The following is a 142894-nucleotide window of genomic DNA, read 5'->3' on the forward strand; positions in this document are numbered from 1 at the left end:
AATACCTTGACTTTGTTGTCCTTAAGCCATTTTGCCACAACTTTGGAAGTATGCTTGGGGTCGTTGTCCATTTGGAAGACCCATTGCGACCAAGCTTTAACTTCCTGACTGATGTCTTGAGATGTTGCTTCAATATATCCACATAATTTTCCTTCCTCATGATGCCATCTATTTTGTGAAGGGCACCAGTTCCTCCTGCAGCAAAGCACCCCCACAGCATGATGCTGCCACCCTCGTGCTTCACGGTTGGGATGATGTTCTTCGGCTTGCAAGCAGCCCCCTTTTTTCTTCCAAACATAACGATGGTAATTATGGCCAAACAGTTCTATTTTTGTTTCATCAGACCACAGGACATTTCTCCAAAAAGTACGATCTTTGTCCCCATGTTCAGTTGCAAACCGTAGTCTGGCTTTTTTATGGCGGTTTTGGAGCAGTGGCTTCTTCCTTGCTGAGCGGCCTTTCAGGTTATGTCGATATAGGACTCGTTTTACTGTGGATATAGATAATTTTGTACCTGTTTCATCCAGCATCTTCACAAGGTCCTTTGCTGTTGTTCTGGGATTGATTTGCACTTTTGGCACCAAAGTATGTTCATCTCTAGGAGACAGAACGCGTCTCCTTCCTCAGCAGTATGACGGCTGCGTGGTCCCATGGTGTTTATACTTGCGTACTATTGTTTGTACAGATGAACGTGGTACCTTCAGGCGTTTGGAAATTGCTCCCAAGGATGAACTAGACTTGTGGAGGTCTACAAAAAAGATTCTGAGGTCTTGGCTGATTTCTTTTGATTTTCCCATGATGTCAAGAAAAGAGGCACCGAGTTTGAAGGTAGGCCTTGAAATACATCCACAGGTACACCTCCAATTGACTCAAATGATGTCAATTAGCCTATCAGAAGCTTCTAAAGCCATGACATCATTTTCTGGAATTTTCCAAGCTGTTTAAAGGCACAGTCAACTTAGTGTATGTAAACTTCTGACCCACTGGAATTGTGATACAGTGAATTATAAGTGAAATAATCTGTCTGTAAACAATTGTTGGAAAAATGTATTGTGTCATGCACAAAGTAGATGTTCTAACCGACTTGCCAAAACGATAGTTTGATAACAAGAATTTTGTGGAGTGGTTGAAAAACATATCTCCAACCTAAGTGTATGTAAACTTCCAATAGGTGCCCTTCTTTGCGAGGCATTGGAAAACCTCCCTGGTCTTTGTGGTTGAATCTGTGTTTGAAATTCACTGCTTGACTGAGGGGCCTTACATATAATTGTATGTGTGGGGTGTAGAGATGAGGTTGACATTCAAAAATTATGTTAAACACTATTATTGCACACAGAGTGAGTCCTTGCAACTTATTATGTGACCTGTTTAGCACATTTTTACTCCTGAACTTATTTAGGCTTGCCATTACAACGGGGTTGAATCCTTATTGACTAGAGACATTTCAGCTTTTCATTTTAATTAACTTGTAAAAACATAATTCCACTTTGACATTATGGGGTATTGTGTGTTAGCCAGTGACAAAAACTCTAAATTTAATCCATTTTAAATTCAGGCTGTAACACAACAAAATGTGGAAAAAGTCAAGGGGTGTGAATACTTTCTGAATGCACTGTATATATAAACATGGGACCAATGTATATATAAATAATATACTGAACAAAAAAATTAACACAACATGTAAAGTGTTGGTCCCATGTTTCGTGAGCTGAAATAAAAAAAGATACCAGAAATTTTTCATATGCACAAAAAGCTTATTTCTCTCAAATGTTGTGCACAAATTGGTTTAAATCCCTATTTGTGAGCATTCCTCCTTTGCCAAGATAATCCATCCACCTGACAGGTGTGGCATATCAAGAAGCTGATTAAACAGCTTGATCATTACACAGGTGCACCTTGTGCTGGGGACAATAAAAGGTCACTCTAAAATGTGCAGTTTTGTCACACAACACAATGCCACAGATGTCTCAAGTTTTGGAGGGAGCATGCAATTGGCATGCTGACTGCAGGATTGTCCTTCAGAGCTGTTGCCAAATAATTTGTTAATTTCCTTACCATAAGCCACCTCCAACGTCATTTTAGAGAATTTAGCAGTATCTCCATCCGGCCTCACAACCGCACACCATGTGTATGGCGTCGTGTGGGCGAGCAGTTTGCTGATGTCAACGTTGTGAACAGAGTACCCCATGGTGGCGGTGGGGCTATGGTATGGGCAGGCATAAGCTATAGACAACGAAAACAATTGCATTTTATTGATGGCAATTTGAACGCACAGAAGTACCATGACGAGATCCTGAGTCCCATTGTCGTGCAATTCATCCGCCGCCATCACCTCATGTTTCATTGAGGTTATTATTTCAGCATGATAATTTCAGCATGATAATTTCTGGAAGCTGAAAATGTCCCAGCTCTTCCATGGCCTGCATACTCACCAGATATGTCACCCATTGAGCATGTTTCGGATGCTCTGGATCGACGTGTATGACAGCGTGTTCCAGTTCCCGCCAATATCCAGCAACTTTGCACAGTCATTGAAGTGGAGTGGGACAACATTCCACAGGGCACAATCAACAGCCTGATTAACCCTATGCGAAGGAGATGTGTTGCGCTGCATGAGGCAAATGGTGGTCACGCCAGATACTGACTGGTTTTCTGATCCACGCCCCTACTTTTATTTTTAAGGTATCTGTGACCAACAGATGCATATCTGTATTCCCAGTCATGTGAAATATATAGATTAGGGCCTAATTTATTTATTTCAATTTACTGATTTCCTTATCTGAACAGTAACTCAGTAAAATCTTAGAAAATGTTGCATGTTGCATTTATATTTTTGTTCAGTATATATGTTCGTTCTCGGGCTGTAGATGTTGCCACCATATTCAATTCAAACTATCAGTCAAAAACATCCTTATAATTTAATTACTGTATCTTCATAGTTCAAACTATCATATAATAATGATAATGAAAGAAAATAAGCATCCCTTACGGAAAAACCACATGAATTTCACGTGATGACATTTGAATTGAAATTTCACGTGAAATCATGTGATTTTCCGCATGTGAAATTATGTGTTTTTTCTGTAAGGGATCTTATTAGTGTAATCTCATTGGCTAGTACAACAGCTATGATGTCTTACTTTGGGAGTTGATTTAAAAGGATTCAGCTTGTTCATTGCTCCAACCAGTTTGTTCTGACAGATAAAGACATAAAAAGACACATAAAAAAGACAGAAATTAAGAGTTGCTTATTATTTGCTGGGGGTGTGATACGAAGCAATCCAAATGCAACCTAGTTGCATGCAAAACAAATTGGATGCCAGTTGCATTGTGTAACACCAGCCTCACCTTTTGAGGTTTGTCTGAGAGACGGTCACTGCTAGCTGACAGATCACTGTGTATAGATAGGTTATCCTGAAACACAAAGAAAGGGACACGTGTTATAGAGTTACCAGTTAAAAGGTAAGTAACATTCTGAGTTGAAATTCCATATTGATGAATAACGAGTACAGCAAGAAATTCTACCAAAATGCTTACCTCTTTGGTTTTAGAGTGTTTTTCAGAAGAGGTTAGATTCTCCTTTGATCCTGACGTGTTTTCAGACATCTCCTTTTCCTGCAATTAAAGATGCCATCAATTTCATTAAAAAAAGTAGAAATATTAACAGCACTATCACCTGCACAGGTGCCGAGCATTCTGCTGGTTTAGAGGATATTTTCAACATCCCACTGAATTTTCCTTATTTTTCCTGGTAAAGAGTGGGGAGAGTAGAAATATACATTATGTCACATAACAGCACTGCCCTCTTTCTACACTAGGCTGCTCATTGTGGATTTGAGAAAAATACAGAAGGATTGGTCAATGGTCATGGTTCTTGGATTAACGAAAACCAACGCCATCCCACTTCCGACACCAGTGTAGAGAATTCGCGGGGTAGCCCCGATCAGGACTCAAACCCAGGACCAGCGACAGTCAAGCAAACAACAGTTAACCCCTTGAAGAGGTCGCTAGGTGTTGGGTTGGTCGCTTCAATATGTAGGCTACTCAGATTAGAATAGAATTATGCTATTAAAAAGTTTAAGTTTCGCCATAATTTTACTCTCGAAAAACCCTTGCCCACAGTTGGCTCAGTGTGAACTGCAATTCCGACGCTATGTTTTATGGTTTAGAAAAACGCGTCAATCATAGCTTGCGAAGCGGTTTTCCGAACATATGATGATATGCCCCTTAACTTTCATATTAATAACAGCGAGAAAGAATCTTTCAAATAAAAATATACACTTACTGTAGCATTTTTACATTTTAGTCACTTAGCAGACGCTCTTATCCAGAGCGACTTACATGAGCAATTAGGGTTAAGTGCCTTGCTTAAGGGCACATCGACAGATTTTTCACCTAGTCGGCTCGGGGATTAGAACCAGCGACCTTTCGGTTACTGGCACAACGCTCTTACCCACTAAGCTACCTGCCGCCCCGTAGCAGTTTTGCACAGATCCATATGCTGTGTGTGCCTCCGGTTGACGAACTGCACTTCCTCCCCAGTTACAGTGCATTCAGGAAGTATTCAGACCCCTTGACTTTTTCCACATTTTGTTACGTTACAGCCTTATTTTGAAATTAATAATGACAAAGTGAAAACAGGTTTTTATAAATTTTTGCAAATGTATTACAAATAAAAAAACATACCCTACTTACATAAGTATTCAGACCCTTTGCCATGAGACTCGAAATTGAGTGCAGGTGTATCCTGTTTGCATTAATCATCCTTGAGATGTTTCTACAACCTGATTGGAGTCCACCTGTGGTAAATTTAATTGATTGGACATGATTTGGAAAGGCACACACCTGTCTATTTAAGGTCCCACAGTTGACAGTGCATGTCAGAACAAAAACCAAGCCATGAGGCTGAAGGAATTGTCCGTAGAGCTCAGTTTGTGTCGAGGCACAGATCTGGGGAAGGGTCCCAAAATATTCTGCAGCATTGAAGGTCCCCAAGAACACAGTGGCCTCCATCATTCTTAAATGGAAGAATTTTGGAATCACCAAGACTCTTCCTAGAGCTGGCCGCACGGCCAAACTGAGCAATCGGGGGAGAAGGGCCTTGGTCAGGGAGGTGACCAAGAACCTGATGGTTACTCTCACAGAGCTCCAGAGTTCCTTTGTGGAGATGGGAGAAACTTCCAGAAGGACAATCATCTCTGCAGCACTCCACTAATCAGGCCTTTATGGTAGAGTGGCCAGACAGAAGCCACTCCTCAGTAAAAGGCTCATGACAGCCTGCTCTGAGTTTGCAAAAAGGCACCTAAAGGACTCTCAGACCATGAGAAACAAGATTCTCTGGTCTGATGAAATCAAGATTGAACGCTTTGACCAAGTGTCACGTCTGGAGGAAACCTGGCACCATCCCTACGGTGAAGCATGGTGGTGACTGCATCATGCTGTGGTGAATTTTTTTACAGTGGCAGGGACTGGGAAACTAGTCAGGCTCGAGGGAAAGATGAAAAGAGCAAAGTACAGAGAGATCCTTCATGAAAACCTGCTCAGGACCTGACTGGTGTAAAGGTTCACCTTCCAACAGGACAACGACCCTAAGCACACAGCCAAGACAATGCAGGAGTGGCTTCGGGATAAGTCTCTGCCTGTACTTGAGTGGCCCAGCCAGAGCCCGGACTTGAACCCGATCGAACATCTCTGGAGAGGCCTGAAAATAGCTGTGCAGTGAAGCTGCCCATCCAACCTGACAGAGCTTGAGGATCTGCAGAGAAGAATGGGAGAAAGTACGCAAGTACAGGTGTGCCAAGCTTGTAGCATCATACCCAAGAAGACTCGAGGCTGTAATCGCTGCCAAAGATACTTCAACAAAGTACTGAGTAAAGGGTCTGAATACCTATGCAATACGTTTTTATTGTTATAAATTTGCAAAAATGTCTAAACCTGTTTTTGCTTCATCATTATGGCCTATTGTGTGTGGATGAGAACTTATCCATTTTAGAATAAGGCTAAATGTGGAAAAGGTCAAGGGGTCTGAATACTTAACGAATGCACTGTATGCTTACACGTGTGATCGGAGCAAGCTAGATAGCGAATCAGCACAGGTGGCTGCCACGGTCTTCTGTTAACAAGCGCTGTAACATGAAGATACGGCTGTGTGGAAACTCTAACCTAAAAGATGTCGTAATATCGCCGATATGAAGGATACATTCCTTATGTATCCAAAGCCGTATGCGATGCTCGTTACCCTTTAGAGCAGGCCTCGGGGATCTTAACAAAAGTCCCCAGAGAAGTAGATGATTAAACTCAACTATTTAGGATGGAGTTGAGAGGCGACTACTGGAGCTCCGACATCACATAACATTTAGTTTCTATATAAAAAACACTGGTTTCAGCACCCAAAGAATAGCCCGCAATTACACAGAACAATGACGACGACAGAGTTGACTACCTGTGCTAATTAGCTATCTGCGTCTCTGAACACCTGTGTGTAAACGGAAGACTGACGCCACAAACGTGTTGTCACTGAAAAATACTGTCGGCTGCAACTGTTTTAAAACGATGTAAATTATTTTGTGTGTAGTGTGGCTAGATGGTAGCTGTACTTGCCATGATTATTAGAATTTGTAAAATTTTGTTTTGAATACAAGGAAAATAAGCCCATGTGGGATGGGCACGATATATATGTATGACACTTAAATAAATCATATCAATCAATCATGTACAGTAAGTGTGTATTTTGCATTTGTGAAATAATTTTGATGTGATATGAAAGTCGAGGGATTTATGTTCATAGAACCGTAAGGCAATTGAGAATCGATTTACATTTAGATGGAGTTTTAGCGGGTTTGGCTTCCAGAGCCATTTCGCCTTTAAACAGAACATGTAATGTCCTTTGACAATAAGGAGTAACTTTTGGCTCCTTTCGTCCATTATTGGGCTATGGTGGGCTAACCATGACTTCTCCCTCGCACTCCAAATCCACAAAGGCATTGCCCTTTCCGATCCTGTCAACACAAATGTTAACTATCTCTCATTATAAAGGAGCAATTTATAGTCAGTTAAAAATGTACACCATTGTTTTCCTACTTACCAATAACACATTGTGGCGGACACCACAGATCAAAACATCACTGAAAAACAGTAACAACACTCACACCATTACGACTGCTTACCGGCGGTTGTTTGTCTGTGATCTAGAAGCAATATATGGTTTGACAGCCTTTTTCGATTGTGAAAGAAGTTGCTGTGGTTGCTGAAATGTAGGCTGTGCGGAATAGTTGTTCGTCGGTTTGGACTCAAGCTGAAGTCAGTTTATTAGACTACCAATTGGCTTGATTCTTTACTAGTTGTTGACCCTAACTCTCTAGGCTGTAACACTAGCTACAGTATGTTATGCCACATATGTAATAATAACTATGTTTGGTTCCATATTCTTCTTCTTTAAGGTTTATTGGCAGAGTACACCCAAAAACATGTATTGCTGCCACCTACTGTGCGGGAGGGGAGGAGGAGGCACATCTTCCATTGCCAATACCCCTTGTAGATCTTCCGCTGTGAACTCCTGAAGTCCCAAATACTTTTCAGCTGCAGCCACAATGATGTCCAACATCTTCGATATTATTGCCATACAGTTGATAACAGTTGCAATGAAGGCTACAAAATCCACCTTTTTAACCCACAGCGTATTAAGCGACCATGGCTGCAGTCCAAACAGGATATTTTTACCCCTCAGCCCTCAGCCCTCGCGCTAGCCACTTTCCCTTGGTGGAATTCCTGTCGCAACCGGATGAAGTTTGATTGCCATCTTAAGTGGATGTCCAATTCACTAATGTTGTCCCCTTGGGACTCGATTTAGCTTGAGGGAGCGAGTGAAGAACTTTGATCACTTGTGGGGTTGATATGACCCACAATTCAATGTAAACTGTAGTCACCTGTCATACTCCGCGAAGTGTCAAATTTGCATGGCTGCATTTTCGGCATGTCAGACAAAAGACATAGATGACATTGATTTTAGCGTTGGCAAATTGCCTTAGTCTCGTAGTGAGGAGCGTACAAAATGTAGCTAGCTTCATACACATATTTTTTGGGAATTCTGACATTTATTGGAATAAATGACCAAACTGTAGCGACCCGCACAGACAGCTGTGTGTTATGTGTTAGGCTAGTAGATGGTTGTGTTGTACCTACCAGTACCCAGTGTTCGCGGGGTCCGACATGTCAATCAACCTGCTATCTGCCAATCACGGGAATGCCTGTAATGTTCTGATGCCGGGCATCCTGGCGGTTGGCGGAGTGGCGTGGAGGGGGGTTGGGCAGGGGGATGGAGCATTGGAAGTTAAGACCAGGTTTAGCCTTTGTTCTCACTCTTTACGTCTGGGCTTCACAAGAGAAGGTCACGATTGGCTTGTGGGTTATCTTTCATTTATTTGGCGTGGGCTACGGCCAAACAGTAGCCTGTGTAAAGTTGGTTTAATAAACCGTCCATTCGTAAACTCAATCCTCTGTCTGGACAGTTGTTCTTTTATGATCTAGTCAGGTCATTACATTGGTGTCAGAAGTAAAAACGTTGATAAAGTTAGCCAGCTAGCTAGCTGACTTCTGTGGCTAGCTACCGTAGGTGAGAACGGGGGTTGAAGATGCTTCGAGGGAATCCGAAAGTGAAGGTGGAGGTAGGGGACGATTATGGCCAAGGAGGTGCGTGTGCATGGACGTCGGGGGTTCTGGCTGAGGAGATCGCCAGGGCATCGGAGCCCATAGGCCGCTTGAGGGAGGACGTTAGAGTGATGGCGGCTGAAGCGGGCATGAGTGCTTCGTCGACTGTGTTTCGCACGGATTCTGGTGGGCGGACCGAAGGGGTGACGTCGACGCGGCGGGACGAGGAATCTGGGGCTCAGGATGTAAACAAACATGGCGGCGCCCAGTTCCCGGCTGCGTCCGTATCCGTTAAGACCCCGAAGTATTCCGGTAAGGTGGATTGGGAAGCTTTTCATGCTCAGTTTGAACTGTTAGCTCATTTTAGGGGGTGGTCGGATGAAGATAGGGCACTGCAGTTGGCTTTATGCCTCACGGATGAAGCTCTGGCCTGTTTGATATTGATTAGCCCCGAGGACAGACGTGATTATGGTGCTTTAGTGGGAGCACTGAGGAGGCGCTATGGACAGTGTGTACAGCCCGGGCTACTGCGCTCCGAACTGAGTAATAGACGCAGGCAGCCTGGAGAGCCTCTACGGGTGCTAGCTAATGACATTGAGAGCCTCTCTCGGCGGGCATATGCTCACATGCCCCCCTCCGTGCAGAGCGAGCTAGCACGGGACCAGTTCATACAGGCGCTCTCTCCTACGGAGCTGCGCATACAGACCCAGCTGGCTCATCCTGAGTCATTGCAGGTAGCCTTGGAGATGGCTTTGGAGAGGGAGCTGGTGTGGGCTGGGGCTTCAGCTGGGGCTTTGGTGGGGGGTGCAGGGAGACAGACCCTCTGTGCGAGCTGGGGGGCAGAGCAGCCCGGAGCCGGAAAAGCCTGCATGGGTGGCTGAAATGACAGAACTCATTCGTGCTGTGTCGCTACAGGCGGCACGAAACACACGCCCTGGTCCCAGGGTCTGCTGGGGTTGTGGCCAGCCAGGCCATCTGCGCCGAGATTGCCCCATGTCCCCCAGAGCTCAGGGAAACGGCTCGGGGTCCGCATAGACCGGGTAGTGCGGACCCCTGGCTTTCTATCCCAACCACCATCTTCTTCAGGAGGAGCCCACCGGCACAGACGGGGAAGCAAGGCTCCACTTCCCCCAGAAGCAGACGAGGGCAAGCGGATGGAGCCTGTTGTTGTGGTGGGCCGGACCTGTGTTGGGGACTTTTGTCATGTCCCTGTCACTGTGGAGGGGGTGCCCTGCTCCGCCCTGGTGGACACTGGGTCCACAGTAACCCTGGTGAGGCCAGATATTGTGCCAGGTTGGACTCAGTGTGAGCCTACAACTGTGCAGCTCCGCACAGTCACAGGTGAGCTGGCACCCATGAAAGGGAAGGGAATAATGACTCTGACAGTAGGGGGCAGGACTGTGCGTCATCCTGTGTGGGTGGCGGCTGTGCAGGACCCTTGTATCCTGGGGTTGGACTTTCTTAGGAGCACAGGCTGCCAGTTAGACCTAAATAGGGGCACACTGAGCTTCCAGGGAGGGCCGGAGGTCACCATGGCCCCTAATGTCACATTCACTCAACCCAACAAACCCTTTACTACAACAGTTAAAGCAGCAGAGACTCATGGCTGCCCCCCCTCCCCCACATCTGGGTGTGACTTTTCCCCAGCTCCCCTGTCACCTACGGCGTTGTGTTACATTCCCCCAGCTACCACCACGACACAGCCCTCTGTGAGCCCGGGCCGCGCCCCCCCAGCCCAGCTACCCCAGATGGGAGGGGAGAGGACACTGTCTGCAGTGAGGGAGATATGGGGGAGGAACTGTGTTGGTCTTGACCCCGAGCAGCAGGAACGGTTGAGGCAGTTGCTGTTTGAATTCAGAGACAGCTTTGCGCTGAGTGAGGAAGAGGTGGGTCAGACTCATCTGGTGCAGCATGAGATCGACACAGGTGATGCTCGACCTATCAAGATGCGTCCCCGCCGTATCCCGCTGGCACGCCAGGAGGAGGCAGACAAGGCTGTGTTGGAGATGCAGCGGGCAGACTTCATTGAGCCCTCAGACAGCCCCTGGGCGGCGCCAGTCGTCATGGTTCCGAAGAACGGGGGCAAGCTGAGGTTCTGTGCGGACTACAGGCGGCTGAATGAGGTAACCAGGAAGGACTCATACCCCATACCACGTATCGATGAGTCGCTGGACCTGGTTAGGGGGTCCTCCTGGTTCTCCTCACTAGACCTCCGCAGTGGCTACTGGCAGGTGCCCCTCTCCCCAGAGGCCAGAGCCAAAACTGCGTTCTCCACTAACAGAGGACACTGGCAGTTCAAGGTCCTGTGCTTTGGCCTGTGCAACGCTCCAGCTACTTTTGAGCGTTTGATGGACAGGGTGCTGGTCCTCTGTAGCTCAGCTGGTAGAGCACGGCGCTTGTAACGCCAAGGTAGTGGGTTCGATCCCCGGGACCACCCATACACAAAAAATGTATGCACGCATGACTGTAAGTCGCTTTGGATAAAAGCGTCTGCTAAATGGCATATTATTATTATATTATATCCCCCGACAGCAGTGTCTGGTATACCTCGATGACATCCTGGCCCATGGCAGCTCCTTCCAGTCAGCCCTGGGGGCGCTACGGTGTGTGCTGGAGAGGGTGGCTGCCGCAGGTCTGAAGCTCCACCCCGAGAAGTGCCACTTCATGAGGAGAGAGGTGTCCTTCTTGGGCCACCGAGTGGGGAAGGAGGGGATCAGCACCATGGAGGACAAGGTAGCGGCTGTCAGAGACTGGCCCACCCCCACCGACCAGCGTCAGCTGAAGAGCTTCCTGGGCCTGGCCTCGTACTACAGGAGGTTTGTACGGGGCTTCTCAAGCGTTGCTGCTCCACTGAACCGCCTGCTGCCGAAGGACAAGGCTTTCACTTGGACAGTGGAGTGTGAGGAGGCGTTCAACACCCTCAAACGTGCACTGATCGAGGCCCCCGTGCTCGCCCCCTGACCTCACATTGCCCTTTATCCTGGACACAGACGCGAGCAATGTGGGCATGGGTAGGGGTGCTGGCCCAGGTGGGGCCAGAGGGGGAGAGAGCGGTGGCGTACTTCAGCAAAACATTTGACAAACATGAGCGCCGCTACTGTGTCACCCGGCGGGAGCTCTTGGCTGTTGTGGCTTCCGTCAAACACTTCAAGTACTACCTGGGTGGTCTGCCCTTTACTGTAAGGACTGACCACTCTGCTCTCCAGTGGCTCATGTCTTTCAGAGAGCCAGAGGGGCAGGTGGCACGCTGGTTGGAGGAGCTTCAGCCGTATGACTTCACGGTGGTGCACAGGGCAGGGGCACGCCACTCCAACGCCGACGCCATGTCCCGTCGGCCCTGTACTGCAGACGGCTGCCGCCACTGTGAATGGAGAGAGGGACGGGAGAGAGAGCTGTGTGCAGAGGAGGGGGTCTGTGCCACAGTGTGTCGGGCGAGCGGGCCTGTCTGCTGTGAGCTGCAGACTGTCGACGTGGCTGAATGGGGGGCAGCAGCAGGGACGGGACACAGACCTACAGCCAGTGCTACAGTGGGTAGAGGCGCAGGTGAGGCCACCATGGGAAGAGGTGACAGCGCTCTCACTCGCGACCAAAGGGTTGTGATCAAAGTTTGAGCGACTGCGGCTGGCTGATGGCGTGTTACAGCGGGCATGGAAGGAGTCAGCTACGGGGGAGGAGAGGTGGCAGGTGGTGGTCCCAAAGCATTGCGGGAGGCTGTGCTCCAGAGTACTCATGGGGGGTGGGGACTGGACACTTTGGGGTCACAAAACACTGCGCCGCCTCCGTCAGGGCTTTTACTGGGGGCAGCACAAGAGGGATGTGGAAGACTTTTGCCGCCGCTGTGACAACTGCACAGCGAGAAAGGGCCCCCAGGCCGCTCTCATGCTCAGCTCCAACAGTTCCCAGTGGGGGCTCCCATGGAGAGGGTGGGAGTGGATGTAGTTGGGCCGTTCCCCACCACAGACAGTGGAAACCGCTGGGCGCTCACGGCCATGGACTATTTCACAAAATGGCCCGAGGCCTATGCTCTGCCTGACCAGGAGGCAGAGACCATCGTCGACGCCCTGACAGCGGGGATGTTCAGCAGGTTTGGAGCTGCAGAGTCCATCCACAGCGACCAAGGCAGAAACTTTGAGTCCCGTGTGTTCGCCACCATGTGTGAGAGGCTGGGTATGCACAAGACCCGCACTACTCCTCTCCATCCTCAAAGTGATGGCCTTGTGGAGCGCTTCAACAAAACGCTTGGACAGCAGCTGGCCATCGTCTCTTCCAAACACCAGCGTGACTGGGACAAGCACCTGCCTATGGTCCTCATGGCATGCCGCTCCGCTGTCCAAGACTCCACCTCCTGCACGCCTGCCCTCCTCATGCTGGGGAGAGAGATCCGTACCCCTGCGGAGATGGCGTTTGGTCGGCCCCTGGATAGCCCTCATGTTTCCCCGGGGCCGGAGTATGCCCGGAGACTCCAGGACCGCCTGGAGACAGCCCACACCTTCGCCAGAGAGCAGCTGCTGAATGCAGGTGTGAGGCAGAAGAGGAACTATGACGTGCACACCCGGGGAAGGCACTTTGTGGCTGGGGAGCTGGTCTGGGTCTACAGCCCGCTAAGGAAAAAGGGCAGATGCCCCAAGTTGGACAGTCACTGGGTGGGACCCTGCAGTGTCCTGGAGAGGGTAGGGGTGGTTGTTTACCGGGTGCAGCTTCCTCCCAGGGGGAGAAAGGTGACACTGCACCGGGACAGGTTAGCCCCATATAGAGGGGCCTCTTCTCCCCAAACCCCAGGAACCCCCACAATTCCCCTCTCTGGCAATGACATTCTCCAGGCACCCACCCCCAGGTGCCGCAGACAAGGCTCCAGACAGCCCACTCCCCCTGTGTCACCGCGTGGTTCCCCAGAGCCACGGACTGTATTACCCGTTCCCGCTTCCTTGTCCCCCCATGTCCTTGCCTTCATCCCCTGGTTCCCAGAGGGGCACTCTGCGGCCATCACAGCCACGCAGGCAAAGGAGACCTCCGGGTCGCTTCAGAGACTTTGTTTGTTCCCTCGGGGACGAGGGACTTTGTGGTGGGGGGCTGTGTAGCGACCCGCACAGACAGCTGTGTGTTATGTGTTAGGCTAGTAGATGGTTGTGTTGTACCTACCAGTACCCAGTGTTCGCGGGGGTCCGACATGTCAATCAACCTGCTATCTGCCAATCACGGGAATGCCTGGAATGTTCTGATGCCGGGCATCCTGGCGGTTGGCGGAGTGGCGTGGAGGGGGGTTGGGCAGGGGGATGGAGCATTGGAAGTTAAGACCAGGTTTAGCCTTTGTTCTCTCTCTTTACGTCTGGGCTTCACAAGAGAAGGTCACGATTGGCTTGTGGGTTATCTTTCATTTATTTGGCGTGGGCTACGGCCAAACAGTAGCCTGTGTAAAGTTGGTTTAATAAACCGTCCATTCGTAAACTCAATCCTCTGTCTGGACAGTTGTTCTTTTATGATCTAGTCAGGTCATTACAAAACTATAAAACTAGCTAGCCAGCTATGTATAACTGTAGCTAGATAGCTACCTGACAGGAGTGCTAGGTACATTAATAGATTTAGGTTGGTTGTTTTTTAGCTCAATTTCAAGATTTCCACCAATGACGTTGTCTCTCCGATCATCACTCTCCCTCGCTTGGGCAAGGACATTTAAGGTACACTCGGATGTGACGATGTAAAACGTAATTCAAGGGCTGAGGGTTTAGGGCCGAGGTCTGTCCACATTGAGTTTGGACTGCAACCCATATCTTCAACACAGTCATTTACTTTCAAAACTATTTTGGTTGCCTCCGCATAGGACAGGGATGGTCAACTTTGATGGGGGTGGGGGCCACAAAAAATCTAAACTCATCATGAGGGGCTGCAGTTGCTCCCAGGCCTGTGTACCCACATCCACATTTCCAATACAGAACGTTATAGCAAATATTTTTATAACTAACCCAAGATAGACCACAGTCGTTTCCAATGGGGGCAAATTAATTGTAGTGGGCAGACCAAGCAAGGAGGTCGGCAGGGCCAAGCACGAGCTAGTGAGATCTTATTGGCAAGTTTTAGCATTTATTTGCATTTTTCCGTTAGGAAACGCCTACTCAGTGAAGTGCATGTGTGCATTAACACAATTTTTTTAAAACTTTGGCAAAGGGACAAGTCTACAAAATGCAGTCCACTCTGTTTGTTACAGATTCTAGTTTTGGAAACAGAAAACTGTATGGAGATTAAATGTTTAATGGATGAGAAAATTAGCAGAATGTCGGCCAAAATTGGTCTCGCTCCATCTTCTCCCACTGGGCTTCCTCTCATCACCATATTTGGTAGTGAGAGGAAACGCCAACCAAATGCTTCACATTTATACATCCTGTGAAATATCTGGCTCATTGTTCTTTCTATCTGTGGTTATAGGTTAGTTTATACAAAACGTCTATGAGACGGGTTGGCTGACAACGTCACGAACATTATGAGCATGCATTGATGGAGCCGGAAGCCTTGCATTGTTATGATTCTGAACGGTCTAGCAACAATGACAAGAATCTACCATGTGGAGAATCATAGGTGGCTCGTTTTAGCTAGTTTTATCTTGTTCTTGATACCAGGCATGTATTCAGGTCCGTTCTAGCATGGTCAGATAGTGAGGAGTTGTTGATTGAGGAGACCCTACCTGAATATGTGAAGATTGGATATGTGAGGTATGCGGTGAGAGCATTTGTGTCCAAACCATTACAGTATGGGAATTGTAAAGGATATGGTCATGTGTCAAACGTTTGCAGACGGGAGAAGTACAGTATTGAAGAATCTGTCAATGGAAAATGTTGCAACTGTGGTGGGGATCATATCCCAGACTTCCTTGAGTGCCCAGTTAGGGTGAAGGAGGTCGAGGTGTCAAGGATCAGGGCTGTGCAGCAGATCTCCTATGTGGAGGTGGTGAAGAGAGTCGAAGGGGCAAGAGACAACAGTGTTGAAGATATGGCGGTGGATGCATTGCAAACAGTTGCTAGTGTTTTAAATCAAACGAATGATCTGGATACACTCATTGTGAAGAAAGTGGATTTTGTAGCGTTTATAGCCACAGTGATTAATTATACAGCACAAGTGTCTAAGAAGTCCAATAACCATCCGTTCTATTGGCCAACATGCAATCACTGGAGAATAAACTGGATGAGCTCAGTTCGAGACTATCTTACCAACGGGACATTAAAAATGGTAATATCTCATGTTTCACCGAGTCGTGGCTGAACGACAACACAGATAATAAACAGTTAGCTGGGTTTTCCGCGCATTGGCAGGACAGAACAGCTACGTCCGGTAAGACGAGGGGTGGGGGTGTGTGTCTATTTGTCAATAACAGCTGGTGTGCGATGTCTAATATTAAGGTAGTCTCAAGGTATTGCTCACCTGAGGTAGAGTACCTCATGATAAGCTGCAGACCCCACTATCTACCAAGAGAGTTTTCATCTATATTTTTCGTAGCCATCTATTAACCACCACAAACCGACACTGGCACTAAGATCGCACTCAAGGAGCTGTATAAGGCCATAAGCAAACAAGAAAATGCTCATCCAGTGGCAGGTAAACTTAAATCCGTTTTACATCATTTCAAACCAGCATGTCACATGTGCAACCAGAGGGGAAAAAACTATAGACTACCTTTACTCCACACACAGAGATGCGTACAAAGCTCTCCCTTGCCCTCTATTTGGCAAATCTGACCATAATTCTATCCTGATGATTCCTGCGTACAAGCAAAAACTAAAGCAGGAAGTACCAGTGACTCTCAATACGGAAGTGGTCAGATGACGCGGATGCTACGCTATAGGACTGTTTTGCTAGCACAGACTGGAATATGTTCCGGGATTCATCCAATGGCATTGAGGAGTATACCACCTCATTCACCGGCTTCATCAATAAGTGCATCAACGACGTCGTCCCCACAGTGACTGTACGTACATATCCCAACCAGAAGCCATGGATTACAGGCAACATCCGCACAGAGCTAAAGGCTAGAGCTGCCGCTTTCAAGGAGCGGGACACTAATCCGGACGCTTATAAGAAATCCTGCTATGCCCTCAGATGAAACATCAACAGGCAAAGCGTCAATACAGGACTAAGATTGAATCCTACTACACCGGCTCTGATGCTTGTCTGATATGGCAGGGCTTGCAAACTATTACGGACTACGAAGGGAAACCCAGCCGCAAACTGCCCAGTGACGCAAGCCTACCAGACGGGCTAAATACCTTTTATGCTCGCTCGAGGCAACCAACACTGAAGCATGCATGAGAGCACCAGCTGTTCTGGATGACTGTGTGATCACGCTCTCCGTAGCCGATGTGAGCAAGACCTTTAAACAGGTCAACATTCACAACGCGCGCGGGGCCAGACGGATTACCAGGACATGTACTCAGCACGTGCAGACCAACTGGCAAGAGTCTTCACTGACATTTTCAGCCTCTCCTGACCGAGTCTGTAATACCTACATGTTTCAAGCAGACCACCATAGTCTCTGTGCCCAAGAAAGCGAAGATAACCTGCCTAAATGACTACCGCCTCGTAGCACTCACGTTGGTAGCCGTGAAGTGCTTTGAAAGGCTGGTCATGGCTCACATCAACACCATCATCCCGGAAACCCTAGACCCAGTCCAATTCGCATACAGCCCCAACAGATCAACAGATGACGCAATCTCAATCACACTCCCACCTGGACAAAAGGAACACCTATGTGAGAATGCTGTTCATTGACTACAGCTCAGCGTTCAACACCATAGTGCCCACAAAGCTCATCACTAAGCTAAGGACCCTGGGACTAAACACCTCCCTCTGCAACTGGATCCTGGACTTCCTGACGGGCCACCCCCAGGTGGTAAGGGTAGGCAACAACACATCTGCCACGTTGATCCTCAACACTGGGGCCCCTCGGGGTGCGTGCTTAGTCCCCTCCTGTACTCCCTGTTCACCCACAACTGCATGGCCAAGCACGACTCCAACACCATCATTAAGTTTGCTGATGACACAACAGTGGTAGGCCTGATCACCGACAATGATGAGACAGCTTATAGGGAGGAGGTCAGAGACCTGGCAGTGTGGTGCCAGGACAACAACCTCTCCCTCAACGTGAGCAAGACAAAGGAGATGACCGTGGACAACAGGAAAAGGAGGGCCGAACACACCCCCATTCACATCGACGGGGCTGTATTGGAGAGGGACAAGAGTTTAGAGTTCCTTGGTGTCCACATCACCAACAAACTATCATGGTCAAAACCCACCAAGAAAGTTGTGAAGAGGACACGACAACGCCTTTCCCCTTCAGGAGACTGAAAAAGATTTGGCATGGGTCCCCAGATCCTCAAAAAGTTATACAGCTGCACCATCGAGAGCATCCTGACCGGTTGCATCACCGCCTGGTATGGCAACTGCTCGGCATCTGACCGTAAGGCACTAAAGAGGGTAGTGCGTACGGCTCAGTACATCACTGGGGCCAAGCTTCCTGCCATCCAGGAACTATATACAAGGAGGAATGCCCAAAAATTGTCAAAGACTCCAGTCACCCAAGTCTTAGACTGTTCTCTCTGCTACCGCACGGCAAGCGGTACCCGGAGCGCCAAGTCTAGGTCCAAAAGGCTCCTTAACAGCTTCTACCCCCAAGCCATAAGACTGCTGAACAATTAATCAAATGGCCACCCAGACTATTTGCATTGACACCCCCCCCTCTATGTTTTTACACTGCTGCTACTCGCTGGTATAGTCACTTTACCCCTACCTCCATGTATAAATTACATTTACATTACATTTAAGTCATTTAGCAGACGCTCTTATCCAGAGCGACTTACAGTTTAGTCACATTATTATAATATTTTTTAAAATATTTTAAATATTTTCATACCCCCTGTGGGATACGAACGCACAACCCTGGCGTTGCAAACACCATGCTCTATCAACTGAGCTACATCCCTGCCGGCCATTCCCTCCCCTACCCTGGACGACGCTGGGCCAATTGCGCGCCGCCCCATGGGTCTCCCAGTCGCGGCCGGCTACAACAGAGCCTGGATTCGAACCAGGATCTCTAGTGGCACAGCTAGCACTGCGATGCAGTGCCTTAGACCACTGCGCCACTCGGGAGAATTACCTCGACTAACCTGTACCTCTGCACATTGACTCAGTACCGGTACCCCCTGTATATAGCCTCATTATTGTTATTTTATTGTGTTACTTTTTTAAAAAACTTTAGTTCATTTAGTAAATATTTTCTTAACTTTATTTAATTAAAACTACATTGTTGGTTAAGGGCTTGTAAGTAAGCATTTCAAGGTAAGGTATACACCTGTTGTATTCGGCGCATGTGATAAGAAGAAGAAGAAGAAGAAGAAGAAGAAGAAGAAGAAGAAGAAGAAGAAGAAGAAGAAGAAGAAGAAGAAGAAGAAGAAGAAGAAGAAATGTATTCATTACGGAAACCGTTTACTGTTTAAGAACCAAATGGAAGCAAATAGAGCGAACGAAACGTGGAGGGAGGGACCTAGCTACCTGAATATGTCCAATAGAAACTCTCGTTTGCATTTTACGTTTGGAGCAGCCATTTTAATTTGCTAAACGTTTTGCAACAGACGAAACGTTTTGCAACAGAATCAGCATAATGATTACACCCCATGTCTTGTTTTGAGGTGTTTTGACTGATTTCATGTCAACGCTAATATGGATCAAATTCGCTAGCTAGCTAATCAATAACTATAATGACGTATTTGAGAGACAACAAATGCTCATTGTGCAAATGTTTTTATGTTTTCAATAGACATTTGGAAACACCTACTCATTCAAGGATTTTTCTTTATATTTACTATTTTCTACAAATAATAATAATAATAATAATAATAATAATAATAATAATAATAATAATATGCCATTTAGCAGACGCTTTTATCCAAAGCGACTCACAGTCATACATTGTAGAATAATAGTGAAGATATCAAAACTATGAAATAACACATATGGAATCATGTAGTAAGCAAAAAGTGTTAAACAAATCAAAATATATTTTTATATTTGAGATTCTTCAAATAGCCACGGGTTGCCTTGATGACAGCTTTGCACACTATTGGCAGCTCCGTGGAGCGCGATTATATTGTGTATCGCTGGGTTATTCACCCCGTGTGCCTTATTTTCCCCAGTGCGCGGTTTGTCCGCACTGGTGTGTACAGTATTTCGCATTGCTGCGCACCTCTGTTTATTGATTAAACCCTTTATTCCATGATTTCCTCTCCTGCGTCTGACTCCGTACTACATTAACTGCTCTTGGGGATACTTACTTAGTAAGATTCGGGGGAAAAAGTGTATCTTATAAATGTCCATGTTCAGTTGCAGGTTGTTCTACAAAAATCAGAGAAAATTCAGAACGATATTAGATACATGTATTGTACCGAATGAGAAATGCCTCTTGTGTGTAGAGCTTTGTTGTGGACGCACTGTGTGATACGCCACAGATAGAACAAGGAGCTAGTTATAAAAATCTTACAGATAGAACAAGGAACTAGTTATAAAATCTTTGGATGCGCTTTCATTTAATTATAAACGGGTCATGTGTAGATGGGATACAGCTTTTGATGCCAAAAGTTGATACTTTTTTTTGCATTTTACCAAACCCTTTTCCTAACCTTGACCTAATTCTCCTAACCTGCTACATTAATGATCCTTACCTGCTCCGTAAATTCTCCTAAACCTGCTACAAAAAGTACAATTTTTACAAAAGCTGTATCCCTTCTAGACTAAACCTACTCAGCCACATCGCATAGAAACGACTAGTTCCTGCAAAGACGCTGGGAAATGCTAGATGTGTGGCACTAAAATGACGAGTAACTTTCTCGTGCAGTACAGAACATAATTTTGTACAAAGCATAGTTTATTCAAAACTGGGTGCATCTTAATGTGCTTGTAAAGTGGCTTCATCTCCTTGTCTCCTCCCCTTCACCTGCACAGATCTGAAAACACTAGACAGGTGAAACAGCAATATGGTGGATACTGGGTTTTTGGTTTCACCTGTTCAGTTATTTCAAATCAGTGTAGATTATTAAAGCATAAGTGGAGAGGAAGACAGAATTTAGATCGAACCCTGGAGCTATAAAGCTCTGAATCTTGTCAATAGAGGGTGCAATTTATAACATATAATAGGTTACAATAAGAGAGTTGAGTCTCCCAACTCTCCTAATAAAGGTAAGAAAATGACTAGAACTAGGCCTGCCTGATGTTTCCAAGGTCGGACTTTGCTATGTTTCAGGGGTTTCGATGTGTAACAAATAACAAATAAATTATATGGCTTATACATTTTATCATTTCAAAATGTACATGAAATAAATATTTGTAATAATGGCATATTAATAATCAATCAGCAGGTAATGTCTGTGGGAAAATGTCGCTTTTGTGGGGTGTAGGGGCCCCTCAACAGTATATTGAAACGGACCCCCAAATTACTAAATCCACCCCTGTATGTTTCCTACCAAATCTTTCCAGTTCTGGTTCTAATATAACTGTCCAGAGATTAGGAAAACCAATTGAGATTATGGGACTTTCTTCAAATTGTGGACAGGTGAGATGTCCATCTGTCCAAATAAATTATATGGTCAATAGTATATTACTCTTGGTTAATGATCAACATAGATGGCAGTGTGAGACAACTCATTACAGATTTAGAGAGAGAGAGACAGAGACAGAGACAGAGAGAGAATGGGGGATGAGGGGGATATGAAGAGAAAAAGAGGGGGAGAGGGTATAAAATTAACTGTCCAGTCATCAGACCAATGATATTTTCAAGGTGCTTGAAAGTATTCTAATGGTGCTTGCCCTACCGTAAACCTCATTCTAAAAGCACAAAGGATACTAAAACTGAAGTCCACACAAGGCTCAACAGTACATTGAAATTGGTAGGAAAACATCCGACTGGGAAGTGTGATCAATGTCAGGAGGAGATGGACGCTACAGTGAAACACGTTTTATTTCAGTGGCAGCAATATGGGAGGGAAAGGGAGAGATTGTTATTACACTGAACAAAAATATAAACGCAACATGCAACAATTTCTAAGATTTTTCTGAGTTACAGTTCATACAAGGAAATCAGTCAACTAAAATAAATAAATTAGGCCCTAATCTATGGATTTCACATGACTAGGAATACAGATTTCACTGTTGGTCACAGAAACCTCTTATTTTTTAAAGGTAGGGGCATAGATCAGAAAACCAGTCAGTATCTGGTGTGACCACCATTTGCCTCATGCAACGCGACACATCTCCTTCCCATAGAGTTGATCAGGCTGTTGATTGTGGCCTGTGGAATGTTGTCCCACGCCTCTTCAATGGCTGTTGCTGGATATTGCCGGGAACTGGAATACACTGTCGCACACGTCGATCCAGAGCATCCCTAACATGCTCAATGGGTGACATGTCTGGTGAGTTTGCAGGCCATGGAAGAACTGGGACATTTTCAGCATCCAGGAATTGTGTACAGATCCTTGCGACATGGGGCTGTGCATTTTCATGCTGAAACATGAGGTGATGGTGGCAGATGAATGGCACGACAATGGGCCTCAGGATCTCGTCACGGTATCTATGTGCATTAGAATTGCCATCGATAAAACGCAATTGTGTTCGTTGTCCGTAATTTATGCCTGCCCATTCCATAACCCCACTGCTACCATAGGGCACTTTGTTCATAATGTTGACATCAGCAAACACGCCCACACGACGTCATCTGCCCGGTACAATTGAAACATCCATGAAGAGCACACTTCTCTAGCGTGCCAGTGGCCATCAAAGGAGAGCATTTGCCCACTAAAGTCGGTTATGATGCCGAACTGCGGTCAGGTCAAGACCCTGGTGAGGACGACGAGCACGTAGATGAGCTTCCCTGAGACGGTTTCTGACAGTTTGAGCAGAAATTCTTCGGTTGTGCAAACCCACAGTTTTATCAGCTGTCCGGGTGGCTGGTCTCAGACGATCCCGCAGGTGAAGAAGCTGGATGTGGCGGTCCTGGGCTGGCGTGGTTACACGTGGTCTGTGGTTGGTCATGCTGTTTAATCAGCTTCTTGATATGCCACACCTGTCAGGTGGATGGATTATCTTGGCAAAGGAGAAATGGTCACTAACAGGGATGTAAACAAATGTGTGCACAACATTTGAGAGAAATAAGCTTTATGTGCGTATGGAACATTTCTGGGATCTTTTATTTCAGCTCATGAAACATGGGACCAACACTTTACATGTTGCGTTTATATTTTTGTTCAGTATAGATTTAAGGAGTAATTGTGTTGAAAAGCCAAGCTTAAGTGAACTGCTGAGAAAATCTTCAGGGGATGTCGTATTTAATTATGTATTTTGTTTCCTTTGGGAGATGAGAACAATGTGTAGGATTTTAGTCCTTCCCTGTCTCTGGTCCATACTCCAGTACAGTTGGTGGCAATAATGCACCGTAAAGTTGGTTGCCAACCGTCATATAAAATCCACAGAAGAAGAAGAAGAAGACGAAACTGGGTTTTGATGACTGTGGCACGTTTAGGAGCATGGTGAGACCAGAGATAGCTAGACTTGTAAATTGGGCTAAGGAACAGAAGGTGGGTATTGGAGAAAGGCCATCAGTATTTGTTCTGCAAGCAGTACAGCGAATGAAGGCACGGCATGTGCGTGCTGAACTGATAGACGTGGTTATGGACAGCGAGGAAGAAGGAGAAGAGCCGAGTGCAGTGGGAAGATGTGTGTTGAGGAAAAATGGCGCCAAGTACAAACCATATTCTGCTGTCTCTGATGGCTCAGAAATTGAACCTGACGATAGTGAGGATGAATTACCTGTGGTGGCAGGTGTGGTGAAGACCTCTGATCCTTGCCCCGATGGTTGTACAAAGGATTATTCGGGCCCAGTGGGAGTGACATTTTTGGCGAAAGTGGATCCCTGCCTTTTGGCTGATACATATGTAGTGTCAGGGTGGGTAGAAAATAAGTTGGGTACTGTTAAATCGGTGAAGGTAGCTCAAAGTGGACTTGTGATGATTTTCTGTGTTTCTTCCGTCAAGAGGGAGCGGGCACTTCGCGTCACACGACTAAGGACAAGACCTGTGACTTGCTTTGTTCTCCGGAGCAGGGCGCCTTTGAAATGAATTATTATTTGGGTGGCGTTAAGTGTTGAGGTGGAGGAACAGAAATAGAAAATTCCCTGTGTATGTGATGCCGGCCGTTTGATGCGACCCGGTGGCGAGCGTGGTGAAACTGAGAAGACACTGTCTGTCCTTTAGAGTTTTGAAGCAGAGTCTTTACCTGATGAAGTCCTGTTCGTATATATGTTAGTTATCCAGTGAGAGCTTTTGTGCCGAACCCACTAAAGGGTTACAGATGCCAAGCTTATGGTAATGTTGCAGCAGTGTGTAGGAGGGAGATTCCGAGATGTGAGAAGGGTGCAGGAGGGCATGGGACAAATGTGTAGTATCGGTGGAAAAAACTGTTGCAGTTGTGGGGGTGCCCATGTTGCTGGGGATCAGAAGTGCCTGGTGCGAGAGAAACAGGTTTAGGTTGCCAGGGTCAGAGTAGAACAGAAGGTGTCGTATGCTGAGGCAGTGAAGAGAGTAGAGGATGATGGGTCAAGGGTGAGTAGTAAGCCTAGGCCAATACAAAGTGATACAAATTTGTGCTTCAGTAAGGTTGGCTTCTTAGCATTCATTGCCATGGTTATCAACTGTACTGCAAAAAATTGAATGTAAATCACAGAATATAGATGTTGTGGTGGCAGCAGCAGTGGTCAAATGTTTTGAGAATGACACGAGTATTGGTCTCCACAAAGTTTTCTGCCTCAGTGTTGATGATGGCAATTTGCATATACTCCAGAATGTCATGAAGGGTGATCAGATTAATTGCAATTAATTGCAAAGTCGCTCTTTGCCATGAAAATGAACTTAATCCCCAAAAAACATTTCCACTGCATTTCAGCCCTGCCTCAAAAGGACCAGCTGCCATCATGTCAGGGATTGTCTCGTTAACACAGGTGAGAGTGTTGACGAGGACAAGGCTGGAGATCACTCTGTCATGCTGATTGAGTCAGAATAACAGACTGGATGCTTTAAAAGGAGGGTGGTGCTTGAAATCATTGTTCTTCCTCTGTCAACCATATTGACCTGCAAGGAAACACGTGCCGTCATCATTGCTTTGCACAAAAAGGGCTTCACAGGCAAGGATATTGCTGCTGGTAAGATTGCACCTAAATCAACCATTTATCGGATCATCAAGAACTTCAAGGAGAGAGGTTCAATTGTTGTGAAGAAGGCGTCAGGGCGCCCAAGAAAGTCCAGGACCATCTCCTTAAGTTGATTCAACTGCGGGATCGGGGCACCACCAGTGCAGAGCTTGCTCAGGAATAGCAGCAGGCAGGTGTGAGTGCATCTGCACGCACAGTGAGGCGAAGACTTTTGGAGGTGGCCTGGTGTCAAGAAGGGCAGCAAAGAAGCCACTTCTCTCATGGAAAAACATCAGGGACAGACTGATATTGTCACAATCTGGGCTAGAACTCCGGTCTCAGATGTGGGGAGCTGGGGGTTCTACCCCTTAGCCACGGAGGAGGTATAGTTGGACCCAAATGAAACACCCAAGGCAATACTCCAGGTAAGTAGATTTAATGTAACAAAAAGGTTCTTTGCACTTCAAAAATAGTCCAACAAAAGTTATTCTCAGAAAGAGGTATATTAACAGAGGTAGAGTAACAAAACAGGAGGCAAAACAAAATAACTCCACGAGGGGAGAAAAACAAACTAAAGATAACTTAGAAAAGCTTACTTGGAAAGACACGGTGGGACAAAGCAGGAGACACATAGCCAGGACTCAAAAACCAAGTGAGGAACAGGGGAAAAAACACAGCTAAAATACTCTAGGTGAAACAAGGCACAGGTGACCTGGATCAAGCTAATAAGGACACACGAGGAAGAACTAAGGCAGAGGGGAACACAGATGACCTCTAGAGGCCCGGAGACAAACAGGAGGCAGGAAGCTGACAGGACCCCCTCCTCTAGGAACGACTCCTGACGTTCCTTCCAGAACACCCTGGCCTCAGGGTGCGAAACTCTCGGATCAAACCTGGGTCCAGGATGTCCTTGGCTGGAACCCAGGAGCGCTCCTCTGGCCCGTAGCCCTCCCAGTCCACCAGATACTGCAGAGAGTTCTGGACCCTCCGGGAGTCCAGTATCCGGCGGACTGTGTAGGCTGGCTGGCCGTCAATGATCCTGGGAGGTGGCGGGGGTCTGCGTGGGGGCAAAGGGAGAAGACAAGACAGGTTTAAGTAGTGAAACATGGAAAGTGGGGTTAATTCTAAGGGAGCGAGGGAGAACCAAACGATACGAAACAGGGTTAACCTTTCTTGCTATGCGGAAAGGGCCGATGTATTTCTGGGAAAGCTTCTTGGATTCGACCCGGAGGGGCAGGTTCTTAGTGGCCAACCAAACTCTCTGACCAGCTCGGAAACTAGGGGCCGTCCGGCGGCGGCGATTAGCCTGACTTTGGTATCTCTGGGAGGTCCGAAGGAGGGTACGCCTGGCCTTCTTCCAGGTCCGCCTACAGCGTTGGACAAAGCGCTGGGCCGAGGGAACACCAACTTGCGCCTCTTCCTCTGGAAATAATGGAGGGGTGTAACCGAACTGGCATTCGAAGGGGGACAATCCGGTGGCTGAGGACTGGAGGGTGTTGTGGGCATATTCAGCCCAAATGATATAGGTGGCCCAAGACGTGGGATTACTGGCCGCCATACACCGCAGGATGGTCTCCAGATCCTGATTAATCCGTTCCGTTTGGCCATTAGACTCTGGATGGAACCCCGACGATAGGCTGGCTGTGGCCCCAATAAACCTGCAGAAGGCCCCCCAAAACCGGGACGAGAATTGGGGACCTCGGTCGGAGACCACGTCCAGGGGAATACCAAATATCCGGAAGACATGGTTCATGAGGAGCTCAGCAGTCTCCTTAGCCGAGGGCAGCTTGGGCAGGGGAATAAACCGGGCAGCCTTAGAGAACCGGTCTACCACCACTAGGATGACGGTGTTGCCCTGGGATGGAGGAAGTCCCGTAACAAAGTCCAGAGAAAGGTGTGACCATGGCCTTCGAGGAACAGGTAAGGGATGGAGCAGTCCCTGGGGTCGCTGGCGTGTCGACTTTCCCTGGTTGCACACAGGGCAGGCCTCAACATAGACCTGCACGTCCTTCTTGATGGACGGCCACCAAAACCGCCGTCGGAGGAATTCCAGTGTGCGAGCACTGCCTGGATGGCATGTCAAGGGCGACTCATGACCCCACTGCAAGACGCGGGCCCGAACAGAGAGAGGAACGTACAGGCGACCGGCAGGACCACCGCCTGGATCGGGCTCATGGACAAGGGCCTCTCGTACCCCTCTTTCAAGTTCCCACTGAAGAGGTGCGACGATCCTAGACCTCGGAATAATCGATGCCAAGGGCTTCTCTTGTACCTCGGGAGAATAGGCTCGAGACAGGGCATCCGGCTTGACGTTCTTGGTGCCAGGTCGGTAAGACAGGAGGAACTGGAATCGATTAAAGAAAAGGGACCATCGTGCTTGCCGAGGGTTCATCCGCTTACCCTGTTGGAGATATTCCAGGTTCTTGTGGTCAGTGAGAACCTGGAAAGGATGCTGAGCCCCCTCAAGCCAATGGCGCCACTCTTCCAAGGCCAGCTTAACCGCAAGCAACTCTCGATCCCCCACGTGGTAGTTGCGCTCGGCCTCAGACAGGCGGCGAGACATGAAGGCACAAGGGTGTAATCTCCCATCCTCACCCCTCTGTGACAGGACGGCTCCCACCCCCCACCTCTGAGGCGTCCACCTCCACCACGAAAGGTCTTTCTGGGTCAGGGATCACCAGAATCGGAGCAGAAGTGAAGCGGCGCTTGAGATCCTCGAAGGCCCCTGCTCTTCCGGACCCCAGTGAATCTTGGTCCCTCCTCCCTTGGTAAGCGTCGTCAAAGGGGCTACCACAGAGCTGAAATTCTTAATGAACTTCCGATAGAAGTTAGAAAAGCCAATGAACCGTTGAACCTCCTTGACCGTGGCAGGTGTGGGCCAGCTGTGGACCGCTTTGACCTTCTTGGGATCCATCTCTAGGTGGCCGGGAGTGACAATAAACCCGAGAAACTGAGTCTGAGAAACATGAAACTCACACTTCTCAGGTTTAACGTAGAGGTGATTGTCAAGGAGCCTCTGGAGAACCCTGCTAACATGCCCCTCATGCTCCTTCAGTGACCTCGAGAAGATGAGGATATCGTCCAGGTACACGAAGACGAACAGATTAAGCATATCCCGGAGAACATCATTAATCAGGGCTTGGAATACTGCGGGGGCATTGGTGAGCCCGAACGGCATCACCCGGTATTCATAGTGCCCCGTGGCGTGTTGAACGCCGTCTTCCATTCGTCCCCTTGCCGGATCCGCACGAGATGGTAAGCATTGCGGAGATCCAGTTTAGTAAAAATGGAAGCCCCTTGAAGCAGCTCAAAAGCAGTGGCCATGAGAGGAAGGGGGTATCGATTCCGAACCGTGATCTTGTTGAGTCCCCGGTAATCAACACAAGGCCTAAGACCCCCGTCTTTCTTTTCAACAAAAAAGAAGCCCGCCCCAGCCGGGAAGTAGAGGCACAGATGAGGCCGGCTGCCAAGGACTCCTTAATGTAGGTGTCCATAGCTGCTTGCTCGGGGAGGATAAGGAAAAGATCCGACCTCCAGGAGGGCAGCAACCAGGGAGTAGATCAATGGCACAGTCATACGTGCGATGAGGCGGTAAGGAAGTAGCCAGGGCCTTGCTGAACACTGCCTTGAACCGATGGTAAACACTGGGGACTCGGGAGACGTCAACAGACTCTTGAAACTGGGTACTAGGGGCTGAGGGACTCTGAAGCATGCAGGTGAGTTGGCAAGTGGAACCCCAGTTTAGAATGGTGCCAGTAGGCCAGTCGATCTGGGGATTATGTCTGCATAGCCAAGGGTGACCCAGGATAATAGGATACTCGGGAGAGTCAATGAGATAGAAGGTCTCCTCCTGCTGGTGTTGAGAGATAGTAAGTCGCAGGGACTGAGTCGCCTCAGTAACCTTTCCTGGTTCCAGAGGTCTGCCATCTAAGGCTGTAACTGCCTGGGGTTGAGGAAGTAATTGGGTAGGGATCTTGAGTTCCTTAGCCAAGGTTACATCCATGAAATCACCTGCGGCACCGGAATCGATCATAGCCTGGACCCGATGCTGGTGGCCCTCCCAGGACAGAGTGGCTGGAATAGCTAGGACAGCGTTAGTAGGAGGAGCTCTAATTTTCCCCATCACAACCCTCCTGTAGCTGGGCGGGGACAGGCGTTTCCCGAAGCTCGGGGCAAGTGGAGCGGAAGTGGCCGGCAACCCCGCAGTAGAGGCACCGACGCTCCCTCATGCGACGTTCCCTTTCGTTGGGAGAAAGCCTGGAACGGCCTAACTGCATGCTCTCCGGGGAATCCTGGAGCAGTTCAGGAGCCGGGGAAGCTCTGAATGACGGAGTCCAAACAGGAGAAACAGAGCTGCTCAGAGGAACCTGGGACTGAGACACCTGGCGGCGAGCCGTTCTCCGCTCTCTTAGACGATTGTCCAGGCGGATGGCCAAGGCTATGAGGGACTCGAGATCTCCAGCTGGTTCTCGGGTGGCTAACTCATCTTGAAGGGGCTCAGATAACCCTCCCTGAAAACAGACCCTCAGCGCTTCATCATTCCATCCGCTCCTTGCTGCTATGGTCGGAATTCAATGGCAAAATCTGCCGTGCTTTGGGGACCCTGACGGAGAGACAGTAGGCGCTTGGAAGCCTCCCGCCCACTGACAGGATGATCGAACACCCGCTTGAACTCTTCTACAAATGCAGCGTAGGAGTCACAACAGGCCTCCTGGGACTGCCACACCGCAGAGGCCCAGGCGAGCGCCTTGTCTGAAAGAAGGGTAATGATGTAGGCAATCTTGGAAACGGTCTGTGGGAAAACTTGAGGGTTGGAGCTCGAAGGTGAGGGAGCATTGGGTGAGGAAACCCTGGCAAGAGCTTGGATCCCCAGAAAAGGGCTTGGGAGGTGGTAGTCGGGGGCTCCGCCACTGGAGAAGGCCTGTCGTCACTGGGGGTGACCTGGAGGAAGGGAGAGGACCAGGGAGGCGTTCAAAGAGCTGGTGGAGGGAACTCATCATTTCGGCCAGGAGTTGAGAATGACTAGCCATCAGCTCTTCTTGTCGGCTGAGAACGGCTTCATGGCGCTGGAAAGATGCCTCATGTCGAGTGATCACCGCCAACAGGTCCTGGGAACTGAGTGTTTCTGGGTCCATGATGGACTTGGTTTTTCTGTCACAATCTGGGCTAGAACTCCGGTCTCAGATGTGGGGAGCTGGGGGTTCTACCCCTTAGCCACGGAGGAGGTATAGTTGGACCCAAATGAAACACCCAAGGCAATACTCCAGGTAAGTAGATTTAATGTAACAAAAAGGTTCTTTGCACTTCAAAAATAGTCCAACAAAAGTTCTTCTCAGAAAGAGGTATATTAACAGAGGTAGAGTAACAAAACAGGAGGCAAAACAAAATAACTCCACGAGGGGAGAAAAACAAACTAAAGATAACTTAGAAAAGCTTACTTGGAAAGACACGGTGGGACAAAGCAGGAGACACATAGCCAGGACTCAAAAACCAAGTGAGGAACAGGGGAAAAAACACAGCTAAAATACTCTAGGTGAAACAAGGCACAGGTGACCTGGATCAAGCTAATAAGGACACACGAGGAAGAACTAAGGCAGAGGGGAACACAGATGACCTCTAGAGGCCCGGAGACAAACAGGAGGCAGGAAGCTGACAGATATCCTGCAAAAGGTACAGGGATTGGACTGCTGAGGACTGGAGTAGAGTCCTTTTCTCTGATTAATCCCCTTTCCGATTGTTTGGGCCATCTGGAAAACACCTTGTTTGGAGAAGACAAGGTGAGCGCTACCATCAGTCCTGTGTCATGCCAACAGTAAAGCATCCTAAAACCATTCATGTGTGGGGTTGCTTCTCAGCCAAGGGAGTGGGCTCACTCACAATTTTGCCTAAGAACACAGCCATAAATAAAGAATGGTACCAACACATCCTCAGAGAGCAACTTCTCCCAACCATCCAATAACAGTTTGGTGACGACCAATGCCTTTTCCAGCATGATGGAGCACCTTGCCATTCGGCAAAAGTGATAACTAAGTGGCTCAGGGAACAAAACATCGACATTTTGGGTCCATGGCCAGGAAACTCCCCAGACCTTAATCCCATTGAGAACTTGTGGTCGATCCTCAAGAGGCAGGTGGACAAACAAAAACCCACAACTTCTGACAAACTCCAAGCATTGATTAGGCAAGAATGGGCTGCCATCAGTCAGGATGTGGCCCAGAAGTTAATTGACAGCATGCCAGGGCGGATTGCAGAGGTCTTGAAAAAGAAGGGTCAACACTGCAAATATTGACTCTTTGCATAAACTGAATGTCATTGTCAATGAAAGCCTTTGACACTTATGGAATACTTGTAATTATACTTCAGTGTACCATAGTAACTACTGACATAAAGATCTAAGAACACTGAAGCAGCAAACTTTGTGGAGACCAATACTTGTGTAATTCTCAACTTTTGACCACGACTGTACTTGGGTGTACGAGGTATTACTGCAGAAGAGTTACAAGGTGTGTTGAACGAAAGAGTGCCGTCCTCTCATGCCGTCAGCTTCGTATAGGATCAGTTAGGGTCAAAGTAGTGGAATGGGGTGGTGATTTTTATTAAATAGTGGTATACAGTACCAGTGAAAAGTTTGGACACACCTACTCATTCCAAGGTTTTTCTATATTTTTGCTGTTTTCTACATTGTAGAATAATAGTGAAGACATCAAAACTATGAAATAACACATGGAATCATGTAGTAACCAAAAAAGGGTTAAACAAATCAAAATATATTTTTGATTTTAGATTCTTCAAAGCAGCCACCCTTTGCCTTGATGAAAGCTTTGCACACTCTTGGCATTCTCTCAACCAGCTGAGCACTTGTTGGCTGCTTTTCCTTCACTCTACGGTCCAACTCATCCCAAACCATCTCAATTGGGTTGAGGTCGGGGGATTGTGGAGGCCAGGTCATCTGATGCAGCACTCCATCACTCTCCTTCTTGATCAAATAGCCCTTACACAGCCTGGAGGTGTGTTGGGTCATTGTCCTGTTGAAAAACAAAGGGTAGTCCCACTAAGCGCAAACCAGATTAAATGGCGTTTTGCTGCAGAATGCTGTGGTAGCCATGCTGGTTAAGTGTGCCTTGAATTCTAAAGAAATGACAGACAGTGTCACCAGCAAAGCACTCCCACGCCATCACACCTCCTCCTCCATGCTTCACGGTGGGAACCATACATGCAGAGATCATCCGTTCACCTACTCTGCGTCTCACAAAGACACGGCGGTTAGAACCAAAAATCTCATATTTGGACTCATCAGACCAAAGGACAGATTTCCACCAGTCTAATGTCCATTTCTTGTGTTTCTTGGCCCAAGCAAGTCTCTTCTTATTATTGGTGTCCTTTAGTAGTGGTTTCTTTGCAGCCATTCGACCATGAATGCCTGATTCACAGTCTCCTATGAACAGTTGATGTTACGATGTGTCTGTTACTTGAACTCTGTGAAGCATTTATTTGGGCTGCAATCTGAGGTGCAGTTAACTCTAATGAACTTATCCTCTGCAGCAGAGGTAACTCTGGGTCTTCCTTTCCTGTGGCGGTCCGCATGAGAGCTAGTTCCATCATAGCGCTTGATGTTTTTTGTGACTCCACTTGAAGAAACGTTCAAAATTCTTGAAATGTTCCGTATTGACTGACCTTCATGTCTTAAAGTAATGATGGACTGTCGTTTCTCTTTGCTTATTTGAGCTGTTCTTGCCATAATATGGACTTGGTCTTTTACCAAATAGGGCTATCTTCTGTATACCACCCCTACCTTGTCACAACACAACTGATTGGCTCAAACACATTAAGAAGGAAAGAAATTGCACAAATTAACTTTTAACAAGGCACACCTGTTAATTGAAATGCATTTCCAGGTGACTACCTCATGAAGCTGGTTGAGAGAATGCCAAGAGTGTGCAAAGCTGTCATCAAGGCAAAGGGTGGCTGCTTTGACAAATATAAAATATAAAATGTATTTTGATTTGTTTAACACTTTTTTGGTTACTACATGATTCCATATGTGTTATTTCATAGTATTGATGTCGTCACTATTATTCTACAATGTAGAAAATAGTAAAAATAAAGAAAAACCCTTGAATGAGTAGGGGTGTCCAAACGTTTGACTGTATATGCGTAGGGTTAGTTGGTGGTGCAATTTTTTCCTTTCCCCCCTTTTTATTTTTGTGTCACAAAATGTAACGTGATTGACCAAACACTACCGCACAGTAGGTGGCGACATGCACAAATAAAATGTGAGCACGCCATGATGCGAAGAAGAAGAAACTGAACTCACTTCCGCTGCTGCAGTAAAGACAGACGAGGGATATCAACCGTTAGACAGTAATCTATTTATAGAACAAATATAATTTAAGAGATCGTGGGAAGAATTTTAAATACACATTTCGAGAATAACACCATCTAAAATATCCTGTTTTGTGGTCTGTAAAGTTACTGGGAAAGCTAGTTTAGGTAACGTTAGCTAGCTAGCCGTGTTAGCTAAACTTGCTGGGTAGCTAACTGCTCTCAACGAAAGAGATGGGGACAAGAGCTAGTCGTTTACAAGAGGACCCAGTGCCTTCGGCTTTCGGGAAAGATGACATAAAGCGGGATTCCTATCGACGACCACGGTGCAATAGGCCCACCCGTCTTATGGTAGACTTTTCGGGGAGTTTTGACGATTCAGAGACCAACCGTAGCCGATCGGAGGAGGGCAGCGATTCGGACATGGGGCAACAGGCGAGCTCCGATGGAAGCCCCGCCGACCGCAACAGCCACCCGTCCATCAGCCCATCATCACCATCAGAAGACAACAGCGAATGCAAACTCGAGGAAGACTGCAATAGCAGTCCCGAGGGTTCTGTAAACGGGGAACATCTGCCTGGAGAGGAGACAGGCCACGTGCCTCACCGCACTTTCTCTGAACGTTTACCCGGTAATCGACACTCTTCCGGGCGCAACGTCAGCGCAAGATCCGCACGGATGAGAGGCATCCATCAGCGCCCGGTGTCGGAGGCTTGGATTGGCCTCTACCGTGTCAACAACCGACATGGCAGTAAGTTTATAAGTGACCACCCTTTTTTTGTGTATTGTTTTAAGTTGCTGTTCCTATTTTCTCTTTTGGCAGATTTGACACCCATACTCTTCATCACACACAAACAGTGCGAACAGTGGTCTAAGGCACTGCATCGCAGTGCTAGCTGTGCCACTAGAGATCCTGGTTCGAATCCAGGCTCTGTCGTAGCCGGCCGCGACCTGGAGACCCATGGGGCGGCGCACAATTGGCCAGGCCTCGTCCAGGGTAGGGGAGGGAATGGCCGGCAGGGATGTAGCTCAGTTGGTAGAGCATAGCGTTTGCAACGCCAGGGTTGTGGGTTCGTTTCCCACGGGGGGCCAGTATAAAAAAAAAAGTATATAAAAAAAATAATGTATGCACTCTGGATAAGAGCGTCTGCTAAATGACTAAAATGTAAATGTAAATGAACAAAAACACTGTGAAATGCTCCCCTGATATAGAGCTTGCCAGCTTGTGGTCAGACAAAACTGAAATTAGTTATATCTGGTTCGTCCAGCCATTCCTGTTGGGGAGATGCATGGGGTCCGATGTAATGTTCAGTGTATATATGTTACCCCTTGGCAGCGTTATCAGAAAGCACAGCATTGATTTTCACTGCTACCCAGACGATATACAACTTTACATTTCTGTGTCACCAGATGATTTTAGCTTCGTGGATAAATTATTAGACTATTAGTGATTTAAGTACTTGGATGGCTCACAACTTCCTCCAGCTAAGTCAAGACAACCGAGGTACTTATTGTTGGAGCCAAAGCACAGAGAGAATCTAGCCGCACATTTTATTTCACAGGCAATAAAGACACAACACCAGGTAAAAAAACGGAGGTGTTAATTTAGATTCTTAACTAAATTTCTAATCGCACATTAGGAATGTGACCAAAATAGCTTTTTACCACCCGAGGAACATTGCCATGGTGCGGCTGTTTCTCTCTCAGGCTAATAAAGAGAGTCTCATCTATGCTTTTATTACAAGCAGGCTTAACTACTGTAATGCTCTCCTGTTTGGCCTACCCAAGAAAGCCATTGGTCAACTGCAAAACATACAGAATGCTGCAGCATGGTTACTGACCAATACCAGACAGAGAGCACACATTACACATGTTTTAAGGTCACTGCACTGGCTGCCTGTGAGTTTTATAATTTATTTTAAGATGATTCTATTGCTTTTTAAATCAATCCACTATTGTGCACCCCAATACATGTCAGACATGCTTTTAAGTTATGTACCCAGAAGGTCCCTCAGGTCCTCTGGCACTGGCGTTTTAACTATCCCAAAGCCTAGGACCAAGAGGCATGGAGAGGCAGCCTTTAGTTATTATGCCCCCAGCCTCTGGAATAGCCTGCCAGTCAGGGTGGCTGAAACTGTGGACATATTTAAGAGATCTTAAAACACATATTTTTTTAGCTTTGATTTTCCTTAGGGTGCTTCTTAGTTGTTCAGTTTGTGTCCTTCTTTAGTTTTTTATCTAGTGTGTTGTTGTTTTTTATTAGTTTTTTCCTGTAAAGCACATTGCGTTGCATTCCATGTCTGAAATGTGCTGTATAAATAAAGCTTGATTTGATTAGATAAACGCTGAAAATAAGGTCTGAAGTTAACACAGGCTAGGAATCTTATACGTTTTGTTCTATGAGATAATATCAGTCAGCCTTTATGTGCTTGTTTTGATTACATAAACGCTTCAAAAAGTGACGTTAGCTGATTGAACAAAATCTCATAGAACAAAATCTATAAGATCTCCTAAGCCTGTATTTACCTTATTTTCTGTGTTTATCCCAAAACCTTCGAAAACCCTCATTCATTTCCCTATAGGCTTTGGCCAAAGAGCCATGGTGGAGTTAGTGCCTACAAAAAAAAAACATTCTCTATTAGGCTAGGGCAAAAACATCTGTTCTATGGTATATGAGAGACGTGACACAAATTGGCTAGGCTTACTACTGAACCTGCATTCTTGGAGGGATGATCTTCTCTCGTGCTTACAAGCTACTTGACTTATTACAGCAGAACCCATTGTTTTAAGTTGTAACAATCAGGCTGCTGTTAATAGATCAGCTAGCTAAACAGTAGTATTACAAACTGACTGCGTCGACAATTTCAGAATGCAGCACACCCATGAATTCATTGGAGATTCATCAATGATCTCTCTAACAATAGCCCATGCATCACTCTCAACAAACTACATTGACTTATGGTAGCTAGGGACGTTTCCAATATGGCCAGTCCCTGACTGACAAAGAATCTCAGTGTAGGCCTACGTTATTCATTCAACAGATGGACAGATTTGGTTGTATGCGAGTGAGACCCCTGCCCAAACAGGGCGTTAGATTTATTTTCCCACGAGCCATAACACACAAACGCAGCCCGGAGCAAGTCTCTAGGAAATGGGTCAAAGTCCTCACTTGGGCATGGCTGACAGCAGGGCCAGAGAGGGAGAGGAAATGTAGGCCAACTGGGAACGCTCTCCCCCACATCATCCCATCCCCGAGGCTGGACTCCTCTTCTTATGCGTGACGGCCTGGTCTGGTTGAATGATGATGACTGGAAAACTAATCATGGGTCAGTTGACCTGAGTTCATCGTCATGATGACACGCTGATCACACAAATGCAAATGTCAACATCTACTGAAGACCCATGGCATGCATGATGGACTAGTGGATTTGATCATCTCCCCTCTTTTGTTTTTCTAATGTGTTGTTGTTAAACATGTTGTCGTCTCCTCCCCAGATATCCGCTGTCCGTTCTGCTCCAAGCCTTTCCCGGGTGGCAGAATTGAGGATCACCTGTTGAGCTGCCTCACATCTCCCCCTCTCCCTTACAACAGTAAGTATCTCTCTTCAGCAGATATAGTGAGTAATAAAAGAAGGGGGATACCTAGTCAGTTGCACAACTGAATGCATTCAACTAAAATGTGTCTTACGCATTTAACCCAACCCCTCTGAATCGGAGAGTTGCCTTAATCGACGTCCACGTCATCTGCACCCAGGGAGCAGTTGTTGTTGGGGTTAACTGCCATGCTCAACGGCAGAATGGCAGATATTTCCACCTTGCCGGCTCGGGGATTCGAACCAGCAACCTTTCAGTTACTGGCCCAACGCTCTTAACCATTAAGCTACCCCAATATGTTTGGAACATCAAATCACAATAAAATTGCAGTATTGACTCGCAATACATATAGAAACGTGAGAATTGCAATACATTTCGTATCAGCTAGGGTTTAATATTTTCCCGGTATTTTACAAATGTTCCATCCCGAGATTAAATCACTTTTCTCCCGTATAACCCGGTATTTCCAAAACCGGAAGTGTCATTCAGAAGCATTATAAAGCATATACATATGTCTGGATTTGATTAGAGCTTTGATCAGCATGGAAATTCAAACCTGATGCTACCGGAGCCTGATGAGCCATATATTAAATACATTTTATGAGCCTTACATTAATGACATTTAATGAGCCCAAGCCCAAAAAATCCCAAAGGATTGTGCCGTTATCCAATACATCTATAGGCTACTGCACATTAGGCACGACATAAAAACATAAAAGCCCATAGATGTAGCTAGCTATATGCTCTCTTGAGAAAATAAATTAAACTAGCTCCAGTAGGTTAATCTTTTTGAGTGTGAAATGTATTACTGTATTGTATTATACTGTATTATATGGACTGGAATGACGTACATCGTTCAAACCATGATAAAGCAGAATAGAACATGTGATTCTGGTGCAGCACATGCGGCCTACAAAGTTACAAGTATAGGCTAGCGAATTAGATTTTAATTTTGAAATATAATAGGGCCTATTTGTATAATTAGTTGGCTGACACATATACCTTTTCATAATATTTCCCCTAATGTTATTAGCCTACCTCCTCTTTCTCTCTCTATTGTTGCTTAATTCCTTCCTCGCTTTCAACAGTTGAATGAAATACGTTTCGTTGTCCTTATCTTAATCATTCTAATAACATCCTTTAATAATATAGGACTAGAATTAGATGCAGAAGGCTTTCATTTCTCTTCACGAAGATTGAATGGTTATGGGTCTGAATAAATGAACTGCTATAGCCTACCGCCATCGCACGTTCGCTCTTCTTTCAAACTAACCTTGAATTCTATTGGCTGCTGTATTTAACATTCAGCAAAAAAGAGCTTGCGTCCCTCTTCAAATAGTCTAGGGGTATAAGAAATGCTAAAAAAATAATGTCCAGCAAGCTATTCTAGTCTAGCTTTTCCTGCATGGGACTCCAAGAGCTAAGGAGCGTTTTATAAGGAGAGAGGGCAGTGGAGCACAGGTGCTTGCGTTTTGCGCAAGAGACAGAGGCTATAAATTAGAAGCTTATTATGCATAAGCCATCATTAATTAGCTAAATATAAGGCTAATACTGCATTTAATTTATTACCTGAAAGAGGTAGGCAAGGAAATCTATATATACAGTTGAAGTCGGAAGTTTACATACACCATAGCCAAATATATTTAAACTCAGTTTTTCACAATTCCTGACATTTAATCCTAGTAAATATTCCCTGTCTAAGGTCAGTTAGGATCACCACTTTATTTTAAGAATGTGAAATGTCAGAATAATAGTGTAGAGAGTGATTTATTTAAGCTTTTAGTTATTTCATCACATTCCCATTGGGTCAGAAGTTTACATACACTCAATTAGTATTTGGTAGCATTGCCTTTAAATTGTTTAACTTGGGTCAAACGTTTCGGGTAGCCTTCCACAAGCTTCCCACAATAAGTTGGATGAATTTTGGCCCTTTCCTGCTGACAGAGCTGGTGTACGGAGTCAGGTTTGTAGGCCTCCTTGCTCGCACACGCTTTTTCAGTTCTGCCCACATATTTTCTATAGGATTGAGGTCAGGGCTTTGTGATGGCCACTCCAATACCTTCACTTTGTTGTCCTTAAGCCATTTTGCCACAACTTTGGAAGTATGCTTGGGGTCATTGTCCATTTGGAAGACCCATTTGCGACCAAGCTTTAACTTCCTGACTGATGTCTTGAGATGTTGCTTCAATATATCCACATAATTTTCCTTCCTCATGATGCCATCTATTTTGTGAAGCGCACCAGTCCCTCCTGCAGCAAAGCACCCCCACAGCATGATGCTGCCACCCCCGTGCTTCACAGTTGGGAGGGTGTTCTTCGGCTTGCAAGGACCCCCTTTTTCCTCCAAACATAGCAATGGTCATTATGGCCAAACAGTTCTATTTTTGTTTCATCAGACCAGAGGACATTTCTCCAAAAAGTACGATATCTGTCCCCATGTGCACTTGCAAACCGTAGTCTGGCTTTTTTATGGTGGTTTTGGAGCAGTGGCTTCTTCCTTGCTGAGCGGTCTTTCAGGTTATGTCGATATAGGACTCGTTTTACTGTGGATGTAGATACTTTTGGACCTGTTTCCTCCAGCATCTTCACAAGGTCCTTTGCTGTTCTGGGATTGATTTGCACTTTTCACACCAAAGTACGTTCTCTCTAGGAGACAGAACGCTTCTTCTTCCTGAGCGGTATGACTGCTGCGTGGTCCCATGGTGTTTATACTTGCGTACTATTGTTTGTACAGATGAACGTGGTACCTTCAGGCGTTTGGAAATTGCTCCCAGGGATGAACCAGACTTGTGGAGGTCTACAATTTCTTTTCTGACGTCTTGGCTGATTTTCTTTTGATTTTCCCATGATGTCAAGCAAAGAGGCACTGAGTTTGAAGGTAGGCCTTGAAATGTATCCACAGATCCACCTCCAATTGACTCAAATGATGTCAATTAGCCTATCAGAAGCTTCTAAAGCCATGACATAATTTTCTGGAATTTTCCAAGCTGTTGAAAGGCACAGTCAACTTGGTGTATGTAAACTTATGACCCACTGGAATTGTGATACAGTGAATTATAAGTGAAATAATCTGTCTGTAAACAATTACTTGTGTCATTCACAAGTCCTAACTGACTTGCCAAAACTATAGTTTGTTAACAAGAAATTTGTGGAGTGGTTGAAAAACGAGTTTTAATGACTCCAACCTAAGTGTATGTAAACTTCCGACTTCAACTGTACAGTCGTGGTCAAAAGTTTTGAGAATGACACAAGGATAGGTCTCCACAAAGTTTGCTGCTTCAGTGTTCTTATATCTTTGTCAGTAGTTACTATGGTACACTGAAGTATAATTACAAGTAATCCATAAGCGCCAAAGGCTTTCATTGACAATGACATTCAGTTTATGCAAAGAGTCAATATTTGCAGTGTTGACCCTTCTTTTTCAAGACCTCTGCAATCCGCCCTGGCATGCTGTCAATTAACTTCTGGGCCACATCCTGACTGATGGCAGCCCATTCTTGCCTAATCAATGCTTGGAGTTTGTCAGAAGTTGTGGGTTTTTGTTTGTCCACCCGCCTCTTGAGAATCGACCACAAGTTCTCAATGGGATTAAGGTCTGGGGAGTTTCCTGGCCATGGACCCAAAATGTTGATGTTTTGTTCCCCGAGCCACTTAGTTATCACTTTTGCCTTATGGCAAGGTGCTCCATCATGCTGGAAAAGGCATTGGTCGTCACCAAACTGTTCTTGGATGGTTGGGAGAAGTTGCTCTCTGAGGATGTGTTGGTATCATTCTTTATTCATGGCTGTGTTCTTAGGCAAAATTGTGAGTGAGCCCACTCCCTTGGCTGAGAAGCAGCTCCACACATGAATGGTCTCAGGATGCTTTACTGTTGGCATGACACAGGACCGATTGTAGCGCTCACCTTGTCTTCTCCGAACAAGGTGTTTTCCGGATGGCCCAAACAATCGGAAAGGGGATTAATCAGAGAAAATGACTCTACACCAGTCCTCAGCAGTCCAATCCCTGTACCTTTTGCAGAATATCAGTCTGTCCCTGATGTTTTTCCATGAGAGAAGTGGCTTCTTTGCTGCCCTTCTTGACACCAGGCCACCTCCAAAAGTATTCGCCTCACTGTGCGTGCAGATGCACTCACACCTGCCTGCTGCCATTCCTGAGCAAGCTCTGCACTGGTGGTGCCCCGATCCTGCAGCTGAATCAACTTTTGGAGATGGTCCTGGCACTTGCTGGACATTCTTGGGCGCCCTGACGCCTTCTTCACAACAATTGAACCTCTCTCCTTGAAGTTCTTGATGATCCGATAAATGGTTGATTTAGGTGCAATCTTACTAGCAGCAATATCCTTGCCTGTGAAGCCCTTTTTATGCAAAGCAATGATGACGGCACGTGTTTCCTTGCAGGTAACCATGGTTCACAGAGGAAGAACAATGATTTCAAGCACCACCCTCCTTTTAAAGCTTCCAGTCTGTTATTCTGACTCAATCAGCATGACGGAGTGATCTCCAGCCTTGTCCTCGTCAACACTCTCACCTGTGTTAACGAGACAATCACTGACATGATGGCAGCTGGTCCTTTTGTGACAGGGCTGAAATGCAGTGGAAATGTTTTTTGGGGATTAAGTTCATTTTCATGGCAAAGAGGGACTTTGCAATTCATCTGATCACTCTTCATGACATTCTGGAGTATATGCAAATCGCCATCACCAACACTGAGGCAGCAAACTTTGTGGAGACAATACTTGTGTCATTCTCAAAACTTTTGACCACGACTGTATAAAGGGCTATGTATCAATCTAGAACAGGATTATCTATTTTGGAAGCAATTTAAATGGAGTTGAGAGAAAGAAACAATGCGAGAGAGTGCTCCCGCGTGCACTGATTTAAAGCAACGATATTCGAGTGATAGGCTGTTTTAAAACTTTGCAGCTGCAATTAAAAAAGTGCAATCTTTACAGTTAAAAAACAAGGTCACCCCCGAAAACCAGATGGGTAAATTCGACACGCTTTCGGTCTTTATATTACTGTAGCATAGACTATGGCTGTCTGTCCCCACCCTGAGCGTTGATTCATCATGCAGAGGCTGTAGAGAAGCCATTTTTAGACATTGCATATAATTTAACAGTTCCATTTCACGCCATGCTGTTCATGTACATAATTTATTCTAATTTACCTATTTCTCACAGTTATTTATCCCGGGAAAAGGGAGTGGTTTTGGGCGGTAAATCCCGGTAACCGGGTTCCTGCCATTCAACCCTAGTATTTGCACCTAAGTATCGTGATAATATCGTATCGTGAGGTCCCTGGCAATTCCCAGCCCTACTGTCTTTACATTCACCCAGAGAAAGGGTTGACATTGCATGCTAAATGTAATACTCACGTCTTGTCATGACAGTGGTGTTATTACAGTCTATTACACAAACTGTCGTCTCAGCGGACGTGCTCACTATTTTGTCTAACTGTCATTTCTGTGATGTGTGTGTGGTATTCTCAGCGGACGTGCTGAGTAAGGACAGCGGTGAGTGTTCCATCTGTCTGGACGAGCTGCAGCAGGGAGAGACCATCGCCCGGCTGGCCTGCCTCTGTGTCTACCACAAGAGGTAATTACACTGAGGATTTAATACATTTTAATCATTTAGCAGACGCTCTTATCCAGAGCGACTTACAGTTAGTGAGTGCATACATTTTTCATACTGGCCCCCCGTGGGAATCGAACCCACAACCCTGGCATTGCAAACGCCATGCTCTACCAACTGAGCTACACGGGGCCCTACAATAATATCAAATCAAATCAAATTTTATTGGCCACATGCGCCGAATACAACAGGTGCAGACATTACAGTTAAATGCTTACTTACGGCCCTTAACCAACAGTGCATTTATTTTTTATAAAAAAGTAAAATAAAACAACAACAAAAAAGTGTTGAGAGAAAAAGAGCAGAAGTAAAATAAAATAACAGTAGGGAGGCTATATATACAGGGGGGTACCGGTGCAGAGTCAATGTGCGGGAGCACCAGCTAGTTGAGGTAGTTTAAGTAATATGTACATGTGGGTAGAGTTAAAGTGACTATGCATAAATAATTAAGAGTAGTAGCAGCAGCGTAAAAATATGGGGGTGGGGGGGTGGGGGGTAGCCATGATTAGCTATTCAGGAGTCTTATGGCTTGAGGGTAGAAGCTGTTGAGAAGTATTTTGGACCTAGACTTGGCACTCCAGTACCGCTTGCCGTGCGGTAGCAGAGAGAACAGTCTATGACTAGGGTGGCTGGAGTCTTTGACAATTTTGAGGGCCTTCCTCTGACACCGCCTGGTATAGAGGTCCTGGATGGCAGGAAGCTTGGCCCCAGTGATGTACTGGGCCGTACGCACTACCCTCTGTAGTGCCTTGCGGTCGGAGGCCAAGCAGTTGCCATACCAGGCGGTGATGCAACCAGTCAGGATGCTCTCGATGGTGCAGCTGTATAATTTTTTTGAGGATCTGAGGACCCATGCCAAATCTTTTCAGTCTCCTGAGGGGGAATAGGCTTTGTCGTGCCCTCTTCACGACTGTCTTGGTGTGTTTGGACCATGATAGTTTGTTGGTGACGTGGACACCAAGGAACTTGAAGCTCTCAACCTGTTCCACTACAGCCCCGTCGATGAGAATGGGGGCGTGCTCAGTCCTCTTTTGGGTTTTTGGGTCTAGGGTTTTGGGATAATGGTGTTGATGTGAGCCATGACCAGCCTTTCAAAGCACTTCATGGCTACAGATGTCAGTGCTACGGGTCGATAGTCATTTAGGCAGGTTATCTTAGTGTCCTTGGGCACGGGGACTATGGTGGTCTGCTTGAAACATGTTGGTATTACAGACTCAGTCAGGGACATGTTGAAAATGTCAGTGAAGACACTTGCCAGTTGGTCAGCACATGCTCGGAGTACACGTCCTGGTAATCCGTCTGGCCCTGCGGCCTTGTGAATGTTGACCTGCTTAAAAGTCTTACTCACATCGGCTACGGAGAGCATGATCACATAGTCATCCGGAACAGCTGGTGCTCTCATGCATGCTTCAGTGTTGCTTGCCTCGATGTGAGCATAGAGTGGTTTAGCTCGTCTGGGTGTCTTGTGTCACTGGGCAGCTCGCGGCTGTGCTTCCCTTTGTAGTCTGTAATAGTTTTCAAGCCCTGCCACATCCGACGAGCATCAGAGCCGGTGTAGTACGATTCAATCTTAGTCCTGTATTGACTCTTTGCCTGTTTGATGGTTCGTCGGAGGGCATAGCGGAATTTCTTATAAGCGTCCGGTTTAGAGTCCCGCTCCTTGAAAGCGGCAGCTCTACCCTTTAGCTCAGTGCGGATGTTTCCTGTAATCCATGGCTTCTGGTTGGGGTATGTACGTACGGTCACTGTGGGGACGACATCATCGATGCACTTATTGATGAAGCCAGTGACTGATGTGGTGTACTCCTCAATGCTATCTGAAGAATCCCGGAACATGTTCCAGTCTATGCTAGCAAAACAGTCCTGTAGCTTAGCATCTGCGTCATCTGACCACTTTTTTTTATTATTAATACACACAATAGATGCGTCTCAAATGGCACCTTAGTCCATAATGCACAAATTTTAATTAACATAAACACGTTAAGCATCTCTGGGCTTCCACGCATCAAGCCACTGATGTAGACCTTTGAAACAGCTACATTTAAAAAAGTTTAATAAATCCATTTAATATACATTATTTATTTTAGGCAAGTCTTAAGAACCTATGATATGAAGAAAATGTATTTCAGAAGAATAGAAATACTGATCTGGCAATGCCATGCATGCCAAAGGCAGCCTAGGCTGTACGATAGTTAATTTACCGGACAAGTTTTGCTTATAATTCCCATGCCATTATTTCATATTATATTATTTTATAGTAAGAAGAATACGATTTAAAATAATACATTTGAACATAGCTGCATAAAATATAAAGGATATTTTCCGCAATCAATTGCCAAGCGAGTGCACTGTTTTGAGTTATAAAAAGTGATCATTTTAAACAGGTCCTATACACTTAATATAGTTATTTGGCATTTTTGATCATTTGATCCAAATCTTGGAATGTCTTCGAAAAATCAAAACATGTATGGGCTGCATGACACGACTATTGATGATTTGAAAAAGTCGCAAAAAAATGCATGCACTATTTTATTCCACACATCAAAAAGCTGTTTGAGGAGCTGGCTTTCGCTGCGTGACAGGTGATATTCAAATTCAATCATGAAGTGTTTGATTTGATTTTCAATGGCATTTGCATTGATGTCAGTGATTACAGGGACAATGGAGTGCTGAGTACCATGCCATTAGCGACTTGAGGGCCGTTAGCAAGTTTGGTTGGCTACTAACGACCATCAGCGACATTTATTTACAGAGCACAGTTTTGGAGTAGCCTAGTTACCGTGACTCAACGGTCACTTGGAATTTGACTGCGGTCATGACTCGTGAAGGTGACCACCAGTGTGGCGGTAATAAGGCCACCATAACAACCCTACACTTATTTAGTAATATGCCTTCCAGGCTATTTCAAATGTTTATGATTATTTGTTGTGCGAAATGTCGCCCAAAGAAATTCAGTAATGGTTTCTCATCCCGCAATTTATCTTTAATAATAATAAATAATAATAATATGCCATTTAGCAGACGCTTTTATCCAAAGCGACTTACAGTCATGCGTGCATACATTTTTGTGTATGGGTGGTCCCGGGGATCGAACCCACTACCTTGGCGTTACAATCGCCGTGCTCTACCAGCTGAGCTACAGAGGACAGAGGAAGAACACTATATATACAAAAGTATGTGGACACCCCTTCAAATGAGTGGATTTGGCTATTTCAGCCTCACCGTTGCTGACAGGTGTATACAATCGAATACACAGCCATGCAATCACCATAGACAAACACTGGCAGTAGAATGGCCTTTCTGGAGCGCTGTGACTTTCAACGTGGCACCGTCATAGGATGCCACCTTTCCAACAAGTCAGTTCGTCAAATTTCTGCCTTGTTAGAGCTGCTCCAGTTAACTGTAAGTGCTGTTATTGTGAAGTGGAAACATCTAGGAGCAACAACGGCTCAGCTGCGAAGTGGTAGACCACACAAGCTCACAGAACGGGACCGCCGAGTGCTGAAGCGCGTAGCGCGTAAAAATCGTCTGTCCTCGATTGCAACACTCCCTACCGAGTTCCAAACTGCCTCTGGAAGCAACATCAGCACAATAACTGTTTGTTAGGAGCAACATAAAATCAGTTTCCATGGCTGAGCAGCCGCACACAAGCCTAAGATCACCATGCGCAATGCCAAGCATCGCCTGGAGTGGTGTAAAGCTCGCCGCCATTGGACTCTGGAGCAGTGGAAACGCATTTTCTGGAGTGATGAATCACGCTTCACCATCTGGCGGCAGTTAGCTTAGTGGTTAAGAGCGTTGTGCCAGTAACCGAAAGGTCGCTGGTTCTAATCCCCGAGCCGACTAGGTGAAAAATCTGTCGATGTGCCCTTGAGCAAGGCACTTAACCCTAATTGCTCCTGTAAGTCGCTCTGGATAAGAGCGTCTGCTAAATGACTAAAATGTAAATGTAAATGTAAATCTGGCAGTCTGAATTACGAATCTGGGTTTGGCTGATGCCAGGAGAACACTACCTGCCCTAGATTTTTGACAAGCAGGTGTCCACATACTTTTGGTCATTTTTGTGTATCACTAAAAGCTCCATTGAAGAACTCTTCGTCAATAACCTCTTAATTTTTTTCCTTATCGTAAGTCATTCACCTCTCTTTGACCAGGAAGTCTCTTGAGGTGTGAACCTCTTTTGCAAGAAATACAGTAACCACAACTAGGCATATGACAAATGGGAAACATTTCTTAACCTCTACGGCAGGGTTCTTCAATTCCGGTCCTGGAGGGCCGAAACACTTCTGTTTTTTATTTCTACCTGGTAGTTAATTGCACTCACCTGGTGTCCCAGGTCTGAATTAGCCCCTGATTAGAAAGAGAGGATGAAAAACAGAGGTGTTTCGGCCCTCCAGGACCGGAATTGAAGAACCCTGCTCTACGGGACGGTTGAGCTAAAGTGCGCTAATGTGATTAGCAAACATTCCAGGACATAGACATGTCTTAAATGGGCAGAAAGCTTACATTCTTGCTAATCTAACTGCACTGTCCAATTTACAGTAGCTATTACAGTGAAAAAATACCATGCTATTGTTTGAGGAGCGTGCACAACAACATAAAACTAATCACGGCAACTGGTTTGATACATTCACCTCTGAAGGTAAATAAGATACTTACATTCAGTAATCTTGCTCTGATTTGTCATCCTAAGGGTCCCAGAGATAAAATGTGGCATAATTTTTTTGATAAAATCAATTTTTATATTCAAATGTAGAAACTGTGTTCTACAGTTTGAACCCCTGCTGTCTCTGGCTCCAGACCCACCCTGCCCGGCCATCTAGAAAGTTAGTGTATTGTCACGAATGTCGGTGGAATGCGGTAGGCCAGAGTCAAGCGCAGGACACAGAATGAGATGAAGAACCACTTTACTGAGTAGTAAAGAAATACAAGCAAAAAACCTCCAAAACAAGGGAGGAGCAAACCCGCTCACAAAATGACACTCGTACAAGCAAATAAACACGCACACCACACAGTGGACGTGAACAGGTTAAATAGGTAAGACAAACTAACATAATAGGGAACAGGTGTGCAACAACAGACAACAATCAAATGAACATAGAAACATATAACACAGAGCGGCAGCAGCTAGTACTCCGGTGACGCCGAAGCCTGCCCGAGCCAGAAGGAAGGGCAGTCTCGGCAGAATCCGTGACAGTACCCCCCAACCCCCGACGGCCAGCCGTGCGTCGACACCGGCCTCGGGGACGGCCAGGATGATTCTGATGGAATTCTCTCAACAAGGAGGGATCGAGGATATCCCTCCTAGGAACCCAGCACCGCTCCTCCGGACCGTACCCCTCCCACTCCACGAGATACTGCAGGCCCCCCACCCGACGCCTCAAATCCAGGATGGAACGGACCGAGTACGCCGGTACCCCCTCGATGTCCAGTGGGGGCGGAGGAACCTCCCGTATCTCAGACTCCTGGAGTGGACCAGCTACCACCGGCCTGAGGAGAGACACATGGAACGAGGGGTTAATACGATAATTAATAGGAAGCTGTAACCTATAACATACCTCGTTCAATCTCCTCAGGACTTTAAATGGGCCCACAAACCGCCTACCCAACTTCCGGCAGGGCAGGCGAAGGGACAGGTTTCGGGTCGAGAGCCAGACCTTCACTGCAGTAGCGGTCGGCGCTCGCCTTCTGACGCCTGATGGCCCGCTGCAGGCGTTCATGTGCAGCGTCCCAGGTCTCCTGCGAGCGCCGAACCCACTCGTCCACCGCAGGTACCTCGATCTGGCTCTGATGCCACGGTGCCAGGGCCGGCTGATAACCTAACACACACTGGAAAGGAGTGAGGTCAGTTGAGGAGTGGCGGTTGGAGTTTATAGCCATCTCTGCCCAGGGTAGGAAAACCGACCACTCCCCTCGCCGGTCCTGGCAATATGACCTCAGAAACCTACCCACCTCCTGGTTAATTCTCTCCACCTGACCGTTACTCTCGGGGTGAAAACCTGAGGTAAGGCTAACCAAGATCCCCAACCGTTCCATGAACGCCCTCCAAACCCTTGAGGTGAATTGGGAACCCCGATCAGACACTATATCCTCAGGCACCCCGTAGTGCCGGAAGAAGTGTGTAAAAAGGGCCTTGGCAGTTTGTAGGGCCGTAGGGAGTCCGGGCAGAGGAAGGAGGCGACAGGACTTAGAAAACTGATCCACAACGACCAGGATGGTTGTGTTCCCTCTTGAGGGAGGAAGATCAGTCATAAAATCCACCGATAGGTGAGACCACGTCATTGTGGAATGGGTAGGGGTTGTAATTTCCCTCTGGGCAGGCGTCTAAGAGCCTTACGCTGGGCGCACACCGAGCAGGAGTAAACATAAACCCTCACGTCCTTGGCTAAGGTGGGCCACCAGTACTTCCCACTAAGACAGGTCACTGTCCGACCGATGCCAGGGTGACCAGAGGAGGGTGACGTGTGAGCCCAATAGATCAAACGATCGCGGACCTCCAGCGGTTACGTACTTACGACCCTCTGGACACTAGGGAGGAGAGGGTTCGTTACGTAACGCCCGCTCGATGTCCGCGTCAACCTCCCACACCACCGGTGCCACCAGACACGACGCCGGAAGTATGGGAGTGGGCTCCACGGAACTCTCCTCCGTGTCATACAGTCGGGACAGAGCATCTGCCTTAGCATTCTGGGAGCCTGGCCTGTAAGAAAGGGTGAAAACAAAACTGGTTAGAAACATGGACCACCTTGCCTGGCGAGGGTTTAACCTCTTCGCCGCTCGGATGTACTCCAGATTGCGGTGGTCAGTCAAAATGAGAAAAGGGTGTTTAGCCCCCTCAAGCCAATGTCTCCACGCTTTCAGGGCTTTGACCACCGCCAACAACTCCCGGTCCCCCACATCATAGTTGCGGTCCGCCGGGCTGAGCTTCTTCGAAAAGAAAGCACAGGGGCGGAGCTTGGGTGGCGTGCCCGAGCGCTGAGAAAGTACAGCGCCTATCCCAGCCTCGGATGCGTCCACCTCAACCGTGAAGGCCAAGGAGGGATCCGGATGAGCCAGCACTGGAGCCGAGGTAAACAGGTCCTTCAGGCGACTAAAAGCCCTGTCCGCCTCAGTTGGAGTGTACGGCTTAAAGTGGTACTATGGACAGATACTCTGTAGTCCTGCTGGTGTAGTCTTCTACATATGGTAGACTTTGACACATCTACACCTGCATCCAGGAGAGTGTTTTTGATCTGTTGGGCTGTTATCAGGGGTTTTTTCTTCACCATAGAGAGTATTCTCCGGTCATCCACTACAGTGGTCTTCCTTCCTCTGTCTACCGGGTCTTTTGACATAATTGAGTTCACCGGTTGTTTTTTTCTTGTTAATGATGAACAAAACTGTTGACTTGGGCATGGCCAGGGTTTTTGCAATGTTCCTGAATGATTGATTTTCATTTCTGAGCCTTATGACGGCCAACTTCATTTGCATCGACACTGCTGTCTTCCTCATGTTGTCACACCCCAATAACAACCTCCAAAGGCAATAGCAACGTCTAGAATCATTACTATTCATCAACAGCTCTCCTGCATTCACTAACGACACAAATGAATACACCTGCCTAACGACACACATCTGTGAAGCCAATTTGACAAATACTTGTAGTACCTTAAAATGGGGGGACCATGTACAAAAGGTGCTGTCATTTCTAAACGGTTCATCCGATATGTATGAAAATACCCTCAAATTAAAGCTGACAGTCTGCACTTCACGCTCATTGTCATTGTATCCTTTCAAACTCAAAGTGCTAGAGTACAGAACCAAAATAACAAAACAATGGTCACTGTCCAATGAATTATGGAGCTCACTGTAAGTATGTCATCAATATACACCACTACCCCTTGTCCGTGCAGGTCCCTGAAAATCTCACCCACAAATGATTGGAAGACTGATGGAGCATTCATAACCCGTATGGCATGACAAGATACTCATAATGTCCAGAGGTGGTACTAAATGCCGTCTTCCACTCATCTCCCTCCCGGATACGCACTAGGTTGTACGCGCTCCTGAGATCCAATTTTGTGAAGAAGTGTGCCCTGTGCAATGATTCCGTCATACTAGCTATCAGGGGTAATGGATAGCTGTACTTGATGGTAATCTGATTTAAGCCACGGTAATCAATGCACGGGCGTAAACCATCATCCTCCTTCTTCACAAAAAATTAACTTGAGGAGACAGGTGAAGTGGATGGCCGAATGTATCCCTGTCTCAGAGACTCGGCGACATATGTCTCCATAGCCGCCCTCTCCTCCTGAGACAAAGGATACACGTGACTCCAGGGAAGTGCAGCTCCTACCTGGAGATTTATCGCGCAATCCCCCGGACGATGGGGTGGTAATTTAGTCGCCCTCTTTTTACTGAAGGCGATAGCCAAATCGGCATACTCGGCAGGAATGTGCATAGTGGAAACCTGGTTTGGACTTTCCACTGTAGTTGCCCCCAAGGAAACTCCTACACACCTCCCTGAACACTGACCGGACCATCCCTTAAGAGCCCTCTGTTGCCATGAAATCGTGGGGTCATGAATGGTTAACCAGGGAAGTCCCAACACCACAGGATACGCAGGAGAATCAATCAGATAGAGGCTAATCCTCTCCTCATGACCCCCCTGCGTCCTCATCAGAAGTGGAGCGGTGACCTCCCTGATTATGCCTGACCCTAACGGGCGACTATCTAATGCATGCACAGGGAAAGGTTTATCAACAGACACATTAGGAATCTCTAAACTACGAGCATACTGGTGATCAATAAAATTCCCAGCCGCGCCTGAATCTACTAGCGCCTTATGCTGGGAATGGGGGGAAATTCTGGAAAAACAATATCAATACTCAAATTAGCAACAGGAGGCTCTGGGTGAGTCGGGTGCCTACTCACCTGAGACGGTCGACCAGTGCCCTGCCTGCTGCCTCGACCTCCTGAGGACCCTCCCCAGCACCGACCAGCAGTGTGTCCTCTGCGGCCACAGTTGGTGCAGGGGACGGTCCTTCTCCCCGTCTCCCTAACCGCAGCACCTCTGAGCTCCATGGGGGTAGGCTCGGAGGTGCTGGGGGATGGAATGGACGGCCCCTGATCAGAACGTCCGCGGGCTGCCAACAGGTTATCCAACCTGATGGACATGTCCACCAGTTGGTCCAGGGTGAGATCGGTGTCCCTGCAGGCCAGCTCCCGACGGACGTCCTCCCTTAAGCTGCAGTGATAATGGTCGATCAGGGCCCTCTCATTCCATCCCGCGCTGGCTGCTAATGTTCTGAATTCCAGCGCAAACTCCTGCGCGCTCTTCATCTCCTGTCGTAGGTGGAACAGACGTTCACCCGCCGCTCTCCCCTCTGGTGGATGATCGAATACCGCCCGGAAGCGGCGGGTGAAATCCTCGTAGCGGACAGTACTTGTGTCTATTCCTCCCCACTCGGCGTTGGCCCATTCCAGCGCCTTCCCCGATAGACAGGAGACGAGGGCGGACACGCTCTCGTATCCCGAGGGCGCCGGGTGAATGGTGGCCAGGTAAAGCTCGACCTGGAGGAGAAATCCCTGGCACCCGGCAGGTGTTCCGTCATATGCCCTCGGGAGCGAGAGCCGAATCCCACTGGACCCAGATGGCGAAGCGGTGACCAGTGTGGTAGGTGGTTGAGTGGTTGGAGATGGTGACGGGATACCACCTCTCTCTCATCGTTCCATTGTCTGGAACACTCGTTCCATGGTGACCCCGAGAGTCTGAATCATTAATTCCTGACGTTGGACTCGTTCCTCCATCGTCTCGGTTACTCCGGCTGCTCCTGCTGACTCCATAGTGGTGCGTGTTTCTGTCACGAATGTCGGTGGAATGCGGTAGGCCAGAGTCAAGCGCAGGACACAGAATGAGATGAAGAACCACTTTACTGAGTAGTAAAGAAATACAAGCAAAAAACCTCCAACAACAAGGGAGGAGCAAACCCGCTCACAAAATGACACTCGTACAAGCAAATAAACACGCACACCACACAGTGGACGTGAACAGGTTAAATAGGGAAGACAAACTAACATAATAGGGAACAGGTGTGCAACAAGAGACAACAATCAAATGAACATAGAAACATATAACACAGAGCGGCAGCAGCTAGTACTCCGGTGATGACGAACGCCGAAGCCTGCCCGAGCCAGAAGGAAGGGCAGTCTCGGCAGAATCCGTGACATGTATCAGCTAATGATCCATCATGTATGACATTCCTGGGAGTGTGTAAACTTACATTTTGTATTACCATATCATTTTTGTATATTCTCTATAGTTATGTACTTGAAAATGTATCAATTGACCAATTCGGGACGTTTTCGCAGACTTGATACAAAATAGATCAATCTGAAACTTTGCACACACCCTGCTGCCATCTAGTGGGCAAAATCGAAATTGCCCCTAAACTGCACTATTATATTGTGGCCTTTCTCTTGCATTTCAAAGATGAGTAAAAAAAATACCAGATCTAATGTGTTATATTCTCCTACATTAATTTCACATTTCCACAAACTTCAAAGTGTTTCCTTTCAAATGGTATCAAGAATATACATATCCTTGCTTCAGGTCCTGAGCTACAGGCAGTTAGATTTGGGGATGTCATTTTAGGCGAAAATTGAAAAAAAGGGTCCGATCCTTAAGAGGTTAACGTTTTAAAATGCAATTTTTTTCTTCATTTAAAAAGATAAGAAAAAAAGTATGAAATTGCATGTGAATTCAAAAGGCAAAATATTGTCCTGCAAATGGGCGCTAGGGGGCAATGCAGTTCCATCTACCGCAGTCATGGCTACTTCGTCCCTTATCGCTCTTCTTTCATGTGAAGCTGTCTTATGTCTTGTTGGGGGCCTGAGCGCCTGCCAGCTACTGTTTGGGTCTCATGGTGCGTCTCATTCAGATGGTTAAGCATTGCACCTGTACTACGATTCTTATAAGTTTGTATTTCACCACCTTCTCATTTAACTTCTGAAAGTATTGCCATACAGGACTTTGTTGCTGTCGCGTGCCTTTCGCTGCTATTTTACCAACTGTTGATGACGTAGTGGTGGATAATCGATTCCTCCACTCCTTGCATGTCGACTCCCGGTGTCAACTCCCATTTCTGAGTGTCAAGATTCAATTCCACCAACAATCGACTCCTAAGATTTTGTATTTTTGGAACGGAGGAGACTGATTTAGGTCCTGTACTTTCGACAACACAAACACTCGCATATTTCATAGCGAGTTAGCGAAGGAACGGATAGATAGGGGAGGGGCACAGTATAGGCAGGTCGGCCACCAGACAGACCGTCAGAACCATTCACTAGGCCTATCTACCGGTAATCAAAAGCTGTATCTCGCAATGAATGCTGTGTCGCAATTTCTTGGCTTGCACGTGTCTCGCAATTTCAGTAAAGTAAGGCCCTATTATCAATGTACTATTTACCCCCTTTTCGTGATATCAAATTAGTCTTGTCCCATCGCTGCAACTCCCCTACGGACTCGGGGGAGGTGAAGGTCGAGAGTCATGCATCCTCTGAAACATGACCCTGCCAAGCCGCACTGCTTCTTGACACACTGCTTACTTAACCCGGAAGCCAGCCGCACCAATGTTTCGGAGGAAACACCGTCCAGCTGGCGACCGAAGTCAGCTTGCAGGCGCCCGGCCCGCCACGAGGAGTCGCTAGAGCGCCATGGGACAAGGAAATCCCGGCCGGCCAAACCCTCCCCTAACCCAGACGACGCTGGGCCAATTGTTCGCCGCCTCATGGGTCTTCCAGTCACAGCCGGCTGTGACACAGCCTGGGATCGAACCCGGGTCTGTAGTGACGCCTCAAGCACTGTGATGCAGTGCCTTAGACCTCTGCTGCAGGCTAGGATATTCTACACGCAACAAACCAAAAACTGAACACACATTTGTATCATTAACGAAGAGAAAGAGCAGGCGAGCCAGCGCGAGGGGGAGAGAGGAGGGGGCAGGCAGAAAGAGCCGTTGCGCATATGTCTTGGTAATCTGTATCTCACATATTCAACAAAGTAGCCTAAAGTTAGCCTCTTCATCCCTGGTTTTATAAAAATTATACAACTTAACATTTTGTGGGGGAAAACATTGTTTTCGGTTAGGGATTTTTTCTAAACGCTAATGATCCCAATTTCATTTAAACGTTCACACCCCTAACCACAACAAGTGTTTCTAATCATGCTGTCTCACAGTGAGTCAGCTGTACCATGGTCGTAGTTAAGTCCCACCCTGGGACCACAGATGGAAAGGAGTTGCTGTAATAGGCATGTTATGCATGGTCCCTGACAAATGAGTGAATATGTGATCATCAAAAGGGAAAATAGCCATTACATTACATGTCGTTTTGTCTCTCTGTCCAGCTGTATTGACTCCTGGGCCAAGGTGAAGACCTGCTGTCCTGAACACCCTTTTGATTGACTCATGGGTCACATGTCCTGCTCAGTGACACACCTGACTCAGGTACGTACGTGTTCATTACCCCATTTGTTCCAACCCCATGTCACATTACCCAACTGGGTAGAAGTTAGTGTTGACACAAGATTATGTACTTGAATATGAAGAGATTTCAGTTTTATATGAAGGATTGCACATTCCAAATGAGCGGGATATATCCGTTTCTGACATACTTTAGATTTTTTCCCCACAGGAGACTGCAATGTATCTACAATTGCAGCAAATATACTAGGACAATGATAAATACCAGAGACAAGGCTCCTAATAACAACACAGCCCCACAAGTGTGCAACCAACGACCACTTTACCATCTTGGACCTGGTTTAATCCATTTGAGCTCAACTCAGACCACTATAACCACCCCTGGAATAGATGGCCACCTCTCCTCTGTCAACGTAGCCCAAACTATAGCCTAAACTGCTGGACTGGTATTATCATACCAGGTTGGCAGTACCCTGAAAGACATTTGGAACTCAAGATGAGGAAAATGTGTTTATGTGCATCCTGCATTCTTCTTACCCTAATGTGGACTGTCCATATGGAAAGGTAATTTTATCTTTCATGATGCTGCAAAACAATATTGTGCAGAGATTCACGTTACAGTGGATAAATGTTTCTGTTCATAAAAAAACAGCCCAGCTCTGGAAAAAATGAATTGTTTATGCATAGATATTGAAATACATTGTTGTTAATAGCCCGATGTTGGAACGTAGGGCTTTATTTTGTGGATGGGTTTGCTATAGTGATTGTAGGTGTTTTTCTATTGTTATCATGACCTATTTCAGGAGGATGGTGGGTGTGAGTTGATTGTTGAGTTAAAGGCTGAGCAGGTCAGTTTGTTTGGTTGGTGCTGAAACCACTGTATTAGGTCCTTTACTGCAGCGGTAGCAGGTTGTTGGTATTTCCCAGGCCATAGCACTGGTGTCATGACCATACGGTAGTGTGTGTATGTGATAGCGGTGTGGACGAATGGGGCCAGCTAATGTCCGGATGACAGCGCCTGACTGGACAGCAGAGGTGAACTGCAGGCCTCTCACTGGCTGTATACATGAGAGGTGTGTGTGTGTGTGTGTGCACTTAGTGCCCTGATACCCCCTGGGTGAGAGCGCTAGTTTTAATCATAGTGCTACATCGTTTTTATCACAGATACTTTTAGGAACATTCTGCTACTTTGACATGGCCCTCCTCTGTGAGACCCACCCCGCCTGTTGTACTGAAAGCATGTGGTGGTGTTTGTGGGTCATCATGTCTCCCTGCCTCTCTCTCTGGGGTGTAGTCCTGTGCTCGAGTCTGGCCATCTGGCTGCCTGCATTCATGTCTGAATGGGAGGGAGGATGTATTTAAGGGCATGATTACGCCATGAGGCAGCTGCCTTGCCTATCCCATGATTCCCGTCGCTGGAGGCAACGAACAGCTGATGGGGTGATTATTGTATTACCCCACCCCCCTTTCCCCATAAGAGGATTTATAGACATTGTATTATTATTATTATTATTATTATTATTATTATTAAATGTGTTACAGTTCCCTTTGCCTATGTTTTGGCTGCCTTTGCCTGGTGAGAGGTTTGTCTGTCCAGGCTCCTCTGGTGTAGTGTAGTCTGGGGATCAGTAGTGATGCTACAGTGAGCTGATCAGAGCACGGCCGGACTGCTGTTGACCAGCATGAGGATCAGCCCTGTTCAGCATTCCTATTGGATGATATCCCAGAGTTCTTGCCCCACATCCTGCATTCTGAACTGAGGTGCTACGACCTTTCCTGCCCCTAGATGGCAGCCCTGTGCATGTTACTCTTTCGTCCCCCCAAAAAAAGAAATAACTATTACGCCAAAAGTATGTACGTCTGTGGACATGAAACAGTGGTAGGGGATGTGTGTAAAAAAGAGAAATCGATCATTAGGCATAAATGTTAATGTTTGTGGTGATGATTAATAACTTTACTACTCTTCCCTTTTAGCTGTGTGGTGCAATACCTCCATTTTTACATATGCTATTACTCGGCAGCATAGGTCTTCTCCAAGGATGATATTTTCTATGTATTGCATTCTTGGTGTTAAATCACAGGGTTCTGTTCCTCCTTGACCTTGAGCTTTGTGAAGGTTATTGTTGATACATTCAATGATGTTTTTAAGGTCAACACAGTGATATCTACATCCCAAGATATGGACAATCTGCCTTCTCTCTGGTATAATAGAACAATTCCGTTTATTTATTAAAGTGTAAATATGTATTGCAATTCTAAATGGCTTGGTCTTTGTTTGTTCATTATACTGTTTCTAAACTCCAATCTAAGCTCCAATCTTTTGTATGTCTCAGTTGTTTTTATATGTATTTTTTACAATAAAAATACTTGTGAGCCCTGTTTTTGTCAATGTCCTTGTTTGTGTATGAGTACTGTCGTGTTCATAACTGTTTTGTGGAATGTCTGCAAATGGTCTTCGCTAAAGAGGTAATGGTGTCACACTCATTTTTATATACTGATTTCTACAGTTACAGTGGGGGAAAAAAGTATTTAGTCAGCCACCAAGTGTGCAAGTTCTCCCACTTAAAAAGATGAGAGGCCTGTAATTTTCATCATAGGTACACGTCAACTATGACAGACAAAATTAAAATAAAAAATCCAGAAAATCACATTGTAGGATTTTTAATGAATTTATTTGCAAATTATGGTGGAAAATAAGTATTTGGTCAATAACAAAAGTTTCTCAATACTTTGTTATATACCCTTTGTTGGCAATGACACAGGTCAAACGTTTTCTGTAAGTCTTCACAAGGTTTTCACACACTGTTGCTGGTATTTTGGCCCATTCCTCCATGCAGATCTCCTCTAGAGCAGTGATGTTTTGGGGCTGTCGCTGGGCAACACAGACTTTCAACTCCCTCCAAAGATTTTCTATAGGGTTGAGATCTGGAGACTGGCTAGGCCACTCCAGGACCTTGAAATGCTTCTTACGAAGCCACTCCTTCGTTGCCCGGGCGGTGTGTTTGGGATCATTGTCATGCTGAAAGACCCAGCCACGTTTCATCTTCAATGCCCTTGCTGATGGAAGGAGGTTTTCACTCAAAATCTCACGATACATGGCCCCATTCATTCTTTCCTTTACACGGACCAGTCGTCCTGGTCCCTTTGCAGAAAAAACAGCCCCAAAGCATGATGTTTCCACCCCCATGCTTCACAGTAGGTATGGTGTTCTTTGGATGCAACTCAGCATTCTTTGTCCTCCAAACACGACGAGTTGAGTTTTTACCAAAAAGTTATATTTTGGTTTCATCTGACCATATGACATTCTCCCAATCCTCTTCTGGATCATCCAAATGCACTCTAGCAAACTTCAGACGGGCCTGGACATGTACTGGCTTAAGCAGGGGGACACGTCTGGCAGTGCAGGAATTGAGTCCCTGGCGGCGTAGTGTGTTACTGATGGTAGGCTTTGTTACTTTGGTCCCAGCTCTCTGCAGGTCATTCACTAGGTCCCCCGTGTGGTTCTGGGATTTTTGCTCACCGTTCTTGTGATCATTTTGACCCCACGGGGTGAGATCTTGCGTGGAGCCCCAGATCGAGGGAGATTATCAGTGGTCTTGTATGTCTTCCATTTCCTAATAATTGCTCCCACACTTGATTTCTTTAAACCAAGCTGCTTACCTATTGCAGATTCAGTCTTCCCAGCCTGGTGCAGGTCTACAATGTTGTTTCTGGTGTCCTTTGACAGCTCTTTGGTCTTGGCCATAGTGGAGTTTGGAGTGTGACTGTTTGAGGTTGTGGACAGGTGTCTTTTATACTGATAACAAGTTCAAACAGGTGCCATTAATACAGGTAACGAGTGGAGGACAGAGGAGCCTCTTAAAGAAGAAGTTACAGGTCTGTGAGAGCCAGAAATCTTGCTTGTTTGTAGGTGACCAAATACTTATTTTCCACCATAATTTGCAAATAAATTCATAAAAAATCCTACAGTGATTTTCTGGAGAAAAAAAAATCTAAAATTTGTCTGTCATAGTTGACGTGTACCTATGATGAAAATTACAGGCCACTCATCTTTTTAAGTGGGAGAACATGCACAATTGGTGGCTGACTAAATACTTTTTTTCCCCACTGTAAGTTATCCACCGTAAACGACTAGCCTACATGGGAGAAGCAGCATGTTTTTTCTTATTTTTAACCATGTGAAATTTGGGGGTCAGTTTCACAATGTTGTATATTCCTTACTTGTTGCATTCTTTAGATTTACCAAAGATGGTTACTCAATCCTTTACGAGCACCGGATTACGTTACTGCATTTCCTGTTGTTTAGGCTTCTAGTACACAACTTTACTCTGTAAACTACACGTGATGTAGAAACAAAATTACCGACTAAAGTACATCCCCTTCTGACTACATTTGTGGAAAAGAACAGTGGAGAAACGTTGTGGTTTTCCATTTCCCCAAGCTGCAGAACTGAACATGTATATTGGTTTGTTCTGTCACAGGCTGGGTTTACACAGGCAGCCCAATTCAGTGCCTGCCTGTGTAAACGCAGCCTAAGTTCCTCTAATCACTGTCAGTGACCGTTAGGTTCAGGAAATAACACAAATGGGCACAGGCTGCTAAAGGTAGACGTTCCACAGTCTGTCTGAGTCAAGCAGCAACTGGCAGTCTGTGTGTATGCTACATCAACACTCCACTATACAGGAAGGACAGTACGGTCATTGAAGTTCAATACAAGTGAAACCCAGGTATAAAGAAGGTAAGTAATCTCCTGTTTTGTCTACTACTTCATTGACTTGGAACCATATCTGATGTGATTAGTCATAAGAGCAATTACGGGGGGGGAGTCAGAATTGGACTGCCTTTGTAAACACAGCCAATTCATTGACTGAACCAGATGACAGAATTTTGGGGTTGTCAAAGATCTCAGGCTGTTGTGGATGACACACAGTATGTGCCAGTTTGGACAAAAAAATGAAATAAGATAGACTACCAGTCAAACGTTTGGACACCTACTCATTCAAGGGTTTTTCTTTATTTTTACAATTTTTTTTACATTGTAGAATAATAGTGAAGACATCAAAACTATGAAATAACACATATGGAATCATGTAGTACCCCAAAAAGTGTTAAATAAATCAAAATATATTTTATATTTGAGATTCTTCAAATAGCCACCCTTTGCCTTGATGACCGCTTTGCACACTCTTGGCACTCTCTCAACCAGCTTCATGAGGTAGTCACCTGGAATGCATTTCAATTAACAGATGTGCCTTCTTAAAAGTTAATTTGTGGAATTTCTTTCCTTAATGCATTTGAGCCAAACAGTTGTGTTGTGACAAGGTAAGGGGGGTATACAGAAGATAGCCCTATTTGGTGAAAGACCAAGTCCATATTATGGCAAGAACAGCTCAAATAAACAAAGAGAAACGACAGTCCATCATTAGTTTAAGACATGAAGGTCAGTCAATACGGAACATTTGAATAACTTTTAAAGTTTCTTCAAGTGCAGTCGCAAAAAACATCAAGCGCTATGATGAAACTGTCTCTCATGAGGACCGCCACAGGAATGGAAGACCCAGAGTTACCTCTGCTGCAGAGGATAAGTTCATTAGAGTTACCAGCCTCAGAAATTGCAGCCCAAATAAATGCTTCACAGAGTCCAAGTAACAGACACATCTCAACATCAACTGTTCAGAGGAGACTGTGTGAATCAGGCCTGCAAAGCTGGCATCAAGGCAAAGGGTGGCTATTTGAAGAATCTCAAATATAAAATATATTTTGATTTGTTTAACACTTTTTTGGTTACTACATGATTCCATATGTCATTTCATAGTTTTGATGTCTTCACTATTATTCTACAATATGGAAAATTGTTTTTTTTAAATACAGAAAAACCCTTGAATGAGTAGGTGTGTCCAAACTTTTGACTGGTACTGTATATCTGATGATGAATTGGACAACACAATCATTTGATCTAATTTTGTATAAATGATACAGCAAAAAGTGATTTCACTTGCTTTTTGGGCTTAGTTTTCCAGTTGTCATTTAGTTGTGTTCACCGCTGAACTCTGTCGCAGTGGTTTGACCTACTTCTGATTCCTGCAACTGAGAACTGCATTCCCACACATAGACAAAACCACGTATCAGTAAGTACACTAATATAAAACATTATTTGGTAATAACAAACACAGTAAGCTGGATTGGTCATAAATGCAAGGATGTTATTGTTGCATGATTGTTCAGATACATGGCTGTTATATTTCTTCTACTGTATATGGTTTACTCAACCCAGGTTTCTCCTTATGTGGAAACCTCCCCAATGAGGCAATATGCCTGCAACACATTTTCACTTTCAAAATTCAAGTTTCACACTATTTTCTTACTGACCTTTTGATATCAACATCCTCTATATTCTCCTTTTAACATCAGTCTCTTCTAACCACTCCTCCTTTTCAGACTACGCTCTCTGCCAGAATGACAGATGCTCAGAACTACCCCATGCCCACAGAGTCTCAGGATGCCCTGAACTCCAACCTGCCACCCCCTTACCTCCATGGGGAGGCCCAAGTGGACCCCACGCCACCATACATGCCACCTCCATACTCTGCAGCTCCAGCCATGTATCCTCCATCCCCCTACCCCCCAGTCCTGTACCAACCACAGGCAGGGGTGGATATGGGAACCCTCCCACCTGGAGAGTGTAACCCTGTGGGAGAGCCAGGTATCTATCTGTGCTGTCCTGCTATAGCAAGGAAAGAGGGGAATCGATCATGCGGATGGATTATTAATATCTTTCCTCGTATTACTGCCAATTACTATAACATTTTAATGACATTTTTTAAATGCCTGCTTTAATAATTAATGTCCGCTAAATTCACTTGTTGTGTTACATGACCACTGAAAAGTCTGCAAAGTCTGGTCACTACAGTATTCCAATGTTGTGTCCAATAACATGGGTCCAATAATAACATGGGACTGTTGTTCTGTCACTCACAAAGGATCCTCTCCACCAGAGGCAGACGCCGCCCTATTGGTGTCATCTTTTGATGACAAGACAATAAGGAAGGGGTTTATCCGAAAGGTCTGTACTGATATGTCTCAGAGATTTGGGGCTTTATTCAATCTGTATCGCCGAAGTTCAGCGCTATAGCGCGCTTGAAATGGAAAGGTAATTTCCAATTTAGTCGACATATGCAGTGTCTGCTAACATGGGAACATTGCCTTTAAATGTAAATCGGGCTACAATGTGGAACTTCAGCGCTATGCATTGAATAGAGCCCTTAGTCTTTGACCCCCTAGTTTCATGGTGACCTCCAAGGTATACCTTCCAAACAAAGTGGCTAATGGTAACCCTGTCTTTCTACCTGTGCAGGTGTTCAGTGTCGTGACCCTGCAGTTGCTGGTGACCTTCAGCATTGTGTGTGTGTTCACGTTCTCCAGTGTGGTGAGGGTGGCGGTGCAGAGCAACATCTGGATCTACCTCAGCTCATACATCCTGTTTGCTGTGGTTGCCATCTGCCTTAGCTACTGCAATTCCTTTAGCAGAAGCCATCCCTGGAACCTGGTGGGACTGGTAGGTCACACACAGACACACAAACACAACCCCTTCACAGCTAGCTAGAGCAGCGACTGACAAACTGGCTAACGCAGTCAATGAGTAAATACTGAAGTGTGGGTTAGATTGAATTGAGCTCCAGGTTCATCTGTTTTATATGCCATTTAGCAGATGCTTTTTATCCAAAGCGACTTACAGTCATGCGTGCATACATTTTTACGTATGGGCGGTCCCGGGAATCAAACCCACTATCCTGGCGTTGCAAGTGCCATGCTCTACCAACTGAGCTACAGAGGACCAATCTGTTGGCTGATATACTGTATATAAACTATGCAATTGTTCTTTAGATGTTCACAAACATTTAAAAAGTGAACTTACCTGTGATGGTTATACATGCATCTTCCTGTATTCACAGTTCCCTGTTGGTTAATGCCAAAGCCATTCACCTAGAACCTAGTTACATGACTAATGAGAACTGTCTTTGATCTTGCTTTGATTCCATCACCACTTAAACACATAGACAAGGTACAGTGAGATTTGGGGTTGGGTGAGTGGTATTCTAACTGTGTAATGGTGTGTCCTACCTCTAGTCAGTGGTCACTCTCACCCTATCCTACTTGGTCGGCACTGTGGCCTCATTTCATGACACCACTGCTGTAGTCATCGCCATGGGAGCAACAGTGGCCATCTCCTTCACCATCATCATCTTCTCAGCCCAGGTCAGACTTTTCAAATAACAAAAAACATTATGCTTAATTGGACCACTAGTACCTACCACGTGTTTAATGTGGTCAGGCTGACCAGTGACCAAGCCTATCTAGCCTTACTCACTCTCCTCTCTTTGGTCTGTAGACTCGAGTGGACTTCACACTTTGTAATGGCATCATGCTCGTGCTGGCAGTGGACCTTCTCATGTTCAGTTTCTTCTGCTGTTTCTTCTACTCCAATGTGCTTCAGATAGTCTACGGATCTCTGGGAGCCCTGCTCTTCTCACTGGTAGGGAACTCACTCAATGTTACTTCTCCTTTTAGGCCCTTTCTGTTTATCCAGCCTTATAGCCAGAATCAATACCTCCATTGCACCCTAAACCCTTTCTTCCTTCCATCACCTTTTCCCTTTCTGTGTCTCTCCCTCAGTTCTTGGCGATTGACTGCCAGCTGGTGATGGGCAGGCAGAAGTATGCTCTGGATCCAGAGGAGTATGTGTTTGCTGCCCTGATCCTGTACCTGGACATCATTAATATCTTCCTCTATCTGCTCATCATAATGGGAGGCTCCAGCAAATAGTCAACACCTGGCAGAAACCTACTATGACACACATATCTAGCTATAGTCCGTAGCACTCCAAACTCGAGCTGGGCGATATAAACAGAAATCCATATTGTGATAAATTGCATGAATTTATGTGATAACGATAAATAGAACGATAGTTTATAATGTGCACCACTTTTTTTTGTATCCTTTCAAACTACTACTACTAGTTTGATAGTTGTAGCCATCCATATTAGCAAACCTATTTAATTTCAAACATCACATTTCTTGAGCCTCTGGGCCCAGGCTTGTAGGGGGCCCAAGAGGCAAAAGAGGACATATATACAGTATATATATTAGTAATATATATAATTTTTTTTACTGCAACCACCAATCACAGGAGGACTCAGGAGGCAGCTCTCAATGAATGTAGACAGCCTTCTGCCACTCTGCTAATCATCAGATGGGAGGAGGTAGGGGGCCCACATGGGTAAAACACTTTAGTCGTCCTGCTCTTGGAGGCCGAGAGAAAGTTAATTCCCTGCAATTCTACACATTTTGCCATGACTTATGCCATGTTAATGATATCTCAGTGAGAGTGACTAACAAAATCAAAAGGAGGCCCCCTGGAGGTCAGGACCTCTGGGCATGTGCACTGCATGCACGGTCGGTATTCAGCCATGATTACTACAAGTTTAGATAACTGGCTAGACGAACTTATCTAAAAAGTGTTAGCTGACATGGCTAATTGAGTGACTGTCAGTAACCAAGTTTCCATCCAACCTTTTCATGCGAGTAAAATACATGTTGGATAAAACATTTTATGACAGGCCTGATGGAAACAGCAAATTTGTCTGTCAACTTTCCAAATGTTGACAAAATTAAATACGCTAGACAAGGTGGGAACTTTTTGTGTCTGTAAAATTAATGATGCGCGAAATGGCAGTGGAAACTCTTTTAAGCACAAATATTGATATAGCAACCATCATATCGAAGTAAACTTGAAGTCATGCGATGACATGTTGTGTGGTCCTCCCACTACGACTTGGGAAAGCATGCAGTTTATTAGGCTAAAGGTGAAATAAGTTATTATGAACTTTACAGGGTGGTGAAAGTGCAAGGTGATGAGCTTGATGCTCCTTTCCAAAAAATACAGAGGTTCTTATTCTGGTGACATGATCATCGATGCTTGGCTGCCGTTTGACAAATACAAATAATCTTGCTCTTTTGTCCATATTAATAACATCATGTAGGCTACACACGCGTTGTATATACAGTTCATTCGGAAAGTATTCAGACCCCTTCGCCTTTTCCACATTTTGTTACGTTACAGCCTTATTCTAAAATGGATTAAATTCATGTTTTCCCTCATCAATCTACACACAATACCCCATAATAACAAAGCGAAAACAGTTTTTTGTTGTGGTAATTTATAAAAAACAAAAACCTTATTTACATAAGTATTCAGACCCTTTGCTATGAGACTCGAAATTGAGCTCAGGTGCATCCTGTTTTCATTGAACATCCTTGAGATGTTTCTACAACTTGATTGGAGTCCACCTGTGGTCAATTCAATTGATTGGATATGATTTGGAAAGGAACACACCTGCCAAGAGGTGGAAGGTTTTGTCGGTAGAGCTGACGGTTCACCTTCCAACAGGACAACGACCCTAAGCACACAGCCAAGACAACACAGGAGTGGCTTCGGGACAAGTCTCTGAATGTCCTTGAGTGGCCCAGCCAGAGCCCGGACTTGAAACTGATCGAACATCTCTGGAGAGAACTGAAAATAGCTGTGGAGCGACGCTCCCCATCCAACCTGACAGAGCTTGAGAGGATCTGCAGAAAATAATGGGAGAAACTCCCCAAATACAGGTGTGCCAAGCTTGTAGCGTCATACCCAAGAAGACTCGAGGCTGTAATCGCTGCCAAAGGTCCTTCAACAAAGCACTGAGCAAAGGGTCTGAATACCTATGTACAGTGGGGGAAAAAAGTATTTAGTCAGCCACCAATTGTGCAAGTTCTCCCACTTAAAAAGATGAGAGAGGCCTGTAATTTTCATCATAGATACACGTCAACTATGACAGACAAATTGAGGAAAAAAAATCCAGAAAAATCACATTGTAGGATTTTTAATGAATTGATTTGCAAATTATGGTGGAAAATAAGTATTTGGTCACCTACAAACAAGCAAGATTTCTGACTCTCACAGACCTGTAACTTCTTCTTTAAGAGGCTCCTCTGTCCTCCACTCGTTACCTGTATTAATGGCACCTGTTTGAACTTGTTATCAGTATAAAAGACCCCTGTCCACAACCTCAAACAGTCACACTCCAAACTCCACTATGGCCAAGACCAAAGAGCTGTCAAAGGACACCAGAAACAAAATTGTAGACCTGCACGAGGCTGGGAAGACTGAATCTGCAATAGGTAAGCAGCTTGGTTTGAAGAAATCAACTGTGGGAGCAATTATTAGGAAATGGAAGACATACAAGACCACTGATAATCTCCCTTGATCTGGGGCTCCACGCAAGATCTCACCCCGTGGGGTCAAAATGATCACAAGAACGGTGAGCAAAAATCCCAGAACCACACGGGGGACCTAGTGAATGACCTGCAGAGAGCTGGGACCAAAGTAACAAAGCCTACCATCAGTAACACACTACGCCGCCAGGGACTCAAATCCTGCAGTGCCAGACGTGTCCCCCTGCTTAAGCCAGTACATGTCCAGGCCCGTCTGAAGTTTGCTAGAGTGCATTTGGATGATCCAGAAGAGGATTGGGAGAATGTCATATGGTCAGATGAAACCAAAATAGAACTTTTTGGTCAAAACTCAACTCGTCGTGTTTGGAGGACAAAGAATGCTGAGTTGCATCCAAAGAACACCATACCTACTGTGACGCATGGGGGTGGAAACATCATGCTTTGGGGCTGTTTTTCTGCAAAGGGACCAGGACGACTGATCCGTGTAAAGGAAAGAATGAATGGGGCCATGTATCGTGAGATTTTGAGTGAAAACCTCCTTCCATCAGCAAGGGCATTGAAGATGAAACGTGGCTGGGTCTTTCAGCATGACAATGATCCCAAACACACCGCCCGGGCAACGAAGGAGTGGCTTCGTAAGAAGCATTTCAAGGTCCTGGAGTGGCCTAGCCAGTCTCCAGATCTCAACCCCATAGAAAATCTTTGGAGGGAGTTGAAAGTCCGTGTTGCCCAGCGACAGCCCCAAAACATCACTGCTCTAGAGGAGATCTGCATGGAGGAATGGGCCAAAATACCAGCAACAGTGTGTGAAAACCTTGTGAAGACTTACAGAAAACGTTTGACCTGTGTTATTGCCAACAAAGGGTATATAACAAAGTATTGAGAAACTTTTGTTATTAACCAAATACTTATTTTCCACCTTATTTGCAAATAAATTCATTAAAAATCCTACAATGTGATTTTCTGGATTTTTTTCTTCTAATTTTGTCTGTCATAGTTGACGTGTACCTATGATGAAAATTACAGGCCTCTCTCATCTTTTTAAGTGGGAGAACTTGCACAATTGGTGGCTGACTAAATACTTTTTTCCCCCACTGTATGTTTCCCATGCCAATAAAGCCCTTAAATTGAAACTGAACTGAGAGAGAGAGAGAAAGAAAAAGAATGGACATTTTGTCTTGAATCAAGTCCACTTGGATTCGTTCCAGCTTAGAGGAAGTGATATACCTACAGTATACCTACTCCTGTTGTGAAACAGCTTCCCCTACAACTTTTATTGGGTTCATTATCAGCAGGTTAGCCTCAGGTAAATCAGGTAAAAAGAACTACACATACTCAAGTATACATTTGCAAAATTTCTAAAAACCGTTTTTTGCTTTGTCATTATATAATGAACCCAATAAAAAAATTGATTAAGAAAAAAACTCAATTTAAATCAATTTTAGACTAAGGCTGTAACATAACAAAATGTGGAAAAAGTCAAGGGGTCTGAATACTTTTGTTGGGTTGTAATTGGAAATACTTGCTACACCAGAATTTAATGGTTATATGTAGGAGGAATGTATATGGTGGGGTCAATGGAGGTTGGATAAGAGCCAGGGGCTTGGAATGTTACTAAGTAAGGCAAAAAGGCAATCACATGGTTGCGGTCACTGATGAGGGTGGATAGATGTGGATTAGTGAGGAATGGGGGCAGAGGTCAGGTCAGGTCACATGAAGGGAGAAGGAACAGTTTATTACCAACATCACTTAATTTCCTGCCTAGCAACAAATATGTAATGTTTAGAGAAAAGGAGGAGACTCCACTTGAAGGGGGGGTATAAATACTTGTGCTGGTGGAAACATGTATTTTCAGCTGTTTGACCCAGTGGGTGAATAAACTTGGTTTGAGCTTTAACTAGTTGTCCGTTAGGTTTTACTCTGTTTATTTAGAACCTAACACTTTCCAAAGGCACTGTATATACCTTTCATAATATTTCCCCTAATGTTATTAGCCTACCTCCTCTTTCTCTCTCTATTGTTGCTTCATTCCTTCCTCGCTTTCAACAGTTGAATGAAATACGCTTTGTTGTCCTTATCTTAAATCATTCTAATGACATCGCTGAATAACATAGGACTAGAATTAGATGCAGAAGGCTTTCACTTCTCTTCACGAAGATCGAATGGTTACAGGTCTGAATAAATAACTGCTATAGCCTACCGCCATCCTGTGTTCACTCTTCTTTCAAACTACCCGTGAGTTCTATTGGCTACTGTATTTAACATTCAACAAAAAAGAGCTTGCACCTCTCTTCGAATAGTCTATTGGTGTAAGAAATGCACAAAAAAAAGGTGTCCAGCAAGCTATTCTAGTCTAGCTTTTCCTGCCTGGGACTCCAAGAGCTAAGGTGCTCCACGCTCCTCTTTAAGGAGAGGCCAGTGGAGCACAGGTGCTTGCGTATTGAGCAAGCGAAAGAGGCTAAAAGTTAGAAGCTTATTATGCATAAGCCATCATTAATTAGCTAAATATAAGGCTAATACTGCATTGAATTTATTGCCTGAAAGAGGTAGGCTAGAAAATATATATATGGCTATATATCAATCTAGAACAGGATTATCATATTTGGATACAATTTTAATGGAGTTGATGGAGAGAGAGAAAGACTGCGAGAGAGTGTTCGTGCGTGCACTGATTTAAAGCACCGATATTCGAGTGATAGACTGTTTTAAAACTCTGCAGCTGCAATAAAATAAAATCTTTACAATTAAAAAACAAATATGAGATGGTCTGTCCCCACCCTGAGCGTTGATTCATCACGCAGAGGCTGTAGAGAAGCCAGATTTAGACATCGCATATAATTTAACAGTTCCATTTCACGCCATGCTGTTCATATACATAATTTATTATAATTTACCAGTTCCTCGCAGTTATTTATCCAGAGAAAAGGGAGTGGTTTTGGGCGGTAAATCCCGGTAAATCTCGATAACCAGGTTCCCGCCATTCAACCCACTGCACCCCTGTATATAGCCTCGTTATTGTTATTTTATTGTGTTACTTTTTATTTTATATTTTACTTTAGTTTATTTATTTAATATTTTCTTAACTCTATTTCTTGAACTGCATTGTTGGTTATTTTGCGCATGTGACAAATAACATTTGATTTGACGCACAATAACATTTTGAAATTGCACCCTGTGTATCGTACTATTTTAACTCTCAACAGTAAGTTGAGACCCCGACTGAGTCCCCCCCCATAAGAAAAACAAAGCCTCGGGCCTATTATTTGTTAATCTGGCCCTGGATAAGTGATCGGTTTGGAGCTCTACTCCAAACACTCATACAATGAAAACAAGTCTTCATTAATTTTTTACATGGAAATCCCTGGATATACATACAGTGGGGAGAACAAGTATTTGATACACTGCCGATTTTGCAGGTTTTCCTACTTACAAAGCATGTAGAGGTCTGTAATTTAAGTCGCTTTGGATAAAAGCGTCTGCTAAATGGCATATTATTATTTATTTATTATTATAATTTTTATCATAGGTACACTTCAACTGTGAGAGACGGAATCTAAAACAAAAATCCAGAAAATCACATTGTATGATTTTTAAGTAATTAATTTGCATTTTATTGCATGACATAAGTATTTGATAAATCAGAAAAGCAGAACTTTATATTTGGTACAGAAACCTTTGTTTGCAATTACAGAGATCATACGTTTCCTGTAGGTCTTGGCCAGGTTTGCACACACTGCAGTAGGGATTTTGGCCCACTCCTCCATACAGACCTTCTCCAGATCCTTCAGGTTTCGGAGCTGTCGCTGGGCAATACGGACTTTCAGCTCCCTCCAAAGATTTTCTATTGGGTTCAGGTCTGGAGACTGGCTAGGCCACTCCAGGACCTTGAGATGCTTCGTACGGAGCCACTCCTTAGTTGCCCTGGCTGTGTGTTTCGGGTCGTTGTCATGCTGGAAGACCCAGCCACGACCCATCTTCAATGCTCTTACTGAGGGAAGGAGGTTGTTGGCCAAGATCTCGCGATACATGGCCCCATCCATCCTCCCCTCAATACGGTGCAGTCGTCCTGTCCCCTTTGCAGAAAAGCATCCCCAAAGAATGATGTTTCCACCTCCATGCTTCACGGTTGGGATGGTGTTCTTGGGGTTGTACTCATCCTTCTTCTTCCTCCAAACACGGCGAGTGGAGTTTAGACCAAAAAGCTCTATTTTTGTCTCATCAGACCACATGACCTTCTCCCATTCCTCCTCTGGATCATCCAGATGGTCATTGGCAAACTTCAGATGGGCCTGGACATGCGCTGGCTTGAGCAGGGGGACCTTGCGTGCGCTGCAGGATTTTAATCCATGACGGCGTAGTGTGTTACTAATGGTTTTCTTTGAGACTGTGGTCCCAGCTCTCTTCAGGTCATTGACCAGGTCCTGCCGTGTAGTTCTGGGCTGATCCCTCACCTTCCTCATGATCATTGATGCCCCACTAGGTGAGATCTTGCATGGAGCCCCAGACCGAGGGTGATTGACCGTCATCTTGAACTTCTTCCATTTTCTAATAATTGCGCCAACAGTTGTTGCCTTCTCACCAAGCTGCTTGCCTATTGTCCTGTAGCCCATCCCAGCCTTGTGCAGGTCTACAATTTTATCCCTGATGTCCTTACACAGCTCTCTGGTCTTGGCCATTGTGGAGAGGTTGGAGTCTGTTTGATTGAGTGTGTGGACAGGTGTCTTTTATACAGGTAACGAGTTCAAACAGGTGCAGTTAATACAGGTAATGAGTTTAGAACTTCTTAAAGAAAAACTAACAGGTCTGTGAGAGCCGGAATTCTTACTGGTTGGTAGGTGATCAAATACTTATGTCATGCAATAAAATGCAAATTAATTACTTAAAAATCATACAATGTGATTTTCTGGATTTTTGTTTTAGATTCCGTCTCTCACAGTTGAAGTGTACCTATGATAAAAAATTACAGACCTCTACATGCTTTGTAAGTAGGAAAACCTGCAAAATCGGCAGTGTATCAAATACTTGTTCTCCCCACTGTATTTGATGAGTGATATTTATCTCGCCCTTACAGACTTACTTTTCATGTTTTTGTTATCAATCAAATCTGTTTTGTGTTTAACATGTGGTCAGTGATACATGGATAGCAATAGCTTATATATAAAACCTTCATACATTTTTATTCTTTAGTTTTACATTAGAAAGACACATTCAGGGTGACATTTGACAACATAAAGAAAGCTGTCCTGATGTCTAAACAACATCATGCACTGTATTTCAAAACACGCTTGGAATGCAACAGATGTATAACTAACCCACATTCATTGTTGTTGCCCTCTTATGGACATCATACAATGCGAGGCTTTGAAATAAAACTATTGGGAGTAATACAGCCTCAACACCACAGACATTAACAACTTAGGGACCGTTTCATGAGAAGGACATTTTTTTTATCTGAATTTCTCTGGGTCTACTATTCCTTTTTCATAACCACCGCTTAAGCTTAAGGGTGGCAGATAGCCTCGAGGTTGAAGCGTTGGGTCAGTAACCGAAAGAAGAACAAAACAAATCTGTTGCTGTGCCCTTAAGCAAGGCATTTCCATTACACACTTGTGTGTAACAGGACAAATATAAGCACCCCCCCTTATTTGTTTTATGCGACAGTTTAGTTAACGTGTTAATGTCTCTTTTTGCTACACACGTCTTTACAATATATCCCTGTCTCACCACAGTGAGGAGTAGTTAAACTGAACTCTTAGTAAATACCTCATGCGGGTCTGGGCAGGGTTATAGACAATGAACTCATTGTAGAGGAGGGAGTAGCCGCCACCTACTCCCACCCCGGTCTTCATTCCTGGCCCCATGGGAACTGTCACTCCATCCCTGAGAGAACCACAGAACAGAGAGAGAGAGATGAGACAATAATGAACAATGGAAGACTCAAGCGAGACATTACAACATATAAGACGGAAAGCTTGATTCATGTTCAAGTAAAACTACTAGTAATGTCTCAGTTACTTAGTTATAACTAATCTGTGTTAGAGAAAACCAACCAAACATTTACAGTGAGTGAAACTCACAGTGTGACAGCGTTCCTGGGGTCTGGGCTTGTCTGTCCAAGGCCCTTGGTGCTGTGTTTCCCTGCAGGTAGTTTGGCAGCCTCGCAGTCAGCTGCTAACAGCTCGTTACTGTCACCCAGGGCCACCTGTTACCAAGACAATTAATAAACAGATGATCTGTTACCAAGGGAGTACACACATCACATTGCATCACACAGGGATACAAGTCATTTGTCTGTAATGTATTTTTCATTATGTGTGGGACCCCAGTAAGACTAACTGTCGCCATCAGGGTCAGCTAATGGGGATCCTAATAAATCAAATAAAAAATGCCAGTTGTATGGAAACAAACACTTCATATGGATTAGATCATTTCCAGAATGGTTCTTCTCAAGTTCGAAACAATGCATTTGTGTAGAGGAAAAAATAACACTACAAATCTCACACCTCGCTCAGCAGTAGGAGTCCAGTTTTGTTGCGTTGATTGGCAAAGCAGTAGTTGGCACTTTTCGATGACATGTCAGCAAAGTAAATACCTTTGCCAAACTAGGAGAAAGAAACAGTTGTCATCGCCCTGTTATGCAGCAGGTAAACATGTGCCATTTAATTTCAGTCATATTCTCTCTCACACCGTCTCACCATGTATCCAGTGACGGGAGCCTCTGGAGGGGCCACTCTGAGGCCCTGGCTGAGGATTCCAACCCAGTTAGACAGACGAGAGCCATGCCACAGCAGTGTCCTGAGGGACACACACACAATAACAATGCAGAACACACCCTGAAAGAGAACCATTCACCACGGGTACCATTTCATTGAGCTACTCTGTAGCAGTAATGTGCTTTCAATGTTACAAACATTTTAAACTGTGTATTTCTCAGTTATTTTAAAAGCCCTTTTAAAGTGGCATCGGAAAGCCTGTGTAAGCAGACAATAAAACATTAGGTACCTGTTGTGTAGTTGTGAGAGGAAGCCGTTCTTCTCCCCCTCCCTGTCCACAGAGAAGATGTCCAGAACAGTCATGGTGAAGTCCGAGTGAGTGGGAGCATGGGTTGTCTGGAGATATCTCTCAACCACCTTCAGAGAGAAAACAACAATTAGGCAGTGGAAGGAAGAGACCTGATCAATTTGTACAGGTTTTTGTTCCAGCCCAGCTGTAACAGACCTCTAAACCACACATGAACATACTTTGAGTAAACTCAACCAAAGCACAGGTGCTCACCTGATACTCTTGGCTACAAGAGGACAGTGGCTGTAGTTGGCACTGGAGGGAGTTGTACTGTCTGTCCAGAGGATGCTCATCACCATAGGCACTGGACTGGACCATCTTCACTGCTATCTGGATGTCACTCAGTGCCTGGAGATAGACAACACACTGTCAAACAGACTGCAGACGGCGTGATTCTATACCCAACCAACACCCAGCAATTTCAATTTGTAAGAACATTTGATTGAATGGTAGGATTGGCAGGTAACAGTACTCAAATAAGTCATGCTCACTTCTAATAAGGCAATTTTTTCCTTCAGCTCCTCTTCTGAGCTGATAATTGGGGGAGTTCGCAACCTGGGAAAAATATAATAAAATTGTTATTTACCATGTCTGGACACATGCCAGTGGATAGAGCAGCTTGAAATACAGAACATTTATTACTGACCCAAAGTCATGGGGGATGCGTGTGTAGAACTGGTTGCATGCCTCCAGCAGCTCTCGGTTGCTTCCCTTTCTCTTCACACACTCCTCAATCTTCTTCAGGGCTGAGTAACCTGCACGGATCTGCTCTGTTGTAAGCTTGCCTACAGAGAAGAACAACCGCAATGAAAAGGTACAAAAACAATGTCACATTTATTTTGTCTGTTATTTTGACTGTTACACATACTCACCGAGAGGAGCTTTTCGGGTGTCAAACTTCATCTCCAGCACACATTCCTCCATGGCCTTGATGTCACAGATCAGTTCGAGAAGGGACTGGACCTTCACATCCAGCTTGGAGGGCTTTTTCTGGGACAGAGACTCAAGCTGGAGCTGGGGCTCTTCCTGGAAAAGGAGGGACACTGGTTAGACACAGACTCACCTGCCTGAAGCTGTAGAGCAGTGGATCAATAAGGTCAGAGGGGTGGGACAGAAGATATGGAATGGAGAATTAATGAATGCAGAACAGGGGGATATTTTTTAAAAATGTATTTAACCTTTATTTAACCAGGTAAGCCAGTTGAGAACAAGTTTTCATTTACAACTGCGACCTGGCCAAGATAAAGCAAAGCAGTGCGATAAAAACAACAACATAGATGGGGTAAAACAAAACATAAAGTCAAAAATACAACAGAAAATATATATACAGTGTGTGCAAATGTAGCAAGTTATGGAGGTAAGGCAATAAATAGGCCATAGTGTAAAATAATTACAATTAGTATTAACACTGGAATGATAGATAGATGTGCAAGAGATGATGTGCAAATAGAGATACTGGGGTGCAAATGAGCAAAATAAATAACAATATGGGGATGAGGTAGTTGGGTGGGCTAATTTCAGATGGGCTGTGTACAGGTGCAGTGATCGGTAAGGTGCTCTGACAACTGATGCTTAAAGATAGTGAGGGAGATAAAGAGTCTCCAGCTTCAGAGGTTTTGCAGTTCGTTCCAGTCATTGGCAGCAGAGAACTGGAAGGAATGGCGGCCAAAGGAGGTGTTGGCTTTGGGGATGACCAGTGAGATATACCTGCTGGAGCGCATACTACGGGTGGGTGTTGCTATGGTGACCAATGAGCTAAGATAAGGCAGGGATTTGCCTAGCAGTGATTTATAGATGGCCTGGAGCCAGTGGGTTTGACGACGAATATGTAGTGAGGACCAGCCAACAAGAGCGTACAGGTCACAGTGGTGGCTAGGTATATGGGGCTTTGGTGACAAAACGGATGGCACTGTGATAGACTACATCCAATTTGCTGAGTAGACTGTTGGAGGCTATTTTGTAAATGACATCGCCGAAGTCAAGGATCGGTAGGATAGTCAGTTTTACGAGGGCATGTTTGGCAGCATGAGTGAAGGAGGCTTTGTTGCTAAATAGGAAGCCGATTCTAGATTTAACTTTGGATTGGAGATGCTTAATGTGAGTCTGGAAGGAGAGTTTACAGTCTAACCAGACACCTAGGTATTTGTAGTTGTCCACATACTCTAGGTCAGACCCGTCGAGAGTAGTGATTCTAGTCGGGCGGGTGCCAGCAGCGTTCGATTGAAGAGCATGCATTTAGTTTTACTAGTGTTTAAGAGCAGTTGGAGGCTACTGAAGGAGTGCTGTATGGCATTGAAGCTCATTTGGAGGTTTGTTAACACAGTGTCCATTGAAGGGCCAGATGTATACAAAATGGTGTCGTCTGCGTAGAGGTGGATCTGAGAGTCACCAGCAGCAAGAGCGACATCATTGATATACACGGAGAAAAGAGTCGGCCCAAGAATTGAACCCTGTGGCACCCCCATAGAGACTGCCATAGGTCCAGACAACAGGCCCTCAGATTTGACACATTGAACTATCTGAGAAGTAGTTGGTGAACCAGGTGAGGCAGTCATTTGATAAACCAAGGCTATTTAGTCTGCCAATAAGAATGCTGTGGTTGACAGAGTCGAAAGCCTTGGCCAGGTCGATGAAGACGGCTGCACAGTACTGTCTATTATCGATCGCGGTTATAATATCGTTTAGGACCTTGAGCGTGGCTGAGGTGCACCCATGACCAGCTCGGAAACTGGATTGTATAGCGGAGAAGGTACGGTGGGATCTGTTTGTTAACTTGGCTTTCAAAAACTTTCGAAAGGCAGGGCAGGATGGATATAGGTCTGTAACAGTTTGGATCTAGAGTGTCACCCCCTTTGAAGAGGGGGATGACCGTGGCAGCTTTCCAATCTCTGGGGATCTCAGACGTTACGAAAGAGAGGTTGAACAGGCTAGTAATAGGGGTTGCGACAATTTCGGCAGCTAGTTTTAGAAAGAAAGGGTCCAGATTGTCTAGCCCAGATGATTTGTAGGGGCCCAGATTTTGCAGCTCTTTCAGAACATCAGCTGTCTGAATTTGTGTGAAGGAGAAACGGGGGGGCATGTGCAAGTTGCAGCGGAGGGTGCAGAGCTGGTGGCCGGGGTAGTGGTAGCCAGGTGGAAAGCATGGCCAGCCGTAGCAAAATGCTTGTTGAAATTCTCGATTATTGTAGATTTATCGGTGGTGATAGTGTTTCCTAGCCTCAGTGCAGTGGACAGCTGGGAGGAGGTGCTCTTATTCTCCATGGACTTTATAGTGTCCCAAAACTTTTTGGAGTTAGTGCTACAGGATGCAAATTTCTGTTTGAAAAAGCTAGCCTTTGCTTTCCTAACTGCTTGTGTATATTGGCTCCTAACTTCCCTGAAAAGTTGCATATCGCGGGGGCTATTCGATGCTAATGCAGTACGCCACAGGATGTTTTTGTGCTGGTCAAGGGCAGTCAAGTCTGAGGAGAACCAGGGGCTATATCTGTTCTTAGTTCTGTATTTTTTGAATGGGGCATGTTTATTTAAGATTGAGAGGAAATTACTTTTAAAGAACAACCAGGCATCCTCTACTGACGGAATGAGATCGATATCCATCCAGGATACCTGGGCCAGGTCAATTAGGATGGCCTGCTCGCTAAAGTGTTTTAGGGAGCGTTTGACAGTGATGAGGGGTGGTCGTTTGACCTCGGACGCAGGCAATAAGGCAGTGATCGCTGAGATCCTGGTTGAAGACAGCGGAGGTGTATTTAGAGGGTAAATTAGTCAGGATGATATCTATGAGGGTGCCCATGTTTACGGATTTAGGGTTGTACCTGGTAGGTTCGTTGATAATTTGTGTGAGATTGAGGGCATCTAGTTTGGATTGTAGGATGGCCGGGGTGTTAAGAATATCCCAGTTTAGGTCACCAAGCAGTACGGACTCTGAGGATAGATGTGTAGATATGTAGATGATTGAGAGATAAAACCCTGACGATATGAGGAAAGTCTGAGATTATTTATTCCTTGCCTTTCCATTGGCACTGTAGTCCATAAACACCATGTCATATTTTCCTGCCACCTTCTCAAAGTTTGCCCGGTGTGCCCACTCGTTCTTGGTCTTATCCAGAAACCTACATCAAAACACAAATGAATACATTCTCCTCTTAGCAATATTCACTTAGTTTAAAAATGTAGCTTCCCCCCCCTCATTCAAACACCCAATATCACTCAACTCCAACACAACACCCCCCAGCCCACTTACTTTTTCTTGAAGACATCTTTGGCTTGAAGAAGATCTCCACCACAGGAAACTAGATTGTTCTGTCCAACCTTACCAACTAAAGAGAGATTGCACCATGTGTTAGAAAACACTACTTCACAATATCAAAAAACATTTGGGAAAACAAAGACATGAACCCACCTCGTCCCCATCTCAACCACACGCTGTAGGCCTTGGCACTGTCATCCTGAAGTAGCTGGATCAGGAAAAATTTGTTGTTGTTGAACTGAAGATTTGTCTGTGAAACAACAAAAACATCTCCCTTACAAATCATTTAGCAAATACACTCTTTTATGTAGTTACTATGTCGTTATGTTTTTACCTGGTTTAACATTACGTCATATACGTCATTTCCTTCACTGTAGACATGGGCCTGTGAGGAAAAGAGAGGGTTTAGAATTGATGAGAAGGGAATAGTCTTGAATACCCGACCCTAGGCAACAGTGACTAGGGACTCTTTTGGCATAGAGGAACTACGTCACTGCCTACATCACTACTTTATCCGCTTGAATAAAATACTAAATAGTAGCTAGCATGATGGAGATCAATGGAGGTTATTTGTAATGAGTGTTTTTCGTAAGTGGCTAGTTTGCATCAACTACCGTCACAAAAAAACACTGCAATGGTTTTGCCTGCAAACTTTGGTTTTGAATCACGCTATTCATTAAAATGCAAATCAATTCATAACATTTTTGATATGCGTTTTTCTGAATTTTTGTTGTTGTTATTCTGTCTCTCACTGTTCAAATAAACCTACCATTAAAAGTATAGACTGATAATTTCTTTGTCAGTGAATTTCTTTGTCAGGGGATCAAATACTTTTTTTCCCCTCACTGTACATGGTAGATTGTGTCAGAGGCATGTGACTAAAACACTTTCAAACAGAAACCCCACATTGAGAACTGTGACCTAAGTTTGTCTTAAAAAAGCTCACAGATGTCTAGGTGACAAAACCACAGAGAGGTGTGAGCATCATATGTGAATGTTTCAGTTGCCAGTCTAAAGAAAACATACAGTGTACTGTACCTTGCCGACTTTGGCTTTGCATTCTGAATCAACTGGAGCCTTTCCTTTCATGACCACAGTCTTCACAATCTCTGCACAACATAAACAGCACCGTTAATACACAACACATCAATAAGACGTCTGACATGAACAACAATTATGAAGAGCACATGAACACATTACAAAGAGCCAATCGACACAGCCCCTTACATTACTGTATCACACATTAACAAAAATAGATACCATGTCATAAAATCATGGGTATTTCTAGCATAGAATGCACTTTAGACAACACTTTAAATTATAAAAATGGAAGGAAATGCCGGAACCTTTGCTCTCCGCTTCATCCACGGGCATCGCTTTACTTTTCTTCTGGCTCCTTCCCTCACCCCGCTTCTTCTTGGCATTTGGCTGCTCCTCCATTTCCTCCTCTTTAATCTGGACTGGACTTGCATCTTGTTGGGTTAAATCCACTGCATCTCCTCCATTTAAACTCTCTACAGGGGGATAGCATGTGTTGGTTTGTTGTAGGTAACACACATACATAGACACACATTATATACACATTACCAACTGACCTGCTTTCAGTGTGTGAGAGCGTATTTTCCTCTTGTACTTGGTTACTGTGTTGACCTGGACCATCTTCTTCAAGTCTACGTCATACACTGCCCCAGAGCCAAAAGTCAGGGAGACCGTTGTGTCTCCAGAGCTGAGGGCTGAGTCTAGCTGGGCACATGCTGATGGTGGGTATGGCTCCCACTGACCCTCATCCCCCTTCCACTGCCACACTGAGGAGAGAACAGTCACAGGGAGGTTAATACAACAACGCAACAGCCGCTGTGGACTAGACATACACGTTTTTGCATAGCTATGTTTCAGTCAAACAGAGAGGTATGAAGCTTTATAGCCAATCAATGGTGTCACAACAGACTTTGAGTCAAGCTAACTTTTCAACAGGTTTTATAAAAGAATAATAGTTATCAGCTGCCTGTGAGTTGTTTGTTAGTAGCTAACTAACGTTAGATAAGCAAAGTTACATGCAACCTAAGTGTAGCTAGCTAGCCAGCTACCTCGAGCCAGCAACAACAAAGCTAACGTTAGCTTGCTAGCAAGCACTAACCTGTCTTGGACGGAGCCACTCCATTTTCTGATGCTACACATTGAGATGTGTTCCTGGAGCTTCTTGTGCGTCTCATGTTTTACAATGTTTATGTCACTTGCCAAATAATAACTTTTTTTTAAGAACACTTAAAAAATTGAGACAGATGCAGACTAGAAAGTGATGCGTGCCGGAAATTCACCCAGCCAGCTAGCATCTCTTTTGAGATACGCTGTGGGCTCAGCAATAAAGGTTCCGCCTTAGCATTTTCCTAGTGGGAAGTATTTTGTAAACGTACACATGTGATCGCGTCTCATGTTGTGTCAGCTAGCTATTTAGTATAGTTACTATTTCATGTAGACATTTGGGATTGTTAAATCGAAGATATGGCTTCTCGGGCTTATGGTGCGTGTGTCCTTTATCAAAGGGTGGTTGCTGTGAGGATAATGTACAGGGTATGTCTTGTTTTTGCTCTTCCCACACTGTCATTGATCCATTCTCTCAAATGTGCCCTTTTCTTCTGTGATCCATCCTTCATTTTTTGTGACCTTGAAGTCTGATTGACGACTCACCATCCTTATTAATAGAGGTTGTGACAAATTATATTGAGAATGTTAATGTCAGTTATGTCTCGAATAACTTGTCTTTACCCACAGGCACTAAGTGCAGCAGTGCATCCCCAATCCCATGCAGACTTCCTAAAAGGTGCTCCCCACAGGAAACACCCAGGGGTGACCAATCTGAAGACACTGTGCCTGCCAGATGAACTCCAGAAAGCAGCACAAGCTATCATTCATGGTAGGAGATTTTACGTCCTTATCTCAATAGTGTTACTTATTGCCATGGTATTGCTTTTGAGTAATACAATATCACGAGACAGTGTTACCATTTAGTGACAGTATTATTCTTGTATTTTGTTCTCCCAACTTGCAGGCACAGAAATGAGTGGGTTGTTTGACAAAGCACGCAGTCTCACCAACTTCCTGTGGAGCAGGAAGAGAGCGCCTGAGGATGTAACACTGAGGGAAAGAGCCATGGCCCTGGAGAAGAATCTGTGGGAGAAGGCAAAAGAGAAGGGTGGAGGTGACAGACTTAATACAAATGGATGTTAAAAGATAGAAAGGGGCAGAGATTTGGCAATATGGAATGTTGGGAGTGAGGGAAAGGTGAAATGGATGAACGACTTCCAGAAAAGTGTCTTGCTCAAGAGGACACAAGATGGAGAAGATGTGGTAGTGTGAAGTTAACGTCTGTTTTTATTTCAGATGTAGACGTTCAACTGCTGGAGACCCAAATCACAAAGAAAGTGCTGTCCAATCTCAGGAAGACAACATACCACTGGTCCCCTATGAGGTAGTTGTGTGTTTTCCTCAACTGTGAACATCTCTGCTTGGTAAGCCTTAAGTAGTATGTAACTTAGTATTTCTGTCTCACTCTTCTCTTCTGTCTCTCTGTCCTAGGTACGATGAAGAGTTGGGTGTGGTGTACATGGCTGCTAGGCTGGCAGGTGGCTACGCTGCAGTGAAAAGAGCTCTAAATGAGGTAAAATAACCAGTCTTACCACACACTAACATGCTTTACATACAGTCTGATCCCCTCTTGCCAACAGTGGGACCATTGCATGACCCTCTCTCACTTTTTTTCATCACTCTTTCCAGATAAAGAAAAGAGATCCCTCCTTCTCCCCTCATTCTCTCCTGGACTTTGGTTCAGGATTAGGAACAGTTGTCTGGTGAGGATCAGAACAATAACACAATTTCAGTTGTCTGTCTGTGTAGTGAGACTTCACATTAAGATTCTCCTTCCTTTTCTCCCAGGGCATCACACTCATTTTGGGGTGAAACGTTGAAGGAGATGGTGTGTGTCGACAATTCTGGGGCAATGAACACTATAGCTGATCGCCTTCTCAGAGGTATGCACGTCATTCATGTGAATGTACAGGGAGCGAGACAGAGAATTACATAATCATTATACTGTTCTTTGTTGAGCAGGCGGCAGTGAAAAATATGAGCCTGTCATCAAACAAGTCTACTTCCGTCAGTTCCTTCCTGTCTCCCCTAAGGTTAGTCAAGTTACCTTCATTGTGTCTGATTATGTGAAAGACTAACAATGTGATGGCATTAGTGATGATGCGGTGTTATATTTTCAGGTGCAATTTGATCTGGTGGTGGGGGCCTTTTCTCTGTCAGAATTGGCCAGTCAGAAGGAGAGGGAAGATGCCATACTCACTTTGTGGAGAAAGACCAGCTCTTATCTGGTTGGTGAAAATGTTCCCTCAAACCCCATCCATTATACAATAAGTAATATTACCAAGAATCACCCCAACCTCTTTTCTTTGAACTCTGCTCTTGTTGTAGGTGCTGGTAGAAAATGGGACCAAAGAGGGCCACCAGATACTTATGGATGCCAGAGACATACTACTTAAGGTCTCACTCTCTCAAACATATACTATAGTCATCTGCTTTTAATATCTAAATACATGATAGTCATTGAAAGTAAAATGATGCCTTTATTACTCTAATCCCAGAAACAAGAAAAAGCAGCCCATGACCCTAGAAGACCGTCTGTGTTCGCCCCAGTATGTTATTATACATTAACCACCTTATAATGCATTCTGACGTCTCATTCGCCAGTGTATTTCACCCATGTTTGTTTTTTGTCTGCTTTGTTTTGGCAGTGTCCTCATGATTCACCTTGTCCAAAGCTGGTCCAACTGCCCTTAGTACCCTGCAACTTCTCTCAAGCCTACAGCCCGCTCCCTTTACCTGGGGTAAGAGATCATTCTGAAGGATCTGACTGTATTTTCTGGCTGTAGGCCTACTTGAACATGTGTTCATGAGATAGAGGGGTAGATCAGCGATAAAAGTATGAGGGATCGTTGTGTCCTCTGTAGCTCAGCTGGTAGAGCACGGCGCTTGTAACGCCAAGCGCTTGTAACGCCAAGGTAGTGGGTTCGATCCCCGGGACCACCCATACACAAAAAAAATGTTATGCACGCATGACTGTAAGTCGCTTTGGATAAAAGCGTCTGCTAAATGGCATTTATTATTATATTTATTTATAGTTGGCGTAACATTGAATGAATGCAAGATAATCTGGCCTGTACTATTCTTAGTCCTGTTATTTATTTCACAGGCCCCAGACCGACTGACCGAGAGGTTCAGCTACCTGGTTCTGTCCAGAACAGACTGGGCAGGTGGAGAGGGTAGTGGAGAGGGGCTGGACTGGGCCAGGCTCACAGCACCAGTGCTGCGCAGGCCGAGACATGTTCACTGTCAGGTCTGCTGCACTAGTGGAGAGCTTAAACGGGTTGTGGTGACAGCCCATCGACATGGCAGGTACATTGAATCCTCCAACTAGCATCATTACACTTCCACTGTCCAAGTTCAACTGCATGCATGACTGATTGTATCTTTTCCACACAGAGACGTGTATCGCTGTGCCCGGAGTAGTGATTGGGGAGATCAACTGCCAATCATTCAGCCAGAGGACGACACAAGTAATTTAGACTGACCAGTCAATGCCATTATGAATGGAGATAGAACCTGAACGCACCAGGAAGGATGACCTTCGAGGGTGTTTCTGTGAAATCAACTGTTCCCTTCATAGACTGATCAAAAACGGGTTGACATCCATCAGGCTGAGGATAACTGACATGACATGGAACACCAACATTGATTCAAGCACAACTCTCCTTCTTAAAAGGTCTGTGGTGGAGATTGTTAATGTGAACAGTATGTTCAGTATATGACTGTCAAGGACACAGCAATAAAAGTGAATGATTTGTTACATCCTGTGTTTACTAAGTGAATAAGTGCCACACACATTCATCTTACTTTGATCAGAACCCCACCCTCCGCTCACCACTGTCCATAAATTGCATGTTGTTTCCTGTAATGGGGAAGAACATATTTACTTTGTAAATAGAACTTAATAAACAGTGAAGTTCAAGTGCTCAAATCAGTTAACTCATACACTTCTTTCTTTCAGTGAGTTACATTCTGAGGCCACAGCAACCTCTAGGCTGAGAATGCACTATTGGCTGACTTGTAGATCTATCTAGATAGATATAGATACAGTATCTCACAAAAGTGAGTACACCCCTCACATTTTTGTAAATATTTGAGTATATCTTTTCAAGTGACAACACTGAAGAAATTACACTTTGCTACAATGTAAAGTAGTGAGTGTACAGCTTGTATAACAGTGTAAATTTGCTGTCCCCTCAAAATAACACAACACACAGCCATTAATGTCTAAACCGCTGGCAACAAACGTGAGTACACATTGGGCCCAATTAGCCATTTTCCCTCCCCGGTTTCATGTGACTTGTTAGTGTTACAAGGTCTCAGGTGTGAATGGTGAGCAGGTGTGTTACATTTGGTGTCATCGCTCTCACACTCCCTCATAATGGTCACTGGAAGTTCAACATGGCACCTCATGGCAAAGAACTCTCTGAGGACCTGAAAAAAAGAATTGTTGCTCTACATAAAGATGGCCTGGGCTATAAGAAGATTGCCAAGACCCTGAAACTGAGCTGCAGCACGGTGGCCAAGACTATACAGCGGTTTAACAGGACAGGTTCCACAAAGAAGTTGAGTGCACATGCTCAGCGTCATATCCAGAGGTTGTCTTTGGGAAATAGACGTACGAGTGCTGCCAGCATTGCTGCAGAGGTTGAAGGGGTGGGGGGTCAGCCTGTCAGTGCTCAGACCATACGCCGCACACTGCATCAAATTGGTCTGCATGGCTGTCGTCCCAGAAGGAAGCCTCTTCTAAAGATGATGCACAAGAAAGCCCGCAAACAGTTTGCTGAAGACAAGCAGACTAAGGACATGGATTACTGGAACTATGTCCTGTGGTCTGATGAGACCAAGATAAACGTATTTGGTTCAGATGGTGTCAAGCGTGTGTGGCGGCAACCAGGTGAGGAGTACAAAGACAAGTGTTTCTTGCCTACAGTCAAGCATGGTGGTGGGAGTGTCATGGTCTGGGGCTGCATGAGTGCTGCCGGCACTGGGGAGCTACAGTTCATTGATGGAACCATGAATGCCAACATGTACTGTGACATACAGAAGCAGAGCATGATCCCCTCCCTTCGGAGACTGGACCGCAGGGCAGTATTCCAACATGATAACGACCCCAAACACACCTCCAAGACGACCACTGCCTTGCTAAAGAAGCTGAGGGTAAAGGTGATGGACTGGCCAAGCATGTCTCCAGACCTAAACCCTATTGAGCATCTGTGTGGCATCCTCAAATGGAAGGTGGAGGAGTGCAAGGTCTCTGACATCCACCAGCTCCGTGATGTCGTCATGGAGGAGTGAAAGAGGACTCCAGTGGCAACCTGTGACGCTCTGGTGAACTCCATGCCCAAGAGGGTTAAGGCAGCGCTGGAAAATGATGGCGGCCACACAATATTGACACTTTGGGCCCAATTATGACATTTTCACTTAGGGGTGTACTCACTTTTGTTGCCAGCGGTTTAGACATTAATGGCTGTGTGTAGTGTTATTGAGGGGACAGCACATTTACATTACATTTTAGTCATTTAGCAGACGCTCTTATCCAGAGCGACTTACAGGTAGTGAGTGCATAATTTTTTTTTTCTTATTTTTTATTTTTTTGTAGGTTATTTTTTATACTGGAATCGAACCCACAACCCTGGCGTTGCAAATGCCATGCTCTACCAACTGAGCTACATCCCTGCCGGCCATTCCCTCCCCTACCCTGGACGACGCTGGGCCAATTGTGCGCCGCCCCATGGGTCTCCCGGTCGCGGCCGGCTACGACAGAGCCTGGATTCGAACCAGGATCTCTAGTGGCACAGCTAGCACTGCGATGCAGTGCCTTAGACCACTGCGCCACTCAGGAGGACACTGTATTACAAGCTGTACACTCACTACTTTACATTGTAGCAAAGTGTCATTTCTTCAGTGTTGTCACATGAAAATATATACTCAAATATTTACAAGAATGTGAGGGGTGTACTCACTTTTGTGAGATACCGTATATCTCTATATATTATACACACACAAATTCCTTTCTTGCAGTGGACAACATTTATTTGGAAGACAACAGGGTCCATTTTATATTTATTTAGGAAAAAAGGTCACAATCTAATCTCATCAGTCTCTTGACATCTCCTTAGGTCTCCTGTTTCACATTAACTCCCAACAATCTCCCTCAGGGCAGAGTTCAGGTCTGGGTACTGGTACTGAAAGCCTGACTCCAGAGTCCTCTTTGGTTCTACTTTCTGACCCTGGGTTAGCACTACAGCTCTCTCTGAACCCATTAGGGCATCAATGACAAATCCAGGCACAGGGAAGACCGTGGGTCTCCTCAGAACCCGGCCCAGCTCTTTGGTGAACTCGTAATTGGTGTTCAGTGCAGGGGCGACACCGTTATACACTTGAGGGACAGCAGAGGAGCGGGTGTTGGGAGAGGGCTCCAGGGCATGAGCGATGATTCCAGCCAGGTCAGAGACATGGATCCAGGGGAATGGTTGTCTGCCAGACCCCAACGTGCCTCCAAGGCCTAGCCAGAAAGGAGTCATCATCTGCTTCATGGCACCACCATCACGGCCCAGTACTACCCCTGGTGGAGGAAGGCAGTAGAGCAGGGGATATCAATGGTGAAATCTCAAAAGACTGCCATCTCATTCAATGGACCGTATTCATATTAACATTGTCCATTTGTATCTAACTCACATACACACACTCTGATAATAAATGTATAGTACTCACCTGGTCTGATTACTACTTGTCTGGTATTCTGTGCAATGGTTTCAGGAAGACGCCCCGCCCACTCCCATTCCTTCACCAGTCTTGACAGGAGGTCAAACGGCGTCCACTCACTGTCTTCTGTGTACTGAGCTGTTAGACTGGGTTTGTAACATGCTGTGGGGCAGAGACAAACAAACCAGCAATTATGGTAAAAATATTGTAACTCAGTGGGTTTTGTGAGTATCTAAGGATGTTGAGAGTGTCATTTAAACTTTATGCAAGGAACCTAGGACACTTACCTACACCTGTGACAAGGACCCAAGCACGAGGGGGACTGGGGGACCCAGCAATGGCTTGAGCCAGAATTGTGGTTGTGTCAACCCGACTGGAGAACAGATCCTTCCTATAACCCTCATTCCACCTGTACCAACATGGAGAGGAGGGAGAACCAATGAGAGGGGGGGGGGCAGATTGCTTTATGGTTGAGAGGGACAAACAGAAAGAAAAGAGAGAGAGGGAGGCAAAGAGTGGTATGGAAAGAGAGTCCAGTCCATGATGAATATAAATACATAATTGTAGGGCCCTGTGTTTTGGTTAACCATGTCACATGACCTAGATATTAACCTGTATTTAAAGCGTTTTTCATCAAACTGTCCCCTTTTTATGTCAGATAGGGCCTCGGATCCTCAAGTTCTACAGCTGCACCAGAGAGCATATTGATTCACTACATCACCACTTGGTATGGCAAATGCACCGCCCTTGACCGCAAAGCACTACAGAGGGTGGTGCAGACGGCCCAGTACATCACTAGGGCCAAGCTCCCTGAAATCCAGGACCTCTATATCAGGTGGTGTCAGAAGAAGGCCTGAAAAATTGCCAAAGACTTCAGCCACCCAAGCCAAAGACTGTTCACTCTGCTACCATCCAGCAAATGGTCCTGGAGCATCGGCACAGCTTCTACCCCCAAGCCACAAGACTCCTAAATAGTCCTTGTAACCATTTAATTAACTAACTATCTTGCAATGACTCTATGCATACTCACAATACTATATATACGCACTATATACACACACTCACACATACTACGCTGACACATACCAACACAACACACACACTTTTACACTCATCTTATGCTGCTGCTACTCTGTTTTTTATTCTTACTCTTATTATTCTTATTCTCTATCCTGATCCCTAGTCACTTTATCCTGCCTTTATGTACATACCTACCTCAAATCCCTCTTACCCTTGCACATTGATCTGGTACTGGTACTCCCTGTATATAGCGCCATGCTTGTGTATTTTATTCCTCTTTTGTTACAATTCTAATTTTGTATTTTACTCTGCATTGTTGGGAAGGGCTCATAAGCAAACATTTCACGGTAGTCTACAACCGTTGGATTTGCCACGTGACAAATAAAATCTGATGGTCCAGCACCATCCTAAGACTATTGCTTTCATTTTTGGTCTAATTCTCATTACTGGAAAAGGCTTAAAAAAGGTTAAAATCCAGGTCATGTGACATGATTAACCAAAACACAGGGCCCCAAGTAATGAGGACTCCGTTGCTCACCATCGCAGTGGGTTCATAAGGTTCTCTCCAGACAGGTTGACAGCGCCCTCACATGGTGGGAGGCCACCAGACTCCAGATCACCCTGCAAAAAGGGCATGCGATAGCTTTTTATTTATTGTTTATTAGGTAACACCATGTGTTATGTTTGGGTGTCAACATGAAAGATTCCAATAGATAATAACTTTAATAATAAATGCCATTTAGCAGATGCTTTTATCCAAAGCGACATACAGTCATTCATGCATACATATTTCAGGTATGGTTGCTAATATAAAGAATGGTTACTCTGTAGGAGTGAGGAATACTTGTATTATAGTACTAAAGGAAAATTCATTACAATTATTTCAGTGCGTGCTCTGCCCATGAAAATGCTATAAAATGATGCCACTGACTAGTTGCAAAGGTCAGGTCATAATCATACCCATGTGATCTTTCCCGGACCTGGCTGTCGAGATATTATTGTGACTTCATGACCTTTGTTCTTGAGTAAACGGGTCAGCTCTCTACCCACAAACCCAGATCCTCCTCCTGATTAAAATAAAAGGCAGAGAGAATAGAACAATATTACAAGCCAGGAGAAGTACAAGCTCACTGGATTGATTAGATCAGTGGTTCTCAAACGTCTTCTTGGGGACCCCTAGATGTTTCACAATTTTGTTGTAGCCCTGAACTAGCTCACCTAATTCACCTAGTCAAGGGCTTGATGATTAGTTGACAAGTTCAATCAGGTATGCTAGCTCTGGAATACATCAAATACATGGAACAGGTTTGACAACCACTGGATTCAATTAGGGAAACTGCTGTTATTAAATTTGTATTTTTCACAGTCCAAAACAGACTATGCTAGACATTTGGATGATAATATGAATAAAACTCTAGATCCTGTATAAGCAACCAGCAATTACTCTAGGCATAATAATCTTAGCTCACCAAGCAACACAGATAACTTTAGTTTTAGGCTCCCAAGTGGCGCAGCGGCCTAAAGCACTGCATTTTAGTGCTAAAGGCATCACTGCTAAGGCACTGCTTTGCAGTGCTAACTGTGCCACTAGAGATCCTGGTTCGAATCCAGGCTCTGTCGCAGCCGGCCGCGACTGGGAGACTCATGGGCGGCGCACAATTGGCCCAGCGTCGTCCAGGGTAGGGGAGGGAATGGCCGGCAGGGATGTAGCTCAGTTGATAGAGCATGGCGTTTGCAACGCCAGGGTTGTGGGTTTGATTCCCACGGGGGGCCAGTATAAATATATATATATTCACTAACTGTAAGTCGCTCTGGATAAGAGCGTCTGCTAAATGACTAAAATGTAATGTAAATGTAATATGGAGTCCCATTGGGCGGTGCACAATTCGCCCAGCGTCGTCCGGGTTAGGGGAGGGTTTGGCCGGGGTAAGCCGTCATTGTAAATAAGAATTTGTTCTTAACTGACTTGCCTAGTTAAATAAAGGTTAAATAAAAAATAAAAAAAAGATAAGCGTTGAAAGAACCGTCATATTGACGCGCATGCGCACTTTGCTCAGTTACAAAACAAGGTTACTGGCTACATTTACAAGTGTTTTTTTAAATGTGAACGAAATGTCCTTAGTTTACCAAAACTGAAGTGGTTTCTCTAAAGTTACCGCACACATGACATGAAACTGGGACCACAGAATGCATGTTTGATAACTATTTATGTAGCTAGCTAATAGTATACGTCCAATGTAGCACTCAGTTACAAGTTACTAAGTACGCTATTGAAGATCATGTCTGACATATACATTTATACATACCTATTAACACTCTCATTCCACACAATTTCCAGTTCCAAGGTTGGAATTCTGCTGTCCTGTGTTGATTCTGCACAGTACACCAACTCAGATTGGCACGCATACGCAGAACAATTTATCCAACGGGTTCCCGTAGATATGTCACATGCCAAACTGGACTGGACAGAGCCTTTCTCCATTTTTGTGAGGTAAGGAAAATAACTTGCTTTACATTGAATCCAATTATTAAATCACTATCTTGTATTATGCTTACAAGCGGAGCTAGAAAACGCAATGTATTTCCAGCAACACTTTAAATAAATGGCAATAATTTTAGACATAAAATGCATGTTTAGAAAATATGGATATACTAGATCAGTTATCAATAAGTTATTGATTTGTGAGTCAATTGGCCTTTATAAATCAATATCAGATTGATGGAACAAATGTTTGTTATGAAAACATTTTGTTTGTATGATAACAACATAATAGTTTGATCCCAAATTATTGATTTGGACTGAAATAGGTGCCAGTACTCATTTTGGGTGCCGGTATTGTTTACATTAAGGTTCAGGAGCTCCACAATACCTTTGAGCTTATGTTTTATAAGAGGAACATGACCTTAAACAGTATAACATTTGAAGTGCCAGTACTCAGCTCCGGTGAGCTCCTGTCTAAGTCAAGCACTGCACAAGGGTACATTATTTCCGCTGAGAAAGTGTGACTTGTTGTATTCTCAGATATCCAGATTGAAGGGGAAAGTTATTATATTATATTACATCTTGTCAAACTCAGTATTGATCTTTCACGGCTTAAGTTTTTCAGCATTTATTCATTCCACGCGGAACTAAAATAAATATATATATTTTTTTTTTGGAGGGGGGGTACCACACCGGAGGCAACATGCGTGTTTCCCACTACGACACGTGGTTTAGAAAACAGATAAATGCGCCCCTTGTCCGCTCAATCCGTCTTTCTCACCTACTGCGTGCGGTTGGAGGAATGGCGTTTGAGACAAAGCAAGTTGACGATATTTTTTCTAAGTGCGCATAAGCTATCAATTGATTAATGTGGGGAGGAAGTTATTTGTAGTTTTTATTAGATAATAGTATTTGAGTGTAACTCAGTTTTAGGTTACTTGCTAGCAGTTGGCTGCTAAGTCATTGTGGTGGCTAGCTTGTCAGGCTAGCTTTAGGGCAGCCTAAAATATATTTAGTTACGTTTAGGTTTTTATCCGACTTTTTTTATTTAAATCCAAGCTGGTGCAATAAACCGACAACTCAAAAGCCTTGGCTACGGTAAGCATCTCAAACATTTTCTTCATGACATTTGTGATATTTTGTCTGGGTCGGTTAGGCCTAGTTGGCTCAAGTTCTTTTTAGCCACTAATTCGAGTGCCTTAGGCCCTTAAACAGTGAACAGGTGTTGGGCCTCTACTGTACAGCCGCTAACCAGATGCGTTTTGTGGCTGAGGCACAGTCGAACTGGTTCCATTTGAACCACGATGGCAATGTCCCCAAACGTACTTTTTTGAAGTGGAGGGAATGTGGCTCCGAGGACTAGCCATTTAGCTTGGTACCAGCGTACTATTACAGCTCTACCTGTGACCCCTTGCACATTTTGTATCTTCAAACCCAAAGTGATGATTTGCATGTGAGTCCGTGTTTCAGCTGAATCTCGTGATTATACTTTCACTGCACTGACTGGGTTGACTGTCTATGGCAACGTTTTACACTTGTGAAAATGTTACTTTATAGCTAACTGAATCGTTTTTTGTCACTAGATAATCTAAACTCAAATCTTGCTGTTGTGGAAAATCAGGTAACTATCAAATGTTCTGCTCCTTAAACATAAACCTTTCATTAACCTTACAATGATGATTTTGTTGCATGATCCGTGTTTCACCTGAATCCTAGTGATTATACACATGCGCTGAGCAAGTTATTGGGAGCAGTTGAATAATCACTATATTCGGTGTTGTACTGACCATTTCCCCATTATCTGTCCACCTCTAGGTAATGTGAACTGTGCAATTGAATCATCACCGCTTCCATTCAACCCCTGGAAGATCTTCAGATCTTCTTCCTATTTATGCATTTCTATTGACTAAGATTTGTACAAAATGTTACTTTTGGTTGAAAGTGTTCAATAAATGCAGTGACTTAACTCATATTTTTGTATACAATTTCTGGATTGTCATTGGCAGTTGTGGTAATTATGAATACAGCTGTCACCTGTAAAGACATGAAAGTTAGGCATGTGTTTTTGTTCTACTCTATTCTGGGGGGGGGGGGGTAAACAGCTAAACTAAAGGGAAAGTTTTGGGATTTTCAAACTACAGGCCACTAAGTACCCTGGTTTAAATGTAGATATGGATTTCTCACCTTTCCTGTAGGGTCGTGAGAGGTCCCTTTGCTGTCATAAGTATTCAGACCCTTTGCTATGTGAATCGAAATTGAGCTCAGGTGGATCCTGTTTCCATTGATCATCCTTGACATGTTTCTACAACTTGATTTGAGTTCGCCTGTGGTAAATTCAATTGATTGGACATGATTTGGAAAGGCACACACCTGTCTATATAAGGTCCCACATTTGACAGTGCATGTCGGAGCAAAAGCCAAGCCATGAGGTCGAAGAAATTGTTCTTAGAGCTCCGAGACAGGATTGTGTCGAGGCACATATCTGGGGAAGGGTACCAAAAAATGTCTGCAGCCTTGAAGGTCCCCAAGAACACAGTGGCCTCCATCATTCTTTATTGGAAGAAGTTTGGCCAAACGGAGCAATCGTGGGAGAAGGGCCTTGGTCAGGGAGGTGACCAAGAACCAGATGGTCACTCTGACAGAGCTCCAGAGTTCCTCTGGAGATGGAAGAACCTTTCAGAAGGACAGCCATCTCTGCAGCACTCCACCAATCAGGCCTTTATGTTAGAATGGCCAGACAGAAGCCACTCCTCAGTAATGGAGTTTGCCAAAAAGCACCTAAAGACTCTCAGACCATGAGAAACAAGATTCTCTTATCTAATGAAACCAAGATTGAACTCTTTGGCCTGAATGCGAAGCGTCACGTCTGGAGGAAACCTGGCACCATCCCTACGGTAAGCATGGTGGTGGCAGCATCATGCTGTGGGTATATTTTTCAGCAGCAGGGACTGGGAGACTAGTCAGGATCGAGGGGATGATGAACGGAGCAAAGTACAGAGAGATTCTTGATGAAAAACTGCTCAGGACCTCAGACTGGGGCGAAGGTTCACCTTCCAACAGGACAACGACCCTAAGCACACAACCAAGACAATGCAGGACTGGTTTTGGGACAAGTCTCTGAATGTCCTTGAGTGGCCCAGCCAGAGCCTGGACTTGAACCTGATCGAATATATCTGGAGAGACCTGAAAATAGCTGTGCAGCGATGCTCCCCATCCAACCTGACAGAGCTTGAGAGGATATGTAGAGAAGAATGGGAGAAACTCCCCAAATACAGGTGTGCCAAGCTTGTAGCGTCATACCAAAGAAGACTCAATGTTGTAATCGCTGCCAAATGTGCTTCAACAACGTACTGAGTAAAGGGTCTGAATACTTATGTAAATGTGATATTTCCGTTAATTTTATTTTATACATTTGCAAACATTTCTAAAAACCTGTTTTTGCTTTGTCATTATAGGGTATTGTGTGTAGATTGATGAGAAAAAACAAACAATTTAATCAATTTTAGAATAAGGCTGTAACGTAACAAAATGTGGAAAAAGTCAAGGGGTCTGAATACTTTCCGAATGCTCAAGCAGCACTTCAGTCGAGTACAGGCTTGACTGAATGACAACAGAGACGGAATATAATAAGGAATTTTATTGGATAGTTTAGGGTAGGCATCGTCTGAGGAATGCTCCTCAGAGACAGATGCTGATGACAGGTTGCCCTATGCTGGGCAGCTGGCATTGAAACCCCCCGCTGGGGGAAGGAGTTCCAATGATGGTCCTTAAGGTTATTATGCTGGTGGTGGTGGGGAGGTGGAAGGTCAGTGAAAGACTGTTGCTGCAAAACAACAAGTGGGACACACGTTTTGAGTAGACATATAAATACTCCCCTAGATTCATGCCCATTGGTTAAAAGAAAGGATAGTGATTATTGCACAACTGTGGTGGAATTACCTTAGTGTGCCATGCTCATAGGCTGAAGTGAATAGGTGAATTAAATTCTGCACACTTGCTAATAGGAAATGAGGAAGAGAGACATGACGCTAAGCTGATGAGGTAACATTATGACACTACCCTATAAATAAATACCTGCCATCCTGACGCGGTAACATTATAGACACTACCATATATACTGAACAAAAATATAAACGCTACATGTAAAGTGTTGGTCCCATGTTTCATGAGCTGAAATAAACTATCCCAGAAATGTTCAATACGCACAAAAAGCTTATTTCTCTCAAAGTTTGTGCACAAATTTGTTTACATCTCTGTTAGCGAGTATTTCTCCTTTGCCCTGCTAATCCATCCACCTGACAGGTGTGGCATGTCAAGAAGCTGATTCAACAGCATGATCATTACACAGGTGCACCTTGTGCTGGGGACAATAAAAGGCCACTCTAAAATGTGCAGTTTTGTCACACAACACAATGCCACAGATGTCTCAAGTTTTGAGGGAGCGTGCAATTGGCATACTGATTGCAGGAATGTCCACCAGAGCTGTTGCTAGAGAACTTAATGTTAATTTCTCTACCATAAGCCACCTCCATCGTCATTTTAGAGAATTTGGCAGTATGTCCAACCTGCCTCACAACCACAGACCACATGTATGGTGTCGTGTGGGCGAGCGGTTTGCTGATGTCAACGTTTTGAACAGAGTACCCCAAGGTGGCAGAAGGGTTATAATATGGGAGGGTTTAAGCTACGGACAATGAACACAATTGCATTTTATCGATGGCAATTTTAATGCACAGAGATACCGTGACGAGATCCTGAGGCCCATTGTCGTGCCATTCATCCGCCACCATCACCTCATGTTTCAGCATGATAATGCACGACCCCATGTCGCAAGGATCTTTACACAATTCCTGGAAGCTGAAAATGTCCCAGTTCTTCCATGGCCTGCATACTCACCAGACATGTCACCCATTGAGCCTGTTTGGGATGCTCTGGATCGACGTGTACGACAACGTGTTCCAGTTCAATGTGTTCCAGTTCTGCCAATATTGAGCAACTTCACACAGCCTTTGAAGAGGAGTGGGACAACATTCCACACGCCACAATCAACAGCCTGTTCAACTCTATGCGAAGGAGATGTGTCGCATTGCATGAGGCAAATGGTGGTCACACCAGATACTGACAGGTTTTCTGACCCACTCCCTACTTTTTTTTAAAGGTATCTGTGACCAACAGATGAGTATTAGCATTCCCAGTCATGTGAAATCCATAGATTAGGGCCTAATGAATTTATTTCAATTGACTTATTTCCTTATATGAACTGTAACTCAGTAAAATCTTTGGAATTGTTGCATGTTGCGTTTATATTTTTGTTCAGTGTAAATACCTGCTATGCTGATGAGTGAGATAGGAAGCGATGTGAATTATGAGTATACTAGATTAATTAAAAGTGACGATCCATTCAGACCAGCCTTACTGATTTAACTTTATTTTGGAAGATATGCAGTCTCCAACAGCTCTTCACAGATATACGACAATGCTGTGAATCTGTTTACAAAGGTTATGTTCCATCAAGTCATGGACAATTTCTCTCAGTTTTCTGATACAATAAAGCAGATAGAGCACATTGAGCACTGAGGAACATCTGAAGATGGGGCCAGCATTCATGACAGAGAGGTAGACATCTCAACTCTTCTCCCCACTGAGTCTGAGGTTGAGAAACAGAGTGTACCAGTCTTCCTCAGTCTAAGGCTGTCCAGAAACGCAAAGGGAAGTTCAGCTTCCTGTCAAAGATCATCTTCAGGTTCATCTCTAAGGTAGATGAGATAAAAGTTAAGGTTGAAATGTTCCTATTACACAGTGGTATAAAATACTTAAGTAAAAATACTTATAGTACTACTTAAGTAGTATTTTGGGGTATCTGTACTTTACTTTACTATTTATATTTTTGACAACTTTTACTCTTACTTCACTACATTCCTAAAGAAAATAATGTACTTTTTACTCAATACATTTTACCTGACACCCAAAAGTACTTGTTACATTTAGCAGGACAGGAAAATTGTCCAATTCATGGATTTATCAAGAGAACACGTGGTCATCCCTGCTGCCTCTGATCTGGCGGAATCACTAAACACAAATGCATCTTTTGTAAATGATGTCTGAGTGTTGGAGTGTGCCCCTGGTTATCCGTAAATGTTTAAAACAAGAAAATAGTGCTGTCTGCTTTGCTTAAGATAAGGAATTTGAAATGATTTATACTTTTACTTTTGATACTTAAGTATATTTAGAACCGAATACTTTAAAACTTTTACTCAAGTAGTATTTTACTGGGTGACTTTCACTTTTACTTGAGTAACTTTCTATTAAGGTACAGTGGCTTGCGGAAGTATTCACCCCCTTGGCATTTTTCCCATTTTGTTGCCTTAAAACCTGGAATTAAAATATATTTTGGGGGGGTTTATATCATTTGATTTACACAACATGCCTACCACTTTGAAGATGCAAAATATTTTTTCTTGTGAAACAAAAAAGAAATAAGACAAAAAAAAACTGAAAACTTGAGCGTGCGTAACTATTCACCCCCCCAAAGTCAATACATTGTAGAACCACCTTTTGCAGCAATTACAGCTGCAAGTAACTAACTGTAAGTCGCTCTGGATAAGAGCGTCTGCTAAATGACTAAAATGTAAATGTAAGTCTCTTGGGATATGTCTCTATAAGCTTGGCACATCTAGCCACTGGGATTTTTGCCCATTCTTCAAGGCAAAACTGCTCCAGCGCCTTCAAGTTGGATGGGTTCCGCTGGTGTACAGCAATCTTTAAGTCATACCACAGATTCTCAATTGGATTGAGGTCTGGGCTTTGACTAGGCTATTCCAAGACATTTAAATGTTTTCCCTTAAACCGCTCGAGTGTTGCTTTAGCAGTATGCTTAGGGTCATTGTCCTGCTGGAAGGTGAACCTCCGTCCCAGTCTCAAATCTCTGGAAGACTGAAACAGGTTTCCCTCAAGAATTTCACTGTATTTAGCGCCATCCATCATTCCTTAAATTCTGACAGTTTCCCAGTCCCTGCTGATGAGAAACATCCCCACAGCTGCCACCACGCTTCACTGTGGGGATGGTGTTCTTGGGGTGATGAGAGGTGTTGGGTTTGCGCCAGACATTTTCCATGATGGCCAAAAAGCTCAATTTTAGTCTCATCTGACCAGAGTACCTTCTTCCATATGTTTGGGGAGTCCCCCACAAATCACTTTTTGCGAACAACAAACTTGTTTGCTTATTTTTTTCTTTAAGCAATGGCTTTTTTCTGGCCACTCTTCCGTAAAGCCCAGCTCTGTGGAGTGTACGGCTTAAAGTGGTCCTATGGACAGATTCTCCGCTGTGGAGCTTTGCAGCTCCTTCAGGGTTATCTTTGGTGTCTTTGTTGCCTCTCTGATTAATGCCCTCCTTGTCTGGTCCGTGAGTTTTGGTGGGCGGCCCTCTCTTGGCAGGTTTGTTGTGGTATTCTTTCCATTTTTTAATAATAGATTTAATGGTGCTCCGTGGGATGTTCAAAGTTTCTGATATTTTTTTATAACCCAACCCTGATCTGTACTTCTCCACAACTTTGTTCCTGACCTGTTTGGAGAGCTCCTTGGTCTTTATGGTGCCGCTTGCTTGGTGGTGCCCCTTGCTTAGTGTTGTTGCAGACTCTGAGGCCTTTCAGAACAGGTGTATATATACTGAGATCATGTGACAGATCATGTGACTGCACACAGGTGGACTTTATTTAACTAATTATGTGACTTCTGAAGGTAATTGTTTGCACCAGATCCTATTTAGGGGCTTCATAGCAAAGGGGGTGAATACAGATGCACGCACCACTTTTCCAGTATTTATTTTTTAGAATATTTTGAAACAAGTTATTTTTTTCATTTCACTTTACCAATTTGGACTATTTTGTGTATGTCCATTACATGAAATACAAATAAAAATCAATTTAAATTACAGGTTGTAATGCAACAAAATAGGAAAAACGCCAAGGGGAATGAATACTTTTGCAAGGCGCTGTATCTATATTTTTACTCAAGTATGACAATTGGGTACTTTTTCCACTACTGCTATTACATATATAATTGAACTGTTTATCATGTACCTGTATATGCTGTTCTTCTATATTCAAACAATGACAATATAATATCTCAGTTTTCAATGAGAAACAGTTGAAGAAACGCACTAACAATGTCTGTTAACATGATCTTGTTGTGTGTGGGGCTCCAATTAGCGCTCCAAGAAGAGCAACCAGAACAGCAAGGCCTCAGAGTTAAAACAAGACCAGGCTAGGATTCCCCATGAGGATGACTATTGCTGTCACGATCGTCTAGAACAGATGAGGACCAAGGCGCAGCGTTGCAGACGAACATACTCTTTATTATATACACGATCAAAACAACAAAACGATAACGTGACAGTTCACGGTCTAACAAAAACCAACTAGAAACAAAATCCCACAAACACGAATGAAAAACAGACTGTTTAAATATGGCTCCCAATCAGAGACAACCATTCACAGCTGACACTCGTTGCCTCTGATTGGGAGTCACTCAGGCCAACATAGAAATGCACAAACTAGAACTCCCAACCTAGAAATAGAATACATAGATCTACACACCCTGGCTCAACATAACAGTGTCCCCAGAGCCAGGGCGTGACAATTGCATACGTAAGTCCATACATAACCTTCTGCTATAGAGTTATGTTCAACTATCTAAATAGAATAAAATTTTTTTAGAGTATATTATTTTATTTATTTAACCTTCATTTAAACAGGGAGTCACATTGAGATTAAAAATCTATTTTACAAGAGAGCCCTGTATACATTACAAAAAAAAACAGAATATAAAACAACATACACATATGTGTATAAAACAATATAATTCAGCACACAATAACAAAATAAACATATTTAATAAAAGCAATGACATTAAACTACATAGAGGTCCTCAATCAATAATTTAAACTGTCTGAGTGGCACCAGCACATCTAACTGCAGTGAACTCTGCAAATTGTTCCACAAATTAGGGGCAAAAAAACAAAACGCAGATTTTCCCAAATCTGTGGAGACTGAAGGGATCTCTAGTGTTATCCATTCCTGAGAACGGGTTTGGTAACTTATGATTCTTAACTTAATTAATGAAGTTACATATGGAGGGAGTTTCTGTAAGATTGCTTTGTAAATAAATAAAAGAGAATGAGGCTCTCTTCTTACAGACAGAGAGGTCCATCCCACATTTTTATACTGACTACAATGAGTCCTAAAATTGTCCCTTGTGATAAAACATATTGTGAAATGGTAGACTGCGTCCAAGGGTTTCAAAACAGAGTTTTCCGCATGCATTTAAACAATATCACCAAAATCCAATACAGGGAGAAGTGTTGTTTGAACAATGTGTCTCCTATTTTCAATACTGAGGCATGATTTATTTCTATATAAAAAAACTATCTTGGATTGTTAGGAAAATATGCAGTTCCTCAGGGTCAACATTTCGTGACCTAGAGAACAGCATGAGCTTAGTTTTACTTGTATTTAACACTAATTTAAGATCTGTAAGTGATTTCTGAATTGAATCAGTCATGCTGAAGTTCAATCAAATCAAATCAAATTGTATTTGTCACATACACGTGTTTAGCAGATGTTATAGCGGGTGTAGTGAAATGCTTGTGCTTCTAGCTCTGACTGTGCTGTAATATCTAACAAGTAATATCTAACAATTTCACAACATATACCCAATACACACAAAACTAGTAAGGAATGGGATTTAAGAATATATACATATATGGACATATATGGACAAGCAATGATAGAGCGGCATGGACTAAGATACAGTAGAATATTATAGAGTAGAATGCAGTATATACATATGAGATGAGTAGTGCAAGATATGTAAACATTATTAAAGTGACTAGTGTTCCATGCACTAAGGTGGCACAGGAATACAAAACTGTGTAATCTGCATAGAGATGAACGTTACAAGTAGTAACAGTGTTTCCTATGTCATTAATATACAAGGTGAACAATAATGGACCCAAAATAGAACCCTGAGGAACACCTTTTTGAATCTCAAGAAATTCTGATTTAACCCCATCTGTTAAGATGGCCTGAGTTCTGTTGCTAAAATAATCCTGAAACCGTATACAGGCTGTATATCCCAGGCCTATTCTTGATAACTTCTTCAGCAAAACAGAATGATATACAGTGTCAAATGCCTTTGACAGGTCAATAAACAAGGCAGCACAGCTCTTTTTAGCATCCAAGGCATTGACAAGATCATTAACAACTAGCGTGGTTGCTGTGGTAGTACTATGCCCAGGCCTAAACACTGATTGGTTTATATTAAAAATGCAATTATCAGATAAAAAGGAACAAAGTTGTACATTAACCAAGGATTCAAGAATCTTAGCTAAACAAGGTAGTTTTGAAATGGGGCGATAGATGTCAAGATAATTAGTATCCCCACCCTTATGGAGTGGCAGCAAATATGCAGATTTCCATGCTTTTGGAATACTTCCTGATAACAATGTTAAATAGAAAATGTGGGCTACTGAGCCAGCAATAAAGGGAGCTGCACACTTAAGCAGACCAGGCTCCAAATGATCAGCCCCTGGGGATTCTTTTTGGTCTAATGTTAGCAAAGCATCCAGGACTTCTTTATCAGTGAATTTCCAAAAAGAAAACTCCTGACCAGCATTTTCAGTATCATTCAAAAGGTTTTCACCATCAACATCCAAATGACTATTTTCAAGAGCTGGCTTTGAAATACATTCAAATATATAGCCCGCAGAGATAAAATGGTGATTAAATGCATTAATGATATCAACTTTGTCAGTAATAGGGCCAGAATCTAAATGTATTTCTTGGGGGAGGAGAGAAGAGGAGACACAACCCTTCAGTGACGTAACAGCTTTCCAACATTTAGCTGGGTTCCCTGTACATTCAGATAGTGTTTTAACATAATAGTCAGATTTTTTAGAACTAGTTTTACACACAGATTTCTCAATCGCCTGAAAGACTGCCAGTCTGGGCCCGAGTCTGTGAAGCTAGCTTTGGCCCAGGCAGCATCTCTGTTGTGTATGACTTCAGATAGCTCTGAACTGAACCAAGGGCAAGACCTATTTTTAATTATCAGTTTTTTAAAGGGAGCATGTTTATCTACAATACAATTGAAAACATTTGAGAAGTGGTTAAGAGCCAACTCTGGGTCAGGTATAGATGCAATACAATCAAAGTCACCAAAATAAAGGTCACCAAAAAAGGCCTGTTCATTGAAATGTTTAAAATTATTCTTGTTGATAATAATATGCCATTTAGCAGACGCTTTTATCCAAAGCGACTTACAGTCATGTGCGCATACATTTTTACATATGGGTGGTCCCGGGGATCGAACCCACTACCCTGGCGTTACAAGCGCCATGCTCTACCAATTGAGCTACAGAGGACGGATCTAGGCATCCGTATATCCCTGACACATACAATGGGACAGTGGTCACTAATATCCAAAGCAAATACCCCACTCACAGCATTTTCCTCTGGAGTATTTGTAAATTTGATTTCGTAGGGTCCTTTAAGTTTGGACGAGTAGGCTTTGTAATCAGCTGGGTCAAATTTAGATTAGTACAAAAATCCTTTAAACAGTCAGTATCCTGCGTTTGATTTGAAGCCATTCTTGTGATTATTGTGATTTTGCTATTCATTGTAAATGTTTTTGGGCCTAGGTAGCCAAGTTGTATCTATGATCGTATGCTATCTATTCATGTTTTTTGTATGTTCTGTTTATCTGTGAATTAACCAATGATATCAGGCCACACCCGGCCATGATTACAGACACCTGTGTGTGTCCTTTGACACTATATAAACTAGTGACCCGCAGTGTTTGTCATTATACCCTGATGAAGACAGCTTGTCTGTCAATGTTGGTTATTAGGTTATTAAATTATTGCATCTGAGCTCCTAGAGTGTGCTGCTCTCCTTTTCTTTTTCAAGTGTTCTACTCCGTTAGCCAGCACCTCGCCTAAATAGGTGTGCGTTTCTTTCGCCTCTATAAGTATTTAGCATTCCAGTGTTAATACTATTGTAATTATTCTGCACTATAGCCTATTTATTGCCTTACCTCCATAACTTGCTACATTTGCACACACTGTATATATATTTTCTGTTGTATTTCTGACTTTATGTTTTTTACCCCATATGTAACTCTGTGTTGTTTTTATTGCACTACTTTGCTTTATCTTGGCCAGGTCGCAGTTGTAAATGAGAACCTGTTCTCAACTGGCTTACCTGGTTAAATAAAGGTGAAATAAAAAATTAATACATAAAAATAAGTATCCTGCGTTCCCCATGCAAGATTAAAATCTCCAGCGATCAACACCTCTGGGGTAGTAAAAATGGCAATTAAATCAGTGAGTCCGTTTAGTACACACTTCCTGGTGGAGGGTGGACGATAGATTCCTATAACTGTTATTTTTGAGTTTGAACCCAACTGAAGACTTAAAACCAACAATTCAAATTGTTTAGGACTGGAGGTAGCCTTTAACAGAGACACAGAAATAACATTCTTTGTGTAAATAGCAACACCACCACCTTACCCTTTCCTATCAGCCCTAAACACATTGTAACCATCCATAGCAACCTCAGTCCCGGGTTTTATCAGTTTCAGATCAAATAAAAAATATCAGGGTTTGCTTGAGAGGTCCAGATCTTGACATGATCCATTTTAGGTAATAAACTACGAATGTTAAGATGTAGAAATGTCAAACCTTTTCTGCATTTAAAATCACACAGAGTTTCAATACAAGTCAGATTACTTTGAGATTTCAGAACAGGAGACTCAAATATTGGATCATACCTATTAGGAAAAGAAAACAAAGTAGGAATAGCAATTACATTTCTGGTTAGCACCATTAGGCATGTCACCACTTTCAGATACAACATGTGAACTCACAGTGACCAAAGAGGAGATGGTGAAAACGGACTTACATGTAATGCTAATACTGTCCTTACATCAATTTAGTTGACCAAGAACCTTTCCAATGTTTGATGACAACAGCTGGGAGCCATTTTCACCCAGGTGAATGCTGTCTTCCAATCAACAATGATGTTGGGATTTTATCGCATTTCCAGTGCCACAACATTAGATAGTCATTAGAGTAAATAGAATATTTGGAGGGAATATGTTTGATGAACACAAAATAATGTTCATGTCTTCTGTCCCTACCATCCCACAACGTGCCACAAGCTTCCATGTCTTCACCAGAGGAGGATCTTCCCTCCACCTCTCAACCACTGGAGAAACAAAGCAAACGCTCCATCTTAGTGAGGATGTGTTCAATCATCAAGAAAGGCTGTGTAACACCTTCAAACAGGACACCGTAAAGGACTAAAGACTCACTTTAGTCTATTTATCATTAAATACGGTTGCATTTAATTAATTGTATTTGGGGTATTTTCTGAAACTATCTGATCTTACATTTTAAACAGTGTGAATGTAACTTGTGCTAGAGTTACCTCACCAGCAGTTGGTAAGATTTCTTCAATACCGTACAATGTCTCCAACAGCAAGATGCACTGTGGTACAGTATTGTTAGAGAAGGAGAAACCTTTTATAAATGATTGGGCACAATGGTTAGGTTTGGTTATATGTAAACCTTAAGTTTACATATTCAAAACTCAAATTATTAACTATTTGACACAATTCTGAACCTTTAACATCTTTAATCACAATATTCCCCAGTATTATAAATGGTATTTACAATATGCGATTCAACAAACATTCAAGTGGTACAAGCAGTGTATTAAAAGTAAAAAAAAACTTTTTGTAAGGGTACATGTACAAAACGCGTTTACAAAAAATTAGTGGCAGTGAATTTGGGTCTAGTGAGAAACTTGTCTAACACGAGGTGCACTGAATATTGTAGGGATTCTTTCAGATGGTCCCATATGGACAGGTAGAGGAGCCAGTCTACAAACCGGCTCCTCTGATGAGTGGATAGCATGTGCAGTGCAACTCTACACCAGTGTCTATTTTTCGTTCTTCACAGCATTGCCCCCAGTGCTGCTGAAAGACAACGCATCTTTTAGTCCCGTTCCCTTCCTTATCCCAGTGTCCAGAGATGTCCCCTCAAAGAGCCGAGCCATGAAGGCCATGCCGTCCTCTCTGATGTAGGACTTTCCAGCGAAGGTGTAGAGAATGGGGTTGGCACAGCTGCTGATGAAAGCCAGAGCGGAGGTCACAGCACGACTGGGCTGCCATACCATATCTAGTCTGCATAGAGAGCGAGAGAGTTAATGTTGTCGTTACAGTCGTATTACTTATTGTATGAGTGTTGGTGCTTATGTTAAATTTAACTTTAGCTAAATGGAGGGGAAATATGTTGGGTCGGTTGGCACATACCTCTTTTTCATTGTTGAACCGTCTTCAAACTGTTCAGCCACTACCTATGAGAGAAAAAATGTACAATCATTCCTTCATTGTAAAATACTACAACTTCCTATGCTACACTCCACACTCTGAGTGAAATTGCAAGATAAACAATATCATATGATCACACACCTCTATTATGTTAATGGAGTGATATGGCAACCAGAAGATGCCAAACATCACAACGATGGCCAGGATGAGTTTCTCACTGCGGACCTTGCGACGGAACTTGGTCTGTCTGAGGCGTCTCAGGATGCAGACGTAGCTGCTCACTATAACCCCATACGGAACCAGGAATCCCACTACTGTCTCAAAGGTGTACTGGTACACCACCTGAACATGAGAAATTATGTAACGATAAACTGAACACATGTAATGATGGCATAGTGCAATACCAGGCTTATTTAAACATGAATGGGTCTGTCATAAGATCTCAGCTAAAATGTAGGATTGGTTAGGATTTATGATGTCAGGAAGAAAGGGAGGCTCCTGTGATCTTAGTAGTCATATAATGACTGTACCTGTATCAACATGTAAACCTCTTCCTAATCCTGAATAACTATATACTTAAACCAGAAATAATTTATAATGTATCTAACTCCACTATGAACTTAATATTCACTTATCTCTTGAACTTACATGTTGAGACAGAGTGTGACCGGAGGCACACACCAGGCGGGTTTTGTTCTGTTCGTCATGATCATCCCTCACCTCCCTGAACAGCAGAGCAGGGATAGAAATGAAGAACACCAAGACCCACATCACAGCTATTGCCCGCACCACCGTCTTCTTGCTGGCCAGGGCCGCCACTCGATGGGGCCACACCACCGCAACTAGCCTGTGCAGGCTCATCAGTGTGATGAGGAAGATGGAGGCGTACATGTTAGTGTTACACAGGTAAAACAGCCCCTTGCACATGGGGTTGCCAAAGTCCCAGTTCTGCCTGGCCAGATAAATTACGAAGAAGATGGTGAGGCACATGAGAAAGCCGTCGGCACACGCCAGGTTGAGGATGAGGAGAGTGGTTACGGAGCGTCGGCGGGCACGGGCCAGGATGCTCCAAATGATGAAGAGGTTTCCTGGGACGCCGAGGAGGAAGACCAGGCCCAAGATGAGGGCTCCTATGGCCGTGGTGGCGTCGTTACTCACGATGCTGGAATCCTCAACAGTGTCTTCGGTGAAGAGGACAGGGGTGGAAGTGGACTTGTTGACATAATGGAGGAGGGAACTGCCATTCTTGGCCATAGTGAGGGTGATTGGCTCTGAGGGAGAGAGGAAGCAAGACGTATAGAGTTATCCATAGACTCTGATGGCTACTGTGTCTACTGTGTGTTATCAACCTTCAATTTCAAAAGCAGCACTGAGCTTGGGTCATTGACCAAGAGGATGACCTACATAAAACACATTAGATATCAGTAGACATTTTACTTATTGAAGCTAAGCTTATGATTTTGATGTAAAGGTTTTAGTCGAGGGCTCAAGGTGCTGACTGTCATCTTCAATCTCTGTGTGATTAAAGAAGTTAAGGAAGGAGATGGACGAGTAAGAAAAAAGGAGGAAATCATTGTCATTGGCCATTGGGATGGTTATTGGCTCTGAGGTAAAGGAGGAAACAAGAGCCCCGTTTATACCTGTTGCTAACATGTGCCCTTTGTCTTGATCTTTTCTACATTCTGATTGTGCCCAGGCTACATTTTTAGACAGGTGTAGACAATTAAAAGACACATTGTGATCTAATTGTGATCATATCTTCCTGACCACCTCCAGAGTTAGTCAAGCACGCATTGTGTCTGGATATCAATCGAGTGTAAACAGACCTGGATGGTGAAACCATTTAAATCATCATTATAATCATCACTCTAAAATCATTGACAGGTAGCACCATTGACTAATGTGGACAGAGTGGAAGGATAAGAGACACATTTAATACAATGTGTAGACGCGACAGATCACACGAAACTCATGTTAGCACAACGTGTAAACAAGTGCTGTTATTGTGAAGTGGAAACGTCTAGGAGCACCAAAGGCTCAGCCGTGAAGTGGTAGGCCACACAAGCTCACAGAACAGGACCACCGAGTGGTCTGTCCAAATGTCAGCACAAATTGTCTGTCAAAACGTCAGCACAATAACTATTCGTCGGAAGCTTCATGAAATGGGTTTCCATGGCCGAGCAGCCGCACACAAGCCTAAGATCACTATGCACAATGCCAAGCATCAGTTGGAGTGGTGTAAAGCTCGCCACCATTGGACTCTGGAAACGCGTTCTCTGGAGTGATGAATCACGCTTCACCATTCTTGTCAATCAGGCTATGAACAGGGCAACAAGTTTCCACTTGTGCATCTTTTGTCTTGCCCAGTCACCCTCTAAATGGCACACATACACAATATATGTCTCAATTGTCTCAAGGATTAAAAATCCTTCTTTAGTCTGTCTCCTCCCCTTCATCTACACTGATTGAAGTGGATTTAACAAGTGACATCAATAAGGGATCATAGCTTTCACCTGGATTCACCTGGTCAGTCTATGTCATGGAAAGAGCAGGTGTTCATAATGTCAGTGTAATTGTATTTATACTGGTTACATTTCTAGAAAGAATACAGCCCTTCTTTGGCAGTGTGAAAACATAAACTCTACTTTACAGACTGACATAACAGCAGGTTTTGTTTATTTCAAAAGCTGACCTTAGATCAGTGTAGAGATGTGTCAACATGAGAATCAAGGCAAAGTTACGTCAACAGCAAGGAACACACAGAACCACACAGAGACAGGACGGGCTCATCAACACATGGAGACGAGAGAGAGAGAGGGAAGAGGATGGAATTAGAAAATGTATGAGCAAAATAGGTAAGAAAATCAGAGTTTTGGAAAGAAAATGGGAAATTAATTAGGAATAATTAAGAGATTGGGAGAGACAGTGAGAGGGAGAGAAAGAGAGAGAGAGAGAGACTGAAAATGAGAATAGAGTATGTCCCAGGGAGAAGTTCAGGATATTTTCATCCACTCACCTTACTACACAATCGAGACCTCAGAGGACGATGAAGAGGCTGATGATGAGCAATGGATCTGAGTAGGGTGTGTAACCATATGGTGGGAATAGTTTTGTATTTATCTACACTCTCTGCTTCTCTCTCTTTTCTGACAGCTCATATCCAATTCCCTCTCTCTTTCTATTTTCTTCTTTACAACTGCTTGTTTCCCCCGTCTTTCCCTGCTACTGTGTCTAATAAATGTGCTGTCCCACAAGCTGTAACATGCTGTGAGGGGCGAGAGAGGTGTGTCCTTCATTTAGTCTCCAACCTCTCTCTCTCTTTCACACACACACCCTCCACAGCGGTGTTTATACCTGGTGCTAACCGTCCCCATTTTGTCCTGATCTTATCCACATTCTGATTGTGCCCACATTATTAAACAGGTGTAGACGATTAAAGGACACATTGTGATCTGATTGTGATCTTCCTGACCACCTCCAGAGGTAATCAGGCACCCATTGTGTCTGCCCACTGGGCACAGACGTCAGTTCAACGTCTAGTTTTGATTTACATTTGGTTGAGTTGTGAACTAACGTGAATTCAACAAAAAATGTCACAATGTCATTGGATTTATGTTAAAACTTGGGGCGAAAAAATACTAAATGCCCTTAAGTTGAAGACTTTTTGCAAATCCAATCAGTTTTCCATGTTGATTCGACGTCATCACTCATCACATACCCCGTTCAAAGGCACTTACATTTTTTGTCTTGACCATTCACCCTCTAAATGGCACACACACACAATCTGTCTCAATTGTCTCAAGGATAAAAAATCATCCCCTTCATCTAAACTGATTGATATGGATTTAACAAGTGACATCAATAAGGGATAACAGCTTTCACCGGGATTCACCTGGTCAGTCTATGTCATGGAAAGAGCAGGTGTTCTTAGTGTTTTGTATACTCAGTGTACATATATATATATATACAGTACCAATCAAAAGTTCGGACACACCTACTCATTCAAGGGTTTTTCTTTATTTTTACTATTTTCTACATTGTAGAATAATAGTGAAGACATCAAAACTATGAAATAACACATATGGAATCATGCAGTAACCAAAAAAGTGTTAAACAAATCAAAATATATTTTATATTTGAGATTCTTCAAATAGCCACCATTTGCCTTGATGACAGCTTTGCACACTCTTGGCATTCTCTCAACCAGCATGGTGGCTATTTGAAGAATCTCAAATATAAAATATATTTTGATTTGTTTAATACTTTTGTGGTTACTACATAATTCCATATGTGTTATTTCATAGTTTTGATGTCTTCACTATTATTCTACAATGTAGAAAATAGTAAAAATAAAGAAAAACCCTTGAATGAGTAGGTGTGTCCAAACTTTTGACTGGTACTGTATATATATACAGTGAGGGAAAAAAGTATTTGATCCCCTGCTGATTTTGTATGTTTTCCCACTGACAAAGACATGATCAGTCTATAATTTTAATCGTAGGTTTATTTGAACAGTGAGAGACAGAATAACAACAAAAAAATGCAGAAAACCGCATGTCCAAAATGTTATAAATTGATTTGCATTTTAATGAGGGAAATAAGTATTTGACCCCTCTGCAAAACTGTCAGAATCGTCGAATACAGTGGACCAAGGCGCAGCGTGATGAGTGAACATACTTTTTTTATTTGAATCACCACAACGAACAAAACAACAAAACGATAACGTGACGTCCTTGGTTACAAACACTAACCACACACGGAACAAGATCCCACAACACACTGTGGAAACAGGCTGCCTAAGTATGGTTCCCAATCAGAGACAACAAGCAACAGCTGATTCACGTTGCCTCTGATTGAGAACCACACCGGCCAACATAGAAACAAATGAACTAGAATATCACCCTAGCACACAAAACACATAGAAACAACACACCCTGGCTCAACATATCAGAGTCCCAGAGCCAGGGCGTGACAGTACCCCCCCCCCCAAAGGCGCGGACTGCGACAAACATAAACCGAACAGGGGAGGGCCGGGTGGGCATTCCTCCTCGGAGGCGGTTCCGGCTCCGGGCATGACCCCCACTCCCTCTCTAACCCCCCAAAGCGCCCCTGGTCCGGTCTGGCCCTGCTGGCCGGAGTTGGACTGAACACTGGTGGAGCGGATTGCTCTAGCTCCGGAGTGGAGCAGCTGACTGGTGCCGGACCAGGCACCGGTGGAACAGGCACGGGCTGTGCCGGACTGACGACGCGCACCACAGGCTTGGTGCGGGGAGCAGGGACGGGCCGGACCGGGCTAACGACGCGCACCAACGGCTTGGTGCGGGGAGCAGGGACGGGCCGAACCGGGCTGACGAAGCGCACCACTGGCTTGGTGCGGGGAGCAGGAACAGGCCGGACCGGGCTAACGACGCGCACCAAAGGCTTGGTGCGGGGAGCAGGGACGGGCCGAACCGGGCTGACGAAGCGCACCACTGGCTTGGTGCGGGGAGCAGGAACGGACCAAAACAGGCTGACGACTCGCACCACTGGCTTGGTGCGGGAAGCAGGAACGGGCCGGACCGGGCTGGCGACGCGCACCACTGGCTTGGTGCGAGGGGCAGGAACAGGCCGGACCGGGCTGGCGACGCGCACCACAGGCTTGGTGCGAGGGGCGGAACATGCCGGACCGGACTGGCAACACACCCCAGTACCTCTCGCCGTGCCTCTACATTCTCCTTCCCCCTGGTGACCAGTGACTCCCGTAACCTGGCGGCCACCTGCTGCCCCGTCGTCCACGGTGTGAGCCCCCCCCTAAAATTTTTCTGGCCGTCTCTCCTCCCCGTGGGCCAGGCCTCCATGGCCCTCTTCAGACTCTCGCTCCTCTGCTCCCAAGACCAGCCTCTCTCCTCCTCCCGCGGCTTGACCCAGTCGAGGTTGATCTTCGTTAGAGTCCTCTCTGGCGTTGGCTCCTGGACACGCTGCTTGGTCCAGTTATGGTGGGATCTTCTGTCACGATCGTTGGAGGAAGTGGACCAATGCGCAGCGTGATGAGTGAACATACTTATTTATTAGAGAACAAAACGATAACGTGACGTCCTTGGTTACAAACACTAACAATACACGGAACAAGATCCCACAACACACTGTGGAAAACAGGCTGCCTAAGTATGGTCCCCAATCAGAGACAACAAGCAACAGCTGATTCACGTTGCCTCTGATTGAGAACCACACCGGCCAACATAGAAACAAATGAGCTAGATAATCAACCTAGAAACAAAACACATAGAAACAACACACCCTGGCTCAACATAACAGAGTCCCAGAGCCAGGGCGTGACAAAAACATGACTTAGTACTTGGTGGCAAAACCCTTGTTGGCAATCACAGAGGTCAGACGTTTCATGTAGTTGGCCACCAGGTTTGCACACATCTCAGGAGGGATTTTGTCCCACTACTCTTTGCAGATCTTACATTTACATTTTAGTCATTTAGCAGACGCTCTTATCCAGAGCGACTTACAGGAGCAATTAGGGTTAAGTGCCTTGCTCAAGGGCACATCGACAGATTTTTCACCTAGTCGGCTCGGGGATTAGAACCAGCGACCTTTCGGTTACTGGCACAATGCTCTTAACCACTAAGCTACCTGCCGACTTCTCCAAGTCATTAAGGTTTCGAGCCTGACGTTTGGCAACTCGAACCTTCAGCTCCCTCCACAGATTTTCTATGGGATTAAGGTCTGGAGACTGGCTAGGCCACTCCAGGACCTTAATGTGCTTCTTCTTGAGCCACTCCTTTGTTGCCTTGGCCGTGTGTTTTGGGTCATTGTCATGCTGGAATACCCATCCACGACCCATTTTCAATGCCCTGGCTGAGGGAAGGAGGTTCTCACCCAAGAGGCGTACATGTTAGTGTTGCACAGGTAAAACAGCCCCTTGCACATGGGGTTGCCAAAGTCCCAGTTCTGCCTGGCCAGATAAATTACGAAGAAGATGGTGAGGCACATGAGAAAGCTGTCGGCACACGCCAGGTTGAGGATGAGGAGAGTGGTTACGGAGCGTCGGCGGGCACGGGCCAGGATGCTCCAAATGATGAAGAGGATTCCTGGGACGCCGAGGAGGAAGACCAGGCCCAAGATGAGGGCTCCTATGGCCGTGGTGGCGTCGTTACTCATGATGCTGGAATCCTCAACAGTGTCTTTGGTCTTGGCCATAGTGAGGGTGATTGGCTCTGAGGGAGAGAGGAAGCAAGACGTATAGAGTTATCCATAGACTCTGATGGCTACTGTGTCTACTGTGTGTTATCAACCTTCAATTTCAAAAGCAGCACTGAGCTTGGGTCATTGACCAAGAGGATGACCTACATAAAACACATTAGATATCAGTAGACATTTTACTTATTGAAGCTAAGCTTATGATTTTGATGTAAAGGTTTTAGTCGAGGGCTCAAGGTGCTGACTGTCATCTTCAATCTCTGTGTGATTAAAGAAGTTATGGAAGGAGATGGACGAGTAAGAAAAAAGGAGGAAATCATTGTCATTGGCCATTGGGACGGTTATTGGCTCTGAGGTAAAGGAGGATACAAGAGCCCCGTTTATACCTGTTGTTAACATGTGCCCTTTGTCTTGATCTTTTCTACATTCTGATTGTGCCCAGGCTACATTTTTAGACAGGTGTAGACAATTAAAAGACACATTGTGATCTAATGGTGATCAGATCTTCCTGACCACCTCCAGAGTTAGTCAAGCACGCATTGTGTCTGGATATCAATCGAGTGTAAACAGACCTGGATGGTGAAACCATTTAAATCATCATTATAATCATCACTCTAAAATCATTGACAGGTAGCACCATTGACTAATGTGGACAGAGTGGAAGGATAAGAGACACATTTAATACAATGTGTAGACGTGACAGATCACACGAAACTCATGTTAGCACAACATGTAAACAAGTGCTGTGGAAACGTCTAGGAGCACCAAAGGCTCAGCCGTGAAGTGGAAGGCCACACAAGCTCACAGAACAGGACCACCGAGTGGTCTGTCCAAATGTCAGCACAAATTGTCTGTCAAAACGTCAGCACAATAACTATTCGTCGGAAGCTTCATGAAATGGGTTTCCATGGCCGAGCAGCCGCACACAAGCCTAAGATCACTATGCACAATGCCAAGCATCAGTTGGAGTGGTGTAAAGCTCGCCACCATTGGACTCTGGAAACACGTTCTCTGGAGTGATGAATCACGCTTCACCATCTGGCAGTCTGACGATCAAATCTGAGTTTGGCAGATGCCAGGAGAATGCTACCTGCCCCAATGCATAGTGCCAACTGTAAAGTTTGGTGGAGGAGGAATAATGGTCTGGGGCTGTTTTTCATGGTTCAGGCTAGGCCCCTTAGTTCCAGTGAAGGGAAATCTTAAAGCTACAGCATACAATGACATTCTAGACGATTCTGTGCTTCCAACTTTGTGGCAACAGTTTGGGGAAGGCCCTTTCCTTTCCTTTTTTTATTTTTTATTTTACTCCCTTTTTCTCCCCAATTTCATGATATCCGATCTTGTCTCACCGCTGCAACTCCGTCGAGAGTCATGCGTCCTCCGAAACATGACCTGCCAAGCCGTGCTGCTTCTTAACACACTGCTTGCTTAACCCGGAAGCCAGCCGCACCAATGTGTCGGAGGAAACATGGTCCAACTGACAACCGAAGTCAGCTTGCAGGCGCCCGGCCCACCACAAGGACTCGTTAGAGCACGATGAACCAAGGAAAATCCCCCCGGCCAAACCCTTCCCTAACCCCGATGACGCTGGGCCAATTGTGCACCACCCCATGGGGCTCCCGGTCACGGCCGGCTGTGACACAGCCTGGGACCGCTGCGCCACTCGGGAGGCCCAGGAAGGACCTTTCCTGATTCAGCATGACAATGCCCCCATGCACAAAGCAAGGTCCATACAGAAATGTTTTGTCAAGATCGGTGTGGAATAACTTGACTGGCCTGCATAGAGCCCTGACCTTAACCCCATCGAACACCTTTGGGATTAATTGGAACGTCAACTCCGAGCCAGGCCTGATCGACCAACATCAGTGTCCAACCTCACTAATACTCTTGTGGCTGAATTGAAGCAAGTACCCGCAGCAATGTTCCAACATCTAGTGGAAAGCCTTCTCAGAAGAGTGGAGGCTGTTATAGCAGCAAATGGGGGACCAACTCCATATTAATGCGCATGATTTTGCAATGAGATGTTCGACAAGTAGGTGTCCACATACTTTTGGTCATGCATGTAGCGTATCACAGAACTGTGTCACCAACATCAAATTAGGTGGATTGTTTTGCATATGGTTTACACAAGTTTCGCGAGTCCATCCTTCCAAATCTCACCTCGTTGATGTGAGTGAAGCCTGGGCATCCAAGGCCAGGTTGACACCGATAGAAATAGCTTTGGGATAGAATTATATTTGAGGTTGGGGGTACATGTCTCTCTCTACCATCTGTCACTGTTGTATCTTTGCGGTAGACAATGTGTTTGCAGCATACATAAAAAGTTTTGCCACTAAAGCAGGCAAGCAAATATTCACATTAGCCCTCCTGGCCAACAGTATACTGGCACAGCACAGAGACGGCATGCTAAAACATGCCAAATATTAACGCTGCTCCTTTAAAAGACTCCACTAAGATAGTCATCGACTTCTCTTGATTTCTTCCCTCCTGCTTTCTCTCTGTATCTTTTTCTTTGTCTCTCTCACTGTACTCCACATTGGCACAATCATTTCCTCTTACCATCACAGGTCTTCCTCATAAGTAAGTTCTATTTCTACCCATCTGTAAAGCTATGAAGAGGAAGCACACCAAATAATGGTTCACAGAAGTGGAAATCTTGTCAATCAGGCTATGAACAGGGCAACAAGTTTCCACTTGTGCATCTTTTGTCTTGCCCAGTCACCCTCTAAATGGCACACATACACAATATATGTCTCAATTGTCTCAAGGATTAAAAATCCTTCTTTAGTCTGTCTCCTCCCCTTCATCTACACTGATTGAAGTGGATTTAACAAGTGACATCAATAAGGGATCATAGCTTTCACCTGGATTCACCTGGTCAGTCTATGTCATGGAAAGAGCAGGTGTTCATAATGTCAGTGTAATTGTATTTATACTGGTTACATTTCTAGAAAGAATACAGCCCTTCTTTGGCAGTGTGAAAACATAAACTCTACTTTACAGACTGACATAACAGCAGGTTTTGTTTATTTCAAAAGCTGACCTTAGATCAGTGTAGAGATGTGTCAACATGAGAATCAAGGCAAAGTTACGTCAACAGCAAGGAACACACAGAACCACACAGAGACAGGACGGGCTCATCAACACATGGAGACGAGAGAGAGAGAGGGAAGAGGATGGAATTAGAAAATGTATGAGGAAAATAGGTAAGAAAATCAGAGTTTTGGAAAGAAAATGGGAAATTAATTAGGAATAATTAAGAGATTGGGAGAGAGTGAGAGAGAGAGAAAGAGAGAGAGGGAGAGACTGAAAATGAGAATAGAGTATGTCCCAGGGAGAAGTTCAGGATATTTTCATCCACTCACCTTACTACACAATCGAGACCTCAGAGGACGATGAAGAGGCTGATGATGAGCAATGGATCTGAGTAGGGTGTGTAACCATATGGTGGGAATAGTTTTGTATTTATCTACACTCTCTGCTTCTCTCTCTTTTCTGACAGCTCATATCCAATTCCCTCTCTCTTTCTATTTTCTTCTTTACAACTGCTTGTTTCCCCCGTCTTTCCCTGCTACTGTGTCTAATAAATGTACTGTCCCACAAGCTGTAACATGCTGTGAGGGGCGAGAGAGGTGTGTCCTTCATTTAGTCTCCAACCTCTCTCTCTCTTTCACACACACACCCTCCACAGCGGTGTTTATACCTGGTGCTAACCGTCCCCCTTTTGTCCTGATCTTATCCACATTCTGATTGTGCCCACATTATTAAACAGGTGTAGACGATTAAAGGACACATTGTGATCTGATTGTGATCTTCCTGACCACCTCCAGAGGTAATCAGGCACCCATTGTGTCTGCCCACTGGGCACAGACGTCAGTTCAACGTCTAGTTTTGATTTACATTTGGTTGAGTTGTGAACTAACGTGAATTCAACAAAAAATGTCACAATGTCATTGGATTTATGTTAAAACTTGGTGCGAAAAAATACTAAATGCCCTTAAGTTGAAGACTTTTTGCAAATCCAATCAGTTTTCCATGTTGATTCGACGTCATCACTCATCACATACCCCGTTCAAAGGCACTTACATTTTTTGTCTTGACCATTCACCCTCTAAATGGCACACACACACAATCTGTCTCAATTGTCTCAAGGATAAAAAATCATCCCCTTCATCTAAACTGATTGATATGGATTTAACAAGTGACATCAATAAGGGATAACAGCTTTCACCGGGATTCACCTGGTCAGTCTATGTCATGGAAAGAGCAGGTGTTCTTAGTGTTTTGTATACTCAGTGTACATATATATATATATACAGTACCAATCAAAAGTTCGGACACACCTACTCATTCAAGGGTTTTTCTTTATTTTTACTATTTTCTACATTGTAGAATAATAGTGAAGACATCAAAACTATGAAATAACACATATGGAATCATGTAGTAACCAAAAAAGTGTTAAACAAATCAAAATATATTTTATATTTGAGATTCTTCATATAGCCACCATTTGCCTTGATGACAGCTTTGCACACTCTTGGCATTCTCTCAACCAGCATGGTGGCTATTTGAAGAATCTCAAATATAAAATATATTTTGATTTGTTTAACACTTTTGTGGTTACTACATAATTCCATATGTGTTATTTCATAGTTTTGATGTCTTCACTATTATTCTACAATGTAGAAAATAGTAAAAATAAAGAAAAACCCTTGTATGAGTAGGTGTGTCCAAACTTTTGACTGGTCCTGTATATAAACAGTGGGGAAAAAAAGTATTTAGTCAGCCACCAATTGTGCAAGTTCTCCCACTTAAAAAGATGAGAGAGGCCTGTAATTTTCATCATAGGTACACGTCAACTATGACAGACAAATTGAGATTTTTTTCCCCAGAAAATCACATTGTAGGATTTTTTATGAATTTATTTGCAATTTATGGTGGAAAATAAGTATTTGGTCACCTACAAACAAGCAAGATTTCTGGCTCTCACAGACCTGTAACTTCTTCTTTAAGAGGCTCCTCTGTCCTCCACTCGTTACCTGTATTAATGGCACCTGTTTGAACTTGTTATCAGTATAAAAGACACCTGTCCACAACCTCAAACAGTCACACTCCAAACTCCACTATGGCCAAGACCAAAGAGCTGTCAAAGGACACCAGAAACAAAATTGTAGACCTGCACCAGGCTGGGAAGACTGAATCTGCAATAGGTAAGCAGCTTGGTTTGAAGAAATCAAATGTGGGAGCAATTATTAGGAAATGGAAGACATACAAGACCACTGATAATCTCCCTCGATCTGGGGCTCCATGCAAGATCTCACCCCGTGGGGTCAAAATGATCACAAGAACGGTGAGCAAAAACCCCAGAACCACACGGGGGGACCTAGTGAATGACCTGCAGAGAGCTGGGACCAAAGTAACAAAGCCTACCATCAGTAACACACTATGCCGCCAGGGACTCAAATCCTGCAGTGCAAGACGTGTCCCCCTGCTTAAGCCAGTGCATGTCCAGGCCCGTCTGAAGTTTGCTAGAGTGCATTTGCATGATCCAGAAGAGGATTGGGAGAATGTCATATGGTCAGATGAAACCAAAATATAACTTTTTGGTAAAAACTCAATGTGTCGTGTTTGGAGGACAAAGAATGCTGAGTTGCATCCAAAGAATACCATACCTACTGTGAAGCATGGGGGTGGAAACATCATGCTTTGGGGCTGTTTTTCTGCAAAGGGACCAGAACGACTGATCCGTGTAAAGGAAAGAATGAATGGGGCCATATATCGTGAGATTTTGAGTGAAAACCTCCTTCCATCAGCAAGGGCATTGAAGATGAAATGTGGCTGGGTCTTTCAGCATGACAATGATCCCAAACACACCGCCCGGGCAACGAAGGAGTGGCTTCGTAAGAAGCATTTCAAGGTCCTGGAGTGGCCTAGCCAGTCTCCAGATCTCAACCCCATAGAAAATCTTTGGAGGGAGTTGAAAGTCTGTGTTGCCCAGCGACAGCCCCAAAACATCACTGCTCTAGAGGAGATCTGCATGGAGGAATGGGCCAAAATACCAGCAACAGTGTGTGAAAACCTTGTGAAGACTTACAGAAAACGTTTGACCTGTGTCATTGCCAACAAAGGGTATACAACAAAGTATTGAGAAACTTTTGTTATTGACCAAATACTTATTTTCCACCATAATTTGCAAATACATTCATAAAAAATCCTTCAATGTGATTTTCTGGATTTTTTTTCTCATTTTGTCTGTCATAGTTGACGTGTACCTATGATGAAAATTACAGGCCTCTCTCATCTTTTTAAGTGGGAGAACTTGCACAATTGGTGGCTGACTAAATACTTTTTTTCCCCACTGTATACAGTGAGGGAAAATTTTTTTGATCCCCTGCTGATTTTGTACGTTTGCCCACTGACAAAGACATGATCAGTCTATAATTTTAATGGTAGGTTTATTTGAACAGTGAGAGACAGAATAACAACAACAAAAATTCAGAAAAACGCATGTCCAAAATGTTATAAATTGATTTGCATTTTAATGAGGGAAATAAGTATTTGACCCCTCTGCAAAACATGACTTAGTACTTGGTGGCAAAACCCTTGTTGGCAATCACAGAGGTCAGATGTTTCTTGTAGTTGGCCACCAGGTTTGCACACATCTCAGGAGGGATTTTATCCCACTCCTCTTTGCAGATCTTCTCCGAGTCATTAAGGTTTCGAGGCTGACGTTTGGCAACTCGAACCTTCAGCTCCCTCCACAGATTTTCTATGGGATTAAGGTCTGGAGACTGGCTAGGCCACTCCAGGACCTTAATGTGCCTCTTTTTGAGACACTCCTTTGTTGCCTTGGCCGTGTGTTTTGGGTCATTGTCATGCTGGAATACCCATCCACGACCCATTTTCAATGCCCTGGCTGAGGGAAGGAGGTTCTCACCCAAGATTTGACGGTACATGGCCCCGTCCATCGTCCCTTTGATGCGGTGAAGTTGTCCTGTCCCCTTAGCAGAAAAACACCCCCAAAGCATAATGTTTCCACCTCCACGTTTGACGGTGGGGATGGTGTTCTTGGGGTCATAGGCAGCATTCCTCCTCCTCCAAACACGGCGAGTTGACTTGATGCCAAAGAGCTCGATTTTGGTCTCATCTGACCACAACACTTTCACCCAGTTCTCCTCTGAATCATTCAGATGTTCATTGGCAATCTTCAGACGGGCCTGTATATGCGCTTTCTTGAGCAAGGGGACCTTGCGGGCGCTGCAGGATTTCAGTCCTTCACGGCGTAGTGTGTTACCAATTGTTTTCTTGGTGACTATGGTCCCAGCTGCCTTGAGATCATTGACAAGATCCTCCCGTGTAGTTCTGGGCTGATTCCTCACCGTTCTCGTGATCATTGCAACTCCACGAGGTGAGATCTTGCATGGAGCCCCAGGCTGAGGGAGATTGACAGTTATTTTGTGTTTCTTCCATTTGCGAATAATCACACCAACTGTTGTCACCTTCTCACCAAGGTGCTTGGCGATGGTCTTGTAGCCCATTCCAGCCTTGTGTAGGTCTACAATCTTGTCCCTGACATCCTTGGAGAGCTCTTTGGTCTTGGCCATGGTGGAGAGTTTGGAATCTGATTGATTGATTGCTTCTGTGGACAGGTGTCTTTCATACAGGTAACAAGCTGAGATTAGGAGCATTACCTTTAAGAGTGTGCTCCTAATCTCAGCTCGTTACCTGTATAAAAGACACCTGGGAGCCAGAAATCTTTCTGATTGAGAGGGGGTCAAATACTTATTTCCCTCATTAAAATGCAAATCAATTTATACGATTTTTTACATGTGTTCTTCTGGATTTTTTTGCTCTTATTCTGTCTCTCACTGTTCAAATAAACCTACCATTAAAATTATAGACTGATCATTTCTTTGTCAGTGGGCAAACGTACAAAATCAGCAGGGGATCAAATACTTTTTTCCCCTCACTGTACATTTGATATCTTTATAAGTGACAGCTTACAGTTCCTGTCTAACACATTCACTCAGCCACCAAAACATCCAACCAGTTATTATCTTCCTCTGGTTTTAGCTCAGTCCTTTCAGGTCTGTTGTTATTACCTGTATGCCTATTTCCTCTATAAGTTGAAATATTAATGTATTATCATAAATGCTTCCCACTGGTGTTTGGAGATACTGAACACATGATAATAGTTATTTTGTCTGAAATGTTCACTGTGTTCAAATGTTCCTTCAGATAATATAGTAATATATTGGAAACTGAGGCATTTACTCCATCATCTCCTATACTGTACTTGATTCCCTTTCTGGGAACTTTATTGAAAGACTGTTCCACCTTTTTACCACATGGTGGCAAGATATCCACATAATGATATCCTCCTTCCCCTGTCAATGAATTTTACATTCAACCATTGACATCCGACTGAAACCCAGCCTGAGGATTTGGCCCACATTATCATCCTTCTAATTTGTAACACTCACATGCCTCCCAAATAAAACCCTACTGATTATATAAACTCCAAAAAGCAATTTATTATCTCTTGCCAAGACCCTATGAAGGCCAGATAATTCTGCAATCCTATAGAATAAATCCCAATCCCCCACAATCTAAACTATATTTTACGCTAAATAAGCCTCTCAAACATAATCCAGGTAGAATCAGGAATTCCCCAGGGCAGCTGTCTAGGCCCCTTGCTTTTTTCCATCTTTACTAACGACATGCCACTGACTTTGAGTAAAGCCAGTGTGTCTATGTATGCAGATGACTCAACACTATACACGTCAGCTACTACAGCAACTGAAATAACTGCAACACTTAACAAAGAGTTGCAGTTCGTTACGGTATGGTTGGCAAGGAATAAGTTAGTCCTGAATATTTCCAAAACTAAAAGCATTGTATTTGGGTCAAATCATTCACTAAACCCTAAACCTCAACTACATCTCGTAATGAATAATGTGGAAATTGAGCAAGTTGAGGTGACTAAACTGCTTGGAGTAAACCTCACTCTACACACACGTACACAAGGATGTTGTATTGTAAATATGTGATAGTGGAGTAGTGGCCTGAGGGAACACACTAAATGTAATGGGTAAAGTGTTATGAAATATAATGTCATGTAATATTTTTAATTGTATATAACCGCCATAATGTTGCAGGACCCCAGGAAGAGTAGCTGCTGCCTTGGCAGCAGTTAATGGGAATCCTTAATAAATACAAATACAAATAACATAATGATTGTGAGAACTGGAGGAGGGGGTGAGAGAGGGAGTGAGGGAGGGCGAGAGCATGTATATTTAAGTTTTTCGTCTCCGTCTCAGACAGAGTGCAGACTACAGAGGATAATGAGAAACAGATCTTGCAAGGCGAGGGAGGGAGGGAGGGAGAGGGGGGTGAGCCTGGGAGAGCAGGAGGAGGAACATGGCGGAGGGAAAAGAAAAAGGCTGAGAGGGGTAATGGGAGTAGGAAGGGAGGATGACAAGACAGAGGGGGGGAAGTCATGTAAACACCACAGGAAACAGCCTGGCCTCCTTATGCTCTCTGAATGACAGCGAAGCATCATGGTCCTTCTTATGACAGAGAGCACAGCGAGGTACAGTGAGGCCAGAGCAAGGAGGAACAGCCCACCAGCCAAACATCTGGCTCAAGAGGGTCACTTCATTACTTTTATTACACTCAAGTTGATGCCCTTTAAAAACTTTGGTGATTGGGGGAGGGAGGGAAAACAGAAAACTTCTGGAAGTACTGTCAAACTGTCCGAGGAAATGTAGGCAATCATCTATAGGCTCTAGCCTAGGCCTACTTAACATATTCGTTATTTTGAAGAAATAGTTCAAAGTAAAAAAACATTAAACTAGCCACTGAATGGGAAGAGAAACATCCCAGGCTAATGGACATAGACAGAGGGGTCTCCTTGACTGACAACCAAAATGTCCTATTGGGATCGAGTAACGGTCCAAACTGGGCTGGGCAACCCACCCAAAGGCAATTAAAGGTAAAGGACGACCAAATATTTGATACACTTTCTGGTCGATAGAAGAAAGGATGGCGACAGAGCATTAGAATTAAAGACTGATAGATAGCCTGTGATGGAATAGATAGATACCGGTCCTATGGTTCACGGACTTCAAAGAACTAAACGATATACGCATTTAAATCTGTCTTCTCTAAAACCTCGAATGAAATCGATGTATAGCGGTGGTAGTGGGCTTCTGATCCGTCCAAAGTAACTGGCTTATAGACGGAAGACATTGTAAAAAGTTATAGAAGGAGCATACAATCCGGATGACAAGAACAATTTGGGCAAATGTGACACCTACCCTTGCAGATAACCTCCTACATACATTTTGGGAAATCGTCGATGTTTTCCCAAAAAGGACCAAGGAAATTATCATTATCAGATAACACAGCAGATCGCTATCTTTTCAACTGTGAGTTCTCTTCATCAGTTTCTCAGACTTTTTTCGCTTGCTGTGGGGATGGGGGCTGCGCCGGGTTCTGGTTGGGAGGAGGGGGAGTTCGAGTTCAAGTTGGTTTTTGAGGAAGACCCGACGCGCCAACTCCGAGGCCCATCCCCGCTGTGCAACGCGGACCAGGAGCACACCATCGTGGGGGAGAGGACAGAGAGCGCCCTGTCACTCCTAGAGTCGAGCAATACTGGTTAGAACCCTTTCTTGAATAGTGTGTGTGAATGTTTTTGAATGTGGGAGAGATTGACAGAGAGAGAGATTGAGGAGGAAAGGAAGATTGAAGGCTGGTCAATGGTCCCCAATGTAGACAACTCATACACATTGTATAGAGACCGTTCTCAGTGTGTGGTGTATGTAATGTGAATGATTTAGTTGACTTGTTCTGAGTACGTTTATCATTTATTAGTACAATTATTAGGCCTAATGTTCTCTCTCTCTCTACCTGGGTATAGATTAGTTATGTGTCTGAACAGGGCTCTCCAACCCTGTTCTTTGAGAGCTACCCTCTTGTAGGTTTTCACTCCAACCCCAGTTGTAACTAACCTGATTCGGTTTATCAACCAGCTAATTATTAGAATCAGGCACGCTAGATTGGGGTTGGAGCGAAAAACTACAGGACAGTAGTTCTCTAGGAATAGGGTTGGAGAGCCCAGGTCTGGATGTACTGTACTGTATGTGCACACTTGCTTGTCTGTGTCTGGGGGATGTGCGTTCATGTGCATGGAGAATGCATGTTCTGTAGCCTACTCTGTGTGCTGTGTATTGCATGCTTGTGCTTGCCTGTATGGTGTGTGTGTGTGTGTAAGAGCAGAACTCAATGTGGTTTTAATCAGCTGTGCGTGTGAGTGACGTTAACAGCTGCCATCTGGATGGAACCTCAATCTCTGTTTACTGAGCATGCACCACATACTCACCTCCCTCCGTTCTCCCTCTCCTCTCCCTCCGTTCCCCCTCTCCTCTCCCTCCGTTCTCCCTCTCCTCTCCCTCCGTTCTCCTTCTCCTCTCCCTCCGTTCTCCCTCTCCTCTCCCTCCGTTCTCCCTCTCCTCTCCCTCCGTTCTCCTTCTCCTCTCCCTCCGTTCTCCTTCTCCTCTCCCTCCGTTCTCCCTCTCCTCTCCCTCTTCTCTCCTTCTCCTCTCCCTCCGTTCTCCTTCTCCTCTCCCTCCGTTCTCCTTCTCCTCTCCCTCCGTTCTCCCTCTCCTCTCCCTCCGTTCTCCCTCCGTTCTCCTTCTCCTCTCCCTCCGTTCTCCTTCTCCTCTCCCTCCATTCTCCTTCTCCTCTCCCTCCATTCTCCTTCTCCTCTCCCTCCGTTCTCCTCTCCCTCCGTTCTCCTTCTCCTCTCCCTCCGTTCTCCTTCTCCTCTCCCTCCGTTCTCCCTCTCCTCTCCCTCTCCTCTCCCTCCGTTCTCCCTCTCCTCTCCTCTCCCTCCGTTCTCCCTCTCCTCTCCCTCCGTTCTCCTTCTCCTCTCCCTCCGTTCTCCCTCTCCTCTCCCTCCGTTCTCCCTCTCCTCTCCCTCCGTTCTCCCTCTTCTCTCCCTCTGTTCTCCCTCTCCTCTCCCTCTCCTCTCCCTCTGTTCTCCCTCTGTTCTCCTACTCTCTCCCTCTCTCCTTTCCCCTTTCAGCTTTTGATACACACCCCTCTCACCCACCCAAGCATTAATTTCCTGTCCATACTGGCATACAACACTTATACCACACCCCACCCTAGAGATGTTACCACGGTGTATACTGTACCTTATTACTGATGCACTAGGCTGACCAATGATCCATACTGGACACTGGACAGTGATGGACACAGTGCTCTACAGTGACCCTAACTGTCCCGTACTGTCTACTGCACCACAGCAGGGAAAAATTTGATGTAAAAACACCAATAAGTAACATTTCCTTACCTATTTGATTATCATCCTTTAGCCCCCTATACATTATTTCTGAAGTGATAGAGTTAGGGTATGCTTTTTATAGTTGTAGTGGACATAACTGGTTACTCTGAAACTTTAATGTATTTTTTAGATCTCTTTACAGTGAACTCAGTAGGCTAAAGCTTACCATGTCAACCTGTAACTGGGAGACTACTAACAACCTCCAACATTTATGTTTGGTCACAGACAGCCACCTGGATACCACTCACGTAGGCCAGCCAATCGGCATCCCTACCCCACCGTGTTCTTCAGCCAGTCAAAGGGCTGGGATGCATTCCCCGCCCCCCAGACGTGCCATGGTGAGGGAGTTCAGTGGGACCTATGAGAGCCTTCCTGCGAGATCTGTACAGGTGAGTGGATCAGAGATGTCCAGTTACTCTCCTGGTCAGTGAGAGTGGGACAGTGACTCATAAATGTGTGTCAACATTTTTCCTAAAAGCCATACAGTTCCCTACAGTATGGTTGCCTGAGGACTCAACCTGAATATGTTCGCTACATACTTAAGTCTGAGACTGCCATCATTGAAGTCATTTGTGGTGACGTCAAAATTAGAGGTGTTGTACAAAACAAAGTCATCAGCGATTGGATCATCTGTAATCAATCAGAGTATCAAAGCCAATTACACATTTTTAAAAATAATTTTTTTACCCCCTTTTTCTCCCCAATTCTATGATATCCAATTATGATTTTGTCTCATCGCTGCAACTCCCCAACGGGTTCTGGAGAGGTGAAGGTCGAGTCATTCGTCCTCCGAAACATGACCTGCCAAACCACGCTTCTTAACACCTGCCCGCTTAACCAGGAAGCCAGCTGCACCAATGTTCAACTGACGACCAAAGTCAGCCTGCAGGCGCCCAGCCCGCCACAGGGAGGTGCTAGAGCGCGATGAGCCAAGTAAAGCCCCCCCGGCCAAACCCTCCCCTAACGATGCTGGGCCAATTGTGCGCTGCCCTGTAAGACTCCCAGTCACAGCCGGTTGTGACACAGCCTGGGATCGAACTTCGGTCTGTAGTGACGCCTCAAGCACTGCGATGCAGTGCCTTAGACCGCTGCGCCACTCTGACACATTTTCGAAATGCAGCTTTACCCACGTGTGTTCTGGCTCTGGCCCAACCCATCAGTTTATGGGACCAATCAGAACGGTTAGAATGTGTTTCCATTCTAGAAATCGTCGGGAGGTACTCAGATCCAGACTCATTGCGGAGAAGAAACTAGCGTCCGTGGGCGTGGCATAGCGTTTGGCCGGAGCAAGGAGTTTTGGGTAGCCAGGCAAACACTATGGTCCCTGCATTTCTCTATTGTTAATGTTCTAACTTATCTGTCTCTCTCTCTCTCTCTCTCCCAGGTGTCAGAGTCCCGTGTGTTGGAGTGCCCTAGCATCCAGATCACCACTATCTCCCCAGAGGATGACACTGCCCCAGCAGGAAGTAACTTCTGGGACACAGGGGGTGGATGGGACAGGGAGCGCCTCTACCTTCCCCTACTGGACCCATTCTGCTACCGCGAAGGCAGCACCGGCGCTGGGTCCCTGAGCCCAAGCCCTGCCTCCAGCCCCTCCTCTCGGGGCTGGCTCAGTCCTGCGTCCAGCTGTGATTCGCTGCTGGTGGAGGAGGAGGAGCTCAATGAGGTCACCTCACATTTCTGCCTATCACCCTCCTCCCGGCCCACCTCGCCGGGGGGTAAGAAGCGCAGGAACTCCCCTCTGGCCTCCCCCTGCACGTCCCGCAGGAGCAGCTACTCTGAGGACCACTCCTGTACCCTGGAGGGTGACGACTCCACCTCTCAGTCACAGGCTCCCAACAGCAGCTTTGAGCTGAGCATTCCACAGAAAACTAGGAAGACGTCACTGGAGCAAGTAAGGTGGCTGACTGGTGGTTCTTAGAACTTAGGTTCCATAGAGGTTCGTCTTGATGCTCAACCTGAAATCCCTGGTTTGTGTCCTCCAGGTCTCCCCCAGGGATGTGGAGCAGGAGCAGGCTCTAGCCCATAGCTCCCACTGCCCACTGCCAGAGCCGCTGCAGCAGAGGAGAGAGGCTGCATCCATGGGCATGGACTACCTGTCTGTGCCCCCTGCTCTGGGCTGGGGGAGGACTAGAGCCAGCACCCACAGCCCTCTGTTCAGGTTACACACTATGTTTATACAGTATCCCTCAATAGTGTGTTGACTTACCATTATTATTGTTTGGATGGCCAGGACAGCCCCCTCAGCCCCGCCCACACATCTGACAGGTCCATTGTTCTTACAGATCCAATGCTCTGCCGCCACTTGATTGGCCACTGCCAACTCAGTTTGACCAATATGAGTTGCGTATTGAGGTGCAGCCCCGCCCACACCACCGAGCCCACTACGAGACAGAAGGAAGCAGAGGAGCCGTCAAGGCATCACCAAGGGGACATCCGGTTGTTAAGGTATATTCAATTGATTAAATTAAAGAAAGTTTGATTTGTTTATGGCTTCAATCCCAGACTAACATATACAGTATATATCTAAACAATATCTCTATTTTCGGTCTCTCCCAGCTGACTGGGTACACAGAGAGACAGCCACTCTCTTTGCAGGTGTTTGTGGGAACAGCTGATGACAGGTCCATCCGGCCTCATCCTTTCTATCAGATACACAGGTAGGTCACCGTGCAACAATACACCAATCAATCTATGATAGTATGTGCTTTGCTCAGTGTTTTGATGTGGTTTTGTTTTTATTGTTAAGATGCTTATTTTGATACTCAGGGTGACAGGTAAGATGGTGGGTACTGCCAGTCAAGAGAGTGTACAGGCTGGCACCAAAATACTGGACATCCCCCTCAACCCAGAGGCCAACATGACTGCCCTGTGAGTAACTAACAGAGAGATAAAGATAATAGATACAAAAGGCTTTGTATGGGGTAACCGAGTAGGCAGAGAGAATAGCTTTCCTGTATGTGTGTATGTACTATGATGCACTTTTACATGGTCTTTTGCACTGTGTGAGTGGCTGCGTGTGTGCTGAATATACAGTGGGGGAAAAAAGTATTTAGTCAGCCACCAATTGTGCAAGTTCTCCCACTTAAAAAGATGAGAGAGGCCTGTAATTTTCATCATAGGTACACGTCAACTATGACAGACAAATTGAGATTTTTTTTCTCCAGAAAATCACATTGTAGGATTTTTAATGAATTTATTTGCTAATTATGGTGGAAAATAAGTATTTGGTCACCTACAAACAAGCAGGATTTCTGGCTCTCACAGACCTGTAACTTCTTCTTTAAGAGGCTCCTCTGTCCTCCACTCGTTACCTGTATTAATGGCACCTGTTTGAACTTGTTATCAGTATAAAAGACACCTGTCCACAACCTCAAACAGTCACACTCCAAACTCCACTCCACTATGGCCAAGACCAAAGAGCTGTCAAAGGACACCAGAAACAAAATTGTAGACCTGCACCAGGCTGGGAAGACTGAATCTGCAATAGGTAAGCAGCTTGGTTTGAAGAAATCAACTGTGGGAGCAATTATTAGGAAATGGAAGACATACAAGACCACTGATAATCTCCCTCGATCTGGGGCTGCACGCAAGATCTCACCCCGTGGGGTCAAAATGATCACAAGAACGGTGAGCAAAAATCCCAGAACCACACGGGGGGACCTAGTGAATGACCTGCAGAGAGCTGGGACCAAAGTAACAAAGCCTACCATCAGTAACACACTACGCCGCCAGGGACTCAAATCCTGCAGTGCAAGACGTGTCCCCCTTCTTAAGCCAGTACATGTCCAGGCCCGTCTGAAGTTTGCTAGAGTGCATTTGGATGATCCAGAAGAGGATTGGGAGAATGTCATATGGTCAGATGAAACCAAAATATAACTTTTTGGTAAAAACTCAACACGTCGTGTTTGGAGGACAAAGAATGCTGAGTTGCATCCAAAGAACACCATACCTACTGTGAAGCATGGGGGTGGAAACATCATGCTTTGGGGCTGTCTTTCTGCAAAGGGACCAGGACGACTGATCCGTGTAAAGGAAAGAATGAATGGGGCCATGTATCGTGAGATTTTGAGTGAAAACCTCCTTCCATCAGCAAGGGCATTGAAGATGAAACGTGGCTGAGTCTTTCAGCATGACAATGATCCCAAACACACCGCCCGGGCAACGAAGGAGTGGCTTCATAAGAAGCATTTCAAGGACCTGGAGTGGCCTAGCCAGTCTCCAGATCTCAACCCCATAGAAAATCTTTGGAGGGAGTTGAAAGTCCGTGTTGCCCAGCGACAGCCCCAAAACATCACTGCTCTAGAGGAGATCTGCATGGAGGAATGGGCCAAAATACCAGCAACAGTGTGTGAAAACCTTGTGAAGACTTACAGAAAACGTTTGACCTGTGTCATTGCCAACAAAGGGTATATAACAAAGTATTGAGAAACTTTTGTTATTGACCAAATACTTATTTTCCACCATAATTTGCAAATAAATTCATTAAAAATCCTACAATGTGACTTTCTGGAAAAAAAAATCTCATTTTGTCTGTCATAGTTGACGTGTACCTATGATGAAAATTACAGGCCTCTCTCATCTTTTTAAGTGGGAGAACTTGCACAATTGGTGGCTGACTAAATACTTTTTCCCCCCACTGTAACAGCCTATCTCTGTTTCAGCATTGACTGCGCTGGCATTCTGAAGCTGAGGAATTCGGACATCGAGCTGAGGAAAGGAGAGACGGACGTAGGGAGGAAAAACACTCGTGTGCGCCTAATGTTCCGTACCCACCTCCCCCTTGGCCCTCCCGTGGCCCCGCCTGGACGGATGCTGGCCCTGCAGGTCACCTCTGTGCCTATAGAGTGCTGTGAGTATCCAGCCAACAATCACGGTCATCTCTCTGGTGGCAGGTAGCCTAGTGCTTAAAGCGTTGGGCCAGTAACTGAAGCGTTGCTGGTTTGAATACCTGAGTCGACTATGTTCCTTTGAGCAAGGCACTTAATCCTAATTTGCTCCAGGGGTGCTGTACTACTATGGCTGACCCTGTAAAACAACACATTGTGACAATACAAAACATGTTGTTTTTGTTCTCCCTGTCCAGTCTTACTTTGAGCTTGAATATCCTAGTGAATCATCTGTATTCTGCCCTCTTTCTCTTTCTCTTTCTCTCTCTCTCTCTCTCTCTCTCTCTCTCTCTCTCTCTCATTCTTTCCTCAGCCCAGCGCTCTGCTCAAGAGCTGCCAGTGGTGGAGTCGCTCAGTCTCACATCGTGCTCTGTGGAAGGAGGGGAGGAGCTACTGTTGGGTGGATCTAACTTCCTGCCCATATCCAGAGTGCTTTTTATGGAAAGAGGGGCAGGTAAGGGGTTAGGGATAGGGGAAGTTAGAAGTTAGGGGTTAGGGAAAATTGGATTTTGAATGGAAATGAATCTTAGAACATAGAACATAACGTGTGTGTGTGTTCTTATTTTCTTCAATGTGCACCATCCATGAAATTAGGTATAATTAATATCCTTATTTACCAGATGGAAAGCTACAGTGGGAAGAGGAGGCACATGTTGACCGTGACAATAGTAGTGAGGTAAATAGTATGTTTCTGGGTGTATTTGTGTTCGAGTGCACAAACATTTGTGTTCATGCACAAGTATTAAAACTGTAATGTACATTGTTAATATTGTCCTCCCCCAGTGCTTGTTGTGTGTGCAAGTTCCAGCCTATGGTGACCTGTCTGTGAACCGCCTAGTATCTGTGTGCCTATACGTCTCCAACGGGAAGAGGAAAAGGAGCAGCACTCACTGTTTCAAGTACCTGCCCGGTGAGTCTCCCCTCACTTCATCCATCAATCTCTCCGCTTAGACTGTAACTATCTTTGTTGTTTTTGGTTCATTTTGAACAATTTATCCTGATGGTATTTATCTACGAGGTCAGGGGCAGGACTAATTGCCTTCCTTTGAAAGCGTATTACCACTTATTTTCTCTCTCTATCTCTCTGTCATGTTTAAAGAGGAGGACCCTCTGCTGTCGCGTCCCTCTGTCGTGCCCCTGGAGGAGGTGACACTCTGCTCCATGGGGGGGCCCAGCAGGGTGGACAGGGGTCTGCACCTGAGGAATGATCCCACACCCGAGGAGAGAGGGCTGGCTTTGCACCTGCCCCCCTACCCTTCAGCCTACTCTCCCCCCTACCCAGGCCATGGCTACCAGGAGGAGTACTGCCACAAGCCTGAAGCTGTTGGTGACAGCAGAGGTTCTCTATCGGAAAGACGCCCCAGCTTTGAGAAGTTGGAGCTGGGCTTCACCGAGCTACTGCCTCCCCTGTACCCCAGAGTCTCCCAGCCTCCCTCTCCCTCCCCATGGCTGGAATCCCCATACCTGTCCTCCTCCCCATCTCCCTCCCACTCCTCCTCTCTGAGTCCCTTCCCCACAGGCAGCCCCATCTCCTCCTCCCCTCTTCCCCCCATGACTACCTCACCCTACCCCCACTACCCCTACCCTCAGGAGATCTGCCCCTCGCCTCCCTCCAACCCCAGCCCTTATCAGGACTTCTACCCATCACCGTACTCCCACTATGAGGTATGGGATCACCAGGGCAGGGGACCTGGGGAAAGGGAAGCTCAGGCTGCGTCTAAAATGCAGGAGAACCCCCTGGAATTTGCCAGCTCATCATCCGTTCACCACATTACATTAGAGGAAGGTGAGAAGTTTGCATGTACAGTACAAAGTTCTAATTGGTATTGATCTCCATTGTTACAAGAATAACAATATATATATAACATAACATTTTTGTTGATAGACAGTACCAGTCAAAAGTTTGAACACACCTACTCATTCAAGGGTTTTTCTTTATTTTTACTATTTTCTACCCCCAAGCCATAAGACTCCTGAACAGCTAATCATGGCTACCCGGACTATTTGCACTGCCCCCCCCCACCCCATCTTTTTACGCTGCTGCTACTCTGTTAATTATTTATGCATAATCACTTTAACTCTACCCACATGTACATATTACTTCAACTACCTCAACTAGCCGGTGCCCCCACACATTGACTCTGCACCGGTACCCCCCTGTATATATAAAACCTCCCTACTGTTATTTTATTTTACTTCTGCTCTTTTTTTCTCAACACTTTTTTGTTGTTTTATTTTACTTTTTTATTAAAAAATAAATGCACTGTTGGTTAAGGGCTGTAAGTAAGCATTTCACTGTAATGTCTGCACCTGTTGTATTCGGCGCATGTGGCCAATAAAATTTGATTTGATTCTACATTGTAGAATAATAGTGAAGACATCAAAACTATGAAATAACATATATGGAATCATGTAGTAACCAAAAAAGTGTTTAAACAAATTAAAATATATTTTAGATTCTTCAAAGTAGCCACCCTTTGCCTTGATGACAGCTTTTCACACTCTTGGCATTCTCTCAACCAGCTTCATGAGGTACTCATCTGGAATGCTTTTCTAACAGTCTTGAAGGAGTTCCCACATATGCTGAGCACTTGTTGGCTGCTTTTCCTTCACTCTGCGGTCCAACTCATCCCAAACCATCTCAATTGGGTTGAGGTCGAGTGATTGTGGAGGCCAGGTCATCTGATGCAGCACTCCATCACTCTCCTTATTGGTCAAATAGCCCTTACACAGCCTGGAGGTGTGTTTTGAGTCATTGTCCTGTTGAAAAACAAATGATAGTCCTACTAAGCGCTAACCATGCTGGTTAAGTTTGCCTTGAATTCTAAATAAATCACAGACAGTGTCACCAGCAAAGCACCCCCACACCATCACACCTCCTTCTCCATGCTTCACATGCGGAGATCATCCGTTCCCCTACTCTGCGTCTCACAAAGACACGGCGGTTGGAACCCAAAATCTCAAATTTGGACTCCAGACCAAAGGACACATTTCCACCAGTCTAATGTCCATTGCACGTGTTTCTTGGCTAAACCAAGTATCTTCTTCTTACTGGTGTCCTTTAGACTGTCGTTTTATCTTTTTTGGTTACTACATGATTCGATATGTTATTTCATAGTTTTGATGTCTTCGCTATTATTCTACAACGTAAAACATAGTAAAAATTAAGAAAAACCCTGGAATGAGTAGGTGTGTCCAAGCTTTTGACTGGTACTGTAGATTGATTGATATACCGAATAAATTAATATATAAATGTCTGACTGGCTGCTGTGTCTTTTTGCCTACAGTGAATGAATTTATAGGAGAAGACATCAGATCGTTCCAGTTGGGCTCACAGATGGACAGCCAACCAGGATGACAAGCTCAGTACTGTTCGGTCTTGTTCAGTTGTTATAGTATGAAGCACATTATTGATATCATATCACACCTTTTCCTATACACTTGGTTTATGATGTATTGCTTAAATATGACAATACTGAATGGGGATTAAATGGCAAGGGCAAAGTTGTAAGTATGATTACAGATAACTGTTACAGTTTATATAATGTTTTTAACCAGTTTTCAATATAAATTATACAAGTAAATGTGTGTTATTGGTCTGTTTGTGTATATAGTTTTGTGTGTGCTTGAACAGACGATCTCTCTCCTCCTGAGAGTCTAACGTCTATTATCACTGAAACAAAATAAGTTTCATTCAGCCCATGTATGCAAAAAGCCTAAAGCCAGGCAAGAGTGAATACAGTCCGGACTCTATGGAGGAGGGTCATTGTATCATAGACACTGTAGAAGGACAGATCTCCTGCCCTGTGATCCAGGTACACTCCTATCCTACAGGACTCCGGGGCAGATAGTTTAGTCTCTATGTTGTATGTAGGAAACTACAGGCTTTGACGCAGAGTAAACTACAGGACTTCTCATTGAGGCCAAACTGGGCTTCTGGACCAAAGCCCGTCCTGCTGATGTCCTTGTAAGAGACAGCTATGTAGGCCCTCTTCCCTCTCCACTCTACCTCCCAGTAACAGCAGACCCTCTCTATACAGCACCTGGATACTGTGGAACCTCTCTGGGTGGTTGAGGCATGGTTTGGGCCCCTTCATTGTCACTCGCTGGTCTCCTTCAGTCAGGCGGAGGTTGTAGAATGCTGTGTTTGGATCCAATGTGAGCTGACAGAAATCTATGGAGAGAAGAGGGAGGAAACAGAACAGAGATACTTAAGACATTGATTAGTGTAGAATATATCTTACCTTGTGTGTAATAACATACATTTATACTTTCATTTTAGCTGGTTTCTTTAGCAACAGTGCCTCCTGGTGACAGATGAAAGACATGGACGCACAATTGAATGAAATAGATTTTAGATACTTTTTGTAAGTATTGCTCTGAGAGGACAGATACTCACATTGTAAGGAATGATTGGGTGGGCCTGGCTCCTCAGTGGGTGGGCCTGTGTCCAGCCAGGCCCACCCATGCCTACGCCCCTGATCAAAGGGCTATCAACAATTATGCACCAATTCATTTTAGAAAAACGATTGAAGAGCAATACACATTTTTTTCAGTGTGTACCACTGCCAAGTGGCAGGGAAGGAAGTTCTATTTAAGTAGTGGTGTGGTATATCAGACATATCAGTGTCACACCTGCTCTTAAAATCTTTCCAGATGTCTTCCTGTCTCTCTGTTAGTTCAGACCCATAGGTCTGACCCACAGGGATACTGGATTGGTCTGGTACCAGGTTTCTCATGGTCTGAGAGTCTTTAGGTGCCTTTTGGCAAACTCCAAGCGGGCGGTCATGTGCCTTTTACTGAGGAGTGGCTTCCGTCTGGACAATCTACCATAAAGGCCTGATTGGTGGAGTGCTGCAGAGATGGTTGACCTTCTGGAAGGTTCTCCCATCTCCACAGAGGAATTCTGGAGCTCTGTCAGAGTGACCATCGGGTTCTTTGTCACCTCCCTGATCAAGGCCCATCTCCCCCGATTGCTCAGTTTGGCCTGGCGGCCAGCTCTAGGAAGAGTCTTGGGGGTTATAAACTTCTTCCATTTAAGAATGATGGAGGCCACTGTGTTCTTGTGGAGCTTCAATGCTGCAGAAATGTTTTGGTACCCTTCTCCAGATCTGTGCCTCGACACAATCCTGTCTCGGAGCTCTACGGACAATTCCTTCGACCCCATGGCTTGGTTTTTGCTCTGACATGCACTGTCAACTGTGGGACCTTTATATAGACAGGTGTGTGCCTTTCCAAATCATGTCCAATCAATTGAATTTACCACAGGTGGTCTCTGATCATGTTGTAGAAACATCTCAAGGATGATCAATGGAAACAGGATGCACCTGAGCTAAATTTCGAGTCTAATAGCAAAGGGTCTGAATACTTATGTAAATAAGGTATTTCTGTTTTTTATTTTGAATACATTTGCAACATTTCTAAAAAACAGTTTTTGCTTTGTCATTATGGGGTATTGTGTGTAGATTGATGAGGAAAATGTTTTATTTAATCCATTTTAGAATAAGGCTGTAACGTAAACAAAATGTGGAAAAAGCCAAGGGGTCTGAATACTTTCCGAATGCACTGTATGTGCGTACAGCGTGCACCGGACACAGGCCATGCAACCTCCATTGTTCACTGGAAGCAAATGGAGGAGGTGAGAAAGTGAACAGCTTGAAAGCCAGGGACCTGTAAGACATAGGCATAACCTTGGGAACAAAAGCTGCATTAGGATGTAACATCACTTTGGAGTCCCCAGGCGCAAACTCCAAACAGGAAGGATGTACTGAAAGCACGTGGAGATCCCCAACGCACCTGGCCGACACCAAGGCCATGAGCAGGGCAGTCTTGTAGGAAAGGACCTTCAGGTCCACAAACTCCAATGGTTCAAACGGAGCCTCACACAGAGTGTCAATGGGACCAAAGCCAGATCCCAGGTCGGTGCCATAGGCTTAGACAGCAGAGGATGAGACCCCGGGGTAGGGCTGTCAATCCTGAACTTGCAAACCTTGAGGTGCTTGTTTAAAACACGCAAGTCCAGGATGGGACGCAACGTTCCATCGCTCTTGGGAACTATGAAGTACCGGCTGCACCAACCGCTCTATACTTCTGACACGGGAACCACCTGAATAGCCTGCTTTTGAAGGAGACAGGCTCCAGGACCTTGGGGACCATTGGCGTAATTGCGCCACGAATGGAGGAGAATGCACAGCGAACTGCAGACGGTACCTCCTAGTCACCCTCCTCATCACCCATGGTAAAACTGCATATGCCTGCCACTGGACGGAACATGCTGCCAGTCTCCCATACATTATGTCCTTAAGGGGCAGTGCGCCACCCTGAGGACTGGGATAATTCGTTTTTTTTGGTCATACTTGTTTTCGTATCCACCACCCTTGACAACCGTGTGTCTGAATGTGGGGAAGAACCTGTGTTTATTATGTCCACACCTGGACGATACCGCACTCTCGACAGCCCTGAACACTGAGGAACCTTGGGTAGAAACAATGTGCTTACGTGGTACAGCTGTTCTGATACCCGACCCACACCAGACTCGGGGTCTTCGGAAACCAGTAACTTGCCCCCATTGACCGAGCCACTTGGGAGCACTGTTGCCACAGTAAATGCTTGGGGAGGAGGGCCCCGAGAACACAATCCCTCCCCCGGCCTCCAGCTAGGGTCATGAGATCTGCTATTTTCCCCGTGCCGTGGAAGAACCAGCTTTTACCCCGCTCTCCTTCGACCCAGCACGGTATCTGTACCAAGACATCCGCCGCTGCCCAGAAGCACCAAGACGGTCAAAAACCAACCTCGAAGCCACGCCCTGGCGTCCTGTTTTTGTTCCTCCTCGAAATGGGCCTGTAAGGACTCCATAGCTGAGCCAAACAACCTTGTTGACTAAACTGACTCATCCAAATACATCTGCCTGTCCCTCTCAGGAACCACACCCTCAGCCTGGTACACTTTGTCCAGCTGATCTGCAGAGAACCGGCACTGTTTATTTGGAAGCACTGTGCTAGGAATAGCCCCCTTGTTAGCCTCTGGAGGTAAGTAACTCGCCAGCTTTTAATCCATCGGCGATGTGCAAATGAGCCTTGCCTCCTCCATACCCTCTACATTCATGAAATCCCCATAACCTGGTAGCACCAGCCTGGCTGAATGAGGGGAATCCGAGGTCGCCTTTAGCCCATGACAGAAATCTTTAAACAGGGGTAAGCGACACTTCACCGCTGCAGAGACAGGAGGTAAATACCTTCCCCCAACCTGGAGGAACTCCGCTGCGGGGGAGAAGACGGCTAATCCACCCCCAGGTGATTTCCGCCCTTCAACACAGCTCCATCAAAGGCACATTAACCACCAATGGTCACTCTCCCCCGCAGAATCCAAAGCCGGGTCTTAGGCTGCCCCGGACTGATGTCATCCGATTCACACTCTGAAAATCCTCCAGACCAGGGCCAGAGAAACTGGAAGGAGTCTCACTTGGCTGGGATGACACCCCTATCAACTCCGACCACCGCTGCTGCTCTCTCTTGACCTCAGACAACCCCATACTTGAGGTCGCTTCACCGGAAGACCCTTCGCCAGCAGCCCCAATCTTTTCCACAAAGTCAGCCCGACACCCAGCTGGAGACAATCGTCACACAAACTGGTCTGAGCCAAAGCCTCCTGGGCGTGTTTCTACCCCAGGCAAACAGGACAGCACTCATGAGTATCTTGTGAAACCCCATGCCCTAGGGCCCTCAAACTCAATTCTGGACCTCGAAGCCAGTTCCACTGCATTTTTTCAATGTTCCCCTCTAATCAGGGACTGATATAGACATGGGACACCAGGTGTGTGCAATTAATGATCAGGTAGAACAAAAAATCTGCAGGCTCCGGGCCTCGTAGGGTAAGAGTTGAGTATCCTTGTCCTAGGGCATAGTCGGAGGTTCAAACTCAGCTGCTTAGACTTTTTGAACTTACTCTTAACACTGGCCATCTTACTCAAGCAAGGAAGCATTGGTTACACAAGCAGAGCAGAAAATAGTTAGATTTTAGCAAACACAAAAACCGATACCAAGACCCAAATCTTGCAACATCTAGGGGGACAAGTACCCTCTCCCCACTAACAGACACCTAAGTCGGAGGACGAATCTTGAAAAGTTTGTAAATTACGTGACACGTTCTTCCTTTAGGCGAGTTGAAGAGAGAAGAGTTTAGGAAATGGATGCGAGCCCCGGTATTACAGTGAGGGAAAAAAGTATTTGATCCCCTGCTGATTTTGTACGTTTGCCCACTGACAAAGAAATGATCAGTCTATAATTTTAATGGTAGGTTTATTTGAACAGTGAGAGACAGAATAACAACAAAAAAATCCAGATAAACGCATGTCAAATCTCTCAATCAGAAAGATTTCTGGCTCCCAGGTGTCTTTTATACAGGTAACAAACTGAGATTAGGAGCACACTCTTAAAGGGAGTGCTCCTAATCTCAGCTTGTTACCTGTATAAAAGACACCTGTCCACAGAAGCAATCAATCAATCAGATTCCAAGCTCTCCACCATGGCCAAGACCAAAGAGCTCTCCAAGGATGTCAGGGACAAGATTGTAGACCTACACAAGGCTGGAATGGGCTACAAGACCATCGCCAAGCAGCTTGGTGAGAAGGTGACAACAGTTGGTGCGATTATTCGCAAATGGAAGAAACACAAAAGAACTGTCAATCTCCCTCGGCCTGGAGCTCACCTCGTGGAGTTGCAATGATCATGAGAACGGTGAGGAATCAGCCCAGAACTACACAGGAGGATCTTGTCAATGATCTCAAGGCAGCTGGGACCATAGTCACCAAGAAAACAATTGGTAACACACTACGCCGTGAAGGACTGAAATCCTGCAGTGCCTGCAAGGTCCCCCTGCTCAAGAAAGCACATATACATGCCCGTCTGAAGTTTGCCAATGAACATCTGAATGATTCAGAGGAGAACTGGGTGAAAGTGTTGTGGTCAGATGAGACCAAAATCATCAACTCAACTCGCCGTGTTTGGAGGAGGAGGAATGCTGCCTATGACCCCAAGAACACCATCCCCACCGTCAAACATGGAGGTGGAAACATTATGCTTTGGGGGTGTTTTTCTGCTAAGGGGACAGGACAACTTCACCGCATCAAAGGGACGATGGACGGGGCCATGTACCGTCAAATCTTGGGTGAGAACCTCCTGCCCTCAGCCAGGGCATTGAAAATGGATCGTGGATGGGTATTTCAGCATGACAATGACCCAAAACACACGGCCAAGGCAACAAAGGAGTGGCTCAAGAAGAAGCACATTAAGGTATTGGAGTGGCCTAGCCAGTCTCCAGACCTTAATCCCATAGAAAATCTGTGGAGGGAGCTGAAGGTTCGAGTTGCCAAATGTCAGCCTCGAAACCTTAATGACTTGGAGATCTGCAAAGAGGAGTGGGACAAAATCCCTCCTGAGATGTGTGCAAACCTGGTGGCCAACTACAAGAAACGTCTGACCTCTGTGATTGCCAACAAGGGTTTTGCCACCAAGTACTAAGTCATGTTTTGCAGAGGGGTCAAATACTTATTTCCCTCATTAAAATGCAAATCATTTTATAACATTTTTGACATGCGTTTTTCTGGATTTTTCTGTTGTTATTCTGTCTCTCACTGTTCAAATAAACCTACCATTAAAATTATAGACTGATAATTTCTTTGTCAGTGGGCAAACGTACAAAATCAGCAGGGGATCGAATACTTTTTCCCCTCACTGTATAGCCAGGAAGCGGGGCTTCCGAGGGCAGGCTCGGCATCCATTTGCACTTTGGGCGTGATGTTATACAGAGTGACCGACTGAAAGGGAACTAGCCATTTCATGTCAGCTTTCCAGGCATTGTTTGAAAATATACATTTCCACATATGTATTGAAAATAACCCCACTGATTTGATTGTTGTCTTGTGAATTTCCCCAAAACACTGCAGTCATTTGTCTCCCTCTACTGATAGCTTTAGTGTTACAGACAGGCTTAAACGTGTATGTTTGATGCGTTATTCTCTAGTCTCCAAATTAAGACCCTGCATTTGATGACAATATTTCCTTTAGCACACATAGCGAACACGCCCTTTACATACTTGCGTGTGCAACTAAGAAAAATACAGCACTTCCCTGTCTCCCTGTCATATCCAATGGGTCCTATGGGGTGTGTGAATGCTATGACAAGCCCCACCTGTCTGTCTGTCCTCTATGCTGCAGCTGAGACAGTAGCATGGCTCCTGTGTTCATTCATCACACACAGCATACAGACACACTGCTGATCAGTACGACAGTAGATGAAAGCAGATCTTATCTTGTAATTGCCTGGTGGCATCAACCAGTGTATGCTTCTTTAGAGCGGGTGATTCCAAATGGGGCTGAAGGTGAGTCTCACAAAATACAGCCAGACACACCAGACAAGACTTGCTTGCTTTGTGCAGAAATCACATGCCATATCTTCAGGTCCAGCATAGCTCTGGACAGGAGGAGGAGCTTGGACTCCTAAGACCTTAACTTTCTCAACCATCTCTGCCAAAATGGCATTCCTACCCAGTTCTGCACTGAGGGCAGCGGTATTCTCCTCAGCTTTGTTCATCCTGGTCCCAGCAGCCTTCAATACAGACCACCCAGCTAACAATTCTAGGTTTAAAGAACATTTTTGTAATGTTACCCGTAATGTTCCCCTAACGTTTGTGTCCAGTTTTCCGTTAGTTAGGGGAACATTCTATCTATGTTAGCAAAAACCTTCTGAGAACCTTTTTTGCATGTTTTGGTGTTAAAGTTAGAACATTCCCTTAATGTCAAACATAACTTATCTAGAACGTGGTTACAATGTTCTCAGACACGTTTTATGGGACGATGCAAGAACATTCATGTGTCCAGTTTTCTGAGGGTTAGGAGAATATTTCATTAACATCCCACCAAACATACACAGGACATGGTTGCCATGTTCTCAGAATATAAGATATTAATGTTCTAGACACGTTTCATGGGACGTTGCAAGAACATTTCTGTGTATCAGTTGTCAGGATGTCGCTTGAAGGTCCAAAGAAACGTTCTCCCACCCCAAAAAAATCTAAATGACACAGCACACCTTGTTACTGTTGCCAAGCCCACTGATCCATCTACAGCTCTTCTTGTCTGTTGGCAAGGTCAGGCAAACTCACACAGTGCTTTTAACATACAGCGTTCTCAACTTACATATTTGACACACTTTGACATACATGATTATATTGTGCATGTTCATTTATACAGTAATTATTATTCAACATGTCCTCTCCTGGGATTTAAATTCACAACATTTTACATTTACATTTTAGTCATTTAGCAGACGCTCTAATCCAGAGCGATTTACAGTTAGTGAATGCATACATGTATTTAAAAAAATATATATATATTTAGTTGAGTTTTTATTTTAATAATTTTTTTTCATACTGGCCTCCCGTGGGAAACGAACCCACATCCCTGCCGGCCAAACCCTCCCTTACCTTGGACGACGCTGGACCAATTGTGCGCCGCCCATGGGTCTCCCGGTCGCGGCCGGCTGCAACAGAGCCTGGACTCAAACCAGATCTCTAGTGGCACAGCTAGCACTGCGATGCAGTGCCTTAGACCACTGCTGCACTCGGGAGTCAACCTCTTGGTTCACAACATTCAGATCTTCCTGCTATGCCACCACCATGTCTGTGTCAGTTATCAGTTAATCTGACTATTCTCTCATCATTCATTTGATTTACTTATTTCAACAATATGATTAAGGGCTTTTTGTATAGTTGTCTAATGTTGGTGGGGCATATTAACCTGTTTTAATAATACTCCTGAATCACTATGATTAATACAAGTTTTTATTGAGTTTACTTTTAACTGAGCTGAGATTTAATTCAAAGTGGTGAATAAAGTACCCAATTGTCATACTTGAGTAAAAGTATAGATACCTTAAAAGAAAGTTACTCAAGTAAAAGTGAAAGTCAGACAGTAAAATACTACTTGAGTAAAAGTCTAAAAGTATTTGGTTTTATTAAATATACTTAAGTATCAAAAGTAAATGTAATTGCTAAAATATACTTAAGTTTCAAAAGTAAAAGTAAAAGTATAAATAATTTTAAATTCCTTATATTAAGCAAAGCAGACAACACCATTTTCTTGATTTTAAAATTTACGGAGAGCCAGGGGCACACTCCAACAATCAGACATTATTTACAAAAGATGCGCTTGTGTTTAGTGAGTCCGCCAGGCCAGAGGCAGTAGGGATGATCACGTGTTCTCTTGATAAGTGTGTGAATTTGACCATTTTCCTGTCCTGCTAAGCATTTAAAATGTAACGAGTACTTTTGGTTGTCAGGGAAAATGTATGGAGTAAAAAGTACAATATTTTCTTTAGGAATGTAGTGAAGTAAAAGTAAAAGTTGTCAAAAATATTAATAGTAAAGTAAAGTACAGATACCCCAAAAAACTAGTTAAGTAGTACTTTCAAGTATTTTTACTTAAGTACTTTACACCACTGATTGTTTACACCTATCAAGTTGCTTCAGATCTACACAAGTGCCTAGGGAGGAGGGGTTAGGGTTTATTCTGGACAGGGACTAACTGGCCCAATAAACACATTTATTGGAGCAATCCCTTATTGGTACAGTGGTTAGGGTGTTTGTCATTAGTGCTGGTGGCCTCGGTTTGAGACCCGCTTAGGGACTCATCCTACTCTTACATTCTTAGCAATATATGTTAATGTCATTATTTGGCAACAGTTACAACAAACCTATCTGATCTAATTAAAATGTGTTTCTCATTGAAAGATGGGAATTGATAGAATTCTAGATAGCTGAGAATCTCAAAGAGAACTCTATTGTCTGTTTGAAATCCACACCACATTCAGTATACCATGTAGAACAAACGTGTCTCTGATAAGTAATCACGTCAGCTCTTGTCATTGCATTTACAGTGGGGAAAAAAAGTATTTAGTCAGCCACCAATTGTGCAAGTTCTCCCACTTAAAAAGATGAGAGAGGCCTGTAATTTTCATCATAGGTACACGTCAACTATGACAGACAAAATGAGATTTTTTTATTTGCAAATTATGGTGGAAAATAAGTGTTTGGTCAATAACAAAAGTTTCTCAATACTTTGTTATTGACCCTTTGTTGGCAATGACACAGGTCAAACGTTTTCTGTAAGTCTTCACAAGGTTTTCACACACTGTTGCTGGTATTTTGGCCCATTCCTCCATGCAGATCTCCTCTAGAGCAGTGATGTTTTGGGGCTGTTGCTGGGCAACACGGACTTTCAACTCCCTCCAAAGATTTTCTATGGGGTTGAGATCTGGAGACTGGCTAGGCCACTCCAGGACCTTGAAATGCTTCTTACGAAGCCACTCCTTCGTTGCCCGGGCGGTGTGTTTGGGATCATTGTCATGCTGAAAGACCCAGCCACGTTTCATCTTCAATGCCCTTGCTGATGGAAGGAGGTTTTCACTCAAAATCTCACGATACATGGCCCCATTCATTCTTTCCTTTACACGGATCAGTCGTCCTGGTCCCTTTGCAGAAAAACAGCCCCAAAGCATGATGTTTCCACCCCCATGCTTCACAGTAGGTATGGTGTTCTTTGGATGCAACTCAGCATTCTTTGTCCTCCAAACACGACGAGTTGAGTTTTTACCAAAAAGTTATATTTTGGTTTCATCTGACCATATGACATTCTCCCAATCCTCTTCTGGATCATCCAAATGCACGTATGTTCTATGTTCTAAGATTCATTTCCATTCAAAATCCAATTTTCCCTAACCCCTAACTTCTAACTTCCCCTATCCCTAACCCCTTACCTGCCCCTCTTTCCATAAAAAGCACTCTGGATATGGGCAGGAAGTTAGATCCGCCCAACAGTAGCTCCTCCCCTCCTTCCACAGAGCACGATGTGAGACTGAGCGACTCCACCACTGGCAGCTCTTGAGCAGAGCGCTGGGCTGAGGAAAGAATGAGAGAGAGAGAGAGAGAGAGAGAGAGAAAGAGAAAGAGAAAGAGGGCAGAATACAGATGATTCACTAGGATATTCAAGCTCAAAGTAAGACTGGACAGGGAGAACAAAAACAACATGTTTTGTATTGTCACAATGTGTTGTTTTACAGGGTCAGCCATAGTAGTACAGCACCCCTGGAGCAAAAAAGGATTAAGTGCCTTGCTCAAAGGAACATAGTCGACTCAGGTATTCAAACCAGCAACGCTTCAGTTACTGGCCCAACGCTTTAAGCACTAGGCTACCTGCCACCAGAGAGATGACCGTGATTGTTGGCT

At 44.7% G+C, this 142894-nt stretch overlaps 8 protein-coding genes and 1 long non-coding RNA gene across 13 annotated transcripts in view; 5 read left to right on the top strand and 4 right to left on the bottom strand.

Annotated features, from left to right (window-relative positions):
• The window catches only part of LOC121535619, an 18702-nt gene extending 11284 nt beyond the window's left edge, over nucleotides 1-7418 (bottom strand). For 2 of the 4 annotated variants that reach the window (XM_041842853.2, XM_041842851.2), the window contains exons 1-4: nucleotides 7167-7418; nucleotides 3538-3615; nucleotides 3349-3414; nucleotides 3141-3194 (exon numbers count right to left, since the gene is read on the bottom strand). In XM_041842853.2, coding sequence (XP_041698787.1) covers nucleotides 3141-3194; nucleotides 3349-3414; nucleotides 3538-3606 — 189 coding nt within the window. In that variant the 5' untranslated portion in view covers nucleotides 3607-3615; nucleotides 7167-7418. The other 2 variants (XM_041842852.2, XM_041842854.2) reach the window with 2 other exon arrangements.
• Nucleotides 7419-33176: 25758 nt separating this feature from the next.
• Nucleotides 33177-57241, top strand: zgc:66427 (uncharacterized protein LOC406256 homolog). The gene is made up of 5 exons (XM_041842850.2): nucleotides 33177-33929; nucleotides 36674-36769; nucleotides 42263-42368; nucleotides 54787-54886; nucleotides 55074-57241. The coding sequence occupies exons 1-4, from the start codon at nucleotides 33413-33415 to the stop codon at nucleotides 54842-54844; spliced, it is 777 nt and encodes a 258-aa protein (XP_041698784.1). The 5' UTR covers nucleotides 33177-33412; the 3' UTR covers nucleotides 54845-54886; nucleotides 55074-57241.
• A 2046-nt stretch (nucleotides 57242-59287) lies between these two features.
• On the top strand, nucleotides 59288-63839 carry si:ch211-284o19.8 (protein lifeguard 1). 2 transcript variants are annotated; one of them, XM_041841300.2, is made up of 8 exons: nucleotides 59288-59600; nucleotides 60875-60990; nucleotides 61301-61565; nucleotides 61843-61925; nucleotides 62217-62417; nucleotides 62990-63118; nucleotides 63252-63395; nucleotides 63536-63839. In XM_041841300.2, exons 3-8 carry the CDS (start codon nucleotides 61319-61321, stop codon nucleotides 63683-63685), a joined length of 954 nt encoding a protein of 317 aa, XP_041697234.1. In that variant the 5' UTR covers nucleotides 59288-59600; nucleotides 60875-60990; nucleotides 61301-61318; the 3' UTR covers nucleotides 63686-63839. The 2 variants fall into 2 exon arrangements, with proteins under 2 accessions (XP_041697234.1, XP_041697236.1); XM_041841302.2 differs by having other exon boundaries at nucleotides 60922-60990.
• Nucleotides 63840-71284: 7445 nt separating this feature from the next.
• parp2 (poly (ADP-ribose) polymerase 2) lies at nucleotides 71285-79786 on the bottom strand. Its single transcript, XM_041841299.1, has 17 exons — nucleotides 79582-79786; nucleotides 79040-79249; nucleotides 78791-78958; nucleotides 78483-78553; nucleotides 77779-77829; nucleotides 77598-77694; nucleotides 77439-77514; nucleotides 77205-77307; nucleotides 74068-74221; nucleotides 73842-73980; nucleotides 73687-73750; nucleotides 73409-73543; nucleotides 73136-73263; nucleotides 72829-72928; nucleotides 72637-72735; nucleotides 72211-72335; nucleotides 71285-72013 (listed from the first exon to the last, which is right to left on the bottom strand). The coding sequence occupies exons 1-17, from the start codon at nucleotides 79655-79657 to the stop codon at nucleotides 71854-71856; spliced, it is 1956 nt and encodes a 651-aa protein (XP_041697233.1). The 5' UTR covers nucleotides 79658-79786; the 3' UTR covers nucleotides 71285-71853.
• A 63-nt stretch (nucleotides 79787-79849) lies between these two features.
• Nucleotides 79850-83349, top strand: mettl17 (methyltransferase like 17). Its single transcript, XM_041841298.1, has 14 exons — nucleotides 79850-80015; nucleotides 80217-80358; nucleotides 80494-80643; nucleotides 80826-80913; nucleotides 81021-81102; nucleotides 81219-81292; nucleotides 81378-81472; nucleotides 81552-81622; nucleotides 81710-81817; nucleotides 81918-81986; nucleotides 82088-82138; nucleotides 82238-82330; nucleotides 82696-82898; nucleotides 82986-83349. The coding sequence occupies exons 1-14, from the start codon at nucleotides 79947-79949 to the stop codon at nucleotides 83071-83073; spliced, it is 1383 nt and encodes a 460-aa protein (XP_041697232.1). The 5' UTR covers nucleotides 79850-79946; the 3' UTR covers nucleotides 83074-83349.
• A 2250-nt stretch (nucleotides 83350-85599) lies between these two features.
• On the bottom strand, nucleotides 85600-89734 carry sdr39u1 (short chain dehydrogenase/reductase family 39U, member 1). The gene is made up of 6 exons (XM_041841297.2): nucleotides 89624-89734; nucleotides 88278-88384; nucleotides 87856-87938; nucleotides 86585-86706; nucleotides 86307-86459; nucleotides 85600-86157 (listed from the first exon to the last, which is right to left on the bottom strand). The coding sequence occupies exons 1-6, from the start codon at nucleotides 89721-89723 to the stop codon at nucleotides 85727-85729; spliced, it is 996 nt and encodes a 331-aa protein (XP_041697231.1). The 5' UTR covers nucleotides 89724-89734; the 3' UTR covers nucleotides 85600-85726.
• Nucleotides 89735-90548: 814 nt separating this feature from the next.
• LOC121534712 lies at nucleotides 90549-91769 on the top strand. Its single transcript, XR_005994662.1, has 3 exons — nucleotides 90549-90897; nucleotides 91383-91420; nucleotides 91615-91769. It is a non-coding gene; the product is annotated as an uncharacterized LOC121534712 (long non-coding RNA).
• An 11738-nt stretch (nucleotides 91770-103507) lies between these two features.
• On the bottom strand, nucleotides 103508-107465 carry ltb4r2b (leukotriene B4 receptor 2b). The gene is made up of 5 exons (XM_041841296.2): nucleotides 107204-107465; nucleotides 104836-105458; nucleotides 104329-104529; nucleotides 104170-104213; nucleotides 103508-104040 (listed from the first exon to the last, which is right to left on the bottom strand). The coding sequence occupies exons 2-5, from the start codon at nucleotides 105439-105441 to the stop codon at nucleotides 103797-103799; spliced, it is 1095 nt and encodes a 364-aa protein (XP_041697230.1). The 5' UTR covers nucleotides 105442-105458; nucleotides 107204-107465; the 3' UTR covers nucleotides 103508-103796.
• A 13915-nt stretch (nucleotides 107466-121380) lies between these two features.
• nfatc4 (nuclear factor of activated T cells 4) lies at nucleotides 121381-132197 on the top strand. The gene is made up of 13 exons (XM_041842848.1): nucleotides 121381-122034; nucleotides 123950-124113; nucleotides 125109-125618; nucleotides 125710-125885; nucleotides 126010-126172; nucleotides 126284-126384; nucleotides 126494-126595; nucleotides 128389-128576; nucleotides 128927-129067; nucleotides 129234-129289; nucleotides 129397-129523; nucleotides 129713-130399; nucleotides 131901-132197. The coding sequence occupies exons 1-13, from the start codon at nucleotides 121854-121856 to the stop codon at nucleotides 131969-131971; spliced, it is 2667 nt and encodes an 888-aa protein (XP_041698782.1). The 5' UTR covers nucleotides 121381-121853; the 3' UTR covers nucleotides 131972-132197.
• Nucleotides 132198-142894: the final 10697 nt, after the last annotated feature.

This window comes from Coregonus clupeaformis, chromosome 21 (assembly GCF_020615455.1).
Source record: "Coregonus clupeaformis isolate EN_2021a chromosome 21, ASM2061545v1, whole genome shotgun sequence".
Classification (NCBI taxonomy): domain Eukaryota; kingdom Metazoa; phylum Chordata; class Actinopteri; order Salmoniformes; family Salmonidae; genus Coregonus; species Coregonus clupeaformis.

Bases quoted from the DNA above. Each gene is read 5' to 3' on its own strand.
- zgc:66427 (XM_041842850.2), top strand. From the start codon at position 33,413: ATGGGGACAAGAGCTAGTCGTTTACAAGAGGACCCAGTGCCTTCGGCT. The intron at 36,770-42,262 runs GTAAGTATCTCT...TGGTATTCTCAG, and splicing joins TCCCCCTCTCCCTTACAACA to CGGACGTGCTGAGTAAGGAC. The intron at 42,369-54,786 runs GTAATTACACTG...CTCTCTGTCCAG, and splicing joins CTCTGTGTCTACCACAAGAG to CTGTATTGACTCCTGGGCCA.
- si:ch211-284o19.8 (XM_041841300.2), top strand. From the start codon at position 61,319: ATGACAGATGCTCAGAACTACCCCATGCCCACAGAGTCTCAGGATGCC. The intron at 61,566-61,842 runs GTATCTATCTGT...TCACTCACAAAG, and splicing joins TAACCCTGTGGGAGAGCCAG to GATCCTCTCCACCAGAGGCA. The intron at 63,396-63,535 runs GTAGGGAACTCA...TCTCTCCCTCAG, and splicing joins GAGCCCTGCTCTTCTCACTG to TTCTTGGCGATTGACTGCCA.
- parp2 (XM_041841299.1), bottom strand. From the start codon at position 79,657: ATGAGACGCACAAGAAGCTCCAGGAACACATCTCAATGTGTAGCATCA. The intron at 77,515-77,597 runs GTGGGTTCATGT...ATCTCTCTTTAG, and splicing joins GTGGTTGAGATGGGGACGAG to TTGGTAAGGTTGGACAGAAC. The intron at 72,736-72,828 runs GTGAGACGGTGT...TCTTTCTCCTAG, and splicing joins CTCCCGTCACTGGATACATG to TTTGGCAAAGGTATTTACTT.
- mettl17 (XM_041841298.1), top strand. From the start codon at position 79,947: ATGGCTTCTCGGGCTTATGGTGCGTGTGTCCTTTATCAAAGGGTGGTT. The intron at 80,359-80,493 runs GTAGGAGATTTT...CCCAACTTGCAG, and splicing joins AGCACAAGCTATCATTCATG to GCACAGAAATGAGTGGGTTG. The intron at 80,914-81,020 runs GTAGTTGTGTGT...TCTCTGTCCTAG, and splicing joins TACCACTGGTCCCCTATGAG to GTACGATGAAGAGTTGGGTG.
- sdr39u1 (XM_041841297.2), bottom strand. From the start codon at position 89,723: ATGCGTGCCAATCTGAGTTGGTGTACTGTGCAGAATCAACACAGGACA. The intron at 86,460-86,584 runs GTAAGTGTCCTA...TCTGCCCCACAG, and splicing joins GGTCCTTGTCACAGGTGTAG to CATGTTACAAACCCAGTCTA. The intron at 86,158-86,306 runs GTGAGTACTATA...TTCCTCCACCAG, and splicing joins ACAAGTAGTAATCAGACCAG to GGGTAGTACTGGGCCGTGAT.
- ltb4r2b (XM_041841296.2), bottom strand. From the start codon at position 105,441: ATGGCCAAGAATGGCAGTTCCCTCCTCCATTATGTCAACAAGTCCACT. The intron at 104,530-104,835 runs GTAAGTTCAAGA...TCTCATGTTCAG, and splicing joins GTCACACTCTGTCTCAACAT to GTGGTGTACCAGTACACCTT. The intron at 104,214-104,328 runs GTGTGTGATCAT...TTTCTCTCATAG, and splicing joins ACTCCATTAACATAATAGAG to GTAGTGGCTGAACAGTTTGA.
- nfatc4 (XM_041842848.1), top strand. From the start codon at position 121,854: ATGGGGGCTGCGCCGGGTTCTGGTTGGGAGGAGGGGGAGTTCGAGTTC. The intron at 129,068-129,233 runs GTAAGGGGTTAG...CTTATTTACCAG, and splicing joins TTTTATGGAAAGAGGGGCAG to ATGGAAAGCTACAGTGGGAA. The intron at 129,290-129,396 runs GTAAATAGTATG...GTCCTCCCCCAG, and splicing joins ACCGTGACAATAGTAGTGAG to TGCTTGTTGTGTGTGCAAGT.